Source organism: Mobula birostris, chromosome 13 (genome assembly GCF_030028105.1).
Source record: "Mobula birostris isolate sMobBir1 chromosome 13, sMobBir1.hap1, whole genome shotgun sequence".
Taxonomy (NCBI): Eukaryota; Metazoa; Chordata; class Chondrichthyes; order Myliobatiformes; family Myliobatidae; genus Mobula; species Mobula birostris.
The window spans coordinates 97,792,703-97,936,881 of record NC_092382.1 but is presented as its reverse complement, the minus strand read 5'-3'; the positions used below and the strand labels follow the sequence as shown (position 1 = coordinate 97,936,881).

The following is a 144,179-nucleotide window of genomic DNA, read 5'->3' as shown; positions in this document are numbered from 1 at the left end:
TGCTGTAAAGTCTCGGCAAATTAGCGACCCCGGTTTTGCGCACGTTTCAGTGCAATTACAGACCACGATTTGGTGTGAACTCTGTGCAACTGCTGACACCGGCTTGATGCAAATTCCTTGCCGGCTCCGGATCCCGATTTAATTTGAGGTTCACGATTGCTCAATGTAATTTCCAGTATACAAGCGTGAAGAAAAAGACCAACGACTGTTATTCCGGATCTGATGCAGCAAAAAGAAACACAGGGAGATTTAAAACTAATAATACTACTACTAATAATAATAATAACAATAATAATACACAATAAATATGAATACTCGAGATACTGCTTATATGGTTAACTCCGTAAAGTGATGAGGAGTGTTTGTCTTGGGGACAGCAGCTGTCTTTGTGTCTGGTAGTCCTGGCGTGGATGTCCTACGTAGTCTCCTCCTTGAAGGGAGCGGGACAAAGTCAACGAGCAGGATGGGAGGGAATCTTCATGACATTACCGGCCTTTTCCCGGCACTATTCTGTATGTACGTATGCATTTGATGGTGGCTAGGTGAAGTTATCGTAATGTGATCGAATTCACCCTGAAATTTGGGGAGGAGAAGCTAAAGTCAGATGGATCAGTATTACAGTGGAGTAAAGGGAATTACAAAGGCACGAGAGAGGAGTTAGTCAGAATTAATTGGAAAAGAACACTGGCAGGGATGACGGCAGAACACCAAACGCTGGAATTTCTGGAAGCAATTCGGAAGGCACAGGATATACACACACACACACACACACACATATATCTATATACATCCCAAAGAGGAAGAAGTATTCTAAAATATTCAACCGCGTCTAATGAGAAGTCAAAGCCAATGTAAAAGCCAAAGAACGGGCATATAATAGAGTAAAGATTAGAGGGAAGTTAGAGGATTGGGAATCTTGTAAAAATCACCAGAAGGCAACTAAAAATATATTAGGAAGGTAAAGATGGAATATGAAAGTAATATTAAAGAGGATACCAAAAGTTTCTACAGATAAAGCTTGAAAGAGGGGTGAACTTGGATATCGGATCCTAGAAAAGGATGCTGGAGAGGTAGCAAAGGGGGACAAGGAAATGGCGGACAAACTGAATTAGTATTTTGCTTCAGTCTTCACCGTGGAAGACGCTAGCGGTATGGTGGAAGTTCCAGGTGTCACGGGTCATGAAGTGTGTGAAGTTCCCATGACTAGAGAGAACGTTCTTGGGAAACTGGAAGGTCTGAAGGTAGATGAGTCACCTGGACCAGTTGGTGTACACCACAAAGTTCTGAAAGAGGTGGCTGAAGAGATTGCGGAGGCATTAGTGATGGTCCTTCAAGGATTATTAGATTTGGAATAGGTTCCGGAATACTGGAAGATTGAAAATGTCACTCCACCCTTCAAGAAGCGAGAGAGGCAGAAGAAAAAAAGCCCCTAGTCTAGTAAGTCTGACCTCAGTGGTTGGGAAGCAGTCGGTTATTGAGAATGAGGATACCATGGAGCAACATGTTGGCGTTCAAATCAAGAGGACTAGACCGCAAAAGCAAGGACGTAATGTTGAACTTTATGAAGCACTGGTGGGGCCTCCCTTGGCGCATTGTGAGCAGCTCTGGGCCGCTTTTCTGAGCAAGCATGCGATGAAGAGGGTTCAAAGGAGGCCGGCGAAAATCATTCCACGATTGAATGGCTTGTCACGGGAAGAACGTTGGATGGATCTGGGCCTGCATTCACCAGAAATCAGAAGAATGAGGGGTGATACAATTGAATCCTATCGAGTGGTGAAAGGCTCCCGTGATTCCCACTCTGTACCTCCTGTCAATCAGCCAATGCCCTATCCGTGTCAGTATCGCTCCTGTAATGCCATGAGCTCTTTTCATGTCTGCCACCTTGTTAAAGGCCTTCTCAAAATCCAAATACACAGCATCCACCGATTCCCTTTTGCCTATCCTGCAAGTTATTTGCTCAAAGAATTCCAACAGATTTGTCGGGCAAGATTTTCCTTTAAGGAAACCAGACTGACTTTGGCCTATCTTATCATGTGCCCCCAAGTACCCCGAAACCTCATAATTAACGATCGACACCAAACACCATCCCAACCACGGAGGTCAGGTTATCTGGCCTATCATTTCCTTTTCTTCTGCCTCCCTCCCTTCTTGAAGAGCGGAGTGACATTTACAATTTCCCTGTTCTCCAGAATCATGCCACAATCCAGTGATCCCTGAATGACCATTACTAATGCCTCCAAAATCGCTTCAGCCACCCCTTTCAGAACCGTGGGGCGTAGTCCAACTCGTCCAGCTGACTTATCTACCTTCAGACCTTTCCCAAACTTCCCCAAGCGCTTTCTCCCCGGTAAAGACAACAACAGTGATTTTTCCCCCCTGTCACTCTCGAATTTTCAGTACACTGCTGGTGCCTTCCACAGAGAAAATACTCATTGAATTCTTCCGCTACCTCATTGTCTCTCATTACTATCTCTCCAGCTTCATCTTCCAGTGGTCCGATATCCAATTGCTTCACTTTCATTCTTCACCTATCTCTTCCCGTCTCTCAGTTTTTCTCTCCTCCCCCATCTCGCCCCCTTTATCGCTCATTTTCGCTACCATTCGCCCCATCTCCCATTATTCTATCTCATTTTTGCTCCTACCTCAAATGCCTCCTTTCACTCTCCCCTTCCTCACTTTCTCGTGACATCCTCAGCCTTTGCTGCCGTCCATCTCCCCTATATTCTCAGTCTCTCCCACTTTCCCTCCTCCTACCCCCTCTGTTTTAACTCCTTGCCACTCTTAACCTCCCCGGCTGTTTCTCTGTCACTTTCTCCCTCTGCCCCTCTTCCTGCCTTCCTCGCACGCTCTCGCTCATCTCTCTTTCACTCTGTTTACGCCCCGCTCTCTTTTTCTCTGTTCTCTTTTTACTTTGTTTCTTTGTTTTAATCTTCATTTATTTGTGTGTGTGTGTCTCTCTCTCTCTCTCTCCTCCGTCTCCTGTTCCTGTCTTTCTCCTTTTCACTCTCTCGCGTGCCCCCTTCTTGCCTTTCAGTTTTACTCTCCGTCTACCCCCTCCGGCGCCCCTCCATCTCTCCTCCCCCCTCTCGCTCTCTCCCTTTCTTCTTCCCTCTGCCTCTCTTTCCAGCTCTCATCTCTCTCCCTCTGTCTTTTTTCTCTGTCTCTCGCTCACTCTCTCTCTCTCTCCTTCTCGCTCCCTCTGTCACCCCCCCCCCCCGCTTTCCCTCTCTCTTCCTTGTGCAAAGGGTCTCGTGCAGGATTCCCTGAAGGTTAACTTGCAGGTTGAGTTCGGCGATGAGAAAGGAAACTGCAACATTGGATTATTTTCGAGGGACTGGAATATATATTTAAAAAAAACACAAGGATGTAATGCTGAGACTTTCGTCACACCGTACTGGGAATATTGTCAGCAGTTTTGGGCTCCTTATCTCGGAAGGGATCCTGAGAATTATACTGGGAATGAAAGGGTTAATGCGTGAGAGCTGGGCTGGCCGACAGGGCCTTGTGGGCCGAATGGTCTGTCTTTGTTCTGTATTGTTCTTTGACTTTCTCTCGTTTCCTCTCTCGTTTTCTTTCCCACAGCCTGTATGATTCTATTTATGTTCAGTCTCTGTCCCTTTCTCAGCCGCTCCGGCTCTTGTGCCTGTCTCTCGCCATCTCTCTCCCTCCCTGCTGCACTCCCTCGCGCTCTCTCTCCTTTCGCTACATCTTATTCACCCTCTCCCCTTTTCCCGCCTGTTTCTGCACTCTCTCTCAGCTGTACCCCACGACCCCGCTTCTTGCCCCAGTCTCTCCTCTCCACGCTCTCGCAACTGTCTCTCTTTCACTTTCCCCTCTGTCCATCATCTCCCCACACTATCCCAGCAACGGCTCTCCCCTTCTCTCCGCCCCCCTCGTCTCTCTCCCCATTCCCACTACCTCAAATCCCCTTCTCTCCTCTCTGTCTCCTTCCCCCATCTCCTCTCCCGCCCTCCCCTCTCTCCCTCGATTCCCTCCTTCTCCCCCTCCCTCAGTTCTCCTCTCTATTTCTTTCTCTGTCATCTATCTCAAATTCTCTATCTCTCCTCATCTCTCTCTTTCAACGCCCCCCTCGCTGCCCCCCTGCCCCCGGCAGACAAGAGGCACCCAGGTGGGGCAGCTCGATCTGGGGCGTGTTTAAATTTAGACGCTCCAAGCGGGAGGACCTCAAAGCGACGGAACAGGTGGGGAGGAAGTGGTGACGGATGTGAGCCTACCCATATTTTCCATTGCCCTGACCTCAGCATTGTTACTGAAAATACAATCTCGCTTTTGTTCTGCCAGAACACGTGAGAGTCACAGAGTCGTCACAGAGCACGGCTGCAACACAAACAGGGCCCCTGAGCCTGTGTCGCCTCTGCCAGCCCCATCCTCGGCCTTGTCCCGTCCACCTGCCCCCGGGACAAACCCCTCCCAGCCCCTCTCAGACGCAGGACTCAACCCCCCTTTCGGCACCAGACGCATTGCCCAGGGCAACGCGGGCCGCGTCCCAGTAGTGACATGGGAGCCAATCTCCCACAGCAGAGTTTAAAGTTCAAAGGTCAAAGTAAATTTATTATCCAAGTGCATACGTGTCGCCGTGTACTACCCTGGGATTCTGTTTCTTGCGGGCATTTACTGGAGAATAAAGAAATCAAATTGAACATACAGAAACACAGACTGGCAAACGACCGGTATGCAAAATAAGGTAGAGTGGGAAATATGTACAAATACATGAATGAACGAACGAATGAGTGAATAAATAAATAAATATCTAAGCAGGTAAATACACAATAGATAGATCAATCGATCGATCAATCAATCAACCAACCAACCAATAAATAAACACAGAAAATAGATAAATAGTTAATTAATGAGTTGTAGAGTCCTTGAAAGTCAGTCCACAGGCTGTGGAATGCGTTCAGTCATAAGGCAAATGAAGTTATCCACGCTGGCTCGGGACCCAATGCATGCTGGGCAATAACCGTTCCCGAACCTACTGGTGCGGGGCCTAAGACCTCTATGCTTCCAGTCTGATAGCGGCATCGAGAGGAGAGCATGGTCTGGATGGGGTGGGGTGGGGGTCTTTGATGATGGACGCTGCTTTCTTGTGGCAGCGCTCCTCGGGGATGGGGGGCGGGAGTGGGGGGGGGGCGGTGGTTGGTGGGAGCTGCTTTGCCTGTGATGGACCGGACTGAGCCCAGTGGTTTCGGCGGACTTCCTGGCGATTGGTGCTTCCATACTTTCCACCGTGCTTCCCTAGAAGTTTGTCAGGGTCCTCGGTGACATGTTGAATTGATGCAAACTTCTAAGGAATTAGAGGCGCACACGTAAACACACAATGCAACACACACACACACACACACACACACACACACAGAGAGTGAAATAGACGCGCAGTGCACTGACACAGTCACACATATACACAAAGAAAACACATATCCATCCACAGTGAAATGCACATACCTAAGCACACTGAAAAATGTCATATATACATATCTGCAGAGGCACAGCCGCACACATTAGACACACATACACATGGCGAAATACATACAGACGTATGAACACAAAGAAATTGGCACATATGTACAGATACAGTGAAATGCGCGCACAGGCACACACACAAACAGTACAATTGACTTACGTTCAGTGAAATAGACAGATATACACAGAGTTACACAAACAGAAACAAACAGTGAAATAGACTCACATTCAGTGAAATAGACAGATACACATACAAACACAGACATAAAACAGAAACACAATGGAAATGACACAAACAATTGGGCTTTGGGGTTCCAGAGTATACAGAGTTTGCATACTCTGGAATTTAGAAGGATGAGAGGGGATCTGATTGAAACATATAAGATTATTAAGGGATTGGACACGCTAGAGGCAGGAAACATATTCCCGATGTCGGGGGAGTCCAGAACCAGAGGCCACAGTTTAAGAATAAAGGGTAGGCCATTTAGAACGGAGTTGAGGAAAAACTTTTTCACACAGAGGGTTGTGGTTCTGTGGAATGTTCTGCCTCAGAAGGCGGTGGAGGCCAATTCTCTGGATACTTTCAATAAAGAGTTAAATAGAGCTCTTAAAGATAGCAGAGTGATGGGATATGGGGAGAAGGCAGGAACTGGATACTGATTGTGGGTGATCAGCCATGATCACAGTGAATGGTGGTGCTGGCTCGAAGGGCTGAATGGCCTACTCCTGCACCTATTGTCTATTGCGTAATGGGAAAGATACACATAGCGAATTATCCAGACACAAACAGGGGCAGACACAGACACAAAACACACATCCTCACACAGACAGTCGTGCACAGGCAGCACAGACACAGAAAACAGAAAAACGCACACACGTACACTAAAATTACACAGACATAGACACACACACACACACACACACACACACACACACTAGAGTCACACAGACACACACACACATATTACAGAGAAACTTGCAAATTACTCCACTTCTGTTTTGTTTGATATATTTTTCTCTGCAGAAGTTCTCGGTTGAGACTTCTTGGGGTCTTACTCACACAGGAAAACCAGACCTACGGAGACAATGCGCGTGGGTGTTATTGCTCATTTCAACCCCTCTCGCCCACGCTTCCCGCCGCTTGTTTTCCAGATCTGAATCGAGCCCCATCTCGATTCAGCCCCTTTGCCTCAAATTTGTTTATTCAGTTTCTTTTGCTACAGTCAGAGTGCCGGAGAACAATCAAGTACAAAAGCAAGCCATTCGGCCCATCTCGACAAACTATTGAGACTGAAATCGCCGGAGATTCGCCCTTGAGTCACCAGTGACAGTAATTGAAATGAATCATTGGTTTACTAATGCGCTAAAGATGCAGTGAGAAACTTTGGTCGCCTCTACCACCCAGACAGGACTACATGCAGTCAGTGGGCAATTTATTAGGCACACCTGAGCAAGCCATTCAACCCATCTAGTCCATGGTAAACTGTCGAGCCTTAAGTGATAGAAGATTCGCCCCTGAGACACCAAAGCTAACAATTAAAATGAATAATTGATTCACCAATGTACTAAAATGCGTTGAGAATCTTTGGTCGCCTCTACTGTCCAGACAGAAGTACATTCAGTTAGTGGCCACTTTATTAGGTAAGTATGGTCGATTGTGCAAATAATCGCCGAATGTGGCAGCAAGTCAATGTATAAAAGCATGCTGACAGAGAAAGGTTGAACAAGTTGGGTCTTTATTCTTTGGAGCGTAGAAGGTTGAGGGGGGACTTGATAGAGGTGTTTAACATTATGAGGGGGATAGATAGAGTTGACGTGGATAGGCTTTTTCCATTGAGAGTGGGGGAGATTCAAACAAGAGGACATGAGTTGAGAGTTAAAGGGCAAAAGTTTAGGGGTAACACGAGGGGGAACTTCTTTACTCAGAGAGTGGTAGCTGTGTGGAACGAGCTTCCAGCAGAGTGGTTGTGGCAGGATCGATGTTGTCATTTAAAGTTAAATTGGATAGATATATGGACAGGAAAGGAATGGCGGGTTATGGGCTGAGTGCGGGTCGATGGGACTAGGATAGGGTCAGAGTTCGGCACAGACTAGAAGGGCCAAGATGGCCTGTTTCCGTGCTGTAATTGTTATATGGTTGTCTGACATGGTCAGGAGGCTCAGATGTTGCTTAGACCGAACATCAGAAGAAATGCGATCTAAGTGACTTTGACCGTGGAATGATTGTTGGTGCCAGACGGGGTGGTTTGAGTATCTCAGGGACTGCTGTCACGCACAACCGTCTCTAGAGTTTGGAAGAAGATGTGGAAGAAGATCTCTCAACGGACAACACGTCGAACCTTGAAGAGGATTTGGTTACATTTAGCAGCAGAAGACCACGAGCGTACACCCAGTGGCCACTTTATCCCCATAAGATATAGGAGCCGAGATAGGTCATTCGGTGCATGGAGTCTGCCCCGCCACCAGTCATGGGCTGATCCACGTTGTTCCACTCATACCCAGGTAGTGAAGTAAACCACTGAGTAAAATGGTTCGTAAATTTTCTGATTACACAAAGGTTGAGGGTGTTGTGGATTGTGTGGAGGTGTGACATTGATTCGATGCAAAACCGGGCTGAGAAGTGGCAGATGCAGTTCAACCCAGATAAGTGTGAGGTGGTTGATTTTGCTGGGCCAAATATGATGGCAGTATATAGCATTAATGGTAAGACTCTTGGCAGTGTGGAGGATCAGAGGGATCTTGGGGTCCGAGTCCATAGGGCACTCAAAGCTGCTGCGCAGGTTGACTCTGTGGTTCAGAAACCATATGTGCATCGGCCTTCATCAACCGTGGGATTAAACTTAGGAGCCGAGAGGTAATGTTACAGCTATATAGGACCCCGGTCTGATTCCACTTGGAGTACTGTGCTCAATTCTGGTCGCCTCACTACAGGAAGGACGTAGAAACCATAGAATGGGTGTTAACTTAGGAGCCGAGAGGTAATGTTACAGCTATATAGGACCCCGGTCTGATTCCACTTGGAGTACTGTGCTCAATTCTGGTCGCCTCACTACAGGAAGGACGTAGAAACCATAGAATGGGTGTACAGGTGTTTTGCAAGGATGTTGCCTGGATTGGTGGAGCATGCCTTATGAGAATAGGTTGAGTGAATTTGGCCTTTTCTCCTTGGAGCGGCGGATGATGAGAGGCGACCATTTAGAGGTGTACAAGATGATGAGGGGCATTGACCGTGAGGATAGTCAGAAGCTTTTTCCCCAGGGTTGAAATGGCTAACACGAGGGGGCATAGTTTTATGATGCTGGGAAGTAGGTACAGAGGAGATATCAGCGGTAAGTTTTTTTTTTACGCAGAGAGCGCTGGGTGCGTGGAATGGGCTGCCAGCGGCGGTGGGGGACACTGAAACGATAGGGTCTTTTAAGAGACTCCTGGATAGGTGCATGGAGCCTAAAAAAAATAAAGGGTTATGGGTAAGCCTAGGTAGTTCCAAGGTAGGGACATGTTCGGCACAGCTTTGTGGGCCGAAGGGCCTGTATTCCGCCGTAGGGTTTCTACTTTCTGTACTGATGTTTCCACTGCCTTCTCCGCATACCCTTTATTAGACACAGGAGGCCCTTATGTTCAGTAGATTTGCTGAGTTGTTTTTTTTTTTTCTCGCTCCCTTGTTGTCACGTGCACCAAGGCGCGATGCAAAACCTGCCTTGCCTGCCGTGCATGCAGGCCAACTCATGACATAAAGGGCAGAGCTAGTGGCAGGTAAGACCACAGCAGGACACAGGGTAAAGTCAGAATCAGACTCAGATGTATTATCCCTGACCTTGCTCGTGAAAAATCTGCCGTTTTGAGGCCGAGTACAGTGCAAGACGTTAAAAAAAAAAAACCCCGAAAATACTATAAGGTCAAAATAAATAGTCGGGCTATTTCAAATAAGATTTTCCTCAAAGTACGAGGGAAATTCCATCCCTAATGGTTTTCCCCAGCAAAAAAAAAAAAGTAGTTATGGGTCCATGGACCGTTTACAAATCTGATGGAAGAGGCAGGGCAGATTTGACGAACCTACTCAGGGACCATAGAACATAGATCACAGCGCAGTGCAGGCTCTTCGGCCCACAATTTTGTGCCGACCCATTAACCTACTCTAAGATCAATCTGGCATTTCTTTCCCAGGTAGCCCTCCAGTTTTCTATCACCCGCCTGCCTATCTCAGAGTGTCTTGCATGCCCCCTTGATACAAAAGGGTAAACGCTTCAGAAGGCACTTGCTCTGGTACACGGATGGGAACGGCTTAGAGCGACGTGGCTTCTTGCCCATCACGGACGAGCTGGGCCGAAGGGACGGCCTCCATGCTACGTAACTCAGTGATGCCTCTTCTTTCAAGGGCAGCCGAGAACTCGATTTTTCGGTCATTTTCTTAAAATAAAATTCTAAATTAGCTTTTGCTGTACAATGTTGCCACATGTTAGCCTGAATTGGTGTGGACCATAGAACAATAGACAATAGACAACAGGTTCAGGAGTAGGCCATTCAGCCCTTCGAGCCAGCACCGCCATTCACGGTGATCATGGCTGATCATCCACAATCAGTACCCCGTTCCTGCCTTCTTCCCATATCCCTTCACTCCGCTATCTTTAAGAGCTCTATCTAATTCTTTCCTGAAAGCATCCAGAGAATTGGCCTCCACCGCCTTCTGGGGCAGAGCATTCCACATATCCACCACTCTCTGGGTGAAAAAGTTTTTCCTCAACTCCGTTCTAGATTGTCTACCCCTTATGCTTAAACTATGGCCTCTGGTTCTGGACTCTCCCATCAGCGGGAACATGTTTCCTACATCACAGAACAGGGCATTTGGCCCATGATGTTGTGCCTAACTTTGAACCTATTCCAAGATTAATCTGACTCTTCCCTCCTACGCAATCCTCCATTTTCCTTGCATCCTTGCGCCTGAGAACCTCTTAAATGTCCCTAATGTATCTGCCTCTACCACCACCCTTGGCATTGTGTTCCATGCACTCATCACACTCTGCATAAAAATATTACCTCTAACATTCCCTCTATAATTTCTCCTCCAATCATCCTAAAACCATGCTGTCTGGTATTAGCATTTTCCACCCTAGGGAAAAAGCGTTGGCTGCCCACTCTATCAATCAATGCCTCTTACCATCTTGCACACCACTATCTAGTCAGCCCTCATCAAATTCAAGTTTATTTATCATTCAACCCTACATGAATGTAGCCGGGAAAACAGTCATTCCTCTGGGGCCAAGGTGCACAAAACATACACAAAACATACTCATCACACTTCACTTCAAAGAGAAAAGCCCAAACTCCCTCATCTTCCTTCAGAAAAAATAATCTAATATGCATTTCAATGCTTAACATCTTTACTATTTTAAGGGTCTTTGTGTTATTCCACTATAGTCTTTATTTTCTATGTCACAATATATCTCATTCTGAAAATTAATACATGAAATAATTCATAAACATCTTATAAAATATATTTCAATTCTTCAGTTCTTTGTTATGTTTATTTTTCTTTAAAAATCATCATATACTTTTAAAGATTTCAGCATATACATCATTCTGAAATTTATTGGATCATCTTTGGTTATTAATAAAAATAGCCATACATCAGATATCATAACTCTTAAGATTTTTATTAAGTTCGATTTTTAGTTAATCTCCGTGATGTTTTTGTCTTTTTAGTTACCCAATATACATTATCCAGAAATTTAATGCAAAAGTTTCTTCAATTCAGTTTTCTTGTCTAACTTTATCATTTCATTATGTATATGTGTGTACATATGTTTTATATATGTGTATATATATCACACTATACATTATCCTGAAATGTAATGCATAGATATAGTTCATAAAATTTATTAAATTTCTTCAATTCAATTTTCTTATGTTTGAGTCTTTATCATTTCATCATATATATATCTTTTATTTCACACTGTGCTTTATCCTGAAATTCAATGCAAAGGTATTATTAATAAGATTCATAAAATTTCTCCAATTCAATTTTCTTGTTTGCCTTTATTATTGCATTATATATGTTTTATCTCAGGCTATACTTTATCCTGAAATTTAATGCATAGATACAATTCGTAAAACTTATTAAATTTCTTAAATGCAGTTTTCTTTTGTTTGAGTCTTTATCATTTCATTATATATATGTACACATGTTTCTTTCATCTCACACTATACTTCATCTTGAAATTTAATGCATACTTATAATCCATAAAATTTATAAAACGTATTCAATTCAGTTTTCTTATGTTTGAGTCTTTATCATTTCAAAATATATAGAATTTCACAGTATATTTTATCCTGAAGTGTAATGCATAGATTTAATTCATAAGAAATTATAAGATATATATTTCAAGTTTTAATATCTTCATTATGTTTAAGGATCTTTAAAGAAATTTTTATTCCCTGTACACGTCAACTTGAAATTTAACACACAAATCAAGTTCATCGAAAGGTTATAAAATAAATATTTTTGAACTTTCAATTAACATTTTCACAAGCTGCGCTTTTTATTAATGTTAACGTGCTGCGGTAACCATCAAAATCGTTTGCAGAACAGGCTTTAAAAGTTGAAAAAACAAAACAATCGCGCACAGAGAAAGGGCGTTTAATGCAAACTTTAGCTACCGTCTTTCAAACTGTGACATTTCATTGACATCTCGTTTTGGCTTGTCGGGCAACAACAGATAACTTTTGTCTTCAAAACCGAGACAACGGGTAATGTGCAACCGCGTTCTTATTTTTGAAAGAGTCTGCTTGCTTCGTAGTAATTTAACCCAAATAAACATTTGTCGGAAGGTGTCTGAAACCTGCGTCGTTAAAAAAAAACAAAGAACAAAAGAGTTGCAATTATGGCGATCTCCCTCGGCGACCAAGGGTGGCGGCGGGGTGGGAGAGACTGTTTGAGCTACGGCTGGTGGTAGGCTGCTGGGTTAAATTTTGGGAGCTTTAGATGCGAGGGAATGCAGTACGAAGCCAATTTATGTCGCGACACGCCGTTTGCCCGGATCCTGTGCACCATATTAAAGATACTCACTGACCGGGTTTACAGATGATCTGCCGCTTATTTTAGTGAAACGCTGGCATCCTGCCCGGAAAATTGATTTTCATCTCCCTGTACTCTGCGTGTAATTTTGTCTGCAAGGCTGTAGTCCTGAGGATTGATAAGGCACTTGGGGGACTGGGGGCTGTTTTGGGTCCCTTGGATGCACCGGCATTGGAGAGGGTTCAGAGGAGGTTCACGGGGATGATCTCGGGAACGAAAAGGTTAATGTGTGAGGAGCGTTGGGTGAATCTGGGCCTGTGCTCAGTTGGAGTTTAGAAGAGTGAGGAGAATCTCTTTGAAACCCATCGAATATGGAAAAGGGTTACACAGACCGAATATAGAGAGGCTGTTTGATATAGTGGGGGAGTCCAGGACCAGAAGCCAGAGCCTCAGAATAAGGAGAACGCCAATTTAGACCAGAGGTGGAGAGGATTTTCCTTAGTCAGAGAGTGGTGAATCTGTGGAATTCATTGCCACAGTCAGCTCTGGAGGCCAAGTCCTTGGGTATATTTAAAGCAGAGTTTGATAGGCTTCAGATTATTAAGGGCATCAAGGCACAGGGGGGATGGAATTGAGAGGGATACTAAATGAGACGTGATGGAATGGCAGAACAGGCTGGCTAGGCCGAATGGACCAGTCAATGCTTTTAAACAACGTTATCAGTTTAATGGAGCATTTTGTGCAGATTAGTTATCACGGATTATCCATTTCACTATCTCGATCGCACAAATTGCTCACTTTGAACCATGGAACTATTCAACCAGTTATTCTCATTTTAATGACACTTGCACAAATTATAAATATTAAATATTTACATAGATTATTAAGTGCTGACATTAGCTGATTGTAATTAATTACTAATTAATGCAACTGATATTGTTGATGAATAAATATATACTGCAATTGAGTTTGCTGACACAAATAAGTTTACCTATTGTGGAAACTAAAATAATTACTGCAGACGGAGTTATTGACAAATATCTAATAATTGCAATTAATGTTATTGAAACCAATAAACACAAATATTTAAGCACAAGAGGTCCAGTAGATGCTGTAAATACGGAGCAGCACACATACACGCACCCAGACACAGACACACACACTCACACACAGCACACACACCAAGATACACACACTCACACACACACACAGACATACACATTCACTCTCTCTCACGCACACAAATATCTATTGCAATCAATAATATTGACACCCACCTATACTGATACAGTTCATTTTACTTAACAAATAATTATGCACATTTACTACTATTGACGTTATTGGCATAAAGAAAAAAATATTAATTTATTGAAAATATCTTTGTGTTGTAGATAAATAGCTATTGCAATTTATTTTATTATATATATATATATATACACATATATGTAAATATATATATATATAACAATTGATGATATTGACTCAAATAAATTTATCTATATAAAATATTGATGATTATTGCAATCAATATTATTGATGTCCATAAACATAAATGATTCTGTTCTATAATGGTTACTAATGGATTAAATTGAGACACAACATATTAAACTGCTTTATTTAAGGATCAAGGATCAACTTTATTCGCCACGTATTAGGAATTTCCTGCAGCGTGTCGGCACGACGTGGAACAACAGCAGCAACAACAACACTCAACAACCATACAGAGAGAATAATTATACAGAAAATAATATTCGAGCTTAGAGGGCAGGTATGGAATAAACTGTGCAAAAATATTTAAATACCAGCACGAATTGACAAATTCAAGTAGCATTGTTTAAATGTGACACACACTAAATGCCCAGCAGGTCAGGCAGCTTCTGTAGATAGAAATAAGCAGTCGACTTTCCTGGCTGAGGCCCTTCATCAGGGCTGGAAAGGAATAGGGGGAAATAAGCCAGAATAAGAAGGTTGGGGGTGGGTGGGGCGGGGTGGGTGAGGGAAGGAGTGCAAGGTGGCAAGGGATGGGTGAGTGAGATATTCTGGATTTCCACCACCTGCCGAATCTCTTGTGATTATATAAAACACGTGGTTTAATATGATATTTAATGACTAAATCGGGGGTGGGGCATCACTTTGGCGGAGAACAGAAGGGGGATGTCTGAGGTAAGAGAGAGGACAGAACTGCTGGGGGTGCTGGTAGAAGTAGACGGATTCAGAGCATTTAAGAAACCCTTAGTTGGGGACACGGATGACAGAGAGATGGAGAGCTGTGTAGGAGGGGAAAGTTGGACTGATCTCGCAGTATGGTAAAAAGGTCGGCACGTCACGGTAGGCCAAAGGGCATGCGCAGTGCAGTTCTTCTCTATGTTCTATCAATGGACAGCTATTTACTTCATGCGGTATTTACTCAGATTAGGTCGCGTGTATTACCCAGTTAGTGGAGCTGATGCGATTTCGACAACAACTACGCACCGCACTCAATCGGATTTCAAAGCGCAGCATCACTTCGTGCACACATCCAACGGTCCCAGGGGACGTATACAACCTGAAATTCTTACTCTTCGCAGACAACCCGCGAAACAGAAGGAAACCTCAAAGAATGGACGGCAGAAAAACGTTTGCACACCACCCTCCCCATCCCCCAGCTCCCATTCTGCCTCCCAAGCACAAGCAGCCCGCAAAGCATCAACAGTCCGCGCCCCCCACCCCTGCACCCCCCCCCCCAGGTGTTCCAGCAGGAAGCATCAGCGAGTATCACTTACCAAGTAAGCAATAGGAAAACCGCCAAAAGAGCGCATGCTCTGCCGTCCAACAAAGAACAACACTGCCGTCCATAACCCAATGCTTCGACATCCACATGCTCTCTCTCTCCCTCCCTCCCCCTCCACTCTCTCTCTCTCTCTCTCTCTCTCTCTCTCCCTCTCTCTCTCACACACACACACACACACACACACTAACAAGGGACACAGAGAGGTGCCACCCTTTCCACAGCGATAGGGGAGACCAACAGATTGCTGTATATTGAAGCGTCGAAACTTACTGTGAACAAGTAAAGCTAATGGCTAAACTCCCTGCCATTGTGATGTGTTGCTATTGCAAATATGACATTAGTTCAATGAAATAGGTAATATATCCGATCTAATCAGCGTAAGTACCGTGGTACTTCGATAAAACAGTGTACCATCAGACCATACGAGATTGGAGCAGAATTAGGCCATTCAAACCCCATCGCGTCTGTTTCCCCTTTCCATCATGTCTGATTTATTATACCCCTCGATCTCATTCAGATGCCCTCTCCCCGGAACCTTAAATTAATCGAGAACCTATCAAACCTGCTTTTTCAAATGAACCCAATGATTCGGCCTCCGCGACTGTCCGAGGCGATGAATTCCCCACATTCGCCAACACGCTAGCGTAAGAAATTCCTCCTCATCTGTGTGCCAAAGGGGCTTCCCTCAATTCCTCTGGTCCCAGACTTCCCCTCCACCTCCAGGAAACATCCGCTCCACGCCCCTTCTTATCTAGCCTTTTAAATATAGCAGAGGTTTCGGTGAGATCCCCTCTTATTCTTCTAGGCTCCAGCGGGCCTGGATCAACACGTTGACGTCGTGCGACGTCGACGTCGTGCGGAGGCTTGCGTACTTCGGGGACTCTACCAGGCGATGCCAACTCATGGCCCTCCATGTTTGGGACGGGCTGTGGATGAGAAGCCTGACGAAGATCGATCTAACCTCCGACCCCGAACGGACAGACTCGCGTCTGCCCCTCCCGGGCCATACCTCAACTAGAAGTATGAATACCATAAGAAGCAACCAGAAGAACTCCAGCGGGTACAGGCCCAGAGCCCGCAAACACTCCCCATAGTTTAACCTTTTCATGCTATGAAGTATGTAGAAATGCAGCCTATAGATTTATAAATACCACGGTAGAACCGTTAAAGTGAACGAGACACACTATATCATTGGTGCATTATATGTCACTTTATTCGGAGCACTCTCGTGAAACGCGATGTACCAGATGCGATCTAATTCACGAAAGCACATTATTTATGCAGATTCTTTAATGACGTATCATTCATATTATGCAAGAAAGAAACGTCACGCCTGTTGTACACATCACACCTGGATTCCCCAAACCTGTTGAAAAAAGTCTGTGAACATTCACCCTATCCCGTGCCCCTCGGGGTATTATACACCTCTGAATGGTCACCCTTACGCTCCCAGGAATAAACTCCCAGTCAGCCCAACCTCCCTCCATAAGTCAGTCCCCCGACGCCTAGCAACGTCCTCGTAATTCTCCCCCAGCACTCTTCCCGGCCGAATGGCATCTTTCCCTACAAAACGGCGACCAGAACAGCAAAACATCCTCCAAGTTCTCACGCACTCACCAAGGACTTGTACCCGATGTTGCGGCCCGGAGCTGATTTTTAGGTTCGTCGGGATTTTCTTTTTTTTGGTGGCGCGGGGGAGGGGGGGCGGATGGCGGAGAGCGGGTGACAGAGAGGGTAGCTAGGGAGTTAGGGACTCTTTTGGGCAGTACTGTATTTGTTAATGTGGACGGGGAGTGAGTTTGTAAACCTGGCGGGAGCAAAGAATGATGGGAATGGCGAGGGCGGGGAGCGCCGCGGGAGGGGTGTGACGCAGGTGGCAGCGAGCGAGTGCCAGCGGCGGTAGCGCGGGAGCAGGCACATTCAGCCCGGGCATCAGGCAAGGTCATTTGATTGCAAACAACTGGTTTATTGATCATTTAGAGAACATCTCTCCATCACTCCCACTCCCTCTCCTCACCCTTCCCTCTTTTCCCGTCTCCCCGCCCCTTCTTCCCACGCTCAGTTCACAATAGACGCTCATATCAGAATCAGGTTTATCATCACTCACATATGTCATGAAATTTGTTTATTTGTACGGCAGCAGTACACTGCGATATGCAAATTTACCACAGAAATGCGCAAATGTCTTAGGCACCCGAGCTATATATATATGCGGGTAATAGAGGTCTAGCCGGAGTCCGGTTTCGAAGGACAGCGTCATGGCCGTAGGAGACCCGCAACGGAGCTGGGATAGCCGGCTGGGTGACGGGACGGCAGACCAGTGCTTAGAAGGGCTGGTGCCCCCCCCCCACCCCGCACCGCCCGAGTCAGGAAGTTCAGTGGTCGGAGTTCCGGGTGGGCAGAACGAACGACGGTCCCATTGCCCCCCACCACCCCACCTCCCGGGTTTCTGTTGTTGGTTGTCGTTCTGTGCTGCTTTTCCGAGCATTGTTTGCCACTACTTGTCGGCGCTGGAATGCGTTCGTTGTTAACGCAAACGCCACCTTTCACTGCACGTTTCACACATGATCAATAAACTTCAACCCCAAATCACGAATCTTATCGGAGAGGGGAATTAATTAGCTGTAGCTTGAGCCTGGTGGTACATGACTTCCGGCTTTTGTATCTTCTCTCGATGGGAGAGGGTTGAAGAGTAGATACGACCTGTACAAAGAAGGGGCAGGTTGCACCCAAACCCGAGGGGGGCCAGTATCCTTCCGGGAGGGCTTGCTAGAGTTGATCGGGAGGGTTTAAAATAATTTGGCAGGGGTATGGGAACCCCTGGATCGTGCCGAGGATGAGGTAGTTGGTTTACAAACAGTGCAAGGGGAGGCTGACGGAAGGGCCAAGCTGCATCCAACAGCATGAGTTGCAATGTAAAAGGCCGGCAAAATCGAAAAGGATAGATACAGGAGTGAGAGCGTTCGACTTGAGTGCGCGCAGTATACGGAATAAAGCAGATAAACTTGGAGAATCACGGACACGAGAAAATCTGCACATGTTGGAAATCCAGAGCAACACACACACACACACACACACACACACACACACACACACACACACACACTGTTGGAGGAACTCAGCAGGCCAGACAACATCTATGGACGTTTCGAGCCGGGAACCTTAATCCAGAAAGGAAATAGTTTTCCAACGCTGACGATGGCTCTGGGCTCTGAATGTCGACTGTTGACTCTTTTCCACAGATGCTGCCTGGCCTGCTGAGTTCCTCCAGCATGTTGTGTTTGTTATCTTGTAGCACATTCGCAGATGGTCGTGTATGATGTTGTGGGCATCACTGAATCATGGCCGGAAGACGATGATAGCTGAGGCCTTAACGATCAAGGATACACATTGTATCGAAAGGACAGACAGGAAGGCAGAGAGGGTGGCGTGGCTGTGCTGGTAAAAAAATGAAATCAAACATTCGAAAGAGGTCGGAAGGTGTTGAATCGTTGTTGATAGAGCGAAGTGGGAGTTAGATACAGACCCCCAAACAGTAGTAAGGATGTGGTCTACAAATGGAAGATAGAAAGTGCATGCCGAAAAGGGAATGTTATAATAGTGATGGGGGATTTCAATAGGTAATTAGCTTAGTAAATTCAGGTTGATGCTGGATCCCGAGAGGGGGATTTTCTAGAACTTCTACGAGGTGGCATTTTAGAGCAGCTTGAGGTTGACCCCACTAGGGAATCAGCTACTCTGGATCGGGCGTTGTTCAATGAACCGGAATTGATTAAAGAGGGCGAGAGAGGAGTTGGCGAAACACTGTTTGGAAAACGACACCGGCAGGGATGACGGTACAGCAGCAATGGCTGGAATCTCTCGTGGCAATTGGGAAGGCAAGGGATTTATACATAGAAACCATAGAAAAACTACAGCACAGAAACAGGCCTTTTGGCCCTTCTTCGCTGTGCCGAACCATTTTCTGCCTAGTCCCACTGGTCTGCACACGGACCATATCCCTCCATACACCTCCCATCCATGTATCTGTCCAATTTATTCTTAAATGATAAAAAAGATCCCGCATTTACCACCTCGTCTGGCAGCTCATTCCATACTCCCACCACTCACTGTGTGAAGAAGCCCCCCCAATGTTCCCTTTAAACTTTCCCCCCCCTCACCATAAACCCATGTCCTCTGTTTTTTTTCTCCTCTTGCCTCAGTGGAAAAAGCCTGCTTGCATTCACTCTATCTATATCCATCATAATTTTATATACTTCTATCAAATCTCCCCTCATTCTTCTACGCTCCAGGAAATAAAGTCCTAGCCTATTCAATCTTTCTCTGCAACTGAGTTTCTCAAGTCCCGGCAACATCCTTGTAAACCTTCTCTGCGCTCTTTCAACCTTACTAATATCCTTCCTGTAATTTGATGACCAAAACTGAACACAATACTCCAGATTCGGCCTCACCAATGCCTTATACAACCTCATCATGACACTCCAGCTCTTATACTCAATACTTTGATTATAATTATAATTACATCCCAAAGAAATTGGAGCAACAGTCAAAGGGGAGTCGGTGACGCTCTTGGAAGCTGTTAAAAACCAACAGAAGGCAATCAAAAATTCACTAAAAAGGAAACGATGAAATCCGAAGTAAGCTAGGTAGATGATGCCAAAAAAGTTTCATCAGATAGATAAAGTGTGAAAGAGAGGCGAGAGTGGATATCAGCCCGCTGGGGAGCGACGCTGAAGAGGTAGTAATAGGAGAGAAGGAAATGGCGGATGAAATGAATAAGTATTTTGCATCAGCCTTCACTGTGGAAGATACTGGCAATATGCTGGAAGTTCGGGAATGTCGGGGGTCATGAAGGATGTAAAGATCCCATGACGAGGGAGAAGAGTTTTGGGTAACTGAAAGATCTGAAGGGTCACATGGACAAGATGGTTTACACCCAAGTATTCTGAAGGAGATAGCAGAAGAGATTCTGGATTTTTTTTCAAGAATCTGGAATGGTTCCGGCAGATTGGAAAACAACAAATGTCATCCCACTCTTCAAGAAGGGCAAGAGGGAGAAGAAAGGAAATTATAGGCCGGTACAGTGATTGGGAAAATGTTGGAGTTGGTCATTAAGGATGTGGTTTTGGGACTACCTGGAGGAACGTGATAAAGTAGGCCGCAGTAGGCATGGTTTCCTGAGGGGGAAAATCTTCTCTGACAAATCGGTTGGAATACTTTGAAGAAATAAGCAGGATAGACAAAGGAGAATCGATTGATGTTGCGTGCTTGAATTTTCAGAAGGCCTTTGACAAGGTACCACACATGAGACTGCGTAACAAGTTGAGAGCCCATGATATTACAGGAACAATACCACCATCGCTGATTGGCAGGAGGCAAAGAGTGAGAAGAAAGGGAGCTTTTTCTGGATGGCTGCCAGTAAGTAGTGGTGTTCCACAGGGATCTGTATTCGACCGATTCTTTTTACGTTATATGTCAATGACTTGGGTGACCAATGGGATGGCTTTGTTGCGGAGGGTAGGCAGATAGGTGGAGGGGCATGTAGCTTTGTGAAAGTAGAGAGGAGACAAAAGGACCTAGATTAGGACAGTGGGCAAAGAAGTGGCAGATGCATAAAATAGTGCCGGGAAGTGTAAGTCATGCACTTCAGCAGAAGAAATAAATGGGTTGATTATTTTAGAAATGGAAATAAAACTCAAAATTTTGAGGCGCGAAGAAACTTGGGTGCCCTTGTGCAGGATTCCCTAAAATTTAATTTGCAGGTTGAGTCTGTGGTGTTGAAGGCAAATTCGATGCCAGCATTAATTTCAAGGGGACTAGCATATAACGGCAAGGATGTGATGTTGAAGATTTAAAAAGCACTGGCGAGGCCTCACTTGGAACATTGTGAGCAGATTTGGTCGGCTTATCTGAGAAAGGATGTGCTGAAACTGGAGAGGTTTCAGAGGAGATTCACGAAAATGATTCCAGGATTGAATGCCTTGTCATATGAAGAGTGTTTGATGGCCCTGGGCCTGTATTCACCAGAATTCAGAAGAATGGGGGGTGACCTCACTGAAACCTATCGAAGGTTGAAACGCCTTGAATGAGTGGATGTGGAGAGGACCAGAGGATCTCAGAATAGAGAGGCGTTCTTTTAGAGCGGACATGAAGTGGAATTTCTTTCGCCAGTGGGTGGTGAATCTGTGGAATTCGTTGCCGCTGGTGGTTGTAGAAGCCAAATCGTTATCTATATTTAAAGGCAGAGGCCGATAGATTCTTGATTGGTCAGGGCATGACGGGATACGGGGAGAGGGCAGGAGACAGAGGCTGAGAGGGAAAACCGATCGGCCATGATGGAATGGCAGAGCAGACTCAATGGGTCGAATGGCTTAATTCTGCCCCTATGTCAATTGATCTTAACGCCGTATGCCGGCCACCTTACAGAGGGAACGAGAAGTGCAGACAGAGTCTATGTATGGCCTGAGATGAGTGCACAATACTGCAGTTTCTTTCTGTCTTAGCCCACCAGAGAACCATTGCGAAAACGTGGTATCAGTCGCTGGGATTGTGGCCGTTCACCATGAGAGGGCGCCAAGCAGAGGGCTGGCCGGCGGGACGTCCAGTCTGAGAAGGGACAAGAAAAGGGGAAGAGGTGGGGAGGAGGAGGTGCTGGTGGTGGTGAGGGGGGGGGGGCTGTGAGATGCAGCTGTCTCGAGGAGAGGCGAGCCTTCAGATGTGGGCGCGTGGACTGTGGCCGTGGTGTCTGTCCGCGGAGGAGGCGTCCGTCTGATGTGGCTTGTGTTAGGTCTGGCCACGAAGCCTTTGTGAAGACGGGAGGGTTGGCAGCGCATAGCAGTCAAAGGGAGGGGCCCAGAGAAAGAGAGAGAGAGAGAGAGAGAGGGGATCAGGGAGAGAAAGAGAAAGGGAGGGAGAGAGGGAGAGAGAGAGAGATGAGGGGCGAGAGAGAGGGGAGGGAGAGAGAGAGGGGGAGAGAAAGTGGGAGGGAAAGAGAGAGAGGGAGGGATAGAGGGAGAGAGAGAAAGATGAGGGGAGAGAGATAGGGGAGGTAAAGAGAGAGGAGAGAGAGGAGGGAAGACAGAGACAGAGTGAAAGAGAGGAGGCTAGAGGGAAAGAGAGTAAAAGAGGGGGCGAGAAAGAAAGTGAGACAGAGAGCGAGGGAGAGAGAGTGAGAATCGAAGGGTAGGAGTGTGTCGAGCGACCGGGAATAGGAAGAGAAAGAGGCCGAAGAAGGCGTGGAAGTGACCTCGAGCAGCTGGCAAGTGGAGTTTAGAATATAGAGCAGAGAACAGTGCGGTGCAGCCAGGCCCTTCGGCCCACGCTGTTGTGCCGACCATTCAACCCGCTCCAAGTTCAATCTAACCCCTCGCTTCATTTATCTCGCACCCATGTACCTATCGAAGTCTTTCGTAAATGTCCCTAGTATATCTGCCATCCTGGATGGGAGCTCCACGCACCAACCTCTCCCTGCATTATGAACCCACCTCAGTCATCCTCCCCACCCCTCACTCTCCTCCAAATTCTGTGCCCTTGTGCTCGGCATTCGCCGGACTGAGAAAATGCCTTTGCCTGTCCGCTCGATCCAGGCCTCTCATCATTCTGCGCCCCTCCATCGCATCGCCCCACATCTTCCTTCTCTCCAAAGCGGCAAGGCCCGAACTCTCTCATCCTATCTTCATATGACATTGCCTCCGATCCGGGGTGGTGGGGGTGGGGGTGGCGCATCCTGGTAAATCTCCTCCGCTCCGTTGCAGACGCTTCCGCACTCTTCAATGCTGAGGCGACCAGAACTGAGCGCCAAACTCCAAGTGTGGTCAAACCACCGGTGAATATAGCGCTGCGACATTACCTCGCGGCTCCCGAACTCAATACCCACAGTCGGGAAGGCCAGCTCGTAATATGCCTCGTTAAACACCCTATCAACTTGAACGGAAACTTCGAGGGATCTGTGGACCTTGACCCCAAGGTCCCGCTGTCTCTCCACACCGCTAAGAATAAAAACCCAGTGTTCTGCCTTCAAACTCGACCTTCTAAAGAGTATCACTTCACCCTTGTCCAAGTTGAACATCCATCTCCGGATTTCTCAGCGCAGCTCTGAATCCTGTCAATGTCCCCCTGGTAGCCTATGGCAATCGTCAGCACCATCCGCAACAACACCAAACCCTCCCGGCGTCTGGAAGCCAGCAAACCCACCCCGCCCTTCCACTTCCTCATCCAGGTCCTTTTGTAAGGATCACGAAGAGCCGGGTGAATCCGGGTGAACCCTGCGGCTCGTCCGCCTCCAGGCTAGAATGAGCTCCATCTGCGGCCGCCCTCTGCCTCCTCTGGGCCAGCCAACTGCATTCGGATGAGGATGAGGACGAGGCCCTGCGTTTTGGGAGGTCAGATCAGAGGTAGACGTGGTGGTGAAGAAAGCGCTCGGCACACTGGCCATCGCACTCGTTTCTTTACTCTCCATTGGACGGAAATAGGCCCAGTGTCATCGAACACTCATCATATGTTAACCCTTTCATTTCTGGGATCATTCTCCTAAACCTCCGCTGGGTGGGGCACACACTTCTTTAGTAAGGGCCCCACAACTGCACACAATGCGCCCAAGCGTGTCTGACCCACGCTTTATAAAGCCCCGGCATCATGCCCTTGCTAAAAATCCCCGGTTAGACCACGCTGAGAGTAATGTGCTCAGTTCTGGTGGCCTCGTTGTAGGATGGACAAGGAGGGTTTAAGACGACAAGACCATAAGGCGTCGGAGCAGAATTAGGCCATCCAGCCCATCGAGTCTGCTCCGTCTGTCCATCACGGCTGATCCCGGATCCCACTCAACCCCGTACACCTGCCCTCTCGCCATAACTTCTGACGCCCTGACCGATCCCGAAACGGTCAACTTTCGCTTTAAATATACCCTAGGCCTCCACCGCAGTCTGGGACACAGATTCCACAGATTCATAACTCTCTGGTGGAAAAGAAAACCCTGCAAATGTCTGCAACTAAATTAACTGCAAGGTGGTGCGTGGAGACATGCGTGTACTTTTTGATCATCAGTTGACTCGGACTGAGGACAGGAGATGGAAGGTTATGAGGCTGTCGACGTTGCACTTGGCTCACCGCGTTCCGTTTTGGCGGGCCCTGCTGCAGGACTGATGCCACTCAGCTGGACATGAGTGCAAGAGGGAGGTGGATGAGAACTCACCGAGTTCTGGAGAGGGCTCTGGCGGGTTGGGACTCGATTCCTTTTGGAGTGGGCTCTCACCCAGAGGACGGTTCGTATTTGAACCGAGCGGCCGGAAGAAGTGGTCGAGGCAGGAGCTGTGAAAAGGGGAGATGGCCCAAATGCGGGCAAATAGGGCCCAGGTCAGATGGGAATGTTGGTCATGGACAACTTTGGGGGAAGGGCCCATTCTGTACTCTATAATTCAATGACACTATGTCCAATATCTTCTACACCCCCCAAGCACAACCTTTCCAAATCCTGGGCTGTTCTACACTAATTTAGTTCCATGCCCCTCCCCATAGCCGAGTCCGTCAAATCCCGGCGTCATCTTCATCAACCTCCCTCCTCACTTTTTCGTGCTCCGTGACGTCCTCCCTACAGCGGGGCGGCCCAACTTGAACGCGCTGCTCCAAGTGTCTCGTACAACAGCAGCAGGACGTCCCAACTCCTGTGCTCGGCGCTCTGAGCCTGCCAGAGGCCGGCATGTCAATATCGGAATCAGCATCAGGTTTATTGTCACGGAAATGTGGAGTTACGGAGAACTACAACGCAGAAATAGCCCCCACCCCCACTCCCCGGCCCATCTAAGTCCGTGCCGAACCCACCGATCTGCACCCGGACAGCAGCCCCCCATTAGCCCCCCCATTCATGTTCTTATCCCAACTTCTCATCAAGGTTGAAATGGAACCCGCTCCAGCCACTCACTGACTGTCCTTTTCGCATTCTCGCCGCCTTTCGAGTGAAGATGTTTCCACTCAGCGTCCCTTCAGACATTTTACCTTTCACCCTTAACCCCATGACCTCCAGTTCGCGTCGCACCCAACGCTCAGCGGTGAAATGCGATGTTCTCGCGAGAGCAGAACGGTGCCAGGCATTTAAAAAAAATTATTGGGGGAAATTACAGCGGGGTAAAAAAAAAAGGTGCATGATGGGAATTGGGACGTGGTTCACGGGCCTTCAGAAATCCGACGCCAGAGGGGAAGGACATCTTCCTCAAAGGCTGAGTGCACGTCTGGAGGCTCCTGCACCTCCGACCGAATGGTGGCAGAGTAATGGAAAGAGGGCATCTCCCAGTTGGCGAGAGTCCTTCATGAGGATGGTCGCGGAGTACTTGCTGACGCAGGAGAAGATGGGACAAGGTCAGCGTGGTTTCCTTAAGGGGAAATCTTGCCTGCCAAAGTTGTTGGAACTCTTGGAGGAGATTACCCGAGGGAGAGATAAAGGGGATGGAGTGGATGTTGTATATTATGGACTTTAGGAAGAGGGCGTCTCCTTCAAGATGAATGCCACCTTCCAGAGGCATCCCAGTTTTCAAAGCAGGTGGAGAAGGTTTGGGGTCTTGATGGCCCCCGGCTGTGTCTACGGCCCTTTGCGACCCCTTACGATCAGGCGCAATGGCACCTCCGTCCGAAAGGGCGATGTAACCGGTCACCATTTTCCCCACTGTGCATCTGTGAAAATCTGCCGGTCCTTGGAGACGCACCAAATCTTCACAAGTTCCTAAGGCCTCCGTCGCCGCCCTGCCTAGTCACCTGCGACTTTCGGGGGAACCACGTGCCTGTACGCCGAACACCCGTTCGGTTCTACAACGCTCCCAGCCCCGGGAAGAAATGAACCCTCCGTCGGCTCCAAAAGTTCCGCACTGGCCCGAAACCGCGCATTTGGCTGAGCGGGACAGAATGCTGGGGTGGTGGTGGGGGGGGGGGGGCTGGGCGGGGGGCGAAGTCCGGCCTGGCCACTTCCTGCACCCGTCCCTGCGCGCTGGACCGACCCCAGCCTGCGGGGTTGGTTCTGGGGATCCCTCTCACCGCGCTGCAGAGCGCCGAGAGACTGCTCCACCCTGCGCATCCGAGGGATCCCCTGGAGCGTTTTAACCCTTAGAAGCCACAGGAAGTAAACCTGGAAACCACCCACATCCCTTGTGGGCACAACACGACGCTTGATGTGTTTTGACTTCTTTGCCTCTGTACTGCGAGGCTCGGGAGATCCCGGCCTCGGGGGCGGGGACCCCCGTCATTCCCACGCTCCTTCGGCCCAGCTAGTCCGTGCTTGCCAGGCTCTCCCGGTCCCCTGGGCACTCAGCCTTGAACGCACGGCTTTCCCTCGTGGGTCCGGTGACAACCCCTCCCTCCACATCATGCGCCGCCCCAGTTCCCTTGAATTCCCCCCCCCCTCTTTTCCCTGCACTCCACTCGGTCTCCGAGACCCCACCCTCCGCTGCACTCCTCCCCATTTCCGTCACGGAATCTCTCTACCCGCTTCTGTCACCCTCCCCTTCCCCTACGACCCCTCCCGTCCCCGTCACTTCCACCCTCCCCTGCATCTCTCCGTCACCCCGTGGCTCTGCTTCCCGTGAGCCCTCTCTTCCCCACAGTCCTGCTGCTGTCCGTCACCCGCTCCGCCCCACAACCCCCTCCCCATGACTCCCTCCTCTCCTCCGCGCCGCTTCCCGTCCCTGACATCCCTCTCTCTGTTTCTGTCACCGCACCTTCTGTCTCGCCTACCACCGCACCATCTCCGTCCGTGACTATCTCAAGCCCCTGCACACATCTCCATTTCCGTGACCCCTTCATGCCCATGCACCCCACACGATTTCTGTAATCCTACTGAGATCAGTAAACCTTATCCGAACGGACAATAACGCGTTCCCACTCTTTCCCCAACTCCGGGCACTGATTCTATCCACTGCACTTCCAGAGGGTTCGCCGAAGCCTGTCAAGATGGGGCAGATCCTCCTAAATGTGTCGTATTCAATGCCCTTCTCAATGAGCAACGACGTCCATCATTTTCACCCTGTTGTGGAAATGTCTACTACCACAGGGCGCTGAGGCAGAGAGGTCACTGAGGAACAGTGTGAGGGAAATGGATTAACGTCAGTGGGGATACAGTCAGTGACACAGGATGCAGGGGGAGAGGGGTCACTGAGGGACGGTGTGAGAGAGCTGGATTAACGTCAGTGGGGATACAGTCAGTGACACAGGACGTGGGGGAGAGGGGTCATTGAGGGACAGTGTGAGGGAGCTGGATTAACGTCCGTGGGGACGCAGTCAGTGACACAGGACGCTGGGGGAGAGGGGTCACTGAGGGACGGTATGAGGGAGCTGGATTAACGTCAGTGGAGATACAGTCAGTGACACAGGACGCTGGGGGAGAGGGGTCACTGAGGGACGGTGTGAGGGAGCTAGATTAACGTCAGTGGGGATACAGTCAGTGACACAGGACGTTGGGGGAGAGGGGTCACTGAGGGACGGTATGAGGGAGCTGGATTAACGTCAGTGGAGATACAGTCAGTGACACAGGACGCCGGGGGAGTGGGGTCACCGAGGGACAGTGTGGGGGAACTGGATTAACGTCAGTGGGGACACAGTCAGTGACACAGGACGCCGGGGGAGAGAGGTCGCTGAGGGACGGTGTGAGGGAGCTGGATTAACGTCAGTGGGGATACAGTCAGTGACACAGGACGCCGGGGGAGAGAGGTCGCTGAGGGACGGTGTGAGGGAGCCGGATTAACGTCAGTGGGGATACAGTCAGTGACACAGTGTAATGGGAGAGAGGTCCGCCAAGGGACAGGGCGAGTGTTCTACAGAAAATCGCAAACATCTGACCCACCCGCCTGTCTCCCCGAGGGGAAATGGAAAATAACATGTACGCATCGTTGCTACCCACATCCGTCGACTGTGATCACCGCTGGCAGAATGCAAAGTGCGCCGTCGGGGCTGCGGGAGCACAGCGCATGGGAAAGGACCGGACGGGGTTTTAGGGTGTGGAGAGCGGGGAGGGGGGTGAAACTGGCCCTGCCCAATGGGATCGGAATGAACACAGATGCTGGAGGGATACAGGAGGGTTGGGAGTGCGTTGGCTGTGGGGTTTGGGGAGTGGAAGGATATCAGAGGGGTGACTAGGCGGCGTTTTTGGGTGTTGGTGGAGACTGGTTGGACATGGAGGAGGGACGGAATCCCCGAGACGGGAAAAGGTTTAATGGAAGGAGCGGCTCATGGAGGCGCGGAGGGTACATCGGTAGGGAGGAGGTTTCAGGCACGGGAAAGGGGCCTAGGGAGCGAAGGGATGCGAAGATGGGAAGGAGTGTACGGGAGGCGTATGTGTCATGGAACCGGGAATGGGTCGTAGCGGGTGGAGGGGAAGACAAAGGTGGTTGGGTTATCACGGAAAGAGGGGGAGATCGAGATAGGTGCAGCGGAGAGAGGGATGGGATTCAAGGCAAGGAGCGGCTTATGGAGCCGTGCAGAAGGGCGCATGTAGGGACGAGGTAACAGCGACGGGACGAGGCATAGAGGAGGGAGGGGCCGCGGAGACGGAGGAAGGGTCACGGAAAAGGGGAGGAGCTGTCGCGGAGGGATGGGAACTCAAAGGAAGCTAGGTTATGGGGGGTGGGAGTGGGAGATTGAGCGTGGTGTAGAAGGGGGAGGGGTTGCAGTGGTTTGTAGGAGAGGGAGGGGCCAGGGAGATGAGCAGGGGAGGAGGAGAGGGAATGATGACAGAGGAAGGAGGCTGGGAAAGGATCATAGAGACGTGAGGGTGTGTGTGTGCATAATACGACGCGAGTCTCAGAGACAGACAGAGGATAGAGGTTACGGGAAGGACGAGTAAGTCACTGTTTAAAACACCCCTACCCGCCTTGCATGGAATATCCACTGCTTCCGTTCAGCTGCAAGTGAAAATATATTTTATTGTTGAAATACAAAAAATGTGATTCTAAAGTTACAGGTAAACATTTTGTAAAACGAAGAGGCATAAAATACTGTTCAAATCCACTGAGACATCTTCTGCATTACAGTCATCCGCTTTTTCGTTTTAGACGCCGGGGGAGAGGGGTCACTGAGGGACGGTGTGAGGGAGCTGGATTAACGTCAGTGGGGATACATTCAGTGACACAGGACGCTGGGGGAGAGAGGTCACTGAGGAACAGTGTGAGGGAGCTGGATTAACGTCAGTGGGGATACATTCAGTGACACAGGACGCTGGGGGAGAGGGATCACAGAGGGACGGTGTGGGGCAGCTGGATTAACGTCACTGGGGATACAGTCAGTAACACAGGACGCTGGGGGAGAGGGGTCACTGAGGGACGGTGTGAGGGAGCTGGATTAACGTCAGTGGGGACACAGTCAGTGACCCAGGACGCCAGGGGAGAGGGGTCACTGAGGGACGGTGTGGGGCAGCTGGATTAACGTCAGTGGGGATACAGTCAGTGACCCAGGACGCCAGGGGAGAGGGGTCACTGAGGGACGGTGTGAGGGAGCTGGATTAACGTCAGTGGGGATACATTCAGTGACACAGGACGCTGGGGGAGAGGGATCACAGAGGGACGGTGTGGGGCAGCTGGATTAACGTCAGAGGGGATACAGTCAGTAACACAGGACGCTGGGGGAGAGGGGTCACTGAGGGACGGTGTGAGGGAGCTGGATTAACGTCAGTGGGGACACAGTCAGTGACCCAGGACGCCAGGGGAGAGGGGTCACTGAGGGACGGTGTGAGGGAGCTGGATCAACGTCAGTGGGGACACAGTCGGTGACACAGGACGCTGGGCGAGAGGGGTCACTCAGGAACGGTGTGAGGGAGCTGGATTAACGTCAGGGGGGATACAGTCAGTGACACAGGACGCCGGGGGAGAGGGGTCACTGAGGGAGCGTGTGAGGGAACTGCATTAACGTCAGTGGGGATACAGTCAGTGACACGGGACGCTGGGGGAGAGGGGTCACTGAGGGACGGTGTGAGGGAGCTGGATTATCGTCAGTGGGGATACAGTCGGTGACACAGGACGCTGGGGGAGAGGGGTCACTGAGGGACGGTGTGAGGGAGCTGGATTAACGTCAGTGGGGATACAGTCAGTGACACGGGACGCTGGGCGAGAGGGGTCACTGAGGGACGCTGTGATGGAGCGGGATTAACGTCAGTGGGGACACAGTCGGTGACACAGGACGCTGGGGGAGAGGGGTCACTGAGGGACGGTGTGAGGGAGCTGGATCAAAGTCAGTGGGGATACAGTCAGTGACACGGGACGCTGGGGGAGAGGGGTCACTGAGGGACGGTGTGAGGGAGCTGGATTAACGTCAGTGGGGATACAGTCGGTGACACAGGACGCTGGGGGAGAGGGGTCACTGAGGGAGGGTGTGAGGGAGCTGGATTAACGTCAGTGGGGATACAGTCAGTGACACGGGACGCTGGGCGAGAGGGGTCACTGAGGACGCTGTGATGGAGCGGGATTAACGTCAGTGGGGACACAGTCGGTGACACAGGACGCTGGGGGAGAGGGGTCACTGAGGGACGGTGTGAGGGAGCTGGATCAACGTCAGTGGGGACACAGTCGGTGACACAGGACGCTGGGGGAGAGGGGTCACTGAGGGAAGGTGTGAGGGAGCTGGATTAACGTCAGTGGGGACACAGTCAGTGACACAGGACGCTGTGGGAGAGGGGTCACTGAGGGACGGTGTGAGGCAACCGGATTAACGTCAGTGGGGATACAGTCAGTGACACAGGACGCTGGGGGAGAGGGGTCGCTGAGGGACGGTGTGAGGGAGCTGGAATAACGTCAGTGGGGATACAGTCAGTGACACAGGACGCTGGGGGAGGGGGTCACTGAAGGACGTTGTGAGAGAGCTGGATTAAAGTCAGTGGCGATACAGTCAGTGACACAGGACGCTGGGGGAGCGGGGTCACTGAGGGACGGTGTGAGGAGCTGGATTAACGTCAGTGGGGATACAATCAGTGACACAGGGCGCCGGGGGAGGGGGTCACTGAGGGACGCTGTGAGGGAGCTGGATTAACGTCAGTGGGGACACAGTCAGTGACACAGGACGCTTGGGGAGAGGGGTCTCTGAGGGACGGTGTGAGGGAGCTGGATTAATGTCAGTGGGGAGAGAGTCGGTGACACAGGACGCTGGGGGAGAGCGTGCAATGAGGGACGGTGTGAGGGGCTGTATGAACGTCAGAGGGAATACTGTCAGTGAAACAAGACGGGTTACCGAGGGACGGTGTGAGATAACTGGATTAAACTCAGTGGAGATACATTCATTTTTTTCAGTTCCAGTATGAAGTTTTAACAGTAAGAGAATTGCATCTGTCACACACAGTTGCCGGCTGATGAAGGCAAATGATTTTTGTCAGACGGCAGTAGACACAGCCCCAGTTTCATCCTCCCCATCACTCGGGATTTGAACGAAGCTTTTTGTCACCATCATGGCGGAACTGGGTTGACCCTTTCCCGGCAGACCGAGGGATGATTTGTCTTCAACTCAGTTTGGCCGCACGATCCTGTTTGGCAGGGAGCGGTGTGGGCGTGTTCAAGGGGGTGGGGAGGGGGGGTCTCACAGCCTCTTCCCTCCCGGGGTCAGTGACGGGACTGTAGCCCGTCCTCCGGGTCTCATCTGGATTGCGCAGGCATTTCGGGGATGCGCGGGCTGTCGAAATGCCGGACCGGGCTGGGCAGGACGGGCAAGGCGGTGCGATGGAAGCTCATAGCGCGGATCAGCGCCGGGCAAGCGTTCAAACAGTGGGGATGGTTGGAGAGGGCAGAGGGGGTAACGCGGCGGATGCGGAATGCGTGGATTAACCCTGGTAAGCGCGGGGTGGTGGAGAGGGGTTCTCCCGCGGACTCGCGGCTTGGGCAGTGGGGCAATGCAGTGAATACGGATTGTGCAGACTAACTCAGGAAAAGAAGGGGGTGAGAGGGCGGCGGAGGGGGGGGGGTTGGGGTGGGCGGGGGCGGGTGGAGTGCAGGGTGAGAGTTTGTACACATGCACCCAAAGCAGCGAAGGTGTCGCTGACCGGGACACCGAGGTGTTGATGGTGGGGAGGGGAGTGGGAGGGAGGAGACGAAATGTTTGTCGAGGGGCGGTGGCGGGGCGCCAGCAGTCTTCCTCCGATCCCCTCGTGGAACTCTGGACGTTCCGGATGTCGAGGCCCCTGGCTAGGCAAGTCCGGAGGTCGAGGTCAGGAGGTTGGTGAGACTGGAGGTTGAGGCCCCGAGATCACATTCCACAGGTCGGTGAGCCCCCAACTCGAGGCCCGAAAGTCGAAGCCCCCGGACCCGGAGATCAAAGTGCGTGCTCAAAGAGTCCTGGGGTCGATATACCCAGAGGTCGGCAAAGCTCTGAGCCGTAGCTGGAGTCCGGCAAGTTCAGAGGTGGAGCCGCTGGTTCGAAATGTCAGCTGGTTACTCCGCTCAGGTTGGGCCCAAATCCACGGCGGCTCGCGGGGCGTGCATAGTTCGCCGAAGATCGGAAACCACTGGGCGGAGGTCGAAGTCCAGAAGTCGAGATCCTGTGAGTGGCATGTCCGGCGACCGGAGGGGCGAAGGTCAAATCTCTCTGGGACAGCTTGCCCGGAAGTCCTGGAGGCCCGAGGTCTGCGAGGCCGTGAGTCCGGGGACATAGACTGAAGGCTGGAGGCCGGAGGCGGCCTTGACCTCGGGCTGCAGGCCCGACTGTGTGGGTGAGATGGCGGGAGGCTGTGACAGGGGCTTGTTTCGCTGTGGGTTTCAGTCGGTGATTTTTTGCGGTCGTAGTCTCAGGAGCATTGTGGGCATGCTATGCTGGGGTAGCGGGGGTGAGGTGACACTCCCGGGCTGCCCCCGGCACAGCCTTAGGTTGTGTTGGTGCTTGAAGCAAACGAGGCGTTTCGTCCAGTTTCTTTGTTTTTCGCTGCGCACTGGAATTTGAGTCTTGATCGGAAGTCCCGGCCGCGGCCCTCTGCCGCGATCTCTGGCCTTGGGAAGGGAGGAAGGAGGGGTCAGGGTTAGAATTATGGTCTTCCACCCCCACCTCACCATCCCACTCAACCGCCGATTTCCCCCACTGCACGCCCCAGTCGCCAATGGCACGGCTCAGTCCTCGTTCCTTGGGGGCAGTGGGTTCCTGACCCAACGGGACCCCACAGACGCAAACGGGACGCAACTATGCAGCAGGAAAATTCCAGGCAGCTTCTCGAGTCGGTTGCCTGGTCGGCACAACGCTGTGGGCCGAAGGGCAATGCGCTCAGACGTACGTTCCTACGCTTCGCGGCGTAAAAACAGGCCCGCGCATTAGCAATTAACCAATTAAATGAAGCCCGTATACCTTCCGTCCCCCGCGCATCCACGCGGCTGTCTAACAGTCCCTGAAAAAAAAAAAACAGTCTCTGGCCACCATCACCCCTGGCGGCGCGTTTCATTCGCCCACCCACCCTCAGTGCGAAAACCTCGCCCGGCCCACCCTCTTTGAACTTTCCGCCTCTCACTTTAAATGCGTTATCCTCTGGCGCCAGAGGGGGCGGTAGCGAGCAATTAATACCTGTACCTCTTATAACCGTATAAACCTTAATCAGGCGCCGGCACCGCTCCAGAAGGAAACGACCAAAGTACGCCCTTTATTGCTCACAGACAGCAAGCACCCTCTCCAAAGCCCCCACACCCTTCCTGCAACGGGACGACCAGAACCGCACACGAGGCTCCAAGTGTGGCCTGACCGGCTGCAGAGTCACTTCCCGACCTTTGTACTCGCCGTCCCGACCGATGAAGGCAAGCGTGCCGTACGCCTTCCTTCGCCCCTTGTCTACCTGTGCGGAGAGTCGTGGGCGTGGACACGCCGAGATCCCTCCGTACATCAACACCGCTACAACACCTGCCATTCCATGCGCGTTCTGTTCATTTACCTTTGACCTGCCCAAGTGCAACACCTCTCACCAGGCCCGCTTGAACTCCAACGGCTATTTTTCCCGCCCGTATCTGCAACCGAGCTGTATCCCACTGTTTTCCACAGTCCACAGCACCACCAGCCTTGGTTGCGTCTATGAAAGTACTGACCCACCCGTTTACTTTATCATCCGTTTCATATATAGCTCCCACTACATCACCCCCACAGTCTGTCCCCTCCACTTTATCGCCAGTGTGGGCACCGAGGACTCCCGGGACACGGGTCGGACACGGTGTGGAGCTCCCTCTACATCACCCGCACAGTGTGTCACCCCCACTTTATCCCCAGTGTGGGCACCGAGCGCTCCCGGGACACGGGTCAGACACGGTGTGGAGCTCCCTCTACGTCACCCCCACAGTGTCCCCCCCCCCCACTTTATCCCCAGTGTGGGCACCGAACGCTCCCGGGACACGGGTCAGACACGGTGTGGAGCTCCCTCTACGTCACCCCAACAGTGTGTGCCCCCCTCCACTTTATCCCCAGTGTGGGTACCAAGCTCTCCAGGGACACGGGTCAGACACAGTGCGGAGCTCCCTCTACATCACCCCCAGAGTCTGTCCCCCCACTTTATCCCCAGTGTGGACACCGAACGCTCCCGGGACACGAGTCAGGCACGATGTGCAGCTCTCTCTACGTCACCTTAATGTGTCCCAAGCTTACTCACCGGAGAAGGATTCGGCGGGTACCTCAAGAGAAAGTATAGGCCCCAATGTCATCGTAATCACTCTCGGACGACTCCTCGAACTCCTGACTTGTCACAGGACAGGGCACAGCTGTCAACATACAAAATTGAACAGATTCTGAACGATGTGCTATGGAAGTTTCCTCATTGGTTGCATCAGGGTCTGATCAGCCAATCACGTGGCAGCAACTCAATGCATAAAAGCGCGCAGACACGGTCAAGAGGTTTAGTTGTTGTTCACACCGAGCATCAGAATGGTGAATAAATTTGATCTGAATGATTTTGACGGTGGAATAATTGTTGGTGCCAGACAGGCTGGTTTGAACATCACCGAAACTCCTGAACTCCCGAGGTTCTCACGCACAGCAGTCTCATATAACTGCATAGCTATCCATGCTGTTATGAAGGCCGCAAGGCAATGACTATTCTTCATTAGGATTTTGAAGTGATTTGGCATGTCAACAAATAAACTCAAAAACCTCTTTAGATGTACCGTGGAGAGCATTCCGAGGCTGCATCACTGTCTGGTATGGGGGGGGGGGGTGAAATCGGTGGAGGGGTTGCTGCACAGGACCGAAAGAAGCTGCAGAGGGTTGTAAATCTAGTCAGCTCCATCTTGGGCAGAAGCCTACAAAGTACCCAGGACACCTTCAGGGAGCGGTGTCTCAGAAAGGCAGCGTCCATTGTTAAGGACCTCCAGCACCCAGGGCATGCCCTGTTCTCACTGTTACCATCAGGGAGGAGGTACAGAAGCCTGAAGCCACACACTCAGCGATTCAGGTACAGCTTCTTCCCCTCTGCCATCCGATTCCTGAATAGACACTGAACCCGTGAACACTACCTCACTTTCTTAACATGTATTATTTCTTGGTTTGACTTTGCACGATTTTTAATCTATTCAATATAATATAGTAATTGATTTAATTATTTATTCATCATCATCATAATAATAATTATTATTATCATCATCAACTTATTTTTCCTCTTCTATATTACGCATTGCATTGAACTGCTGCTGCTAAGTTAACTAATTTAACGACACATGCTGCTGATAAAAAAAAACCCGATGCTGGTTCTGATTCAAGAGTTTGCAGAGAATGGTGCGAACAAAACAACAAAAATGAAACATCCGGTGAGCAGCTGCTCTGTCGCCTTTGTTAATGAGAGAAGTCGGAGGCGAGTGGCCAGACTGGCTCCAGCCGACGGGAAGGCGACCGCAACTCAATTAACCGCGCGTTACAGCAGTGCTGTGCAGAACAGCATCTCTGGCTGCACCGCACGTCGTAGCCTTGATGTGGACGGTCCACGGCAGCAGAAGCCGACGAGTCTGCAGTCAGTGGCCGCTTTTAATTCAGTATTGCGGGGGGCGGGGGGAGTACCTAATAAAACTGCCACTGAAACTAGAATGCATATTGCAATAGACAATAGGTGCAGGAGTAGGCCATTCGGCCCTTCGAGCCAGCACCGTCATTCACTGTGATCATGGCTGATCATCCACAATCAGTACCCTTCTCCTGCCTTCTCCCCATATCCCTCGACTCTGCTATCTTTAAGAGCTCTGTCTAACTCTTTCTTGAAAACATCCAGAGAATTGGACTCCTCTGCCTTCTGAGGCAGAGCATTCCACAGAACCACAACCCTCTGTGTGAAAAAGTTTTTCCTCAACTCCGTTCTAAATGGCCTACCCCTTATTCTTAAACTGTGGCCTTTGTTTCTGCCCCCCCGCCCCCGACATCGGGAACATGTCTCCTGCCTCTAGCGTGTCCAATCCCCTAATAATCTTATATGTTTCAATTAGATTCCCTCTCATCCTTCTAAATTCCAGTGTACACAAGCCCAGTCGCACCAATCTTTCAATATATGATAGTCCCGCCATCCTGGAAATTAACCTCGTGAACATACGCTGCACTCCCTCCATAGCAGGAATGTCCTTCCTCAAATTTGGAGACCAAAACCCCAGACGATACTCTTGGTAGGGTCACACCAGGGCCTTGTACAACTGCAGAATGACCTCTTTGCTCCTATACTCAATTCCCCTTGTTATGAAGGCCAATATGCCATTAGCTTTCTTCACTGCCTGTTGTACCTGTATGCAAACTTTGAGTGACTGATGATCAAGGACACCCAGATCTTGTTGTACTTCCCCTTTTCCTAACTTGACACCATTCAGATAGTAATCTGCCTTCCTGTTCTTGCCACCATAGTGGATAACCTCACATTTATCCACATTAAACTGCATCTGCCATGAATCTGCCCACTCACCCAACCTGTCCAAGTCACCCTGTATTCTTATAATATCCTCCTCACAGTTCACACTGTCACCAGCTTTGTGTCATCTGCAAATTTGCTAATGTTACTTTAATACCTTCATCTAAATGATTAATGTATATTGCAAATAGCGGCGGTCCCAGCACCGAGCCTTGCGGTACCCCACTAGTCACTGCCTGCCATTCTGAAAAGGACCCATTAAACTCTACTCTTTGCTTCCTGTCTGCTAACCAGTTTTCTATCCATGTCAGTACCCTACCCCCAATAACATGTGCTCTAATTTTGCCCCCTAACCTCCTATGTGGGACCATATCAAAGGCTTTCTGAAAGTCCAGGTACACTACATCTACTGGCTCTCCCATGTCCATTTTCATAGTTACATCCTCAAAGATTTCCAGAAGATTAGTCAAGCATGATTTCCCCTTCGTAAATCCATGCTGACTCGGACCTATCTTGCTACTGTTATCCAAATATGCCGCTATTTCATCTTTTATAATTGACTGCAGCATCTCACCCACCACAGATGTCAGACTAACTGATCTATAATGGCCTGTTTTCTAATTCCCTCCTTTCTTAAAAAGTGGGTAACATTAGTTACCCTGAAATCCGCAGGAACTGATCCTGAATCTATAGAACATTGGAAAATGATTACCAATGCGTCCACGATTTCTAAAGCCACCTCCTTAAGTACCCTGGGATGCAGACCATCAGGTCCCGGGGACTTATCAGCCTTCAGACCCAACAGCCTATCCAACACCATTTCCTGCCTAATATAAATTTCCTTCAATTCATCCATTACCCTAGGTCCTTTGGCCACTATTACATCTGGGAGATTGTTTGTGTCTTCCCTAGTGAAAACAGATCCAAAGTACGTGTTCAACTCGTCTGCCATTTCCTTGTTCCCCATAATAATTTCACCTGTTTCTGTCTTCAAGGGCCCAACTTTGGTCTTGACTGATTTTTCCCTCTTCACATACCTAAAGAAGCTTTTACTATCCTCCTTTATGTTCTTGGCTAGCTTACCTTCGTACCTCATCCTTTCCCCCCGTATTGCCTTTTTACAGACTGAAACGTGTCTGAGGAAAGCGCTATAAACACAAGATATTCTGCAGGTGCTTGAAATTCAGACTAGCCGACACAAAATGCGGAAGAAACTCAACAGTATCTACGCCCATTTGGCGCGCTCCTAAGGATTATTAAGTTTGAAACCTTTTTGGTGGGTGCTGAAATGTCTAACCATGAATGGAGATCCAGAAAACAAAAATGGCGCCGGTCTGGGATGAGGGGATGATTTTGGATTGTTGAAGGGAATCAGTCCTCAGCCGTGCGGACTGGAAATTTAGTATGAATACCAGCCTCGAGAGGAGAAAACATGAAAAAACAATACATAGAACATTGAACTTTGTAGCACAATGCAGGACTTTCGGCCCACGACGCTATGCTGTCTTTTCCCCTACTGGATCTTTTTATAAACATAGAAACACAGAAAACCTACAGCACAATACAGGCTCTTCGGCCCACAATGCTGTGCCGACCATGTCCTTAACTTTAAACTACCTAGGCTTACACATAGCCCTTTATTTTACTAAACTCCATGTACCTATCCGGGAGTCCCTTAAAAGACTCTGTCGTATCTGCCTCCTGCACCGTCGCCGGCAGCCCATTCTACGCACTCACCACTCTCTGCGGAAAAAAAAAATACCCCTGATAGCTCATCTGTGCCTACTTCCAAGCACCTTAAAACTGTGCCCTCTCGTGCTATCCATATCAGCCCTGGGAAAAAGCCTCTGACTATCCACACGATCAATGCCTCTCATCACCTCATACACCTCTATCTGGTCACCTCTCATCCTCCGTCGCTCCAAGGAGAAAAGGCCGAGTTCACTCAACCTATTCTCATAAGGCACGCTCCCCAATCCAGGCAACATCCTTGTAAATCTCCTCTGCGCCCTTTCTATGGTTTCCACCTTCCTTCCTGTAGTGAGGTGACCAGAACTGAGCACAGTACTCCAAGTGGGGTTGACCAGGATCCTATGTAGCTGCAACATTACCTCTTAGCTCCTAAACTCAATCCCACGGTTGATGAAGGCCAATGCACCGTATGCCTTCTTAACCACAGAGTCAACCTGCGCAGCAGCTTTGAGTGTCCTATGGACTCGGAGCCCAAGATCCCTCTGATCCTCCACACTGCCAAGAGTCTTACCATTAATACTACATTCTGCAATCATATTTGACCTACCAAAATGAACCACCTCACACTTATCTGGGTTGATCTGCCACTTCTCTGCCCAGTCTTGCATCCTATCAATGTTCCACTGTAACCTCTGACAGTCCTCGACACCATCCACAACACCCCCAACCTTCTGGACATCAGCAAATTTACTAACCTACTCTGTATCTCAATAAGTTTTTGAAAAAAAAAAACGAACCTACTAATTAACCGGTGGTCTTTGGACAGTGGGAGGACACCGGAGCACCCGGAGGAAACCATCGTGGCCACGGTGAGAAGGTATAACCTCCTTACAGACAGCGTTGTGCTGACCACTGCGCCTGCGTGCCGCTCCTTTCCGAATAGAAAACTAACCCTTCCCCTCTTGTTGGAGACGGTGTTCGCCTTGCACTTCAACGCACCCCCACCACCACGGTCGAATTGCCTAATACTAGAGGGCATGCATTTCAGGGCTAGAGGGGGAAAGGTCAAAGGAGAGTTAGGAGGCAAGCTTTGCAGAACAGGAGAGTGGGGAGTGCCTGGGTTGTGCTGATCTTGGCGGTGTTGGAGGAGGATCCGATAGAGGCGTTGAAGAGGCTGATAGACAGACACGTGGATGTGCAAGATGAATGTAAGGATGAGGACAGTTTGCGGGCAGAAGAGACATGTCAGATTTTGAATCATATTCGGCGAAGAATGAGCGGGTGCGCTAGGGGTCTGTCCTTACAGTGCACTGATGAACGTTTCAGCATGATCTGTTGCCGCTCCCTGGCCCAGTTGACACGTTGGGCCACGTGGCCAAGTGGTTAAGGCGTTCGTCTAGTGACCTGAAGGTCGCCAGTTCGAGCGTCAGCCCCGGCAGCGTGTTTGTGTCCTTGAACAAGGCACTTAACCACACATTGCTCTTGTGTCTGTGCGAGGAGTGGCGCAGAGTTCACAGACTTCCTTGTAAGGCTTAGCTCCCGACTATCTCCGACGCAGCCCTCTCATGGTCTGAGTCGACGTTCCCCCTCCCCCCTCTCCCCACCCCTGGCCCAGTTGACAGTGGAAGAAACAATAACGCAGCTTTTGGACGTTGTTGGTGTTGGCAACAACGCGGCGATGAGGGAGTAGGGGATGGGGAGTGGGGAAGCAAGAGGGTCAAAGGTAAATGGCTATACCGAAAGAGCTGGTCTGCGGCGGACAGTGCGAGTCAACGTTCTCGTACTCCTCGACGGGAAGGGTGCTTGTCGAACTCTGCATCGCATTCAAGGGAGCGACCGCTGCAAGGTAAATGAAGAAAGAGAAACTTATAGCCCGTGAGGGGTGACGAGGGGCGTGACGACAGCACAATCGTTGAATATGTCACCGTCAGCACACCGGAGAATGAGGAGGTAATCGATAGAACCTACGGCGACGATTGTCACCCGAGGTTGCTGGAGGCAACCAAAAGCGGGAAAGGGAATAGGCAGACATTTCGGAGTACCTCTTGTGGCCGTTCACCTCCATAATAAGTAGACCACCCGCTGGAGGAAAGGGCACGAGCTGCCGGGGAAAGTCGCTGCGACCAGATATCTGGCACCGAGTCTGCCTCTGTAGCTCAGAAGAGAAGTGGGGTGGGGGGAGGTGGGATGAAGAGGACTGCAGTAGGGGTAGGGGATTCCCTAATTCGCGGAGCAGACACGAGATTCTGTGGACGTGAAATAGACACCTAAATGGTAATTTGGCTCCAAGGTGCCAGGATCGAGGAATGTCTCGAATCTTGTCCACGGCGTCCTGAATCGGAGGGTGCACAGCCAGAGGTCGGACAAGGACGACGTAGGTCGGAAAAGGGACAAGGTGCTGAAGAGGGAATAGACGGTAGTAGTATCTGGGCTGCTGCCGGTGCCACGGGTCAGTGAGGGAAAGAACGGTATGGTTTGATAGATGAATGTGTGGCTGACGAACTGGTGCAGGGGCCAGGGCTTCAGATTGGGGGGGGGGGTCTCTTCTGGGGGACGATGCGACCTGTGCAAAATTGCAGTCAGTGGATGAGCGTAATTGCGACATGGTGTCGAAACCGAAAAGGGTGATGAATACTAGACTGAAGGTGTTATATTTGAATGCACGCTGTGTTCTGCATAAGTGCCTTGTAGCGCAGTTAGAGATTGTCAGGAATGCCGCTGTCAGCATCACAGACTCGTGGCCCGAAAGATTATTTTTCTGAGCACGCTGGATGCAAATTGAATCGAAAAGCAGGCAGGTAGGCGGGTAAGGGGTGGGGGTGACTCCCTTAGTCAGAAATGATATGAAATCCATTGGAGGGAAGTGGAATTGAATCGGAAGGTGTGGGATCATTGTGGGCAGAGTTGAGGAACAGCAGGAGTGAAAAAAAAAAGGCCCTGTTGGGAGTTTCTTCCTTAGGCTGCCGAACGGCCACCAGGATGTGGGCTACAAAGTGCAACGGAAGATAGAAAGACGCGCCATAACGGCAACGTCACGCTAGTGATGGTGGTGGTGGTGGTGGCGGGGTTTGGGGTGGGTTTAACACGCAGGTAAGATTGGGAAGGCTCGGATCGTCCTCGCACTATCCCTCAGTGACTGCACTTCCCTTCTGAAACTGAGCACTGAAAGGCTTCTGTAAGACAACTGGACCAGAGGAGAAAGGATTGGAAATAAACTCTTCGGCCTATCGGGTCTACCCTGCCATTCCATCATGGCTGAGTTAATATCCCTCTCCACCCCATTCGCCTGCTTTCTCTCCGTAACGTTTGCCACCCTTGCTAACCAAAAGCACATCAACCTCCGCTTTAATTTTACCCAATGACGGCCTCCACGGCCGCCTGTGGCAGTGCACTGCACAGATCCGTCGCCTCTAGCCAAACAATATTCCTCTTCATCTCTTTTCTAAAACGGCACCTTACTATTCTGAGGCTGTGCCCTAAACTCACTCGCAATAAGCAAATCCTGTTCGTGCCCGCTCCATCTAGGCCTTTAGAGTTCGACTGTCTTCCCTTCCTCGAACGGTTTCTTACCCAAGCGATTCGGCTCCATCTCGCCCTTCCTCGTGGCGTCCGCCGCCTCCTCCACCTCCTCCTGCTCCTCCTCCTCATCCGTATCCCGCCGCGTGTTCTCGTACCACTCGCACGACGACGTGCTGGAGGACTCCGCCGACTTCTGTCGCTCCAGCTGGCCGCGTTTCCCTACGAGACAGACGGAAGGGAGAGTTCACGTCCCTCGGCCGTCCCCGGGTCATCGGACAGTACAACAAGGGGGCTCGGAACACAGGAGAGTAAAACACAAGGACAGGCCCCGGAGCCAATTAAACGAGAACTCCAGTCGCTTCTGTCCAAGCAACGTCCATATCCCTCCACTCTCTTCCAACCTAAGAGACTCCGAGATGTAGCCGGAGTTTGCAGCCGGGCTGTCGATGTCGCACCGTGATTGCGTCACTACAGAGCCATCCGTGTCATGTTGTTTTTGAGTTTTTAATATGTTTTTTGGTTTCAAGCTCTCCGCCATCTGTACATTATTTTTTTATAATTTATGCCTTATGGGGTTGAGCGGGACCCGGGGATCAGTCACGAGGGAATGGTGGGAGTAGACTCGACTGGTTGAATGGCCTAATTTTGCCGCTGCGTCTTCTGCTGTAAAACAGCGGACCTGACACCGGCCGCCGTGGAACACCACTAGACACCGGCAGCCAACCAGAAAAGTACCCCTTTCTGCCCACTCTTCGCCGCCCGCCCGTGCTACTACCTTTACTGTACGACATCCTGCTAGCAAACGAGGCAGGCGGGGCGGGGCGGGGCGGGGGGTGGATGAGTTTCCCACAGGGGGAGCCTCAGGCCTTGAGCCTGCCCAACACATCAGAGATTGTTGTTCCCTGTGAGGCTGAGAGTTGGGGTTGTGGGGGGAGGAACTGGAGGAGGGACGAACCTAGGCCTCGTCACTGTGGAAGACACCAACAGTGTGCCGGGAATTGGAGAGAGGCAGGGGCAGAAATCAGCGACCAGAGAGGCTTGTACAGCCGTTGCACGACTTCCTAACTCCGGTACTCAACGGCCCGGCCGATGAAGGCAAGCGGGCAGTACGCCTTCTCTGCCGCCCTGCCCACTTTTGAGGTCATCTTCAGGGAGATAATGGACTTGGACCCCGAATTCCCTCCGCGCATCAGTGCTGTCCAGGGTCCGGCCCATTGATTCTGTTCCACAGAAAGATATGATGCAATCTGGCTTACGTCGGGAGCTGAGTTTTCTCGGGGCATGTTGGCCGTCCTCTGACGAGCTGCTGTGTCCCTCCGCCATCCTGCCGCGCCTGCTCGATCCCCGACCTGAGAAAGGAGCAAACTTTAGGGTCACTGTGATCTCCCCCGTCTCCTTCACCCCCTTCTTTCCCGTCTTCGCCTCCCCTTCTCTCACATACACCACTCCGCGTCTCTGTGACCACTCCCCCCACTCTTCCCTTACGTAATCCTCCTCTCACTCCGCCTCCGTGAACCCTCTCCCTTCCCGTCTCCGTCACCATCTTCCTCCCCATCTCCGTCATGCCGTCAATCACCTACACTGGTGGTCCCCAACCTCCGGGCTGCGGACCGATACCGGGCCGCGAAGCATGCAGAGGTGCAGCGGGAGCCGGAGCGCACCCAGCTAATCTTTAAGAAAAAAAGCCGAAGTAAACAAACTAGTTGATTAGGTACCGCCCAGAAGCCAGTCTTCATTGGCGGAACTGAGGTGGAGAGGGTCAATAAATTCTTCGGCGTTAAGGATTGACGTTTCTATCTCTGAAAAGATCAGAGGATCTGCCCTGGGACCAGCACGTAACTGTCATTACAAAGAAACCACGGCAGCGCCTGTACTTTATTAGAAGTTTGCGTAGATTTCAACATGTCACCTCGATACTGACAGCCTTGTCTTTTCGGCTGGCGTTTAAATTGACCAAAGAATGGAACAGCTAAAGGCTCCAGCGCCCTGGAAAGAGGAGTGAACATCACGTAGAGCAAGCGAAATCGGCAAATCGTCTCTGATCTGGGCCGACATTTACGTGCCGGGCGGCACCTCATGAATTAGCTTGTTTATTTCGGCTTTTTTCTTAAAGACGTGCTGGGTGCGCTCCGGCTATCGCTGCACCCCTGCGTGCTTCGCGGCCCGGTATCGGTCCGCAGCCCAGAGGTTGAGGAACACTGACCTACACCACTCCCTGTCTGTGACGCCCTCCCCCAGCTCGCCTACACAACTCCCTCCCCATCTCCGTCACTCTCTCCCTCTTCGTCTCCGTCAAGCCCTCAGTCAGAATCAGAATCAGGTTTATTATCACCGGCATGTCACGTGAAATTTGCTAATTTAGCAGCAACAGTTCAATACAATACATAGTATAGAAAAAAACAAATAAATGAAATAATAATAACTATAATAAATAAATCGATTACAGTATATGTATATTGAATAGATTAAAAACGTACAAAAACGGAAATACTGTTTTTTTTTAAAGTGTGGTGGTGTCCAAGGGTTTAATGCCCATTTAGAAATCAGATGGCAGAGGGGAAGAAGCTGTTCCTGAATCGCTGAGTGTGCACCTTCAGGCTTCTGTGTCTCCTACCTGATGGTAACACACACACTCCCCTCTCCCCTATTTCCTCTCCGCGTCTTTGGCACACCTCCCTCTCCTTCGCCAACTCCACCTCCATCACCCCCGTCCCTCGCCTACAGCACTCCAGTCTCTGTGACCTGCACAACACGCTGGAGGAACTCAGAAGGTCGGGCAGCATCCGTGGAAAAGATCAGAACTTTTCGTCAGGACTGTAGAGGGAAGGGGCAGAGGCCTTATAAAGAAAGTGGGGGGAGGGTGGGAAGGAGAAGGCTGGTAGGTTTCAGGTGAAAAACCAGTACTTCTAGTCTTTCTCCTTCCCATCCTCCCCCCAACTCCATTATAGGGCCTCTGCCCCTTCCCTCTACAGTCCTGACGAAGGGTTCCGGCCCGAAACGTCGACCGATCTTTTCCACGGATGCTGCCCAACCTGCTGAGTTCCTCCAGCGTGTTGTGAGTGTTGCTTCGACCCCAGCATCTGCAGAGTATTTTGTGTCTGTGACCCTCTTCCTGTCTCCACGATTCACTCCTGCCCCGTCTCCGTGATCCACGCTTCCCCCGTCTCTGACCCTCTCTGTCACTCCCTCAGTCATCTAAACACCCCCGTCTCTGCGAGTCCCCCTCTTTTATTCCCCTCCTCATCTTTCTCACCTCACCCTCCCCTACGTTCCTCCTCGTGTCCGTAGCCCCAATGCCTTCCCTGTGCAGCTCCCTGTCTCCCTCGTCCCCTCGCTCTCCTACACCACCTCCCGCCCCTATGACCCATTTCCTCCTATATATATCCTTCCCTGTCTCCGTGAGCAGCTTCTCTTCAAACTCCGCCACGCCCCGCCTCCCTCGCACTCTCCCAAACTTCCAGATCGAAAGCCGTGCCCTTCCCCTCCTTCGTCAATCTCTCCCTTACGCACCATCCCACCCCCCCCCCACCCACCGGTCCCCGTGACCATCCCCCAAACACCCCTTCATTCTCTCTGGATCCGCAGCCGTGCTCCTCTCGGGGTACAACCCAGAGCTCCACCTCTCTCTATAACCTCTTTCCACCCCTCTCTCTCTCCCTGGCGGGGAGGTCCCAGTGTTGGAAGCGCCCCTTCCCTCCGTTTGGAGTGGGCAGTGGACACCTCCCTTCGTTGGAGCAGTGAATACGGGGTTCCTCACCTTTCACCCCGAACGCGGCAGTCCGAGAAATTCCTGGCCTCGGGAAGGGTTCCCGGACAGAACCTGGTTGGGAGCGGAAAGGACAGTGAGACTTTTCCCTTAAAACCAGTCCTGTGGGGGCTCCCCTCCATCCCCTCCACCCTCCACCCTCCGCCCGCCACGGCAACGAGGCAGGGGAGGGAGAGGGAGAGGGGAGGGGGAGAAGGGGAGGGGGGTTATTAAATAGGAGGCCAGGGTGGGGTGGGTCGGGGGTTGGATACGAGGGGAGACGGGAGAGAAGGGGTAGGGCAGGAGAGCGGTAAAGAAGGGGGAAAGGGAGGGAGGAAGGATCGGGAGGGAAGGGAGGAGAGAGGCAGACGGCAGAAAGAGGAGGGCGGCAGGATAGGGGGAGAAAAGAGAGAGGGGCGGGAGGGAAAGCGGGGAGAAATATGGGGAGGAGGAGGGGGAATGAAAGACGGGGAAGAGAAGGACGGGCAGGGAGAGGAGGAGATAGTGAGAGTTAGGGAGAGACAGATGTAAGTGTCATGGGACCAATTGAGAGAAATGTCTCCCTCCCCTTCCCTTGTTTGATTCACATTTTACTCTCCCCCACCTCGATCCGCTGCGACCTCAGACAACCTCCTTCACAGCCACACACAGAGCACCTGTTTCAACGTCACCCATTCGGCACACTGCCATTCGCATCGTTATCGCAGAGAGTAGGGGGCCCAGCACAGGCCTTTGCAGCACAGACTACGGTTCACCGTCCTGCAGTCTGGTTACGACCGCTTCACTATCACCAGTGACGGGCCCAGTGACCTGTCTCTCCCTCCACACCGTGTGATCCAATCTTCCCGACCGGCCAACGGTGTGGGATAGTTCACTGGGCTCATGTGCGTTCTCTCTCTCTCTCTCTCTTCCTCTCTTTCACTGTCTCTCACCTTCTCTCGCTCTCAAGTCTTTCTCTCTGTCTCGCTTTCTTTCACTCTCTCACCTTCCCTCTCCCTCGTTGTCTCTCGCACTCTGTCTCCCTCTCACTCTTTCTGTTTTTTTAAATCTCATTCACTCTGTTTCACCCAGTCCCTCACACGCACCGTCACTCCTCCCCCCTTTTCCTGCTTCACACACTCGTCTCTTTCACTCTTTCATTCCTCTCCCCCACCCGTCTCTCACTCACTGATATTCTTCGTCTCTCTCTGTTCCTCACCTCCGTTATTACCTTTCTCTTCTCGGATTTGCTTCTTTTCCCCAAGTTCTCTCCCTTTCTACCTCTCCTTCTCTCTCTCGCTCTCTCTTTCAAACCATATTTGTCTCTCTATCTCTCCTCTCATTCTGTCTCCTTCTCTCCCTCTCCTATTTTATCCCTTCTTTCCATCTTTTTCTCCCACTTTACCTCTCTCGCTCACGTTCTCTGACTCCCCCTCTCTTCTTCTTTCTTTCCGCTCTCGACACATCTCTCTCTCACCCCTATCTGCCTCTCTCGCTGTTCCCCCAGCACTCCCTCTCCCCTCCGAGCCTTACCCTTCCTCTCTCCCCTCCCAGACGTCCCAGACTCAATCTGGTTCCCACTTCTCTTTCACTCCCCCTCACTCTTCTTCGTTCTCATGTTCGGAATAGAAAGGCCTGCTTTCGTGCTGTGTGACTCCATTTTGGATAAATTCATCGATGGTCGGGGGGGGGAGGGGTGCGGGCGGGGGACAAGAACCGGCTGTGGTTCAGGGCGACGGTGCGGATCGCTGGGACTTGGCAGAATAATAGTTTGGCACAGACTAGATGGGCCGAATGGCCCGCTGCTGTGCTGTCGTCGTCTACGGCTCTATCACTCCACTCGTCTTTGTCTCACTTGCTCCCTCCGCCCCTCCCTCGCTCCCTCCCCATCTCTGTCTCTCTTACTCTCTGCGCCCCCTCCTTTCGCTTCGCTCTCCTTGCTCGCTATTTCACTGTCATTCTGTATCTTCCTGCCCCTCCCTCTTTCTTTCTCTCCCCGTCTTCTCCCCATCTCTGTTTTTCTCACTCCCTCCTTCTGTCTCTCTCTCTCGCTATCTGTCGCCCTCTCCCCACCTCTGTCTCTCTCGCGCTTCCTGCACTTCTCCCTCACTCTACTCTCCACCCGTCTCTCTCTCTCCTCCCCTCTCGGGTCTCTCCCTGCTCCTCTCCTCTCTTTCTCGCTTCTCTTCCGCGTTCTCACTCCAGCACCCCATCCTTCAATCCTTCACCAATTCCCCCCACCCACACACACACACACAGCACCCCTTCCTTCATTCCTTCACCAATCCCCCCCCACACACACAGCACCCCTTCCTTAATTCCTTCACCAATCCCCCCCAACACACACACAGCACCCCTTCCTTGATTCCTTCACCAATCGCCCCCCCACACACACAGCACCCCTTCCTTCATTCCTTCACCAATCCCCCCCCACACACACAGTACCCCTTCCTTCATTCCTTCACCAATCCCCCCCACACACATACACACAGCACCCCTTCCTTCATTTCCTTCACCAATCCCCCCAACACACACACACACAGCACCCCTTCCTTGATTCCTTCACCAATCCCCACCCCCACAAACACACAGCACCCCTTCCTTCATTCCTTCACCAATCCCCCCCACACACACACAGTACCCCTTCCTTCATTCCTTCACCAATCCCCCCCACACACATACACACAGCACCCCTTCCTTCATTTCCTTCACCAATCCCCCCCCCACACACACAGCACCCCTTCCTTCATTCCTTCACCAATCCCCCCCACACACACAGCACCCCTTCCTTCATTCCTTCACCAATCCCCCCCCACACACACAGTACCCCTTCCTTCATTCCTTCACCAATCCCCCCCACACACATACACACAGCACCCCTTCCTTCATTTCCTTCACCAATGCCCCCCCCACACACACAGCACCCCTTCCTTCATTCCTTCACCAATCCCCCCGCACACACACACACACAGTACCCTTTCCTTCATTCCTTCACCAATCCCCCCCACACACACACACAGCACCCCTTCCTTCATTCCTTCACCAATCCCCCCCCACACACACAGCACTCCTTCCTTCATTCCTTCACCAATCCCCCCCCACACACACAGGATCCCCTCCTTCATTCCTTCACCAAACCACCCTCTCTCTCTCTCTCTCTCTCTCTCACTCACACACACACACACACACACACACAGCACCCCTTCCTTCATTCCTTCACCAATCCCCTCTCTCTCTCACACACACACACACACACAGAGCACTCCTTCCTTCACTCCTTTACCAAAACCCTCTCTCTCTCACACACACACACAGCACTCCTTCCTTCATTCCTTTACCAAACCCCTTTCCCTCTCTCTCTCTCACACACACACACACACCACCCCTTCTTTCGCCAAACACCTCTCTCTCTCTCTCTCTCTCTCTCACACACACACACACACACAGCACCCCTTCCTTCATTCCTTCACCAAACCCCTTTCTCTCTCTCTCTCTCACACACACACACAGCAGCTTTTCCTTCATTCCTTCACCAATCCCCCGCCACACACACAGTACCCCTTCCTTCATTCCTTCACCAATCGCACCCCCCTACACACACACACACAGCACCCCTTCCTGCATTCCTTCACCAATCCCCCCCCACACACACACAGCACCCCATCCTTCATTCCTTCACCAATCCTGCCCCACACACACAGCACCCCTTCCTTCATTCCTTCACCAATCCCCCCCACACACAGCACCCCTTCCTTCATTGCTTCACCAATCCCCCCCCCACATATACACACACAGCACCCCTTCCCTCATTCCTTCACCAATCCCCCCCCCACACACAGCACCCCTTCCTTCATTCCTTCACCAATCCCCCCACACACACACAGCATCCCCTCCTTCATTCCTTCACCAAACCACCCTCTCTCTCTCTCTCTCTCTCTCTCTCACTCACACACACACACACACACACACACACACAGCACCCCTTCCTTCATTCCTTCACCAATCCCCTCTCTCTCTCTCACACACACACACACACACACACAGAGCACTCCTTCCTTCATTCCTTTACCAAACCCCTCTCTCTCTCACACACACACAGCACCCCTTCCTTCATTCCTTTACCAAACCCCTTTCTCGCTCTCTCTCTCTCTCTCTCACACACACACACCACCCCTTCTTTCGCCAAACACCTCTCTCTCTCTCTCTCTCTCTCACACACACACAGCACCCCTTCCTTCATTCCTTCACCAAACCCCTTTCTCTCTCTCTCTATCTCTCTCTCACACACACACAGAGCACCTTTTCCTTCATTCCTTCACCAACCCCCCCATACACACACTCAGCACCCCTTCCTTCATTCCTTCACCAATCCCCCGCCACACACACACAGTACCCCTTCCTGCATTCCTTCACCAATCGCCCCCCCCACACACACACAGCACCCCTTCCTGCATTCTTTCACCAATCCCCCCCACACACACACAGCACCCCATCCTTCATTCCTTCACCAATCCCCATCCACACACACACACAGCACCCCTTCCTTCATTCCTTCACCAATCCCCCACCACACACACACAGCACCCTTTCCTTCATTCCTTCACCAATCCCCCCCCCACACACACAGCACCCCTTCCTTCATTCTTTCACCAATCCCCCCCACACACACACACACACAGCACCCCTTCTTTCATTCCTTCACCAATCCCCCACCACACACACACAGCACGCTTTCCTTCATTCCTTCACCAATCCCCCCCACACACACACAGTACCCCTTCCTTCATTCCTTCACCAATCCCCTCCACACAAATACACACAGCACCCCTTCCTTCATTTCCTTCACCAATCCCCCCCCCACACACACAGCACCCCTTCCTTCATTCCTTCACCAATCCCCCCCACACACACAGCACCCCTTCCTTCATTCCTTCACAAATCCCCCCCCACACACACAGTACCCCTTCCTTCATTCCTTCACCAATCCCCTCTCTCTCTCACACACACACACACAGAGCACTCCTTCCTTCATTCCTTTACCAAACCCCTCTCTCTCTCACACACACACAGCACTCCTTCCTTCATTCCTTTACCAAACCCCTTTCTCTCTCTCTCTCTCTCTCTCACACACACACCACCCCTTCTTTCGCCAAACACCTCTCTCTCTCTCTCTCTCTCACACACACACACACACACACAGCACCCCTTCCTTCATTCCTTCACCAAACCCCTTTCTCTCTCTCTCTCTCACACACACACACAGCACCTTTTCCTTCATTCCTTCACCAATCCCCCGCCACACACACACAGTACCCCTTCCTTCATTCCTTCACCAATCGCCCCCCCCTACACACACACACACAGCACCCCTTCCTGCATTCCTTCACCAATCCCCCCACACACACACACAGCACCCCATCCTTCATTCCTTCACCAATCCCCATCCACACACACACACAGCACCCCTTCCTTCATTTCTTCACCAATCCTCCCCCACACACACAGCACCCCTTCCTTCATTCCTTCACCAATCCCCCCCACACACAGCAACCCTTCCTTCAATCCTTCACCAATCCCCCTCCACACACACACAGCACCCCTTCCTTCATTCCTTCACCAATCCCCCTCCACACACACACAGCACCCCTTCCTTCATTCCTTCACCAATCCCCCCCACACACACAGTACCCCTTCCTTCATTCCTTCACCAATCCCCCCCCACACACAGCACCCCTTCCTTCATTCCTTCACCAATCCCCCCCAACACACACACACAGCACCCCTTCCTTCATTCCTTCACCAATCCCCCTCCACACACACACACACAGCACCCCTTCCTTGATTCCTTCACCAATCCCCACCCCCACAAACACACAGCAGCCCTTCCTTCATTCCTTCACCAACCACCCCCCACACACACACAGTACCCCTTCCTTCATTCCTTCACTAATCCCCCCCACACACATACACACAGCACCCCTTCCTTCATTTCCTTCACCAATCCCCCCCCCACACACACAGCATCCCTCCCTTCATTCCTTCACCAATCCCCACCCCCACAAACACACAGCACCCCTTCCTTCATTCCTTCACCAATCTCCCCCACACACACACAGCACCCCTTCCTTCATTCCTTTACCAAACCCCTTTCTCGTTCTCTCTCTCTCACACACACACACACCACCCCTTCTTTCGCCAAACACCTCTCTCTCTCTCTCTCTCACACACACACACACACAGCACCCCTTCCTTCATTCCTTCACCAAACCCCTTTCTCTCTCTCTCTCTCTCTCTCTCACACACACACAGAGCACCTTTTCCTTCATTCCTTCACCAACCCCCCCATACACACACTCAGCACCCCTTCCTTCATTCCTTCACCAATCCCCCGCCACACACACACAGTACCCCTTCCTTCATTCCTTCACCAATCGCCCCCCCACACACACACAGCACCCCTTCCTGCATTCTTTCACCAATCCCCCCCCCACACACACAGCACCCCATCCTTCATTCCTTCACCAATCCCCATCCACACACACACACAGCACCCCTTCCTTCATTCTTTCACCAATCCCCCACCACACACACACAGCACCCTTTCCTTCATTCCTTCACCAATCCCCCCCCACACACACAGCACCCCTTCCTTCATTCTTTCACCAATCCCCCACACACACACACACACACAGCACCCCTTCCTTCATTCCTTCACCAATCCCCCACCACACACACACAGCACGCTTTCCTTCATTCCTTCACCAATCCCCCCCACACACACACAGTACCACCTTCCTTCATTCCTTCACCAATCCCCCCCCACACACATACACACAGCACCCCTTCCTTCATTCCTTCACTTCAATCACCCCCCCCACACACACAGCACCCCTTCCTTCATTCCTTCACCAATCCCCCCCCACACACACAGCACCCCTTCCTTCATTCCTTCACCAATCCCCCCCCACACACACACAGTACCTCCTTCCTTCATTCCTTCACCAATCCCCCCCCACACACATACACACAGCACCCCTTCCTTGATTCCTTCACCAATCCCCACCCCCACAAACACACAGCAGCCCTTCCTTCATTCCTTCACCAACCACCCCCCACACACACACAGTACCCCTTCCTTCATTCCTTCACTAATCCCCCCCACACACACATACACACAGCACCCCTTCCTTCATTTCCTTCACCAATCCCCCCCCCACACACACAGCATCCCTCCCTTCATTCCTTCACCAATCCCCACCCCCACAAACACACAGCACCCCTTCCTTCATTCCTTCACCAATCTCCCCCCACACACACACAGCACCCCTTCCTTCATTCCTTTACCAAACCCCTTTCTCGCTCTCTCTCTCTCTCTCACACACACACACACCACCCCTTCTTTCGCCAAACCACCTCTCTCTCTCTCTCTCACACACACACACACACAGCACCCCTTCCTTCATTCCTTCACCAAACCCCTTTCTCTCTCTCTCTCTCTCTCTCTCACACACACACAGAGCACCTTTTCCTTCATTCCTTCACCAACCCCCCCCATACACACACTCAGCACCCCTTCCTTCATTCCTTCACCAATCCCCCGCCACACACACACAGTACCCCTTCCTTCATTCCTTCACCAATCGCCCCCCACCCCTTCCTGCATTCTTTCACCAATCCCCCCCCCACACACACAGCACCCCATCCTTCATTCCTTCACCAATCCCCATCCACACACACACACAGCACCCCTTCCTTCATTCTTTCACCAATCCCCCACCACACACACACAGCACCCTTTCCTTCATTCCTTCACCAATCCCCCCCCACACACACAGCACCCCTTCCTTCATTCTTTCACCAATCCCCCACACACACACACACACAGCACCCCTTCCTTCATTCCTTCACCAATCCCCCACCACACACACACAGCACGCTTTCCTTCATTCCTTCACCAATCCCCCCCACACACACACACAGTACCCCTTCCTTCATTCCTTCACCAATCCCCCCCACACACATACACACAGCACCCCTTCCTTCATTTCCTTCACCAATCCCCCCCACACACACAGCACCCCTTCCTTCATTCCTTCACCAATCCCCCCCCACACACACAGCACCCCTTCCTTCATTCCTTCACCAATCCCCCCCCCACACACACAGTACCCCTTCCTTCATTCCTTCACCAATCCCCCCCACACACATACACACAGCACCCCTTCCTTCATTTCCTTCACCAATCCCCCCCCACACACACACAGCACCCCTTCCTGCATTCCTTCACCAATCCCCCCGCACACACACACACACAGTACCCTTTCCTTCATTCCTTCACCAATCCCCCCCACACACACACAGCACCCCTTCCTTCATTCCTTCACCAATCCCCCCCCCACACACAGCACTCCTTCCTTCATTCCTTCACCAATCCCCCCCACACACACACAGCACCCCTTCCTTCATTCCTTCACCAATCCCCCCCACACACACAGCATCCCCTCCTTCATTCCTTCACCAAACCACCCTCTCTCTCTCTCTCTCTCTCACTCACACACACACACACACACACACACACAGCACCCCTTCCTTCATTCCTTCACCAATCCCCTCTCTCTCTCTCACACACACACACACACAGAGCACTCCTTCCTTCATTCCTTTACCAAACCCCTCTCTCTCTCACACACACACAGCACTCCTTCCTTCATTCCTTTACCAAACCCCTTTCTCTCTCTCTCTCTCTCACACACACACCACCCTTCTTTCGCCAAACACCTCTCTCTCTCTCTCGCTCTCACACACACACACACACACAGCAACCCCTTCCTTCATTCCTTCACCAAACCCCTTTCTCTCTCTCTCTCTCACACACACACACACAGCACCTTTTCCTTCATTCCTTCACCAATCCCCCGCCACACACACACAGTACCCCTTCCTTCATTCCTTCACCAATCGCCCCCCCTACACACACACACACAGCACCCCTTCCTGCATTCCTTCACCAATCCCCCACACACACACAGCACCCCATCCTTCATTCCTTCACCAATCCCCATCCACACACACACACAGCACCCCTTCCTTCATTTCTTCACCAATCCTCCCCCACACACACAGCACCCCTTCCTTCATTCCTTCACCAATCCCCCCCCCACACACAGCACCCCTTCCTTCATTCCTTCACCAATCCCCCACCACACACACACAGCACGCTTTCCTTCATTCCTTCACCAATCCCCCCCACACACACACAGTACCCCTTCCTTCATTCCTTCACCAATCCCCCCCACACACATACACACAGCACCCTTCCTTCATTTCCTTCACCAATCCCCCCCCACACACACAGCACCCCTTCCTTCATTCCTTCACCAATCCCCCCCACACACACAGCACCCCTTCCTTCATTCCTTCACCAATCCCCCCCCCCACACACACAGTACCCCTTCCTTCATTCCTTCACCAATCCCCCCCCACACACATACACACAGCACCCCTTCCTTCATTTCCTTCACCAATCCCCCCCCCCACACACACAGCACCCCTTCCTGCATTCCTTCACCAATCCCCCGCACACACACACACACAGTACCCTTTCCTTCATTCCTTCACCATCCCCCCCCACACACACACAGCACCCCTTCCTTCATTCCTTCACCAATCCCCCCCCCACACACAGCACTCCTTCCTTCATTCCTTCACCAATCCCCCCCACACACACACAGCACCCCTTCCTTCATTCCTTCACCAATCCCCCCCACACACACACAGCATCCCCTCCTTCATTCCTTCACCAAACCACCCTCTCTCTCTCTCTCTCTCTCACTCACACACACACACACACACACACACAGCACCCCTTCCTTCATTCCTTCACCAATCCCCTCTCTCTCTCTCACACACACACACACACAGAGCACTCCTTCCTTCATTCCTTTACCAAACCCCTCTCTCTCTCACACACACACAGCACTCCTTCCTTCATTCCTTTACCAAACCCCTTTCTCTCTCTCTCTCTCACACACACACACCACCCCTTCTTTCGCCAAACACCTCTCTCTCTCTCTCGCTCTCACACACACACACACACACAGCACCCCTTCCTTCATTCCTTCACCAAACCCCTTTCTCTCTCTCTCTCTCACACACACACACAGCACCTTTTCCTTCATTCCTTCACCAATCCCCCGCCACACACACACAGTACCCCTTCCTTCATTCCTTCACCAATCGCCCCCCCTACACACACACACACAGCACCCCTTCCTGCATTCCTTCACCAATCCCCCCACACACACACAGCACCCCATCCTTCATTCCTTCACCAATCCCCATCCACACACACACACAGCACCCCTTCCTTCATTTCTTCACCAATCCTCCCCCACACACACAGCACCCCTTCCTTCATTCCTTCACCAATCCCCCCCACACACAGCAACCCTTCCTTCAATCCTTCACCAATCCCCCTCCACACGCACACAGCACCCCTTCCTTCATTCCTTCACCAATCCCCCTCCACACACACACAGCACCCCTTCCTTCATTCCTTCACCAATCCCCCCCACACACACAGTACCCCTTCCTTCATTCCTTCACCAATCCCCCCCCACACACAGCACCCCTTCCTTCATTCCTTCACCAATCCCCCCCAACACACACACACAGCACCCCTTCCTTCATTCCTTCACCAATCCCCCTCCACACACACACACACAGCACCCCTTCCTTGATTCCTTCACCAATCCCCACCCCCACAAACACACAGCAGCCCTTCCTTCATTCCTTCACCAATCCCCCCCACACAAACACACAGCACCCCTTCCTTCATTCCTTCACCAATCTCCCCCACACACACACAGCACCCCTTCCTTCATTCCTTCACCAATCCCCCCGCACACACACACACACAGTACCCCTTCCTTCATTCCTTCACCAATCCCTCCCCACACACACAGCACTCCTTCCTTCATTCCTTCACCAATCCCCCCCCAACACACACACAGCACCCCTTCCTTCATTCCTTCACCAATCCCCCCCCACACACACAGCACTCCCCCCTTCATTCCTTCACCAATCCCCCCTCCACACACACAGCACCCCTTCCTTCATTCCTTCACCAATCCCCCCCACACACAGCACCCCTTCCTTCATTCCTTCACCAATCCCCCCACAGACACACAGCATCCCCTCCTTCATTCCTTCACCAAACCACCCTCTCTCTCTCTCTCTATCTCTCTCTCACTCACACACACACACACACACACACCGCACCCCTTCCTTCATTCCTTCACCAATCCCCTCTCTCTCTCTCACACACACACACACAGAGCACCCCTTCCTTCATTCCTTTACCAAACCCCTTTCTCTCTCTCTCTCTCTCTCTCTCTCACACACACACACCACCCCTTCTTTCGCCAAACACCTCTCTCTCTCTCTCTCTCACACACACACACACACAGCACCCCTTCCTTCATTCCTTCACCAATCCCCCCCCACACACACAGCACTCCCCCCTTCATTCCTTCACCAATCCCCCCCCCACACACAGAGCACCCCTTCCTTCATTCCTTCACCAATCCCCCCCCACACACAGCACCCCTTCCTTCATTCCTTCACCAATCCCCCCACACACACACAGCATCCCCTCCTTCATTCCTTCACCAAACCACCCTCTCTCTCTCTCTCTATTTCTCTCTCACTCACACACACACACACACACACCGCACCCCTTCCTTCATTCCTTCACCAATCCCCTCTCTCTCTCTCACACACACACACACAGAGCACCCCTTCCTTCATTCCTTTACCAAACCCCTTTCTCTCTCTCTCTCTCTCTCTCACACACACACACCACCCCTTCTTTCGCCAAACACCTCTCTCTCTCTCTCACACACACACACACACACACAGCACCCCTTCCTTCATTCCTTCACCAAACCCCTTTCTCTCTCTCTCTCTCTCTCTCTCACACACACACACACAGAGCACCTTTTCCTTCATTCCTTCACCAACCCCCCCCATACACACACTCAGCACCCCTTCCTTCATTCCTTCACCAATCCCCCGCCACACACACACAGTACCCCTTCCTTCATTCCTTCACCAATCGCCCCCCCACACACAGACAGCACCCCTTCCTGCATTCCTTCACCAATCCCCCCCACACACACACAGCACCCCATCCTTCATTCCTTCACCAATCCCCATCCACACACACACACAGCACCCCTTCCTTCATTCCTTCACCAATCCCCCACCACACACACACAGTACCCTTTCCTTCATTCCTTCACCAATCCCCCCCACACACACAGCACCCCTTCCTTCATTCCTTCACCAATCCCCTCTCTCTCTCACACACACACACACAGAGCACTCCTTCCTCCATTCCTTTACCAAACCCCTCTCTCTCTCACACACACACAGCACTCCTTCCTTCATTCCTTTACCAAACCCCTTTCTCTCTCTCTCTCTCTCTCTCACACACACACCACCCTTCTTTCGCCAAACACCTCTCTCTCTCTCTCTCTCACACACACACACACACACACACACAGCACCCCTTCCTTCATTCCTTCACCAAACCCCTTTCTCTCTCTCTCTCTCACACACACACACAGCACCTTTTCCTTCATTCCTTCACCAATCCCCCGCCACACACACACAGTACCCCTTCCTTCATTCCTTCACCAATCGCCCCCCCCTACACACACACACACAGCACCCCTTCCTGCATTCCTTCACCAATCCCCCCACACACACACACAGCACCCCATCCTTCATTCCTTCACCAATCCCCATCCACACACACACACAGCACCCCTTCCTTCATTTCTTCACCAATCCTCCCCCACACACACAGCACCCCTTCCTTCATTCCTTCACCAATCCCCCCCACACACAGCAACCCTTCCTTCAATCCTTCACCAATCCCCCTCCACACACACACAGCACCCCTTCCTTCATTCCTTCACCAATCCCCCTCCACACACACACAGCACCCCTTCCTTCATTCCTTCACCAATCCCCCCCAAACACACAGTACCCCTTCCTTCATTCCTTCACCAATCCCCCCCCACACACAGCACCCCTTCCTTCATTCCTTCACCAATCCCCCCCAACACACACACACAGCACCCCTTCCTTCATTCCTTCACCAATCCCCCTCCACACACACACACACAGCACCCCTTCCTTGATTCCTTCACCAATCCCCACCCCCACAAACACACAGCAGCCCTTCCTTCATTCCTTCACCAACCACCCCCCACACACACACAGTACCCTTCCTTCATTCCTTCACCAATCCCCCCCACACACATACACACAGCACCCCTTCCTTCATTTCCTTCACCAATCCCCCCCCCACACACACAGCATCCCTCCCTTCATTCCTTCACCAATCCCCACCCCCACAAACACACAGCACCCCTTCCTTCATTCCTTCACCAATCTCCCCCACACACACACAGCACCCCTTCCTTCATTCCTTTACCAAACCCCTTTCTCGCTCTCTCTCTCTCTCTCTCACACACACACACCACCCCTTCTTTCGCCAAACACCTCTCTCTCTCTCTCTCTCACACACACACACACACAGCACCCCTTCCTTCATTCCTTCACCAAACCCCTTTCTCTCTCTCTCTCTCTCTCTCTCACACACACACAGAGCACCTTTTCCTTCATTCCTTCACCAACCCCCCCATACACACACTCAGCACCCCTTCCTTCATTCCTTCACCAATCCCCCGCCACACACACACAGTACCCCTTCCTTCATTCCTTCACCAATCGCCCCCCCACACACACACAGCACCCCTTCCTGCATTCTTTCACCAATCCCCCCCCCCACACACACAGCACCCCATCCTTCATTCCTTCACCAATCCCCATCCACACACACACACAGCACCCCTTCCTTCATTCCTTCACCAATCCCCCACCACACACACACAGCACCCTTTCCTTCATTCCTTCACCAATCCCCCCCCACACACACAGCACCCCTTCCTTCATTCTTTCACCAATCCCCCACACACACACACACACACAGCACCCCTTCCTTCATTCCTTCACCAATCCCCCACCACACACACACAGCACGCTTTCCTTCATTCCTTCACCAATCCCCCCCACACACACACAGTACCCCTTCCTTCATTCCTTCACCAATCCCCCCACACACATACACACAGCACCCCTTCCTTCATTTCCTTCACCAATCCCCCCCACACACACAGCACCCCTTCCTTCATTCCTTCACCAATCCCCCCCACACACACAGCACCCCTTCCTTCATTCCTTCACCAATCCCCCCACACACACACAGTACCCCTTCCTTCATTCCTTCACCAATCCCCCCACACACATACACACAGCACCCCTTCCTTCATTTCCTTCACCAATCCCCCCCACACACACACAGCACCCCTTCCTGCATTCCTTCACCAATCCCCCCGCACACACACACACACAGTACCCTTTCCTTCATTCCTTCACCAATCCCCCCCACACACACACAGCACCCCTTCCTTCATTCCTTCACCAATCCCCCCCACACACACAGCACTCCTTCCTTCATTCCTTCACCAATCCCCCCCACACACACACAGCACCCCTTCCTTCATTCCTTCACCAATCCCCCCCACACACACACAGCATCCCCTCCTTCATTCCTTCACCAAACCACCCTCTCTCTCTCTCTCTCTCTCACTCACACACACACACACACACACACACAGCACCCCTTCCTTCATTCCTTCACCAATCCCCTCTCTCTCTCTCACACACACACACACACACAGAGCACTCCTTCCTTCATTCCTTTACCAAACCCCTCTCTCTCTCACACACACACAGCACTCCTTCCTTCATTCCTTTATCAAACCCCTTTCTCTCTCTCTCTCTCTCACACACACACACCACCCCTTCTTTCGCCAAACACCTCTCTCTCTCTCTCTCTCTCACACACACACACACACACAGCACCCCTTCCTTCATTCCTTCACCAAACCCCTTTCTCTCTCTCTCTCTCACACACACACACAGCTCCTTTTCCTTCATTCCTTCACCAATCCCCCGCCACACACACACAGTACCCCTTCCTTCATTCCTTCACCAATCGCCCCCCCTACACACACACACACAGCACCCCTTCCTGCATTCCTTCACCAATCCCCCCACACACACACAGCACCCCATCCTTCATTCCTTCACCAATCCCCATCCACACACACACACAGCACCCCTTCCTTCATTTCTTCACCAATCCTCCCCCACACACACAGCACCCCTTCCTTCATTCCTTCACCAATCCCCCCCACACACAGCAACCCTTCCTTCAATCCTTCACCAATCCCCCTCCACACGCACACAGCACCCCTTCCTTCATTCCTTCACCAATCCCCCTCCACACACACACAGCACCCCTTCCTTCATTCCTTCACCAATCCCCCCCACACACACAGTACCCCTTCCTTCATTCCTTCACCAATCCCCCCCCACACACAGCACCCCTTCCTTCATTCCTTCACCAATCCCCCCCAACACACACACACAGCACCCCTTCCTTCATTCCTTCACCAATCCCCCTCCACACACACACACACAGCACCCCTTCCTTGATTCCTTCACCAATCCCCACCCCCACAAACACACAGCAGCCCTTCCTTCATTCCTTCACCAATCCCCCCCACACAAACACACAGCACCCCTTCCTTCATTCCTTCACCAATCTCCCCCACACACACACAGCACCCCTTCCTTCATTCCTTCACCAATCCCCCCGCACACACACACACACAGTACCCTTTCCTTCATTCCTTCACCAATCCCCCCCCACACACACAGCACTCCTTCCTTCATTCCTTCACCAATCCCCCCCCAACACACACACAGCACCCCTTCCTTCATTCCTTCACCAATCCCCCCCCACACACACAGCACTCCCCCCTTCATTCCTTCACCAATCCCCCCCCCACACACACAGCACCCCTTCCTTCATTCCTTCACCAATCCCCCCCCACACACAGCACCCCTTCCTTCATTCCTTCACCAATCCCCCCACACACACACAGCATCCCCTCCTTCATTCCTTCACCAAACCACCCTCTCTCTCTCTCTCTATCTCTCTCTCACTCACACACACACACACACACACACCGCACCCCTTCCTTCATTCCTTCACCAATCCCCTCTCTCTCTCTCACACACACACACACAGAGCACCCCTTCCTTCATTCCTTTACCAAACCCCTTTCTCTCTCTCTCTCTCTCTCTCTCTCACACACACACACCACCCCTTCTTTCGCCAAACACCTCTCTCTCTCTCTCTCTCACACACACACACACACAGCACCCCTTCCTTCATTCCTTCACCAATCCCCCCCCACACACACAGCACTCCCCCTTCATTCCTTCACCAATCCCCCCCCCACACACAGAGCACCCCTTCCTTCATTCCTTCACCAATCCCCCCCCACACACAGCACCCCTTCCTTCATTCCTTCACCAATCCCCCCACACACACACAGCATCCCCTCCTTCATTCCTTCACCAAACCACCCTCTCTCTCTCTCTCTATCTCTCTCTCACTCACACACACACACACACACACCGCACCCCTTCCTTCATTCCTTCACCAATCCCCTCTCTCTCTCTCACACACACACACACAGAGCACCCCTTCCTTCATTCCTTTACCAAACCCCTTTCTCTCTCTCTCTCTCTCTCTCTCACACACACACACCACCCCTTCTTTCGCCAAACACCTCTCTCTCTCTCTCACACACACACACACACACACAGCACCCCTTCCTTCATTCCTTCACCAAACCCCTTTCTCTCTCTCTCTCTCTCTCTCTCACACACACACACACAGAGCACCTTTTCCTTCATTCCTTCACCAATCCCCCCCCACACACAGCAACCCTTCCTTCAATCCTTCACCAATCCCCCTCCACACGCACACAGCACCCCTTCCTTCATTCCTTCACCAATCCCCCTCCACACACACACAGCACCCCTTCCTTCATTCCTTCACCAATCCCCCCCACACACACAGTACCCCTTCCTTCATTCCTTCACCAATCCCCCCCCACACACAGCACCCCTTCCTTCATTCCTTCACCAATCCCCCCCAACACACACACACAGCACCCCTTCCTTCATTCCTTCACCAATCCCCCTCCACACACACACACACAGCACCCCTTCCTTGATTCCTTCACCAATCCCCACCCCCACAAACACACAGCAGCCCTTCCTTCATTCCTTCACCAATCCCCCCCACACAAACACACAGCACCCCTTCCTTCATTCCTTCACCAATCTCCCCCACACACACACAGCACCCCTTCCTTCATTCCTTCACCAATCCCCCCGCACACACACACACACAGTACCCTTTCCTTCATTCCTTCACCAATCCCCCCCCACACACACAGCACTCCTTCCTTCATTCCTTCACCAATCCCCCCCAACACACACACAGCACCCCTTCCTTCATTCCTTCACCAATCCCCCCCCACACACACAGCACTCCCCCCTTCATTCCTTCACCAATCCCCCCCCCACACACACAGCACCCCTTCCTTCATTCCTTCACCAATCCCCCCCCACACACAGCACCCCTTCCTTCATTCCTTCACCAATCCCCCCACACACACACAGCATCCCCTCCTTCATTCCTTCACCAAACCACCCTCTCTCTCTCTCTCTATCTCTCTCTCACTCACACACACACACACACACACACCGCACCCCTTCCTTCATTCCTTCACCAATCCCCTCTCTCTCTCTCACACACACACACACAGAGCACCCCTTCCTTCATTCCTTTACCAAACCCCTTTCTCTCTCTCTCTCTCTCTCTCTCTCACACACACACACCACCCCTTCTTTCGCCAAACACCTCTCTCTCTCTCTCTCTCACACACACACACACACAGCACCCCTTCCTTCATTCCTTCACCAATCCCCCCCCACACACACAGCACTCCCCCTTCATTCCTTCACCAATCCCCCCCCACACACAGAGCACCCCTTCCTTCATTCCTTCACCAATCCCCCCCCACACACAGCACCCCTTCCTTCATTCCTTCACCAATCCCCCCACACACACACAGCATCCCCTCCTTCATTCCTTCACCAAACCACCCTCTCTCTCTCTCTCTATCTCTCTCTCACTCACACACACACACACACACACCGCACCCCTTCCTTCATTCCTTCACCAATCCCCTCTCTCTCTCTCACACACACACACACAGAGCACCCCTTCCTTCATTCCTTTACCAAACCCCTTTCTCTCTCTCTCTCTCTCTCTCTCACACACACACACCACCCCTTCTTTCGCCAAACACCTCTCTCTCTCTCTCACACACACACACACACACACAGCACCCCTTCCTTCATTCCTTCACCAAACCCCTTTCTCTCTCTCTCTCTCTCTCTCTCACACACACACACACAGAGCACCTTTTCCTTCATTCCTTCACCAACCCCCCCCATACACACACTCAGCACCCCTTCCTTCATTCCTTCACCAATCCCCCGCCACACACACACAGTACCCCTTCCTTCATTCCTTCACCAATCGCCCCCCCACACACAGACAGCACCCCTTCCTGCATTCCTTCACCAATCCCCCCCCACACACACAGCACCCCATCCTTCATTCCTTCACCAATCCCCATCCACACACACACACAGCACCCCTTCCTTCATTCCTTCACCAATCCCCCACCACACACACACAGTACCCTTTCCTTCATTCCTTCACCAATCCCCCCCACACACACAGCACCCCTTCCTTCATTCCTTCACCAATCCCCCACCACACACACACAGCACCCTTTCCTTCATTCCTTCACCAATCCCCCCCACACACAGCACCCCTTCCTTCAATCCTTCACCAATCCCCCTCCACACACACACAGTACCCCTTCCTTCATTCCTTCACCAATCCCCTCTCTCTCTCTCACACACACACACACAGAGCACCCCTTCCTTCATTCCTTTACCAAACCCCTTTCTCTCTCTCTCTCTCTCTCTCTCACACACACACACCACCCCTTCTTTCGCCAAACACCTCTCTCTCTCTCTCACACACACACACACACACACAGCACCCCTTCCTTCATTCCTTCACCAAACCCCTTTCTCTCTCTCTCTCTCTCTCTCTCACACACACACACACAGAGCACCTTTTCCTTCATTCCTTCACCAACCCCCCCCATACACACACTCAGCACCCCTTCCTTCATTCCTTCACCAATCCCCCGCCACACACACACAGTACCCCTTCCTTCATTCCTTCACCAATCGCCCCCCCACACACAGACAGCACCCCTTCCTGCATTCCTTCACCAATCCCCCCCACACACACACAGCACCCCATCCTTCATTCCTTCACCAATCCCCATCCACACACACACACAGCACCCCTTCCTTCATTCCTTCACCAATCCCCCACCACACACACACAGTACCCTTTCCTTCATTCCTTCACCAATCCCCCCCACACACACAGCACCCCTTCCTTCATTCCTTCACCAATCCCCCACCACACACACACAGCACCCTTTCCTTCATTCCTTCACCAATCCCCCCCACACACAGCACCCCTTCCTTCAATCCTTCACCAATCCCCCTCCACACACACACAGTACCCCTTCCTTCATTCCTTCACCAATCGCCCCCCCACACACACAGCACCGCTTCCTTCTTTCCTTCACCAATCCCCTCTCTCTCTCTCTCACACACACACACACAGCACCCCTTCCTTCATTCCTTCACCAAATCTCTCTCTCTCTCTCTCACACACACACACAGCACCCCTTCCTTCATTCCTTCACCAAACCCCTCTCTTTCACGCACACACACACAGCACCCCTTCCTTCAACAAACCACTCTCTCTCTCTCTCACACACACCACACACACACACACACACACACGCGCGCACAGCACCGCTTCCTTCACCAAACCCCTCTCTCTCTCTCTCACACACACACACACAGCACCCCTTCCTTCATTCCTTCACCAATCCCCCCCCCACACACACAGCACCCCTTCCTTCAATTCCTTCACCAATCCCCATCCACACACACACACAGCACCCCTTCCTTCATTCCTTCACCAATCCCCCCCCACACACACACAGTACCCCTTCCTTCATTCCTTCACCAATCCCCCCCCACACACACACAGCACCCCACCCTTCATTCCTTCACCAATCGCCCCCCCACACACACACACAGCACCCCTTCCTTCATTCCTTCGCCAATCCCCCCCCACACACACAGCACTCCTTCCTTCAATCCTTCACCAATCCCCCCCACACACACACACACCACCCCTTCCTTCATTCCTTCACCAATCCCCCCCCACACACAGCACCCCTTCCTTCAATCCTTCACCAATCCCCCTCCACACACACACAGCACCCCTTCCTTCATTCCTTCACCAATCGCCCCCCACACACACACAGTATCCCTTCGTTCATTGTTTCAGCAATCCCCCCCCCACACACACAGCACCCCTTCCTTCATTCCTTCACCAATCCCCCCCCACACACACAGCACCCCTTCCTTCATTCCTTCACCAATCCCCCCCCCACTCACACACACCACCCCTTCCTTCATTCCTTCACCAATCCCGCCCCACACACAGCACCCCTTCCTTCAATCCTTCACCAATCCCCCTCCACACACACACAGCACCCCTTCCTTCATTCCTTCACCAATCCCCCCCCCCACACACACAGTATCCCTTCGTTCATTGCTTTACCAACCCCCTCCACACACACACAGCACCCCTTCCTTCATTCCTTCACCAATCCCCCCCACACACACACAGTACCCCTTCCTTCATTCCTTCACCAATCGCCCGCCCCACACACACAGCACCCCTTCCTTCATCCCTTCACCAATCCCCCCTCTCTCTCTCTCTCTCACACACACACACACAGCACCCCTTCCCTCATTCCTTCACAAAACCCCTTTCTCTCTCTCTCTCACACACACACGCACACACACACACACACACACACACACACACACACATACACACAGACACGCACCACCCCTTCCTTCGCCAAACCCGTCTCTCTCTTTCTCTCTCTCTCTCACACACACACACACACACACAGCACCCCTTCCTTCATTCCTTCACCAAACCTCTCTCTCTCTCAAACACACACACACACAGCACCCCTTCCTTCATTCCTTCACCAAATCCCTCTCTCTCACACACACACACAGCACCCCTTCCTTCATTCCTTCACCAAACCCCTCTCTCTCTCTCACACACACACACACAGCACCCCTTCCTTCACCAAACCCCTCTCTCTCTCACACACACAGAGCACACCTTCCTTCATTCCTTCAACAAACCCCTCTCTCTCACACACACACACACCACACACACACACACACAGCACCGCTTCCTTCACCAAACCCCTCTCTCTCTCACACACACACACACACACAGCACCCCTTCCTTCATTCCTTCACCAAACCCCTCTCTCTCTCTCTCACACACACACACACACAGCACCCCTTCCTTCTTTCCTTCACCAAACTCCGCTCTCTCTCTCTCACACACACACACAAACACACACACACAGCACCCCTTCCTTCATTCCTTCACCAAACCCCTCTCTCTCACACACACACACACACACACAGCACCCCTTCTTTCACCAAACCCCACCTCTCTCTCTCTCTCTCGCACACACACACACAGCACCCCTTCCTTCATTCCTTCACCAAATCTCTCTCTCTCTCTCTCTCTCTCTCACACACACACACACACAGCACCCCTTCCTTCATTCCTTCACCAAACCCCTCTCTTTCACGCACACACACACAGCACCCCTTCCTTCAACAAACCACTCACCCTCTCTCTCTCACACACACCACACACACACACACACAGCACCCCTTCCTTCATTCCTTCACCAATCCCCCCCCACACACACACAGTATCCCTTCGTTCATTGCTTCACCAATCCCCCCCCTACACACACACACAGTACCCCTTCCTTCATTCCTTCACCAATCGCCCGCCCCACACACACACAGCACCCCTTCCTTCATTCCTTCACCAATCCCCTCTCTCTCTCTCTCTCACACACACACACACACACACACAGCACCCCTTCCCTCAATCCTTCACCAAACCCCTTGCTCTCTCTCTCTCTCACGCAAACGCACACACACACACACACACACACACACACACACACACACACCACCCCTTCCTTCGCCAAACCCGTCTCTCTCTTTCTCTCTCTCACACACACACACAGCACCCCTTCCTTCATTCCTTCAACAAACCCCTCTCTCTCTCACACACACACACCACACACACACACACACACACACACACACACAGCACCGCTTCCTTCACCAAACCCCTCTCTCTCTCTCACACACACACACACACACAGCACCCCTTCCTTCATTCCTTCACCAAACCCCTCTCTCTCTCTCTCTCACACACACACACACACACACAGCACCCCTTCCTTCATTCCTTCACCAAACTCCGCTCTCTCTCTCTCACACACACACACAAACACACACACACAGCACCCCTTCCTTCATTCCTTCACCAAACCCCTCTCTCTCTCTCACACACACACACAGCACCCCTTCCTTCACCAAACCCCCCTCTCTCTCTCTCACACACACACACACACAGCACCCCTTCCTTCATTCCTTCACCAAACATCTCTCTCTCTCTCTCTCTCTCTCTCTCTCACACACACACACACACAGCATCCCTTCCTTCATTCCTTCACCAAATCCCTCTCTCTCTCACACACACACACACACACACACAGCACCCCTTCCTTCATTTCTTCACCAAACCCCTCTCTCTCGCTCTCTCTCTCTCACACACACACACGCAGCACCCCTTCCTTCATTCCTTCACCAAACCCCTGTCTCTCTCTCACACACACACACTAAACTCTTGGAATATCGAGCCAACCTCAGACTTCCAACCCTGGCGCAGCCGTGACGTCGTCCCCGCGACGCAGGGTCCCTCCCCACTCATCTCCCACCTCTCTCTGACACACTGCGCCAGGTTTCTGATCGCAATCGTTCGCTCTGTCCCTTGCCACAAGATGCTGTACGCCCGGCTCTTTTTTTTTAACCTCCGAGTACGGCACCCCGTAATCGGCTCTCTCCTAGTCGTCACCGACCAAGCCTTCCCAGTGCGCTGAGGACCCCCGGGAAAGGGGTTTCCTTACCCTTGAAGGTGGAGAAGTCCTTTGCCGTCCTGGGGGCCGAGTTGGCGCGCTCCTCATCGATGGAGTGCGGGTCGCGGTTGGCGGATGCGTTCGCCGGGGGTCCTGAAACATGAACTGGGGCACGCCCAAAGTTGACATAGGAAAGTTTATTTGAGGGTGTGTGGGGGAGGGTGATCCCTGCCCGCGTCTGATGCAACCCCCTGTTTGGGATACGCAGGCGCTTTCGGGAACCTCCCGCTGCACTGCAGCTCTCCGCGGGAGATACATTTCGCGGGGAGGGTGTCTCCCCAGTTCCTCTCCGTTTCAAGCTTCAGCCTCTCTCCCTTTGAGCGTCACCATAAGGCGAGACAACACCCACCTCCCCCCCAAACCCTCACCTTCTTATCCCGTCCGTCCTAACTCCAGCGAGGCTGGGGAAAGGGGAGGGCAGACTTCCTCCGGGATACCAACCACCCTGTGCCCCATGCTCCCAAGGCCAGGCGTCGTTGACTCCCACCACCCCAAACCCTTCCACGATCAGTCGGGCGTCATGGAGCGTCGTGACACTGTGCGGACGCGCCTACGTCACCTGCGACGGGATGGAGAGGACGCGCTCTTGTACGCCGTCTCCGTGGAAAAACGAGGCGCGGGGGTGCAGTGGGGACACGGGATACAGGACGCAGGCCGCAGAACATGGACCAGGGAACATATGTGCTTGGACTTAGAAGAAGCAGCATAGAACACGGAGCAAAGAGAGAAAAAGCAAACAAACTAGATCCGTCACGCAATAAGACCCAGGAGCGGAGGTTGGCCATTCGAACCAACGACGCTGCTCCGCAGCTTCCTCAACCCCATTCCCCTGCCTTCTCCCCTGAACCTTTGGTGCATTTCCTGGTCACGAATCTATCAACCTCCGCTTTAAATATAACCCCCCCCCCCCACCCCGCCAAAAAAATACCCGACCTCCACAGGCGAGCGTAACAATGAATTCCATAGATTCGCCACCCTCTTTCTGCAAAAAAAAAACATTCTACTCATGTCTGGTCGAAAGAGACGTCATTCTCTTCTGGGGCTGTGCCCTCTGGTCGGACATACCCACACAACTCTAACATAGGAGTCACCCTCTCTACATCCACTCTATCTCGACCTTTCAAGATCCGACCATTTTCAATCGGATCCCCCGCACACTCGCTCCAGTGAGTACAGTCCCAGAGCCACCCGGCTTTCCAAGCCCGTTAACCCTTTCATTCCCAGAGATATTCCCGTGAACCTCAACCCTCTCCAACGTCGGCGCATCCTTTCTCGGATGAGGAGATCCGCATTGCTCTAAATCACCCAAGTGCGGCCTGACCGATCAAAGTTCAGCACCGCATCCTTGCTTTTGCACTCCGCTCCTCTGGAAGTGAACGCTAACGCCGCGTTCGCCTTCCTCAGCACCGACTCAACCTGCAGGGGATGATCCACCAGTCGCTTTGCACGCCCGATTTCTGAACGCGCTCCCCATTCAGAATATAGTTAACGCCTCTACGAGAGTGCATGACCGCAAGCTTCTGTATTGCACCTGCCACTTCTCGGCCCTTTCTCTCCAGTAGAAATTAGAACAACGGACAAAATGCAGAGACCACAGAGCATTGAAACTAGAACCTATGGGAGGCAAGTGCAGAAACTGCTGGATTGCTAGCAGAGATATTCAAGTCATCCTTAGCGTTCAGTGAGGTGTCAGATGATTGGCGGATAGCCAGTGTTGTTCCGCTGGGTTAGGACTTTATTCCCTGGAGCGTAGAAGAATGAGGGGAGATGTGATAGAGGTATATAAAATTATGATGGGTATAGATAGAGTGAATGCAAGCAGGCTTTTTCCACTGAGGCAAGGGGAGAAAAAAAAACAGAGGACATGGGTTAAGGGTGAGGGGGGAAAAGTTTAAAGGGAAGATTAGGGGGGGCTTCTTCACACAGAGAGTTGTGGGAGTATGGAATGAGCTGCCAAACGAGGTGGTAAATGCGGGATCTTTTTTATCATGTAAAAATAAATTGGACAGATACATGGATGGGAGGTGTATGGAGGGATATGGTCCGTTTCAGGTCAGTGGGACTAGGCAGAAAATGGTTCGGCACAGCCAAGAAGGGCCAAAAGGCCTGTTTCTGTGCTGTAGTTTCTATGGTTCTATGGTTCTAAACTAGGAAATTATAGGCCGGCGAGCCTGACATTAGTAGTGAGGAGGTTATTGGAAGCCATTCTAAGGGACCGTATATATGAGTGTTCGGATAGATATGGATAATTTGCAGATGACACCAAAATGAGGGATGTTGTGGACGGCGAGAAAGGCTTGCAGCGGGATCTGGACCAGCTGGGAAATTGGCAGATGGAACTTACTGCAGGCAAGTGTGAGGCGTTGCACTTTGGTAGGACCAACCAAGGTACAAGACCATAAGACCATAAGATATAGGAGCAGAAGTAGGCCATTCGGCCCATCGAGTCTGCTCCGCCATTCAATCATAGGCCGATCCAGTTCTTCCAGTCATCCCCACTCCCCTGCCTTCGCCCCATACCCTTTGATGCCCTGGCGAGGCACTGAGGACTGCGGTAGAACAAAGGGATCTGGGAATATAGGTCCGTAATTCATGGAAAGTGGCGGCACAGGTAGATAGGGTCGTAAAGAGAGCTTTTGGCACTTTGGCCTTCATCAATCAAAGTACTGAGTACAGGAGATGGGATGTTATGTTGACTTTGTTAAGACACCAGTAAGGCATGATTTGGACTATTCTGTGCGGTTTTAATCATCTACTTACAGGAACTGTATAAATAAGGTATAAAAAAGTGCATAAAAATTTACAGGGATGTTGGAGGACCTGAGTTACAAGGAAAGACTTAATAGATTAGGACTTTATTCCTTAGAACAGTGCTGGCGCGTGGCCAAGTGGTTAAGGCGTCGGTCTAGTGACCTGAAGGACGCTGGTTCGAGCCTAGGCTGAGGCAGTGTGTTTGTGTCCTTGAGCAAGGCACTTAACCACACATTGCTCTGCGATGACACCGGTGCCAAGCTGTATGGGTCCTAATGCCCTTCCCCTGGACAACATCGGTGGCGTGGAGTGAGGAGACTTGCAGCATGGGCAGCTGCCGGTCTTCTGTACAACCTTGCCCAGGCCTGCGCCCTGGAAACCTTCCAAGGCGCAAATCCATGGTCTAACGGGATGCCTATTTCTACTTATTCCTTGGAGCGTAGAAGATTGTGAGGAGATTTGATAGCGATATATACAAATGTATGAGGGGTATAGATAGGGGAAAGGCAAGCAGGCTTTTCCCACTGAGGCTGGGTGGGGTTACAACCAGAGGTCATGGGTCAAGGGCGAAAGGTGAGAAATTTAAGGGGACCATGAGGGGAATCTTCTGCACCCCAGAGGGCGGTGAGAGCGCGGGTGGTGCATGCGAGCTCGATTTCAACGTTTAAGATCTGGACAGGTGCATGGATGGATAGTAGGGGTACGGTCCTGGTGCCAGCCGCTGGGAAAGGGGCAGTTTAAATGGTTCAGCCACCGAGAGATAGGGGCGAAGGGGCTGTTACTGTATCTACTTTTCTCTGACTCTATGAACATACAAAGAAGATCGGGCACTGGACGCACAATTCAACTATCAATTAAACGCTCAAGTAAATTCATCGCTTCTGCCTCTGCAATGCCCTTATTCAAGCAATTCGTTGCACTTCCGTCTGTTTACCTAAACTCCCCTGAAACGCTCCTGTCGTATCGGCCTCCACCGCCAACTCTGGCAGCACATTCTTTAAACTCATCCCCTCTCATTTTGATTGCATGTCCTTTGGTAATGAACATCTCCGCCCTGGGGTTAAAAAAATATGTATACCAGCTGTCTGCTCAACACCATCCGCCACTGATGTGGCGAGACGCTACGCTCCCGTTGAATAGTCATCCTTCAATTCGATGTACGCTTAAGGAGGAATGGAGAGGGGGAGAAAGAGATGGAGAGAGTGAGAGAAATAGAGTGGGAAAAGTGAGTCACAGGGGGGAAGGAGACTGGGCTGAGGAGCGGGGGGTGGGTGCGGCTGGGACAGGGTGAAGCGCAAAGCTGAGGGGTGATGCGATTTTGGAGGGAGGGTGAGGGAAGGGGAGAGAGGCGAGAGATAGGGAAGGGAGGGGGGTTGCGACGGAAGGGGAAGGGAGAGGGCGAAGAGGGTCCGAGGGAAAGGGGGAGGAAGGGTTGGAGGGAGAGGGGTTGGGTGAGAAAGAGAGAGAGCGAGAGAGAGAGAGGGTCGGAGGGTCGGAGGGAAAGATGGAGGGAGAGTGGTCGTGTGTGTGTGTGTGTGTGTGTGTGTGTGTGAGAGAGAGAGAGAGAGAGAGAGAGAGAGAGAGAGAGAGAGAGAGAGCGGGAGAGAGAGAGGGGGAGGGTCGGAGGGAAAGGTGGAGGGAGAGTGGTCGTGTGCGTGTGTGTGTTGTGTGTGTGTGTGTGTGTGTGTGTGTGTGAGAGAGAGAGAGAGAGAGAGAGAGAGAGAGAGAGAGAGAGAGAGAGAGGGGAGGGCGAAGAGGGTCCGAGAGAAACTGGAGGGAGAGTGGTTGAGTGTGTATGTGTGTGTGTGAGAGAGAGAGAGAGAGAGACAGAGAGAGAGAGAGTAATTAAAAAAAGGAGGAAAACCAGGACGGTAGGTGTAGAGATGGACAATGAATATTGTCCCGATCGCCCGGGTTAGTAAAGAACGGAGACGGGTTTATAATGGCGAAGAGAATCTCGTTGTAATGGAGATGGTGTACAAGAGTGCGGGCACCTCGGTACATCTTGAACGACTGCGGGTGAGTGGGAGTACACGCACTCGCGCGCACGCACGGACAACCCCCCCCCACACACACAGGTTCTCACACACCCGCTGACGTTCCTTTCGCTCCCTCTCTCACGCGCGCGCGCCCCAGGCACGGTGGCCCCTTCCGCGCGCTTCTCGTTGTCTGTCACCCAGGCATTTCTAACATGCACACGCCCATTCTCTCTTCTCTATCTCTCCCCCCTCTCTTTTTCTGTCCTCTTTCTCCTTCTCTGTCCCTTACTCCTCCTCTCTCTCTCTCTCTTTGTCCCTCACCCCTCCTCTCTCTCTCTCTCTCTCTCTCTCTCTCTCTCTCTCTCTCTCTGTCTCTTCTTCCTTTCTGTCTCTCACCCCTCCTCTCTCTCTCTCACGCACTCACACACGGCAGCTGGGGACTGTTCCACACAAGAGACCGATTCCGAGCGCCCCGCCGCTCTCCCTACACCCCCATTAACCCACGGCCCTGGCGGACGCCCTCAGCCTACCGTTCATGGTGGGAGGTCGGCTGTCGTGACGGGGGAGGGTGGCAGACATATCCCGGTAGTCGTTGGCGGAGACCACGGACTCTGTCCGGCTGGGCTGGGCCAACAGCATCACTGGAGGGAGAGAGAGGCTGTCAGTCGGGATACCGGTTAGTGGTAACGGCGGCGGGAGGGAGGGGGTGACGGAGACGTGGAGGGGTATAGAGCAGGGAGGGTGGGGGGTTCACAGAAACAGCGAGGGTTTAGGGTAACGGTGAACGGGAATGGTAAAAACTGATAGGGAGAAGGAGAGGCGCAGGGAAAGCGCGGGGGTGAGGGGTGTTTCGGGCGGATTGATACGCACCCCTTCTGTGCTTCACTCGGTAGTGACAGATGATGAGCAGGACGAGCTGCACGATGACGACGATCGCCAGCGCTCCGATGACGAGGAGAAGGAGAACTTCTCGTGAAGCCGGGGTCTGATTCTGATCCATTCTTTCTGCATGTATTTGTGTGGAGGGGGGGCGGTGAGGAGGGACAGAGAGCAGTAAACAATCCCTCACCCGCACGCCGACTGTTTGTGTGTCCGTCCCCTCTCCCTCTCCTTTCAACACTGTCGAGCAAGGACCCTGTCTGATGCCCTCCCCACCCGTCTAACCTCGGGCTTTGGGGCAGGAGCAAATGGTGAATCGCCGCGTCGACTCTCTGGGCAGCGATGGGGGATGGGGGGTGTAGGGTACAGGGACACCGTCCCGTTCCCCTTTACACCTCACTCTCAATGATTTGTGTTGGCGGGTGGCCCAGTGGTTAAGGCGTTCGTCTAATGATCTGAAGGTCGCCGGTTCGAGCCTCGGCTGCGGCAGCGTGTTTGTGCCCTTGAGCAAGGCACTTAACCACACATCGCTCTCGTGTCTGTGCCAGGAGTGGCGCCCCACGCACAGACTTCCAATCTGCGCCTTGTAAGGTGTGAAAATGCCCGACGCAGGCCTCTCATTGTCTGAGTCGACGTTCCCACTGCCCCCTCCCCGCCCTCCTCAATAACCCAGGGTTCTAGGGACAGGAGCTCTGCCCGATATACTCTCCGGCTGGTCACCTAGAGTGACGGTGAGCTGAAAACGCGGCTGATAACTCGTTTTTCTCTAACCCAGGTGCCCAGCAGGTAGGAACAACGGGCGACTCACGCTCTCGTGACTGGGGTGGGTGGAGAAATCTGAAACCGTGTCCGGTTCCTCCCGTGCCCCTCTCTCTACGTAACTCAAGGATACGAGGGGTGGGACCTTTATGATTATCCACCTCCCCCCCCCCCTCTCTGTTTGAGGCAGAGATCTGGTCTTAATCTCTCTCTCTCTCTCTCTCTCGTTCTCTCTCTCTCTCCCTCCCTCTCTCTCTCTTCCCCTCTTTCTCCCTCCCCTCCCTGCACCCTTGTCTCGCCTTAACCCGAGGGTCCACCGGGCAAAGATGGGGAACCGGCACTCTGGCCCTCCCCACCCTCTCCAAACAGCTGGCCAAACAGCGTACCTGTAGAGTCCGGGACAGAGGTTACATTCCAATGGGGCTTTGTTAAGTCAAGTGATCCTGAAATAAAATAAAATTAATATAGTTGTTGCATGAGAGGGGATCTTAGAGAAAACTACAGCATTTTGAAAGGGATAGATAAGAGAGAAGTAGCAAAGTTGTTTCCATTGGTAGGTGAGACTAGAACTAGGGCACATTGCCTCAAGATTCGGGGGAGAAGATTTAGGACGGAGAAAAGGAGAAATTGTTTTTCCCAGAGAGTGGTGAATCTTTGGAATTTTCTGCCCAGGGAAGCAGTTGGAGGCTTCTTCACTAAATATATTTAAGATACAGTTAGATAGATTTATACATAGTAAGGGAATTAAGGGTTATGGGGAAAAGGCAGGTAGATGGAGTTGAGTTTACGGACAGATCAGCCATGATCTTATTGAATGGTGGGGCAGGCTCGATGGGCCGGATGGCCGACTCCCGCTCCTATTTCTTATGTTCTTATGTTGTAGACATTCCGAGTGTGAGAGCGAGAGAGCGAGAAATTGAGAGAGAGAGAGAGAGAGAGAAAGAGAGAGAGACAGACAGACAGACAGACAGACAGACAGACAGACAGACAGACAGAGGGAAAGAGAGCGAGACAGACAGAGAAAGATAGACAGAGAGAGAGAGAGAGAAAGAGAGAGAGAGACAGAGAGAGATACAGAGACAGACAGACAGTGAGAGAAAGATAGACAGAGAGAGAGACAGAGACAGAGAGAGAGACAGAGAAACAGAGAGAGAAAGAAAGAGGAAAAAGGGAGAGAGAAGGAGAGGGGGAGACTGAGAGAAAGAGAGGTGGGATAGCGAAGGAGGGTGAGAGAGAGGGAGTGAGGGAAAGAAGGAGACAGAGTTTGAGCGCGTAGAGGAAGAGAAGGAGAGAGAGAGAGAGGAGCGGATGAGCGTGGAGAGGGAGAGGGGGAGAGAGAAGGGAGTAGGGAGGGAAGAAGAGGGAGAGACCAAGACAGGGAAGGAAGGAAGAAGAGGGTGTGTTAGCAGGTGAGTCTGTATCCTCTCTCCCCTGCTACCCTGTCAGCTAATCGAGTTCGGGTATTGCATTTACCTGTGCACACCACGTAGGCCTGTGCTGTGCAATTCCCGCTCGGCAGCAGCTCCAAGCAGGCGGGAAGCGAGCTGCGGTTGTAGAAGCAGCGGCTGGTCCACAGATCCGGTACAGTGGGGGCTGACCCGTTGTGCAGGGAAGAGGCGTTCCGGCAGCCCAGGTACGCGCAGATGTCCTGGGCGAGGTCCCAGTCCCAGGTGTCTGCGCACAACTCGCCCCAGATCCCGTCTTCCCGCACGCCGACATTCCCCTCGCACCGATTCGGTCCCCCGGAGAGTCTGAGAGTCCGGTGACCTGCCCGAGAGACGGGGTGTCAAGGGTCAGCAGGGCTCGAATAAGGTCGAGGAGCCAGGGAGGTGTGTCGTGGTCGTGGACACGGGGAGTGGTGAAGGGGAGGGACGAGTTTTCTGCAGCGAGATGGGTCCCATCCACACAACAGCGCAAGGGACACATTCCCTGACCAACATAAGACGCGACGTATAGCAGCACGTGACCCATCTCTATAGCAACACTCTGCCACTCCCTATAGCAACAGGGGTCCCCTCCCCGTGGCAACACCGGGCCCATGCTCAATCGCCATTTCAAAACAAGACACATGCCCAGGTCATTGCAAGACACACCCGAATAGTGACTTGGGAGCCAACTTCCAAGTAAAAGTTCAAAGTTCAAAATAAATGTATTATCTAAAGCGCATATAGCGTATGACACCACATACGGTCTTGAGATTCATTTTATTGCGGGAATTCACAGCGATTATTCTTACAGCAGCACAATTACCCTGCACTTAAGATTAAGCAAGATTCTGACAGATAACGTAATATGACCTTGATAACAAAGGATTGGTTGCGGATTTTGAAGTTGGTTAACTCTTCTTCGATCTGTGGCAGTCACTCTTTAATTCAATTTAAAATCGTACGTCGTTACTATTTGACAATGGAGAGACTGTCTAAAACGTTTCCTAATGTTGGTAGTTAGTGTGATAGATATAAAACTGAGACAGCTACATTGACACACATGTTTTGGTCGTGTTCTGTATTGAAACATTTTTGGAAATCTACTTTTTCTACAATTTCTAAAGTTTGAAAAATTAATTTACAACTAAATAAATTGACAGTTTTGTTTGGTATAATCCCTCAATATATTCATGGTATTTCTCTATCAGACCAACATGTAATTGTATTCGTTACATTATTTGCCAGAAGGGCTATTTTATTGAGATGGAAAGATGCCTCTGCTCCCACTTTGATACAATGCTTCTCTCAGGTGATGCTATGTCTTAGTTTGGAGAAAATCAGAAGTCGAACTTTTGACCCTCGATATGATTTGGAGACAAGGTGGGGTTCATTTGCCCGCTACTATCGTTTGATTTGACTTAATTAATATGGTTTCCTTCCGACTTTTGTTCAAATGAATTTGAGTTGGTGGATTGGTTTTTTTCTTTTATGGAAGCTTGTATGACGTATAGCTCCGGGGTTGTGCTCCCAATGGGTTTTTTTTCCCATTTTTTTTTTAAGTTAGTAGGGTTTCTTTTTTTTCTTTCTTTTTTTCTTTCAAAAAATATTCTTAACACAAATTATTGAGAGTGACGTGTACGGAGAATGGGACGGCATTCCTGTACCCTACAGCCCCCAACCCCCATCGCTGCCCAGTGACCCGTTGGTTCGAGAGAGTCGGCGCGGCGATTCAACATTCGCTGCTGCCCCAAAGCCCAAGGTTAGCTTTGTTAATCGGTTATTTGCTAATTTACTTCTTCATTGTACATATTGACCTGATCACATCGATGCAATTTTTTGTTGATCTTTAATAATAATTAATAAAAATGATTTTAAAAATGATAATTCACAGCGAATACAAGAAACAGTAGAGTCAATGAAAGACCGTGCACAACAGGACGAACAACCAGACAACGTGTAAAACGCAAAAAAAAAACTGCAAATAGGGAAACAAAGAAAAAATATTAATAATGATAATAATAAATATCGACAACGTGAAGAATCCTTGCAAGTGAGTCCACAGGTTGGGCAAGCAGCTCGGCGAGAGGGCAAGTGAAGTTAAGTGAAGCTTTCTCCTCTGGTTCAGGAGCCAGATGGCTGAGGGGTATTAACTGCTCCTGAACTTGGTGGTGTGAGTTCTGCGGCTCCTGTTCCTTCTCCCCGATGGCAGCAGCAAGATGAGTGCATGACCTTGCTTGTAGGGATGATGGATGCTGCTTTCCTGCGACAGCGCCCCTTGTAGGCGAGCTCGGTGGTTGGGAGGGCTTTACCCGTGATGCACTACCTTTCCGTTCAAGGGCATCGGAGTTTCCGTGCCACCGCCAAGGCCCTTTAACGGAGCCAGTCACTATACGCTCCACCATGCCAAATCTTCACAAACCTCTAAGAAAGTAAGGTTGAGGTCATGCGGGCGGTGGGGAAATTGCCCCTCTTGCGCTTCTTGATTTCGTCACTCGAGATTCAGGGTCACGCAACCCTGCCACTTTGATCTGGCTCGCGCCTTCATTAACCGAGTCCGACACTTGCTTTTATTGGATTTTCTTCCTCCTTGCACAAGTCATTGGGTTTGTGGGGAGTGGCCAGGGTTAATCTCAGCGCGCCTAGGGTTAGTGGGGGTTTGTGCCCCCTTGGACCTTAGGGTTAGAATTGAGGGCGGGGGCTGGTGGATGTACATATGGGGCTGGGAGAGATGAGGTTGTGAGGCTTGTTGGGCTGTGGCGGATTGGGTAGCGGGGCCACTTTAATCTGGCCCATGCCTTTCATTAACGTGGTCCGACACCACTTGGATCACAGCTCGAAAAAAAGCGACGTAACGGACTTTTAACATCGTAAGCCAGCGAGTGGTTTGTTATACCTCTCCGCTCGCTGTGAAACGGAAATATCTCCTTCTCCCTTATTAGGGCGAGAGAGAGCCTGTGGTATGTCGAATACCGGGTGAAACGCGAAGTCTCTGGAGTAACCGCAACTTCATGTCTTTGCTATTGCTTTGCTCACGCATCAGTGCTCGGTTGGCGGGTGCCGATGCTTTTTTGCCGGTGGGGGGTGGGGGGAGAGGGAATTGTTGCTTTCTTCCGCCTATGCGCGGGAGGGAGGGGAGCTGTGGGGAGGGGGGTGGGTGCTTTGGGGTTCTAACATTTAACTGTCGTTCATTATTTGGGGACACTCTTCCGTTTCCGTGGATGGTTGCGAAGAAGAACCATTTCAGGATGTACATGGTATACATTTCTCTGACATTAAATGTACCATTGAAACTTTTGAAACCTTAATGAGCCGGGCATGAACTGAGAGGCTTCACCAGTTATGCAGTCTGGGGTCGTTGGGTGTGTCGGGTCTTTAATCGTTAGGGTTTGGTGCCGGACTCCCGGTGAGATCCGCTGAAATGATAACACGGAAAAAATTAGAGCCGCCGCCCCTCACCACCTCTGACCCCCGATGAAGACCGGGTCCAGTTTCCACATCCTGAAGTCAGTAATCAGCCCCGTGGCCTTGCTGACGCCGACTAAGAGGCTGTTGCTCTGGCAGCCCCTCCGCCGGATCTTCAGTCTCCTTCCTTCCTGCACGCTGATTCGCCACCAGCGCTGATTCGGCCGACGTCAGCGGTGTCGTCAGCAGACTCAAACAGGGCGTCGGAGCAGCGCTTAGCCTCGCGGTGGTAAGTGTGGAGCGATTAGGGCAGGGAGTTTAGCACACAACCCTTGTGGTGCATCTGTGGAGGCGGGGGCGGTGGTTTGTGTGATTGTGGGAGGGGGTCGGGAATGTTGCCAATCTGGGGTCTGGGGTAAGGAAATCAAGGATCGAGTTGCGCAAGGAGGCAGGGAAGCCTGGGCCTTCGAGCTCATTGGCTAGTTTTGAGGGGGATGACAGTATTGAATGCCGAGCTGTAGTCAGTGCGGTGCACCCCGATGTGCAGATGTTCCAAGGGTTGAGTGAAGAGTCAACGGAACGGTGTCCACTGCTCGCCTGTTGCGTCAGTGAGCAAACTGGATCGGATCCAAGTCGCTTCTCAGACCAGGAGTTGATATGTTTCATCACCAACCTCAACAATGTGGACACATGTGTTACCGGACGATAGTCATTGGGGCGGGTTCTTCTTGGGCACCGGTATCATTAAAGCCTGCCAGAAGAAGGGAATAGAACACAGACTGCCCGACGCGTGAGGTGAACGACATCGGTGGACAACCCAGCCAGTTGATCAGCACAGGTCTTTAATACTCGTCTGGGCCGGGCACCGCGCATTGGGTTTACTCCCCTGACGGATGCTCTCACTTCGGCCTCAGAGTCTAAAGTTGCTGGGTCATCGGGGGCCGTGAGAGGTCGTGATGGTGCTTTCCACGCTTTGATGTTCAAAGCGAGCGTAAAAGGCGCCGAGCTCATCTGGGAGCAAAGTCTTTGTTGTCACGACACGAGACGCAGTCCCCATAGCAACAAGGGATTATCCCCATAGGAACACGTGTGCTCTATCCGTACAGAAACACGGGGCCACTCCTATAGCAACACAAAGCACCTCCCCAATGCAGCATGGGCCCCGTTCGAGTAATGACATGGAAACCAATCTCCATGGCAACACAAGGCCCATTATTATAGGGACCCGAGAACCAATCCCCATATCGACACCAGCTCCAATTTTCATAGTGACACGGGCCACAATCCCCTGAGCGACAGAGGCTCCGTAGCAACACGAGGCCCATCCCCATGGCGACAAAAGGCCTGTGGTGATGGAAGCTCGACCCCAGCAAGAATCCAGTGTGTAGGGTTAGCGCGACTGTCTGCTCTGGGGGACTCACCGAGCACTCAACGCCCGCGTCCTCCTTGTGCCCGCAGTCATGATCTTCCCAGCGAGGTCCGGGGCAGGCCCAGATGAAGGGTTCGTCGCCGTGACATTTCCTCTGGTCCAGGTAGATGGGTCCAGGGCCTTGGCCGAAAGCGGAGGAGGAGGGGGCCGACAGCGCCGTGCCACAGCCCAGCTGCTGGCAGACGACCGCTGCCTCGGCCAGGTCCCAGTCGTCGTCGCAGACCGTGCCCCATTGCCCCCGCCAAAGGATCTCCACTCGGCCCATGCAGCGGGAGGGCCCGCCCCGCCAGCCTCAGCCGTCGGTGCTCTGAGGTGGGTGGAGGAGACGGGGAGGGCAAGACAGGGGGGAAGCGTGATGGAGATGCGTGCGGGAGGGGGGAGAAGAGGGAGGGGAAGGGAGAGAGAGAGGTGGAAGAGGGCGGGGAGGAGGGAAGGGGCGAGAAGGGGAGGGAGGGGAAGAGAATAGGGAGGTGGAGGGGAGAGAGAGGAGGGGAAGGAGGGGGAGAGGGAGAAAGGGGAGAAGAGAGGCGGGGAGAGGAGAGAGGAGAGGAGGGGAAAGGGAAGAGGAGGAAGAAGGAGAGGAGGAGGAGATGAGAAGGAGGAAAGGAGAGAAAAAGGAGAAAGTGGGAGGTCGAGTGGGAGGAGGGAAACCAGTAGAGGAGGAAGGAGAGAGGGAAAGAGGGGAGAGAAAGGAGGTGAGAGGATAGGAGAGAGGGAGTAGAAGGAGAAAGAACGGGAGGAATGAAAGTGGATGGGGAGTAAAAGAGGAAGGAGGGAAGAGAGGAGGAGGGGGAGAGGGAGTGAAGGGCAAGGGTAAGGAAGGGAAGAGAAGAAGGGGAGGGGCGAAGCGGAAGGGAGGGGTAGACGAGGAGGGGAGGGGAGAGGGAGGAAGGAGAGGGAGGGCGGGAGGGCGGAAGGCAAGCGGCAGAGGGAACAGGGAGGAAGAGAGGACAGTGGTAGAGGAGTCGCCAGAGAGAAAGCGGTGGGGGGGGGGGCGGTGTGCATTTGGTAGCGGAGAGAGAGGGATGAGAAGGTGAGTGAGGGGGGAAGAGAAAGAGGAGTGGGGAAAGTCAGAGGGGAGGGGCGATAGGGAGAGGGAGGAGGGGAATGGTTAAGGGGAGAGAGAGAAGCGAATGGGAGTGTGCAGAGGGAGGGCGCGGTGGAGTGGAGGGGTGAGTAGTTAGCACAAAGCAGGGGAAGGAGCGAGGCGAGGAAGGAAAATGCGAAGGAGGGGAGTGGGAGAGCGGAGGGGAAAGGAGGAGTGGGGAGTGGGAGGGGAGAGACGGTGGAGCGGTGAGGGAGGCGGAAGGGCGAAGGGGAGGGAAAGGGGTAAGAGGGAAGATGGGGGAGGTGTGGCGAGAGGTGGGAGAAGGGGAGAGAGAGGTAAGAGAAAGTGTGTGGGGGGAGAGGAGGAGGAATGGGGAAAGGCAGAGGGGAGGGGCGACAGGGAGAGGGAGGAGGGGAATGGTTAAGGGGAGAGAGAGAAGCCATGGGGAGTGTGCAGAGGGAGGGCGCGGTGGGAGTGGAGGGGTGAGTAGTTAACGCGAAGCAGGAGGAAGGAGCGAGACGAGGAAGGAAAATGCGAAGGAGGTGAGTGGGAGAGGGGAGGGGGAAAGACGAGTGTGGAGAAGGAGAGGGAGACCGGGAGAAGCGGAGAGAAGGAAAGGGGGAAGAGGGAAGATGGAGGAGGAGTGTGGAGAGGTGGCAGAAGGGGAGAGAGGTAGGAAGGGAGGAGAGAGACGAAGAAAGAGATGGCAGAGGGAAGATAGGAGAGAGAAAGAGAGATAGAGGGGAGGTGGGTGGGTTAGTGGGGGAAGATAAGAGGGTACAGGAAGCGGAGAATGTGGCAGGGCGAAAAGGAGGAGGAAAAGGGGTAGAGGAGAGAGGAAAGAGGTGTGGGGATAGGGAGGAGAAGACGGGGAGAGGGATGAACGGAGGAAAGAGAGGAGAAGCAGTTGGGAGAGTGAAGAGGGGAAATGGCGAGTGAGGTGGAGCACGGGAGAAGGAGGAGGGATTGGGAGGTCGCGGGGGAGGAGGACAAGGGGTAGGACGGATAGTGGGAGAGGGAGAGAGAGAGTAGAGAGAGGATGAAAGGGAAGAAAGAGAAGGGAGTGTGAGTGAGGGGGAGGGAGAGAGAGGAGGGGAAGTGCAGAGGATGAAGAGGGAAGAGGGAGAGGGAGAAGGGTGGGGCAAAAGGGAGAGGGGAACGGAGAGGGAGGAAGGGGAGAGGAGGAGAAGGAGAGACGTCAGGAAGGAGAGGGGGAAGGTGATGAGGAGTTGAGAGGAGAGGGGGATTGCGGAGAGGGGAGTGGGTTGCCAAGGCCACAGTAACAGAGATGAACAATATTGAACCTGGCTGAAGATATGCTCTCCTCTTTTGTGTTCGCCGCCCTCCTCGCGCCCTCGCTCCCTCGCCTCCCTCGTACTCGCCACTCCTCTCCTCCTCTCCCTGACCCTCCCCAATATAATCCCCTACCTATCTTCACCCGCCACCCCTCTCCCCACACGCACTCCCTTGAAACAGATGGCCGCCCCCACGCTATCCCATACACTGTCCACTTTCCCCCTTCCTCGCCCGCTTTCCCACGTCCTCTACACCCATCCTTTCGTTTGCTCACCCTTCCTTCCCTCATTCCCTTACCATCCCCTACTCTGCTGCCCACATCGCTACCCTCCACCTTCCCACACCCTCGCCCACACCTAAGTCTACCGCTTCCCTTCCAGCGCTCCTCCTCCTCCTCCACCGCCTCCATTTCCCCTCACCTCATTCCCTCCGCTCTCCTAAACCCTAGCACCTCCCCGAACTCTTAACTCAGCCCCTCCCCTCTCCTTTCCACCCCACGCTTATCCCATCCCAACTCAACCCATCCGCTGACATCCCTCCCTTCTGCTCCACCCCGCCCCTCCTCCTCCCCCTCCCCATCCCCTCTCTTCCTCCCCGTTCCTCCTGCCCACCCGCTACCCTTCCTTCCCTCCTCCTCCCCCCCCCCCCGCTCCCTTCCTCCTCTTCCTCCTACCTGTACAGGTGAGGTGGATGGACAGGTTACGGTCACACCTGGCTTGCGCCGGCAGCAGGGTGGAGTGGCAGCTCGTCCAGCCCGTCTCCTCTCCGGTGCAGTTCAGCATTCCCACCCAGTGGGGCCCCGGGTGGGCCAAAGGCTCGGCCGCGGGTTTAGGCTCCTCTGGCTCCCCGGGCGGTGCCGGTGGGTACCCGGCCTTCCCGCAGGCCAGCTGCCGACATAGGACGTCTGCCAGCGGGGCGCCCCAGAACTCCCGGCAGAGCGGCCGCCACTGGCCGTCGTGAAGGAGCTCCACTTGGCCCGAGCACTCGCTACTCCCGTCCCGTAGGCGGACTGTAGGGGCTGGAGGACGGAGAGAGAGAGGGAGAGAGAGAGAGAGAGAGAGAGAGAGAGAGAGAGAGAGAGAGAGAGAGAGAGAGAGAGAGAGAGAGAGAGGGGGCGGGGGGAGAGCATGAGAGCATGGGGAGAGATGGTCGGACAGACAGATAGAGAGAAAGGCGAGACAGAGAAAAGTGTGGAGGGAGAGTGGAATGGAGGGAGGGAGAGGGGGAGAGGGAGAGAGAGAAAGAGGGACAGAAAGAGGAAGGGGAGGGAGAGAGATAGGAGGGAGGGAGGACACAAAGAGGAGAGAGGAGGGAGAGAGGAGAGAAGGGAGAGGGAGAGAGACACAGAAGAGAGAAAGGTGAGGGAGAGAGAGAGAGAGCGAGAGAGGAGAGAGAGATGGAGTAAAGTGGGAAGGGAGAGTGGGATGGAGGGAGAGAGAGGAGAGAGAGAGAGAGGAGAGAGAGATGGAGTAAAGTGGGAAGGGAGAGTGGGATGGAGGGAGAGAGCGGAGAGAGAGAGGGGAGAGAGAGGAGAGAGAGATGGAGTAAAGTGGGAAGGGAGAGTGGGATGGAGGGAGAGAGCGGAGAGAGAGAGGGGGAGAGAGAGAGGAGAGAGATGGAGTAAAGTGGGAAGGGAGAGTGGGATGGAGGGAGAGAGAGGAGAGAGAGAGGGGGCAGAGAGAGAGGAGAGAGAGATGGAGTAGAGTGGGAAGGGGAGTGGGATGGAGGGAGAGAGAGGAGAGAGAGATGGGGAGAGAGAGAGGAGAGAGAGATGGAGTAAAGTGGGAAGGGAGAGTGGGATGGAGGGAGATAGAGGAGAGAGAGAGAGTGTGTTAGTTTTATCGGCATTACCCTTTCCTCGCACTCGATGTCCCACGCCGATCTTCTGCCCTGAGGGTAAGAATGGAGACAGGGAAGGGTGGGAGGCGAGAAGAGACGGGCGGGGGGGGGGGTTACTTGGGAATTGTGGACGAAGAACTGACTTCCTCCAGTGTTCCCGGGGGGCAGGGGTTGGAGGGAGTATTAGGAAAGACGGCAGTGAGGTGGAAGATCCGGGGGAGAGGTGGGTGGTGGGTGCGGCTCGGGGTGGAGAGAGCGAGTGGTGTGAGATTCCATGGGGTGGGAGATGTAATGGTAGGAGGGCAAGTGTAGAGCGACCGGTGGGTGGGGTCAGAGAGACGTGTGGGTGGGGTCAGAGAGAGGTGGGTGGACAGATGTGGGAAGAGACGCGTAGGATCGGGTGAGACCGAAAGAGACGGGGTTGGCGGGTGAGGTGAGGCTGACAGAGGAAGATGAGTGGGGGGGGGGGCAAGGAAAGGCGAGTGGGTGGTGTGGAAGAGATATTTTGGGGTGAAAGATGGGTGGGGGTATGGGGCTGAATGGGTAGAGGTCGCGAGTGACGGGTGGGTGGGAAGAGGGATAGAAAGTGAGAAAGGGAGAGAGAGAGAGAGACGAGGGGTGTTGGGTGAGGCTGAGAGAGACGGGTGAGTGGGAGATGGGAAAGGCGAGGGGGTGATGGGGTGGATGAAGCAGGTTGGCGCGGTGTTTATCGGTAGGTGGATAGACAGTGTGCGAAAAGGTTGGGCGGGGAGAGAGGGAGAGAAAGAGGGGCGGATTGGGCGGGTGTTGCGAGAGTGACACGTGGTCGTGGTGGGGGGGGGGGGAGGGATTATTAACACTTACTGCACCCCTCCCGCCCCCGTCCAGCAGGTGGACTGGCACCTTTGGCGGTGGAGAGACGGACTGAACCGTTAATGGGTATCTGTGTGTTTGTGCGATCGAGGCGGGGAGCGGGGTGTGAGCGAGTGGCTGATTGTGTCACTGGATGAAGGGAGAGGGGGAGAGAGGGGAGGAGCGTGAGGGAAAGTGGGGCGAGAGAGGGAGGGACGGATGAGAGGGGTGGGAGGGGGAGGGAGACTGCTTAGTGTGTATCGGAGGGGGGAGAAGATGGCGGCGCGACGCAGCGCGCGAGGCCGTTCCGAATGAATATCGAAATGTGTAACTAGGGGTGCCGTGCACAATCCGGATTTGATGGGGACAGCCGTGAGAAGCACGGAGGAACATCTGGAGTAACTTCTGAAATGCCTGCTTCGCTGCCTCTGCTACTGGTAGAGAGGGGAAAGGGGAGTGAGAGGGGGAAGGGGTGAGAGAGAAGGAAGGAGAGGGTTTGCGTGAGTCAAAGGCTGGTAGGGGGGGAGAGAAGAAGTGTTGGCACGTGTCTGTGGTTGTGGTGGTGGGGAGGGAGGGAAGGAAGGGAGAGGAAGAAGAGACGTGGGTGAGTAAAAGGGGTGAGCGGGGAGGGTGAGGGATGGTTGTGGAATGGACAGGAACGAGGGGGAGGGAAGGAGAGAGAGGGGAGAGGGACGGACGAGAGTGAGAGAGTGAGGGCGAGCGAGGGGCAGGAAGGTTGAGGGAGGGTAGGGAGTGTGAGAGAGGGTGGAGGGAAGGGAGGGCGAGAGACGAAAGGCAGGGAGTGGGGGAGAGAGAGGGCGAGGGAGGGGCAGGAATTTGAAGGAGGGAAGGAGGGCGAGGAAGGGAACGAAAGATTGAGGGAGCAGGAGAGAGGGCAGGGCGGTTGGGGAAGGGAAAGGGAAGGTGAGGAAAGGCAAAGAAGGTAGAGGGAGTGGAAAGGGGAAGTGGGAGGATATTGGAGAGAGAGAGCGTGGGTGGGGCTAGAAGAATGGGGCAGGAGAGGGGAGTAGGACAGGGATGATTGTGGGATGCGAAGCGAATGGAGGGTGGCAGAGGAGGGGGGAAGCAGGAGGAGAACTAGTGGTCGTGGACGGGAGAGAGGCGACAGCGTGTGTCTGTGTTCCTGGAGGGAGGAGAGAGCGGGAGAGATCTGGATTTGGTGAGTGGTTGTGGGGAAGTATGGAGGGACATCAGAGTGCGATGCAACCGTGGCGGATAAGGACGCCAAAGTCAGCCGAAAAGCAAAATACAGGTGGAGGGCACGTAACCAAAGAAAAATTAGTGAGAATTTAAAAACCACCAGAAGGCAAATAAAAAGAGCCAGTAAGCTCCCAAATAATATAAACGAGCAAACCATTTTTTTCCAGAAATATAAAGAGTGAACAAGAGGTAAGAGCTGATATCGGACCGCTGGAAAATGACGCTGGAGAAATCCTGTCGTAATAAGGGATAAGGAAATTGTGGACGAATTGAATTCGTATTTTGCACCAGTCTTCACTGCGGAAGACACTAGCAGTATGTCAGAAATTAGAGAGTGTCAGGAAGCTGAAGGGAGCGTCGTTTGCCATAACGAAGGAGGAGGTGCTTTGAAAATCCCCGGAGCTGGACCAGACCCAGTGTTCTGAGAGAGATAGCTGAAGGTAACGTGGAGGGATTAGTAATCATCTTTCAAGAATCGCCAGTGTCTGGCATGGTTTCCGGAGATTATAAATGTCACTCCCCTCTTCAAGAAGGGAGGGAGGCAAGTCTGACCAGTGGTTGGAAAGATGATGGACTCCTTTATCAGCGATGGGATTTCGGGACAAAATTGAGTCTGACTTCAGATGTTGGAGTTCTTTATCAGGGATATGATTTCGGGGTACCTGGCGGCACATGATAAAAGATGGTTTCCTTCAGGGGAAATCTCGTCTGTCAGATTTCCCCGAGGAAATGACAGGCAGGATAGACAAAGGGGAGTCAGGGGATGTTGTGCACTCGGATTTTCTTATGCTCTTTAACAGGGTGCCCCCGCACATGAGGCTGCCATACAGGTTAAGAGCCCCAGGGTGCGACTGAAAAGCGGGCAGCATGGATGGAAAATTGGCTGACCGGCAGGAGGCAGAGAGTGGGAACAAAGGGGCCTTCCCTCGTTCTCTGCCGCAGGGGTTGGTGTTGGAATCGCTTCTCCTCACGTTAGACGACAAGGCAGCGTTGTGGAACCAGGGCGGTTGCAGGAGGACCTAGACAAATCAGGAGACTGGGCAGAGAACTGGCAGATGGGATACAGTGTCAGGAAGAGGAAGGGAAGGAGAGAGGGAAGTAGGAAGAGAGAGAGAGAGAGAGAGAAGTTGTTGGCTTCTCTCTGAAGGGGGAAGGGGATCGGGGGGCGCGGAGAGGGAAGAGGAAAGATAAGGGGTGGGGATTGCGTGACGGTCCCTGGAGGAGGTAATCACGCGCATTGACCCGAGCCACGGCCACAGAGGACGCAATGCACAGTCCGATCCCGCTGGGTCAGTCCAGCTCCTCCTCCCTCCTGCAGGGGCACTCGGGTCTGCGTCCACCGGGAGACGCGGGAGGGGAGGGGAGGGGGTCGGTGGGGATGTCCCGTTTCATCTTATCCGGGGACGGAATTTCTGCGCTGGGACGCACCCTTTTGCTGGCCCCACCCCGCCCACCGAGTGCTCTAAACCGCGTACTCACCGGGAGGCGTGGTGGACGGGCTCTCGGTGGTGGGAACCCCGGTTTGACCCCCTGTGTGAACAAGAGGATCGGGGTTAGGTTGGCTCGCGCGGCAGACACAGCTATCCTCTCTCGCCTCCATCATCCCTTCCCTCCCGTTCTCCGTCTCTCCCGCCCTTCCTACGCTTCTCCCCGTCTCCATCACCCCATCCCTCCCCCTACACCTGTCTCCGTCCAATGCCAGCCCCTACATACCTTCCCATCTCCATGAACCGCTCACCCCCCCCACGCTCTCTCCCATCTTTCTGACCTCCAGCCTCTCCTACACCCATCCCTCTCGTCGTCACGCACTCTTTTCCCTACGCCCTACCTCCCTCTGTCACCCCCATCCTCCCCTACGCCCCTGCTCGTTTCTTTCATCGCCTCCCTCCCCTATGCCACCCATCACCGCCTCCCTCCTCTTCGCCCCTCTTCAGATCCGTCTCCACCTCCAAATATTTGACAGCCACCCTCCCCCGCGGCTCCCGACACGACCTCCCTTCCCTACACGACTCCCTGTCTCCCGTCAGTCCGTCCCTCATCTAAGCCCATCCCTGTCTCCGTCACCCCTTCCTCCTTGCGTCCCTTCCCTTCTCTGTCACTCCGTCCCACCCTACGACTCTTCCCATCGCCGTGACACCCTCCTTTGCGTAGTTCCCCCTTCCCTGCCTCCCCTACGTCCCTCCCCGTCTGTAAATCCCTCACACTCCTGCGCTCCTCACTGTCTCCGTCGCCCCCTCCCTCCCCTACGACCCTGCCCGTCTGCCTCATCCCCTCCGCTCCCCAACGCCCTCCACCTCGCTCTATCAATCACTCTCTGACCCTCATTCTCTCCCACCCCATCTAACGCCCTCCCAGCCCCCTCCCACCACCAACTCCCTCCGTTTGAACCTGCCGCTCGTGACACGACTCCACACACGCCTCTCCCACCCACGCACCGCCCCTCCCTCCCCCACCCCATCCTCGCCTCTCACAGTGCGGAGGCAAACAGCAGCGCCCACAGCTCTAATTCTCTGCTTCAATGGGTGCAGGGGTCTTGGGGGCAGGTTGGATTCCCCCTGCAAGTCGGCTGCAAGCTGCTCAGCGTCAAGGTCAAGTCAACCGTCACGGGCACAGGCGCGCGTTCACGAGGGTGCTTTGCGCGCACTTACGCTCGGCGGCCACTGTATCAGGTACACCCGCATGTGTGCCGGTTAACGCAACTATCTGACCAGCCGATCAGGTGACAGCAGCTTAATGCGTCAAAGCATGCAGACCCGGTCGAGAGGTTCAGGAAAGAGGGCGGAAGAACTGTGATCGAAGTGACTTTGACGGTGGAATGACTGTTGATGTCAGACGGGGTGCTTTGAGCGTCTGAGATACCGCCGATCTCCTGATCTCCCTGGAGATGGCCCGGAGGTGAAAGGATAACATCGAGTGAGCGGAGGTTCGGCGTATAAAATGCCCTGCTAATGACCGAGGTCAGGGGAGAACACAGGAAACTGGAGCAGGAGTCGGCCATCCGGCCCGGCGAGCCTGCTCCGCCACTAATAAGATCATGGCTGATCTTACCATGGACTCGTCTCCACCTACCTGCCTTTTCTCTATAAACCTTAATTCCCCTATGATGCAAAAAACTATCCAACCTTGCCTTAAATATATTTACTGAGGCAGCCTCCACTGCTTCATTGGGCAGAGAATTCCACTGATTCACCACCCTCTGGGAAAGGCAGTTCCTCCTCATCTCCGTCCTAAATCTACTCCCCCGAATCTTGAGACTCTGTCCCCTAGTTCTAGTCTCACCTACTAGTGGAAACTTTCCACCCCTTTCATTCTCTTCTATGTTATCTGATAATTTTGTAAGATCTCCTCGCCTCTGAATTCCAGCGAGTACGGTCCCAGGTGACTCAATCTGTCCTCATAGTCTAACCTCCCTCATCCCTGGAATCAATCTGGTGAATCTCCTCTGCACCGACTCCAAAGTCAGTATATCCTTCCTCAATTACGGAGACCAGAACTGCACACAGTACTCCAGGTGCGGCCTCACCAGTACCCTGTACAGTTGCAGCACGACCTCCCTGCTCTTGAATTCAATCCCTCTAGCAATGAAGGCCAACTTCCCATTTGCCTTCGTCATAGCCTGCTGCACTTGCAAACCAACCTCAGGCACAAGCACTCCCAGGTCCCTCTGCACAGCAGCACGTTGGATTTTTTAAATTACCATTTAAATCTGATCTTCCATTTTTCCTTCCAAAGTGGATGACCTCGCATTTGTCAGCATTGTACTCCATCTGCCAAGCTGGTCCCAAACAGACAGGAAATGCGACAGTAATTCAGATAACCACGGTTTACAACAGCCGTGTTCAGAAGAACATGCATGAATGCACAACGGGTCGAACCTTGAAGTGGACGGGCCACGACGGCTTCCGCACCTGCGCCTAACAAAGTGGCCACCGAGTTCAGTTATTTATGCGCAAGTGGACAAACACTCAGTGGCCTCTTTATTAATCTCTACAAAAGGCAGCTGGTACTGTGAATGCTGAGAAGAAAATGAATCGCAGGGTAGTACACAGCATAGAACACAGAAAATAGAAATATACAGCACATTACAGGCCCTATGGCCCATAATGTTGTGCCGAGCATGTAACCGAATCTAGAGACTGCCTAGAATTTCCCTAGCGCACAGCCCGCTATTCTTCTAAGCTCCATGTACCTATCTACGAGTCTCTTTCAAGACCCTATTGTATCCACCTCCACCACCGTCGCCGGCAGCTCATTCCACGCACTCACCACTCTCTGTGTGAGAAACTTACCCCTGACATCTCCTCTGTACCTATTTCCAAGGACATTAAGACTATGCCCCTCATGCTAGCCATTTCAGCCCCGGGGAAAAATGCCTCTGACTATCCACACAATCAATGCTTCTCATTATCTTGTACACCTCTGTCAGGTCACCTCTCATCCTCCGTCGCTCCAAGGAGAAAAGGCCGAGTTCACTCAACCTATTCTCATAAGGCACGCTCCCCCAATCCAGGCAACATCCTTGTAAATCTCCTCTGCACTCTCTCTATAGTATGCACTTTCATCCTGTGGTAAGCATGTGTGTGTGTGTGTGTGTGTGTGTGTTGAGCCGCAATATGACTGTACAACAATATGACTTAAAATCAACTCTGGATTTCACACAAACACACACACACACACACACACACACACACACACACGTACCACCAGTTGGCCCTACAGGCGACTCCGCCTCAGCGAGGCACCGTTCACCATCAAGGATCCCACCCCCCCCGACCCTCCCCCCCACCCCCCGGGCCAAACCATCTCCTCACGGCCCCCGTCGTCAGGAGGTACAGAAGTTAGAAGTCCCACGTCACTAGCTTCAAGAACAACGACTTCCCTTCACCCTAATCACTACCTCGGTGCCTCAACACCGAGAACACTGCACCGCAGCCGACCCTCTACTGTTTTGATTGTGTTGAAAAGATGCACGAGAGAGCTGATATTTTCCTGCCAGTGCTCTGTGTCGCCTGCTCTGTGCCTGTGGCGCTGCCGCAACTTAAGTTCTTCATTGCACCTGTGCAGGCGTGAGCTTGTGCAGATGGCAGAGAGCTCGACTTCGACTTTGACGTCAATAAACAGTCAACCGTGAGATTTAAAGATTGAAGATTGTTTAATGTCATTTCCAGGCACCAGTGTAAAGGACAATGAAATAATTGTTTCTCCGGATTCCAGTACAGCGCGCGCACACACACACACACACACACACACACACACACACACAGGCACACACACACACACACACACACACACACACACACACACACAGGCACACACACACACACACACACACACGCAGACACACAGACACACACAGACACACACACACACAGACACACACACACGCCAGACACACACAGACACACACACACACACACGCACACACGCACACACACACACACCAAACGCACACAAACAAACAAAACTGACAAAGAACACAATAAAAACACAATAAATATGTGGAAGAAAATGAAATTTTGTTGTCAAGCTCGACTTGACAGTTTAAGAATAAGGGGTAGGCCATTTAGAGCGGAGTTGAGGAAAAACTTTTTCACCCAGAGAGTGGTGGATATATGGAATGCTCTGCCCCAGAGGCTATGGAGGTCAAGTCTCTGGATGCTTTCAAGAAAGAGATGGATAGAGCTCTTAAAGATAGCGGAATCAAAGGTTATGGGGATAGGGCAGGAACTGGATACTGATTGTGGATAGTGCAGGCTCGAAGGGCCGAATGGCCTACTCCTGCACCTTTTGTCAATTGTCTATTCTCTATTGACTTGCTCAGTATTGCCCAAGCTTTGGGTCACGAGGGTGCCCGCATAAGACGCGGGCTCTGTCCGTCTTGTGCGAGCCGACATTAGGTCATGCCAGTAATGAGGGGTTGCTGACCTCGGTCCGAGGACCAACGTGGCCTGCAGCCTCTCTGCCACATGCAATGACGAGGCATTGGCAAGCTTTGGAAAAACGCGCAGAATGCTGGAGAAAGTCAGCGGGGCCAAGGCAGCATCTGTGGAAAAGAGTACAGTCGACGTTCTGGGCCGAGACGTCGACTACACTCTTTTCCACGGATGCTGCCTGACCCGCACCTCGGCCCGATATGTCGACTGCTTGCTGTGTCTCACAGATGCAGCCTGGCCTGCTGAGTTCCTCCAGCCTGTGTGTGTGTGTTGCTTGGATTCCCAGCATCTGCAGATGTTCTCTCGCTCATGAACGTATTGTTCAACTTTGTCCGAGTCTGCCTGGCTCATAGGGGAAAGTGAACGTGGACCTGCAGTTCCAAATTTTGTGCATTGCGCGGGAATATTTGCAGACTTGCTGATAACTAACAAGCGCTTCTTGAAGTCAAGTATGTCCAGCTGTTGTCTGCTGCCCAAAATTTACTGTACAAATTTAAGGTGCAACCTGACATTGACGGAGTGGTGAGGCGACAGTTCCCCGTAACCACGTATTAATAGGTTAAACCTAATACCGAAGTCTGCGTCCTTATTTCTGTTTGATAACGGGGCGAATCCTCTTACAGTAACATACGGCAAGACGGTAGATCCCTTGACTTTGGCGTCAATAGTCAGACCCTGAGATATAATGATTCAGGAATCGTTTTGGGGGTCACTTCCGGTAGGCAGGTGTGAAGGAGAACGAAATAGTAGTGACTCCGGATCGAATGCAGTACAAAACACACACACACACTAGCACAAACAACAAGATAAAGAACAAAGTAAAAGCACAATAAGTATTAGAACTTAACAGAGCTCATATACGCAGATTGTATTTTCACAAAGTTACACCAGCCGCAAACGTGACTGCAAATAAGGCGAATCTGACGGGAAATGAAGTAGCGGTGATGGGGGTGTGCAGAGTGGGTGGGCTAGTTGGTGGAGGTGTCCATCAGCCTTACTGCCTAGGGAAAGTATCTGTTTTTTGAGACTGGTGGACCCGGCCTGGTTGCTACTGCGCCTTCCCGCTGATGGGAGTGGGGCAAGCGGCCCATAGGGACGGTGGATGGGACCCTGCATGATATTGCTGGTATTTAATTGAATTCATTCTTCCCTCTACTAGTGAAATGTTCCCCGTGCTACTGGCTGCAAACACAAACCCAAAGCATGATCGATCCACCCCCGTGCTTAACAGTTGGAGAGGGGCTCTTTTCATGAAATTCTACACCCTTTTTCTCTCCAAACATACCTTTGTTCATTGCGGCCAAAAATTTCTATTTTAACTTCATCAGCCACAGGACTTGCTTCCAAAATGCATCAAGCTTGTTTAGATGTTCCTTTGAACCCTTTGACTAGAACATTTTGGCCGCAATGAGCAAAGGTATGTTTCGTGAAGGAAGGGTGCAGAATTTCATGAAAAGAAACCCTCTCCAACTGTTAAGCACGGGGGGTGGATCGATCATGCTTTGGGCTTGTGTTGCAGCCAGTGGCACGGGGAACATTTACTGGTAGAGGGAAGAATGCATTCAGGCAAATACCAGTAAATTCTGGAAGCAAACATCACACCGTCTGTAAAAAGCTGAAGATGAAAAGAGGATGGCTTCTACAACAGGATAATGTATCTAAACGCACCTCAAAATCCACAATGGACTACCTCAAGAGGCGCAAGCTGAAGGTTTTGCCATGGCCCTCACAGTCCCCTGACCTAAACATCATCGAGTATCTGTGGATTAGACCTCAAAAGAGCAGTGCAATGCAAGGACGGCCCAAAAATCTCACAGAACTAGAAGCCTTTTGCAAGGAAGAATGGGTGAAAATCCCCCAAACAAGAATTGAAAAACTCTTAACTGGCTACAAAATGCGTTTACAAGCTCTGATACTTGCCAAAGGGGGTGTTACTAAGTACTGCCATGCAAGTTGACCAAACTTCTGCTTCCGGCCCTTTTCCTTTTTTGTTGTTTTGAAAAATGTAAAAGATAGAAATAAAAAAAAAGTTTTCTTGTTTAAAATATTAAAGAAATGTGTCATCCATAACTTCATGCCTTTTGGAAATCAGTTCATCTTTTACTCGCTTAGCTATTCACAGTAACAGAAATTTTGACCAGGTGTGCCCAAACCATTTGTATGCCACTGTATTAACTCTCTCTCTCTCTCTCTCTCTCTCTCTCTCTCTCTCTCTCTCTCTCTCTCTCTCTCTCTCCTCTCTCTCTCTCTCTCTCTCTCTCTCTCTCTGTCACACACAAAGAGAAATCTATATACAGGCCGCATCTGATAAATGAACGCTTTGATCTTTACACAGAAAGAAACATACTAGCAGCTCCTCTAATGTATAAGCCCCTGCTCTCTGTCTGTCTCTGTCTCTGTCTTTTTGTCTGTCTCTCTCTCTCCCTCTCTCTGTCACACACACACACACACACACACACACACACACGGAAACATAAAAATGAACGGTGTACACTGCTGTCTTCTGATAGAGGAAATGCTTTTGATCTCAAGGCAGATACAAATACGTTAACACCCGGTTTACAATATAAACCATAAACCCCTCTTTCTCTCTCTCTCTCTCTCTCTCTCTCCACACACACACACACAACACACACACACACACATACACGCACACAAATATATATATTGCCACGTCAAATATACGTAAAAGCATTTGACCACGCAGACACAAATAAATTCATTGCCCCATTTACCATATAAACCCTCGATCTTCCCCCCTCTTTCAAACCCGCACAGAAATATATATATTGACCATTTCTAATACATAAACAGTGATCACAGACACACCAACATATATTAGCAGCCCCTTCTAATATATTAACTCCCCCCTCTCTCTCTCTCTCTCTTTCTCCCACACACACAGACACACACACACACAAACACATCAATAAACGGTATAAACTGCCCACTTCTAATAGATTAACGTTTTGATTTCACACAGAAACAAATATATTAAAAGCCCCTTCTAATATATTAACCCCCTCACACACTCTCTCTTTCTCTCACACACACAGAAGCACAAACACAGCAATAAACGGTATAAACTGCCAACTTCGAATACATTAACGCTTTGATTTCACAGAAAAAAATATATATTAACGGCTCCTTCGAATACATAAACCCCGATCTCACTCTACCTCTCTCCCTCTCTGTCTTACACACACACACACACACACACACACACACACACACACACAAAATATATATACTTCCCACTTTCAATATACAACTGGTTGAGTTCACACACAAATATATTAACAGCCACCTTTACTGTATAAAGTGTCGATCTCTCCTCTCTCCTCTCTCTCTCTCACACACTCACGCACACACACACACACTACACTCACACACAGAGAAATTTATAAATAGCACACCTTCTTAATAAACGAAGAGTTGATCTCAAGCTCAGTCAAATATATTAACACTTTTTCTACTATATAAACCTCATCTCTCTCTCACACACAGGTGCACAGAAATATACTGTATAGTCTGCTCGTTCCCAATATATAAACGTTGGACCTCACTCACATACGAATATATTAAGAGCCCCCTTGACTATATAAGCCCTCGATCTCTCCTCTCTCGCTCCCCCTCTCTTTCTCCAGCTCCCTCTCTCTCCCTGTCTCCCTGTCTCCCTCTTCCTCTCTCTCTCCCTCTCTTCCCCCCTCTCTCTCCCTATCTCCCTTTATCACACACACGCCCAGCAGAAAAGAATAAACTGAGCACTTTCTAATGTATACCATTACACTTGATGTCAAACACACTCAAATATATTAACAGCCCCTTATAATATATCAGCTCTCTCTCTCACTCCTCTCTCCTTTCTCACACACAAACACAGCAATAAACGTATAAACTTCCCACATCTAATAGATTAAAACTTTGATTTCACACAGAAACAAATATATTAACAGTTCTTTCGAATATTTAAACATCGCTCTCACTCTACCTCTCCCCCTCTCACTCTTGCGCGCACACACACACACAAATATATATATAGTTCCCAATTTTCATATACAAATGTTTGTACACACACAAATATATTAACAACCACCTTTACTGTATAAAGCGTCGATCTCCCCACTCTCGTCTCTCTCATTGCACGCACACAGAGAAATTTATAAACAGCACACTTCTTAATATATGGAAACTTGATGTCAAGCACAGACATATACATTAACAGTTTTTCTACTGTACAAACCCCATCTCTCTCTCACACACAGGCGCACAGAAATATACTGTATAGACTGCTAGTTCCCAATATATAAATGTTCGACCTCACTCACATACGAATATATTAACAGCCCCCAACTATATAACCTCTCGATCTATCCTCTCTCTCTCTCGCTCTCTCACACACACACACAGACACAGAAAAAAATATAAACTGACCATTTCTAATATATATAGATACATTTGATCTCAAACACAGACAAGTGCATTAACAGTTCCTTCCAATGTATCAATTTGTCTCTCTCTCTCTCACACACACACATGCTCAGAGAAATATATAAACTGTCCAATTCTAATATATTTACCCTTGATCTCAAACACACACAAATGTATTAATAGCCCCTTATAATATATCAATCCCCCCCTCTGTCTCACACACACAGCCTCAGACACAGAAATATATAAAACTGTCCAATTCTAATATATATATACCCTTGATCTCAAATACACACAAATGTATTAACATTTCCTTCTAATGTATCAGTCCCTCTCCCTCTGTTGTCTCTCTCTCTGTCTGCCTGTTTCTCTCTCTGCCTGTCTCTGTCTCTGTTTCTCTCTCTCTCTCTCTCACACTCTCCCTCTCTGTCTGTCTGTCTCTCTCCCCCCCTCTCTGTCTCTCTCTCTCACACGCACACTCTCAGACACAGAAATATATAAACTGCCCAATTCTAATCTGTTTGCACTTGATCTCAAACACACACAAATATATCAACAGCCCCCTCTAATATATCAATCCCGCTCGCTGTCCCTCACACAGACACAGAAATAAACAATTCTGATATATTAACGCCTCATCTCAAACACAAAAGTGGATTAACATCACTCTGCTGTATAAACCGCCGCTATTATCTCTCTACCATATACACACTCGATCGCTTCCTCTCTGCCTCTGACACACACACAGAAATATATATGATGCCCTCTTCTAATATATGAACACTAGATCTCATACACACACAAATATATTACAGCCTCTGTACTATATAAACCTGGTCTCTCTCTCTCTTTCTTTCTCACACGCACACAAAGAGTAATATATACAGTGCCTATTTCGAAGATATAAACTCCTGATATCACATTCAAAATATATATTAACAGCCTCCCCTACTATATAAACCTTCGAATTCCCTCTCTGACACACAAACAGAGATAAATATATATATTTATGTATATTTATGTATATATATATATATATATATATTCCTCTCTCTCTCTCTCTCTCTCTCTCTCTCTATATATATATATATACATTTCAACCTCTCACTAACATATAAAGGCTTGACATCACACAGAAAAAGAACAGAAATATACTAACAACACAATATTATATATTTTGTTTTTGAATTATATTTTTCTAATACTGCACCCAGAAGAGTGAAGTATTACTCTTCACTCATTTTTTTTTCAAAAATTTAACGCTGCTGAATTTGGACCTATTTATTGATTCTCATAATCAATTTATAAACATTTGCGAAATGTGTTTAAACATTAATTTATAAACATTAATTAATTTTGTATAAACAGTAATATATTGACATCGAATGAATTTCTTTAAGCATTAAATTGATAGTTTTGATGAATTTGTTATATGCTAATTGCATAGAATGTTAATGTGCGTATGTCGTAATTTTTAAAAAATTGCTTTATTTTGTGTGCAAATGATTTATAAATATTTGTACCTTTGATTAATTGCAAAATTATAAATACAATAAATGTAGTTAGACAAATTTATAATATTCAATAAATTTGTATATATTAATCTATAAACATTGAATACCTCTAAATAAATAGCAATTTGTTTAAATCTGCTAAATTTGTATAAATGCTCATGTATTGTGATCGAAGACATTTGAATAAATGCTATCCCATAAATAGGCAATAGCTTACAAACACCAGCTTATAAATATTCAATAAATTCACTTATTCCTGAGGAGCAGTGCCTCAGAAAGGCAACGTCCATTATTACGGACCCTCGCCGCCCAGGACGTGCCCTCTTTTCATTGTTACTGTCGGACAGAAGCCTGAAGGCACACACTCAGCGATTCAGAAACAGTTTCTTCCCCTCCGCCATCCTGTGTCTAAATGGACATTAAACCCATGAACACTACCTCGCTAATGTTTTATTTCTGTTTCTGCATGGATTATTTAATTTAATTATTTAATATAATTACTGTAGTTCAGGTTTCTTTCCCCTTTGTTACCATTGTATTGCACTGCTGCTGCTGCAAAGTTAACAAATTTCATGACATATGCCGGTGATATTAAACGTGATTCTGACATTGATCAATTAATTTATTATTTATAGAATGGTAATTTGTAGACATCTGACAAATTTGCATAACATCTAATTTATTATCGATTGAATGCATTTAAATGAATGCTAATTTATAAGCATTTAATAAATGTATAGGTGCTAATTTATAATTTTTTTGAGTTTGACAGGGATCTATAAGCAGAAGATATTTATTTATATGTGTTCAAACACAGATATATAAACTCATAGTTATGTGCTGACAGAGAACTACAGAGTTCTGCTTTCCTGTCAACCTGCGGGTGTGTTTGTTAAAATAAAATATAAATTTAAGTTAGTATCGATTTCAATAAATCGTGTTTATGAGACTTCGGGACTGAATCCAGATTCCCTATCCTTCATCCAATAACCTTTATGTTCACACTGTTTGAACACGTGGATAGTGTGAAATGATCGTGATAGGTCGCGCGTGAATAAATCCACTTGAGCTGCAGTCTATAAATACTTGAACAGCTTTGGTGTCACCGGTGAACGCTTAAACACATCGTCTGCGTCTGGAACCCAGAGCTCCCTGGTAGAACATAATAGGGCGATATTTCAAATGTGTTTGTTCGCAGGAGACAATTGCTTTGGAGAAACCCAACCACACACACACACACACACACGCGATGGCAGATAACGAGCGCTCTGCCAGGCCACAGCGGCGCAACACAGAGTGCGATGCTGAAGAGAGATAAACGAGAAGAGCCTAGACTGCGACGAGCTCTCGCCAAATGCAGACAAAAAATAAAAACATCCCGACAACAGCCGGGCTCCTTTCTGCAAGGCATTGCTAAGATTGCAAGCCAAGGCCCGCGCAATCGCGTGAGAGAACATTAGACTAATTGATGTACTAGTACCTGAAAGGCGGGTGGGAGGTAGAACCGGGTAGAACCGTGGGGGCAGGTCTTACGGTCAACAATGCCTATAGTGACAATCCCACCTCCCTGCAGTAACCCCTCCCACCCCATTCACTTAAACGCCTCTATAGTATCTGTCTACCCCCCGCCATTAAACGCCTCAATAGTATCTGTCCCTTCCCCCACTCCCACCCCCATCCCTGGCGACGCATTCCAGCCGGCCGCGACTCCCTGTGCAAAAACAAAACGTGTCCTTTAAACTTTTCTCCCTCAAGCCTCTGCCCCCTGGTATTTAATATTTCCACCTTGAGGGAAGAAGGTACCTCTCCTATCTGTGCTTCTCTAAATTTAGCAATTTTTTGTCTGCTTCTCGGCCACTTTCAGGGATCCTAAGACCGCAGAATCCCTACCCCCCACCCCATGTCAGTCCTGTCACGAATCCCGTCAGTGGCTGTACAGAACAGTAGGGTTATGGCTCTCAGTAGAAATCTACACACGGTGGCTACCGTGCTCGGCACAGTCGTGGAACCCCGGAGTGGTCTCCTGCTGCTCCGGCCCATCCGCTTCAAGGATAGACTTGCTGTGCGTTCAGAGAAACCCTTCCGCTCGCCGCCGTTGTAAGGCCTGGTTACCTTGCCTCTTCCTGTCAGCTTCAACCTGGCCTGGCCGTCCTCCTCCGACCTTTCTCGCCAACAAGAGGTTTCCGCCCACAGAACGGCCGCTGGCTAGATTTTCTTTATTTCTCCCCCTCCTCCCCCCCCCCCCCCCGCCGTCAGAGCGAGCAAATCCCAGGCGATCAGCGGGTTTCTGAGATACTCAGACCACCCCGTCTGGCACCAGCAGTCATTCGCCGCGGTCAGAAACACTTAGATCGCATCTCCCTCCCTGTGATGGCGTTTGAACTGAACCTCCTGCCTGCGTGTTTTTACGCCTTGGGCTGCTGCCACGTGGTTGGTTGATCAGGGATTTGCACCAAAGAGCATGTGTACATTTGTACCCAATAAAGCGGCTGTCGAAAGCACACGCTTCAGTCAGATCTCACCCATAGCCTCCGGCACAACCCTGAAACCAGCATAAAAACCAGCCTCTCTCATGTGGGATAACCATTTTTCCCTCATTTACAACAAAAAAGGGGCTCGGCAGAGGATACGCACTTCTTGCGGTGGCTGGTAAAATTCTCTCCCCCACCCCCCCAACCCCCAAAACACACCGGTACCATTCGACACTGACATCGCAGGGGGCGTCACGTCAGCTATTGCTGTCTGGTTTGGGGCAGCATCCTCTCGCGGTACACGGAAACTCCAGGGGAGCGGTCAGGTTATCGAAGAAAGTACGTGCCCAGGGCAAGGAGGCGGGCAGGAAAAGTTTCGCGGGCGCCGCCTGCCCCGCGAACTTCCTGTTCCAAGTACTCCCTTCTGGAAAGCGCTATTGGGCTATCATATAACCATATAACAATTACAGCTTGGAAACAGGCCACCTCGGCCCTTCTAGTCCGTGCCGAACTCTTACTCTCACCTAGTCCCACCGACCTGCACTCAGCCCATAACCCTCCATTCCTTTCCTGTCCATATAGCTATCCAATTTAACTTTAAACGTCAACATCGAACCTGCCTCAACCACTTCTGCTGGAAGCTCGTTCCATACAGCTACCACTCTCTGAGTAAAGAAGTTCCCCCTCATGTCACCCCTAAACTTTTGCCCTTTAACTCTCAACTCATGTCCTCTTGTTTGAATCTCCCCCACTCTCAATGGAAAAAGCCTATCCACGTCAACTCTATCTATCCCCCTCATAATTTTAAATACCTCTATCAAGTCCCCCTCAACCTTCTACGCTCCAAAGAATAAAGACCCAACTTGGTCAACCTTTCTCTGTAACTTAGGTGCTGAAACCCAGGTAACATTCTAGTAAATCTCCTCTGTACTCTCTCTATTTTGTTGACATCTTTCCTGTAGTTCGGCGACCAAAACTGTACGCAATACTCCAAATTTGGCCGCACCAATGCCTTGTACAATTTCAACATTACATCGCAACTCCTATACTCAATGCTCCGATTTATAAAGGTAAGCATACCAAAAGCTTGTTTCATCACCCTACCCACATGAGATTCCACCTTCAGGTAACTATGCACCATTATTCCTAGATCCCTCTGTTCTACTGCATTCTTCCATGTCCTACCATTTACCATGTATGTCCTATTTCGATTAGTCCTACCTAAATATAGCACCTCACAGTTATCAGCATTAAACTCCATCTGCCATCTTTCAGCCCACTCTTCTAACTGGCCTAAATCTCTCTGCAAGCTTTGAAAACCTACTTCATTATCCACAACGCCACTTATCTCAGTATCATCTGCATACTTACTAATCCAATTTACCACCTCTTCATCCGGATCATTAATGCATATGACACACAACACTGGACCCAGTACAGATCGCTGAGGCACACCACTCCAATCTGACATAGCACAGAAACGTCAGGCCAGACTGTTTCAGAATCACCGGAGCCTCAGGTGATGCCTTGCAAAGATGGGAGCTGCAGGCGGGGTGTGTCTCCAGATTCGCACGGGAAATCAGCCTTCCACTACTCCCGGAGGCCTGGAGTGACGTGAACAAGAGGCGACGGCCTAGTTGGAAGGTGACGGCCCTTAGCGCGGCGCCCACTGCAGATGGTACCGGGCTGAAGTTGGCCAGGAACTGGCGGCATCACCTGGGAGCCCTGCAGACGAAGGCTGCTGAGGCGGAAACTGAGATGGGGTTTGACAGGCTGAGAGAAGTTGTCAGGGTGAACAATATTTTCAAATGATGGCGTTCACCAGCGTTCCAACCAAAAGGAATCTTAGTCAGAATCAGAATCAGGTTTAGTATCATCGGCGTATGTCGTGAGATGTGTTAACTCTGTGCAGTACAAGGTAAAATAGAGTTTTTAAAAAACTGTGAATTACAGGTAGTGTTCACGGGTTCTATGTCCATTCAGAAATCGGACGGCAGAGGGGAAGAAGCTGTTCCTGAATCGCTGAGTGTGTGCCTTCAGGCTGCTGTACCTTCTTCCCGACGGTAACAGTGAGAAGAGGGCACGTCCTGGGTGGTGGGCGTCCTCAATGTTGGACGCCGCCTCCTTGAAGATACTACGGAGCCTAGCGTCCACGGTGGAGCTGACTAGTTTTACAGCCTTCTGCAGCCTTCCAGGATCCTGTGCAGTAGACCCCCTTCCCAGCCCTACCCCCATACGAGACGGAGATACCGCCAGTCATAATGCCCTTCGCAATGTATATCTGCAGAACTGTGCGAGTGTTTTGTTGACCTACCAAATCCCCTCAAACTTGCCTTCTTTATAACTGCATCGAGATGTTGGGACCAGATAAGGTCCTCAGAGATATTCTATCTATAGGGATCCGTTAGGCTCGTGAGACCTTGGATTTGCTCCTTGGAAGGTTTCCTGGGTATGGAAGACCGTCAGTTGCCCATGCTGCAAGTCTCCCCTCTCCACGCCACCGATGTTGTCCAAGGGAAGGGCACTAGGACCCATGCAGCTTGGCACCGGTGTCGTCGCAGAGCAATGCGTGGTTAAGTGCCTTGCTCAAGGACACAACACGCTGCCTCAGCCTAGGCTCGAACCAGCGACCTTCAAATCACCGGAGGGACGCCTTAACCACTTGGCCACGCGCCAACACTCAGAGATATTAACACTTAAGAACTTGAAACTGCTCACTCTCTCCACTTCTCATCCCTGTATGAGGATTGCTTCGTCTAACCCTTTCTGAAGGCCACAATCAGCTCTGGTCTGACTGACGTTGAGCCCAAGGTTGTTGCTGCGACACCGCTCGACCAGCTGGTATATCTCGCTCTTGTACGCCCTCTGGTCACCATCTCAAATTCTGCCAACAATGGTTGCGTCATCAGCAAATTTATAGATGGTATTTGAGCTACGCCTAACCACACAGTCATGAGCGTAGAGAGATTTGAGCAGTGGGCTAAGCACACACCCCTGATGTGCACCAATGTTGACTGTCAGGGAGGTGGAGATGTTATTTCTAATCCACACAGGTTGTAGTATTCCGGTTAGGAGGTCGAGGATCCAGTAGCAGAAGGAGGTACAGAGGCCCAGGCTCCGCAGCTTTTCATCAGGGAGTCACACGACTACGCACATACAAAACAAAGTTCACAGCTTTCTGGGCTAATTGCCTCGGCTGATGCACACCCACACTCGGGCAAGAGGGGGTCTTGGAGTCTGACTGACACAAAGCATAGTTCACAGTTATCTAGGCCAAATGCGTCTGTTGGCGCCCAAGGAGCGCTCCAGATACGGGGAGTCCTGCAGCTTCACCGACACAAAGCATAGTTCACATTAAACGAGGCCAAATGCTTCTGCCGGTGCCCGCCGGCGCCCAAGGTTCGAGGAGAAGTGGAGTTTCGTCGTGCAAAGCATATTTCACAGTTAACTAGGCCAAATGCTACTGCTGGTGCCCAAGATGCGGGGATGCCCCAGAGCTCCACCGAAACAAAGCATAGGTCACAGTTATCCAGGCCAGAGCTACTCCTGCTGGCGTTCACCAGAGCTCCAGATGCAAGCAGTCCCGGAGGTTCACGAATCCAAAGCCTAGTTCATAGTTAACTAGACCAGATTCTTCTGTCGGAGCCCGCCCAGCAATCAAGATCCAGGGAGCACCGGAGTTTCCTAATACAAGGCATAGTTCCCACAGTTAGCTCGGCCAAACGTTCTGTCGGCGCCCACCAGCGCGCAAGATACAGGGGACGCTGGAGTTTTCTCATACCAAGCAGAGTTCACAGTTAACTGGGACAAATGCTTCCGTTGGCATATCTGGCGTGTCACGGGTGCTAAACCGAGGTCAGACCCGCATTTCGGACACCCGTCTTTTGCTTTCCATTAGTTCAATGTTTTTGGAGTTGCAGAAACGCACCGGCTGCCTCACTACTTTTGTTTTGCTGTCTGAATGCACCTCTCATTGATCATTGGTAGATGTGTGACATACAGTACATGTTATGTGTCGCCATGTACTGCTGCTGAAAACAAAAACTTGCACGGAATATGTTAATAACAGCAAACCTGATTCTGATCCTGGTTTTCCAGTGGCAGGTGTCACGTCACTTGAACCTGGCTATATGATAGGTCAATTGGTATGACTGGAACTTCTGTTATCTCTAGTCTGACTACGAGACAACCACGACTTCTTGTTCCTTTCTCTTTTCTTTGTTCTGTTGCCCCGCACTTTCGTGATCATTTTCCACTCTTGCAACTCACGACAGACGAGGGCCGTAAGCAACAAGCTTTATGCCTCATTCTTGATTTCCGAAGAACCTTTGCTTCGTAAAAGTGTCAGGATCGAACAACCTCCGACATTATCATCATTATCATCATCATCATCATCAACATAATTATCATCAACATGCTCGTCATCATCATCATCATCATGTGCCGTGTCGTATGTCGCGGGTGATCATGGTCTTCGATCTTTAATCATGATTGCCCTTGGCAAAAGTTTCTGCAGAAGTGGTTTGCCGTTTTCTTCTTCTGAACAGTGCCTATACAAGACGGGTGAACCCACCCCCCACTCACCACGCCCGCCTCCAACTATTATCGATACCCTTCAGAAATTGTCTGCATGGCCTCAGTGGTCGCATAACCAGGACTTGTGATCTGCACCGGCTGCTCGTACGACCGTCCACCACCTGATCCTACGGCCTCACGTGACCCTGATCGGGAGGGCGAGGCAGGTGCTACACCTTGCCCGAGGGTGACCTGCAGGCCAGCGGAGGTGGGGGGCGTCGTACACCTCCTTTGGTAGAAACGTATCTCCGCCTCGTTACCCTCCCTAATCCACCGCTCCCTGAAATTAGCCGCACAGGTCGACAGGGCGGCAAACTAGTCGAGGCACTGTGTTCAGGACTCGGGCAGTCAGGGTGGGGACGGTTTGGCCATATCTGGAGTGCTGCATCCCGTTCCGGTCGCCGCAGGCAGGATGTGGAGCCTTTGTGGAGCGGCGGAAGACGTGCGCCAGGACGCAGCCTCTGTTAGAGTGAGGTATCGCGTTACTGGGACTTGTTCATATAGACCGGCTGCTCAAACGGGCACCCAGCTCCCACGGCTGCGCGTGACCCTGATCCCAAAGCCTCCTACATCGCCCCTCCCCCACCATTTTTCTGTCATCCCTGTGCCTATCGGAGAATCCTTTCGTGCCTGCTTCCACCAGCACCCCTGGCCAGGGCGACCCCTGCCCAGCACAATCCTCGCTGATTTGACAAGACGCCGTCCACTGCGCGTTCCGTTGTACATGTGACGCGCGAAAGCTCCCATTCATAGCCGTTACCTTCATAAGGAAGCCTCGTCCAATTCAACTCAATTGAAGTTTAAATTGTCATTCAACCATAGACGAACACTCATGAAAAGAGCCAGCGTCAATGTGCTGAACAGCTCCTCATCCAATCCTCCCCCCCACAGTCCAACCACCGATGTACAGGTCCCCGCACGTACAAGTCTACACACCCACATCGAATATAAGCAAACTACCAGGGCACAGAATCGGCACGTATACAGTCCGGACCCCGCACCCCGACCCCAGCCCACTGACATCATCTGACGCCCCCTAAGCGACGCCGCGGCCTCGAGGCCCAACCCCCGCATACGCAAGCGCATATAGGCTATTAACGGCGTAGGCCCACTGAACAGGCTACGGCGCAAGCTGGTACGCAGAGTTATAAATCAGCCTTTGCAGTCAAAGTACAGCGACGCGTGGATGTTGTCCGGACCTCCCAGCCCACGGAGATCATCGCTCGAGGCACGCTGAGTTTAATTAGCAAAAGCGCAGGCGGGCAAATTAGACCACACCCCTCAGACCAATTCAAATCGTCGGTCCACCGCATTTGCGCTGCAACATCTGGGGAAAGCCCTCTTCTGACTACTACCAGCCCGAGGGGGGGGGGGGTGCAGGAGCCTGAAGCGCCCCCCCCCCACTAGACGTTTTACTGACAAGTCCTTCCCCCTCCGCCATCAGATTTCTGCATGGTCCACGGGTCCGGGAACGTAATGGGGCCACTTCTCTCTGACATCCTTTATTTTTCTGCTAACCTATTACCATTTGGACGGGGACGTAGCTGTGAATTAGCCGACGGCACCAGAACTACACCCAGGAATAGTCTCGCCCTTCCCTCCTCCGCAGCCCCCTTGCTTCTCTTTCATCAACGTGCCAACCTAATCGTCTCAGCCTCACGCCCCACCGCCCTCCCCCCCGAAACGGAGAGGTCCCATCCCGTTTCCCTGCGGTTAGCCGAGGGGCCCTGGACCCCGAGTTGGAAAGCCCTGTCCTCTGCGTACGTTTTCGTTAGAGGAAAGACGTGGCGAAACTGAAGGCAATGCCCGGAAGATTACAACGCAACACACTCACACGCAAACACACACACACACACACACACAGACACACACACACACACAAATACACACACACACACATTCACACGCACACTCACACACACACACACACACACACACACACACACACACACACACACACAGTGCTAGAGGAACTCAGCAGTTTAGTCCGCATATATTGGAGAGGTATGGGGTCGACCTTTCATTCGCCCATCAGAAATAGGAACAGAATTAGGCCATTTGGCCCATCGAGCCTGGCCTGCCATTCAATAGTGGCTGATCCATTTGTTTCCCGTCCTCAACCCCACTCCCTGGCCTTCTCCCGGTGCCTTTTGCTGCCGTTTCCGATCAAGAACCTATCAATCTCTGCCTTAAAGACACCCAAAGACCAGGCTTCCGCAGCTGCATGTGGCAACAAATTCCACAGATTCACCACCCACTGGTTAAAGAAATTTTTTCCGCGACCATAGGGCCTTTTAAGAGACTTTTGGATAGGCAAATGGAGCTCAGAAAAATAGAGGGCTATGGGTAAGTTTAGTAATTTCTAAGGTAGGGGCATGTTCGGCACAACTTTGTGGGCCGAACTGCCTGTATTGTGCTGTAAGTTTTCTGCGTTTCTATGTTTCTAACTCCGTTTTTGTGTGGGCACGTGGCCAAGTGGTTAAGGCATTGGACTAGCGACCTGAGGGTCGTGAGTTCGAGCCCAGCCAAGTCAACGTGTTGTGTCCTTGATCACACATTGCTCTGCGACGACACTAGTGCCAAGCTGTATGGGTCCTAATGCCCTTCCCTTGGAGAACATCAGTCTCGCGGAGAGGGGAGTCTTGCAGCGTGGGCAACTGCTGGTCTTCCATACAACCCTGCCCAGGCCTGCGCCCTGGAGAGTGAAGACTTTCCAGGCGCAGATCCATGGTCTCGCAAGACTAACGGATGCCTTAAAAACTCTGTTTTAAATGGACACCCCTCTATTCCGAGGCTGTGCCCTCGTGTTCCCATCTGTCCCGCACGGGAAATGTCCTTTCTACATCTACTCTGTCTAGGCCTTTCAACATTAGAAAGGTTTCAATGAGGTACCCACCCCCCCGCCCCCGCCTTTCATCCACCTAAACTCCAGCGAGTACAGACCCAGAGCCATCAAACAATCCTCGTATTCATTCCCGGAAACACCTTTGTGACCACCACCCTACCCCCGCCCCCCCCCCCCCCGCCGCCGCCATCCTGACTGAGAAGGAAGGAGAAAGAATCCGGGATAAGAGGTAAAACTGTGGTTGGGTTGGGGATGAGGGTGTTGGAAGAATTACAAGCTGACTGGTCACAGGTGAGGACAGGGAGTGAGACCGGGGCGCGGGAAGATGAAGGGAGACGCTACGGGGTTTATAAACTCACCAGGGTCGTAGGTACGGTGGACGGTCACCCTATCGCCCACATAGGGTCAGGTGTGGGTGGGGTGAGGCGGTGGTTAGGGATCTTAACCTACAGGGCACGGGTTTCAGGTGCGAAGGGGAATATTTAAAGGAGCAAGCTTTTCACCCCCTGGGTGGTCCGCATATGGAACGAGCTGCCAGAGGAGTGACTGAGGCAGGTACATTTTTGAAAGATCCTCGGGACTCGAGGGACTGAGCTATGGAGAGAGGTTAGGCAGGTTGCGACTTTATTATGGGAGCGTCGGGGTATAAGATCAGAGCGGGCCGAGAAAGGAAGATGTTTTTCCCCCAGGGTCGGAGAATCATGCACCGGAGGGCGCTGATTTCAGGTGAGTGGAGGAAGATTTAATAGGGCCGGGAGGGGGCAAAATCTTCCCCAAGAGGGTGCTCCATCTGTGGAACGAGTTTCAATTCTGGACAATGTTTCTCACCCTCTGCAAGCCGCTTTGGGTGAAACGAGAAGCGCTGACAGTCATAGACTGAGACAACGGCGCTGCTCCGAAGAGCGCTGTAACCGGTCATTCTTACTCCCGGCCATTAAGCTCTATAATGAGTCAACCTACAACCGGGGAAGTGATGGTCCCCTCCCTCCTCCTCCTGTTAGACTGTTTGAGAGAATATTTAAAAATTCTTTCTCACTTCTCTTCAATTATATTTGTATATCTGTGCACTTGCAATGCTGCTGTGAGACTGAAACTTCGTTTGGGATCAATAGGGTGAGAACTGGGAGGAGAGGGATAGAGGGGAGAAAGAAGGGGAAGAGAAGGAGAGCGGGGAGAGAGTGGAGCTAGAGGGGAGAGAAGGGGAGAGGAAAAGAGAGAGGAAGAGGGGAGAGAGAAGGGGAAGAAAAGGAGAGTGGGGAATACAGTGGGGAGGGGAGAGAAAGGGAGAGGAGAGAGGGGAGAAGCGGAGTGGGGATAGAGGATAGGGCGGAGGAGATGTAAGGGAGAGAAGTAGGGGAGAGAGGGAGTTGGGTAGTGCGAGAGAGATGGGGACAACCTCAGAGACAGCGGGAAATGCGGGAGAGAGGGGGCATGTGGAAGAATTCCGGACAGACAGAGAGGAAGATCCGGCTAAGAAGTTGCAGGTGGAATGTGGTGCAGGGAAGTGTTTCTGGTCACGCACTTTCAAAAGGGGGGATTACTTTTAAAAAGGGGGAGGAAGTCTAAAATCCGAGGTGCTTGGGGACTTGGGAGCCCTCGTGCAGGATTCCCTTAAGGTTAACTGGCAGGTCGAGTCGGCAGTAAGGAAGGCAAAGTCGGCACTCATTTCGAGAGGATTAGAATATATCAGCAAGCATGTAAAAGCACTGGTGAGGCCTCACTTTGAGCATTGTACAATTTCAGGCCCCTTCCCTAAGAAAAAATGTGCTAAATTGGAGAGGGTCCAGCGGACGTTCACGAGCATGGTTCCGGGAATGAAAGGGTACGCGCATGAGGAGATTTTGATGGCTCTACTCCTGCACTTGTTGGAGTTCAGTAGAATGAGGAGGTAGGGGGAATGTCATGGAAACAAACAGAATTTTGAAAGGCCCGGACAGAGTTGATGTGGGGAAAGAAGAAAACATGTTTCACAGAGCGGGGAAGCCTGCGCCCAAAGGGCACGGACTGGCAGATAGTTCAGCCCGGACGAGATGGGCCGAAGGGCCTGTTTCTGTGCTGTGTGGCTGTGCGACAGCCTCAGAATACGGGCGTCACCGTAAAGCAGAGGTAAGGGGTGAAAGTTCTTCAGCGGGGAGCTGGGGGGGTGGGGGGTGGTGAGCCTGTGGAACTCGTTGCGACGGGCGGCGGCGGAGGCTGTGTCATTTAAGCAGGGGTTTGATAGGGTCTTGAAAAAGTAACCGGTATCTAATGTTACGGGGAGAAGGCAGGAGGGTGAGGTTGAGACGGGGGACAATAAATCAGCCACGGTGGAACGGCTGGGTAGTTTTATCCGGCTCCTTTGTCTTGTGGTCTTTATGGAGACGGGTGGGGGGGAAGAGAAGGAGGGAGAGAATAGTGAGGGAAAGGGTTGGTTTTCGTGACGTGCCGAGAGCTGTGACCGCGCAGCAGCTCGCCGCGGTTTCTTGCGGTCACGGCCGGGGTAGATCAGTTGCCATGGCAATCCGCGATGCATCCGGATCGGGCGCTTTCTGCAGCGCACTGATAATAAAGGTCAAAGGGGACGTGCTGGAGTTCTCCAGCCCCCGGAGGAAGTGCGGTTGTGAGCGACCTGAGTCCAGCGGGGTGGGGGAGGGCTCGGGGGGTACCGACCGAAGTTCGGAAGGGAAGAGTCCCTGCCGGGCTTTCTCGGGATAGGCAAGGGGAGAGAAAAACCAGAGGCCATGGGTTGAGGGTGAAAGGGGAACAGTTTAAAAGGAACATTGGGGGGGGGGCTTCTTCACACAGAGAGTGGTGGCAGGGTGGAATGAGCTGCCAGACGAGGTGGTAAATGTGGGTTCTTTTTTAACATTTAAGAATAAATTGGACAGATACATGGATGGGAGCTGCATGGAGAGATATGGTCCGTGTGCAGGTCAGTGGGACCAGGCAGGAAATGGTTCAGCACAGCCAAGAAGGGCCAAAAGGCCTGATACTGTGCTGTGGTTTTTCTATGGTTTCTATGATAGTCGAATGGATTCAGCGTGATACAGAGACTGGACCCGCGCGTAGGCCCTCCGAATTTGCGGGGGTGGGGGGGGGGCGGGAGCCGGGGGTCGGAGACTGGAGCTGTTTACTGTGTAAAGTCACACCGCGGGAAAGCAGGCCCCTCGGCCCAACTGATCCCTGCTGACCAACATCCCCATCCGAGCGAGACTCATTTGCCCACCTTTGGTCCAAATTTCTCTGAACCGTTCCTATCCGTGTACCTGCCCAGGTGCCTTTGAGATGCAGTTACCGTCCCTGCCTCGCCAGTTCCTTTGGCAGGGTGGCCTATGTACAGACCACACATTGGATTAACCCTTACATACTGTCCGGGTCAAATTTGACCCGCTTTGCCATTTGACAGCAGTAAAAACACCCTAAATGCCATGTTTTTAGCCGAAATTTGATGACGTTTCCTAAAGTGATCCAAAATGCGCAAAAATGAAAATATTTTAAGATGTTATACTTTTGTACAGGTGCTACAAATTTTTGTACATGGAGGTACAAATTTGACCCGTATCTATTGAAATGGATTTTAGGTCTCTGAAGCATTAATTAAGGATTAATCACCCATTTATTAATGCCGGATAGGCTATTTATAAATTCTAAATAGATGCGTGGTTCAAAATTTGGTATAGACACTTGTTATGAGGGGATTCATGGGCCGGGTGAAAATTGACCCGGACCATACTGTGAAGGTATAGGATAAGAACTGTATGTAAGGGTTAATCAGTGCCCCTCAGATCCCCATTGCGTATTTTCCCTTCTCTCCTTAAACCTGTGCCCCCGGTTCTTGATTCCTCCCGACCTGGGGCGTGGGGAGGCGCGGGAAGACTGTGCTCAGTCACCCTGCCTATACGCCCCCTGCAATAAAGCCTCAACCCTCTTCAGCCTCTCCGCATAACCCAGTCCCTCGAGCCTGGTTAATCTGCCTCCCCACTCTTTCCAGCTCGGTGGCGTCTTTCCCACGGCAGGGAGACCAAAACCGAGCACGATGCCCCCACGTGAGGCCTCGACAGCGTGGGCGTGAGCGAGGCGGGTGGGGCGGCAGCTGGCATGATTAAAACTCGCGGTGTGGGAGCCCTGAGGCCGGGAACCTAGGAGAGGAGGACCGGGGGACATGCACTGTAAAACTCTCGGTGTGGGATACGGAGACCGGGAGTGCGCACAGTAAAAACTCGCAGTGTGGGGAAAGGGAGACCAGGACTGTGCGTGGTAAAACTGTCGGTGTGGGGACACGCAGACTGGGAGTGTGCACAGTAAAAACTCCCAGAGTGGCGAAAACGAGACCAGGTCTATTTGGTAAAAGTCCCGGGGTGAGGATACCGGGCAGGTTGAAACTCCCTGAGCCCTCAGTGCAGGGCGGACTGCAAGACGAAAATATCAATTCTCTCCCAACCCCGTGTAACAGCCTTCTCAGTTCACTGTCTGTCTTTAATCTCCGATGACGCATAGGTTACCAAGAGAGTGTCTGTGGGTTGCGGGGTTTCAGTGTGGTGGGGTTCAAGCTGGTCGTTTTCGGAGAGAGGTTGCCACTTTGGAGACACAGTGACATTTAAAAGTGTTTGCGAAGCCAAGTTACTAAACTTACGAGAGCGCTTGCGGATTTACAGTCGGCGAAAACAGTCTGGCTGCTCATATACTTGGGTAACACCCTTCCCGTCGCACTGAGCCCTCTGACATCTAGACCCCCCTCCCCGACTCCGTGGCCACCTTCCTCCCCTACGCCCCTCCCCGTCTCCGTCACCGCCACTCACCCCTGCACTCCTCCCCGTCTCCGTGACCACCTTCCTCCCCCTTCATCCCAACCGGTCTCCGTGACCCCCTCTTTCACACACCCCCTCCCCATCTCCGTCACCCACACTCACCCTCATCGTCTCTGTAGGCACCCCTCACCACCTCCCCCACCCCACACCCGCGCTCACTGGACCCACCAGCCATATCCATCTCCCTGACTCCCCCTGGGCCCTACTCCTCTTTGTGTCCCTGTAGCTCCGTCCAGCCCCTACATCCCGCACGCCCCTCACTCTCCCTCCATCCGCCCTCTCTCCCTCCCCATTCCGCTCTCTGCTGCCCTCTAGTCCGGAGAGCAGCCCAGTGATCCCCTTCTGCTCCCCCTCCAAACACCTCCTCCCCACGCCATTCCAGTAACGGGACGGTCAGAACTGTGCACCCGAGGCTCCAAGTGAGGCCGGGCCAGAGGTTTATAAAGCTGCTACGCGACTTCCTCGCCCTTGAAATCGGTGCCTTCACTCGGAAAGACAAGCGCGCTTTACCAGTCTGCTAGGCTGAACGCGAATTCGCAATATCTCTGACTCTTTAGAGTGTAGAACCACCCAGAACCACCCCCAACACCGTCTGAAGTCCCGGTCTCAGGCTCGGGAGGAATCTTCTCCTTCCTGTGGACGTTCAAGATCTCGATACCCCACCCCTCCTCTCCCACTGCGCCACTTCCCGCCCACTCTGGCACCGTGGCAGACTCGCTCGACCGTCCACCGCAGAAGTAGTCCCTACAGCCCACGACGCTCCTTCCGACCCTCTTCCCCAGGGGGTTTCCACCAAAGCACGGGCTCCTCGGATAATGGTCGGGGTCCGTGGCAGAAAAGCAAATGGTTGGGATCCTCCGCTCTTACCCAACCGCTCCACGTCCATTTGTCAGCCTTAGACAATAAATCATAAGACGTAGGAGATGTATTAAGGTATTCTGTCCAGGTGTGCTGCGCAGGTGGCCGAGTGGTTCAGGCGTTCGTCTCGTGATCTGAAGTTCGCCAGTTCGAGCCTCAGCTGCGGCAGCGTGTTTGTGCCCTTGAGCAAGGCACTTCATCACACATGGCTCTAGTGTCTGTGCCAGGAGTGGGGACCCACAAACAGACTTTGAAGCTGCGCCTTGTCAGGCATGAAAATGCCCGACGCAGGGCTCTCACGGTCTGAGTCGACGTTTCCTCCCCGGTCCATCGAGTTTGCCACGCCATTCCAACATGGCTGATTTACTATCCCTCTCAACCCCATTTTCCTGCCTTCTCCACCGCAACATTTGACGCCCTGACTGATCAAGAACCCATCAACCTCTGCTTTAAGTACACCCAATGACTTGGCCTTCGCGGCCCGCTATGGCGCTGACTTGCACAGATTCATTACCCTTGGTCAGACCCCTCTTGGGCTACCGTGTTCAGTTCTGGTCACATTCACTACAGGAGGGATGTGGATACTGTAGAGAGAGTGCAGAGGAGATTTACAAGGATGTTGCCTGGATTGGGGAGCATGCCTTATGAGAATAGGTTGAGTGAACTCTGCCTTTTCTCCTCGGAGCGACGGAGGATGAGAGGTGACCTGATAGAGGTGTATAAGATGGTGAGAGGCATTGGTCGTGTGGATAGTCAGAGGTTTTTTTTTTCCCAGGTTTGAAATGGCTAACACGAGTGGGCATAGTTTAAAGGTGCTTGGAAGCAGGTACAAGGGGGATGTCAGGGGTAAGTTTTTCACACAGAGAGTGGTGAATGCGTGGAATGGGCTGCCGGCAACGGTGGTAGAGTCGGATACAATGGGGTCTGTTAAGAGAATTTTAGATAGGTACATGGAGCCTAAAAAATAGAGGGCCATACGGTAGGGAAATTCTAGGCAGTTTCTAGAATAGGTCACATGGTCGGCACAACATTGTGGGCCGAAGGGCCTGTGATGTGCTGTAGATTTCTATGATCTATGTTCTACGCTCTATGGCTAAAGAAATTCTTCCTTGTCTCTCTTCTGAAGGGACATAATTCTATTCTGAGTCTGTGATCTTCGGTCATAGAACCCCCGCCCCACACACACACACACACTCCCCCGCCCACTATAGGAAGCATCCTCTCCACGTACACTTTGTCGAGGCCTTTCAGTATTCGATAGATTTCCCCTCCCACATTCTTCTCAACAAGTACAGGCCCAGAGCAGTCAAACGCTCCTCGTAGGTTTACCCTTCCACACCCGGAATCATTTTCGCGAACCCCCTCCAAAGCCATAAGACAATGACCATAACTTATAGGAGCATCATCAGGCCATTCAGCCCATCGAGTCTGTTCCGCTATTATATCATGGCCACTCAACCCCAATCCATATAACCATATATAACCATATAACAAACACAGCATGGAAATAGGCCACCTCGGCCCTAATAGTCCGTGCCGAACGCATACTCTCACCTAGTCCCACCGACCTGCACTCAGCCCATAACCCTCCATTCCTTTCCTGTCCATATATCTGTCCAATTTAACTTTAATCGACAACATCAAACCTGCCTCAACCACTTCTGCTGGGAGCTCGTTCCACACAGCTACCGCTCTCTGAGTACCCCTCATGTTACCCCTAAACTTTTGCCCTTTAACTCTCACTCATGTCCTCTTGTTTGAATCTCCCCCACTCTCAATGGAAAAAGCCTATCCACGTCAACTCTATCTATCCCCCTCATAATTTTAAATACCTCTATCAAGTCCCCCCTCAAGCTTCTACGCTCCAAAGAATAAAGACCCAACTTGTTCAACCTTTCTCTGTAAATTAGGTGATGAAACACAGGTAACATTCCAGTAAATCTTCTCTGTAATCTCTCTATTTTGTTGACATCTTTCCTATAATTCGGTGACCAGAACTGTACACAATACTCCAAATTTGGCCTCACCAATGCCTTGTACAATTTCAACATTACATCCCAACTCCTATACTCAATGCTCTGGTTTATAAAGGCCAGCAAACCAAAAGCTTTCTTCACCACCCTATCCACATGAGCTTCCACCTTCAGGGAACTAAGCACCATTATTCCTGGATCCCTCTGTTCTACTGCATTCTTTAATACCCTACCATTTACTATGTATGTCCTATTTTGATTAGTCCTAACAAAATATAGCACCTCATATTTTTCAGCATTAAACTCCATCTGCCATCTTTCAGCCCACTCTTCCAACAGGCCCAAATATCTCTGTAAGCTTTGAAAACCTAATTCATTATCCTCAACTCCACCTACCTTAGTATCATCTGCATACTTACTAATCCGCCTCCCTTCTAGCCATGTCCTTTGATACCTTGTCCGATCAGGAAAAGATCAACTTCCGCCTTAAGTATTCTGGCTTGGCCTCCATCGCACTCCATAGATTCACTACTCTCTGCCTAAAGAAAAATTCTTTCTTACCTCTGTTCTAAAGAGTGGCCCCTCAGTTTTGAGGCTGTACCCTCTCGTTCTGGATTCCCCCACCACAGGAAACGTCCGCTCCACATCCACCCTATCCAGTCTTTAGGGTGTATGGTGAGTCAGGGAGGGGTAGCACCTCTGGTGGGGGAAAATGTCGCGTCCTTTCAAAGGCAGTTAGTCCGCCTTTGGTCCCCACCTGACACTCAGCTCTCACCTGAGGCTCCCCGTAGCTGTTTGCATGCGACAGCGGCCACACCCCGAGCAATGGCTTCGACAAGCCGGCTAAACCAGGTGAGGGTAGTCGACGGGTCTCAAACCCTCGGTGAGATAGGGAGCTGTCTATCCCAGCATGTGAAGACAGACTCCGGCCGATTGAGCGGGCGAGACCAATGGAAGGTCCAACGGTCAGGAAGGCAGTCTCTGCGAGCGTCGTGGAACATGTAGAGCAGGACAAGACACAGAAAATGTCCTGGTCATCCACTGCGCCTCGTCCCATCTCCAGCCGTCTCGACTCTTGCCTCGCCACAGGATCCAGGATCCTTTTGCATCACAACCTGGTACTCCAGCTGCAGTGCTATCGACAAAAAAAAAAAAAGCCTTGCAGAGGGTGGTTAGGGGAGCAGAGAAAATTAATCGGGGTCTCCCTACCTTCTGTCTAAGACCTCTTTCAGAGTCGATGCCTCCAGAAGACATGGTACATCATTAAAGACCCCTCACACCCTCTCCATGAAATGTTTGTTCTTCTGCCATCAGGCAAACGTTACAGGAGCATCAAAACTAAAAGCACAAGGCTTCTAAACAGCTTCCTCCCACAGCCAGTCAGACTGCTAAATAGCTGCTCCACCTGACTCTGCTTTGGACACTTGTAACTTGCGCTGGACACTTACAACTTGATTTTAACTGACATGTGGCTGTTGTGTTTTACTATTTATTGTTATGTTTATTATTTAGTCTTGCGTTTGTTATGTTATGATTGCACTGCCCCTGAGAAACGCTGTCTCATTCTGCCCTGCAGAGCTGATGTACGGTTAGACTGACAATAAAGTTTTTTGAATCTTGAAACTTGAATCAGATGGGAATTGGGAAGGGAGAGTGAGGCTGACGTTGCGCAACTCTCCCTCACTTAATCCAAACAACGCGCTAGTCTCGACACCATCATCATGGTGTCGAGGTCCTCATCGACGTCGACGATGGACGAACACATCTAGTCCTTTCAACATTAGGTAAGTTTCAATGAGATACCCCAGCCCCCGCGCATTCTTCTAAATTCCCTTAAGCACAGGCCCAAAGCTGCCAAACGCTCCTCACGTGTTAACCCCCTCCCTTTCCCCGGAATCATCCTCGTGAACCTCCTCTTGACTCTATGCATTGAGAACAAAGATATGGGGCCCCAAACTGTTGACAGTACAGTCCTCTAAATAAGAGAGCACATACGTTCTTAGATGTGAAGCCCCAAACGCTTACACTGCAGGTGCTGTCCGACTAATGGCTTACAAACCCTCGCCGGGGATTCGGCTTTGCTCGCCGATTTAGCCGTCTGCCTACCTGCCCTTGAGTCGGGCCAGCAGCTGGTTTATGCTGCCTTTCCTGGTGGGACGTCTCACCCCCCACACAAACCCCTCCTCCCAAAAGAAAACGTTTCCCTTTCACTTTTGACCTTCGCTCTCCCACTATTCAAATGCCAACACCAGGGAGAAAATAATTTGTCTTGCAAATATCCTTTTAACCTTGCCCCGCAGGCCATCTTCTCAAGCCTCGGCCCTGTAGTACGTGACATCTCCACCCTGGGCAGAAAGACTCTGTGAGAAAGGTACATTCGGCGGGGGCTGGGGGGGGGGGGGCGGGGGAGGGGGCACTTTATGAGATACCTCTTGGGAGTGGCCACAACGTATGCTGGTGGTCTTCTGGTACCCAGAGCTCAAGCACTTCAAAGCCCAGAGAGTGTTCAGAGATGCTCTTTTGCACACCGCTGTTGGAACGTGTGGTTATTTGAGTTGCTGTCGCTTTCCTCTCAGCTTGAGCCGCCTGGCCGTTCTCCTCTGAGCTCTCTCATGAACAAGGCATTTTCGCCCACAGAACTGCCGCTCACTGTAGGTTTCCCTCAGCTATCTTTTGCTCACGCCGGTGTCCGCAAACCCTGCTGCGTGTGAGGCACGGAAACCACCCGCCTGGCATCCGCGGTTACTCCACGGTCAAAGTCACCTGGGTCACATTCTGGTGTTGGGCCTGAGCGACGGCCGAGCCTCTCGGCCACCGTCTGCCCGCTCCCCTCCCGCTGAGTTGCTGCCACGCGATTGGCCGAGTAGATAGCCGCACCCGATAGCGTGGCCGCTGAGCGTCGGTCCTGTGCTGGTGCGGACGGAGTGTTGGCAGATAGTGCAGAAGGGGTGTGTGTGTCGGGGGGAGGCATTCACCAGGGTCTTTCCTGGTTCGCCTCGGACAGTGGATGCAGGTAGTGTTGTCCAGCGCTTTGGGGTGGAACCTGATGGCCGAAGGTAGTGAGTTGCGAGAAACCCCCTGTGCATCACTGGTGCTCGGGGTCCTTGTCATCAACTGTCTGGAACAGTGGGGCGTATTGCTGTTATTGTATAGAAAGTTGTGCATTGGACAGAATCCACTGCTCTCCGCTGCACCTTATGTCCCTGCGCTTTCAAACTGCCAAACTGAAAACATTGCAAGCAGTTTCAACAGTCCGCCTACGCGCAACACAGAACAGAGCCAGAACGGTCTCCTTGGCCCACGTGTTTCTGCTGAACCAATCAAACAAGTCATTAAAGGCCAAACCAGATGAATCCCTTCTGCCTACACAGTCCATTTCCCACAATTCCATGCTGCAAGAAAACGTTTGTGAGCCCTTTGAAAGTGCCTGGCTTTCTGCATTAATTACTCACCGAACGTGGCCTGATCTTTCATCTAAGTCACAATAACAGACAAACACAGCCTGCCTAAACTCATTACGCACGAACAATTGTGCTTTGTCTCCCCCCACACCGACCACGCCACTTAAACAATCACAGTCCAGGTTCAAAATTTAAAAAAAGTACGTGAAACTCCGGGGGTAATGGGCCTGCTGCGTTCACCAGCAACTTTGATGTGTGTTGCTTGAATTTTTGTGCGGCAGAATTCCCGTTGTTCACGAAATTAGGTTGCTGACAGGGCCTGGTCTTCTCAGGAAAGACCCGTGCCTCCATCGAAACAACTTGCAGAGGACCTCAGAAGAAGAATTGTAGCGATGTATGGAGCTGGAAAAGGCTACAAAAGCATTTTTTAAAGACCCGAGCATTCATCGGCCCACAGTAAGAGAAATTGTCTCCGAATGGAGGATGCACAGCACGGTTGCTACTCTCCCTAGGTGTGGGCGTCCTGCAAAGATCACGCCACGATCACAGCGTGCACTGCTGAAGGAGGTGAAAGAGAACCCGAGGGTAACAGCAAAGGACCTGCAGAAACCTCCAGAACTTGCTAAAAGTCTCTGTTCCTGTGTCCACCATATGAAAAGCACCGAACAAGAATGGTGTTCATGAGAGGGACGGCGCAGAGGAAACGATTGCTCTCCGGGGGAAAAAATATTGCTGTATGTCTGAAATTGGCAAAGGACCGCCTAGATGTTCTGGAGCGCTTCTGGGACAATGTCCTGTTGACAGATGAGACGAAAGTTGAACATTTCGGTAGAAGTACACATTGCTCTGTTTGGGGGTGGGGGTGGGGGTGGGGGGAAGAGCACGGCAAACCAACGCCAAAACCTCAAAGCATGGTGGAAGGAGAGTCAGGGTTTGGGGCTGCTTTGCTGCCTCGGGGGCCTGGGCAAATTGCAACCGTTGCGGGAGCAACGCATCGAGACATTTTACAGGAGGAAATCAGGGCAGCGGTCCGTCTGCTGGAGCTGAATAGAATTCGGATGATGCAGCAAGGCAATGATCCGGAAGACAAGATTAAATCAACAACAGCACGGTTTAAGAAGAAGGAAGTTCATGTTTTGGAACGGCCAAAGCAGAGTCGAGACTGCAACTCCACTGAGCTGCTGTGGCGTGACCCGATGCAAGAAATATTGATGAACTGACGCAGTCCTTGGTGGAACTTACTGGCGCTCAAGGAGGTTCTGCGCATTATCAAATACAAGGGTTCACCTACTTCTTCCGACACTCACAACACGCTGGGGGAACTCAGCAGGTCGGGCAGCATCCGTGGAAACGATCAGTCAACGTTTCGGGCCGGAACCCTTCGTCAGGACTGTAGAGGGAAGGAGCAGATGCCCTATAAAAAAAAAAAAAAAAGTTGGGGGTGGGGTGGGGGGAGGAGAAGGCTGGTAGGTTCGAGGTAAAAAACCATCCCGTACCGCTCGGTTTTACCTCCTCCCCAAGAACTACAAGCCTGACTACGGGTCTACCGGGACAGACAGGGTTGTGAATCTTGGGGAGGAGGTAAAACCGAGCTGTACGGGGTGGTTTTTCACCTGAAACCTACCAGCCTTCTCCTTCCCACCTTCCCCCCACCTTCGACCTGCCAGGTTCCTCCAACGTGTTGTGAGTGTTGCTTTGACCCCCAGCATCTGCAAAGTATTTTGTGTTTACCTACTTCTTCCAGCTTGGACGGTGAATGATTGAACATTGTGTTCAATAAAGTCATGAGAAGTGCAATTGTTTGTGTGTTGTCAGCTTAGGCAGACTGTGACGTAGATGGAAGATTAGACCGCACTTAATGAGTAATTCATGCAGGAAACCGAGACCAGGTAACTGTAAATTGATTCCTTCTGCTTGCGCAATGTTTATATCCCTAAATTCCCTGCATATCCATGTATCTTTCTAACAGCCTCTCAAACACCCCTTCCGCGTCTGCCCCCATCGCCACCCCTGGTACCACATTCTAGGCATCCATCACTCTCTGTGTGAAAAAAAACAGTTTGACCCGCACCCAGCCCCTTTCAACTTTGCCCCCTCGCCTTAAACCACTGCCCTCTGGTATTTGAAGTTTCCGCTCTGAGGATAAAACGTGCCAGCTGCCTACTCTGTCCAATGGGGCTGCGAGGGATAACGGATCGGCCATTATCAAATGGAAGTGGGGGGGGGGGCCCGACCCGATGGGCTGAATGGCCTAATTCTGCTCCTAACGTATGGTCTACGCTTCCTATGTGATCTTCTATCCTCAGCCTCCAGCCGCTCCGGAGAGAGCAATCGAGGTATGTCCGACCTCTGCTCGCAGCTCACGCCCTCTCACCCGGGCAGCCGCCTGCTGAACCACTTCCGTACGCTCTCCACGCCCTGCCTGGAAAGGGGCGACCGGATGCGGCCCTCCCTCGTCCCGGGGTCCATCACGGATATTACGTCCTAGCTGTCTACGTGACGCACGGGCCAGGGCAGGACGGTATGGCGAGCGGGCCGTTGCCCATAGCAACAGCCTCCCGCTCTCCGCACGGCCGTTGGACCCAAAAGCAACGGCAGGGGCCGATAGAGTTTAGCAGCAGGAGATTGACAGCCAGCGTTGAATTCAGCGTGGGACAGCCTTCATAACTCCAGCCCTGGATTTTGCCTCGAGACCGTCCCCATAAGTGGGTACGGCCGCACTACGTCGGAGATTTGAGATTTGTTTTCCTTCTCCTAGGAGGGCTGCCAGCCGCGGATGAGACATCTGCCGAATTGGGGCGGGGGGTGGGGGGGTCATCAGAACCGCAGGCAAAACTCCTAATGACCAGGATACTGTCGCTTTTCTACTGCTGTTGCGTTTTCTCTGAAACATTGTCATCAGCGCCCCGAACGAGGAATGCAAGTGGGTCTTGTCTTCTTCTTCTTCTTCTTCTTCTTCTTCTTCTTCTTCTTCTTCTTCTTCTTCTTCTTCTTCTTCTTCTTCTTCTTCCTCGTCTTCTTCTTCATTATCATCTTCTTCTTCTTCTTCTTCTTCTTATTCTTATTCTTATTCTTCTTCTTCGTCTTCTTCTTATTCCTCGTCTTCTTCTTCATTATCATCTTCTTCTTCTTCTTATTCTTCTTCTTCTTCGTCTTCTTCATCTTCCTCCTCGTCTTCTTCTTCATTATCATCATCTTCTTCTTCTTCTTCTTCTTCCTCGTCTTCTTCTTCTTCTTCTTCTTCTTCTTCTTCCAGTCGTCATATCTGCACTGTGCGGCCATTTTCAGAACTGGTCACCGACTTCAGGAGGCGAGATGGTGCACGGTCTCCGATCTGTATCTGAGGTTGAGAGCATCAGGTTCCCCGGAGTGAACCTCGCCATTCCCAGCATCCTTTGCTCCGGCCTGATTGGCGAACTCGCTCTCCGCTCCACGTTGACAAATTCAGTGCTGTGCGCAGAGGCCTCGAGCACCCTGTAGGTCTGACTGAGTTCGGTACACCTCTAGAAAGTCACCTCTACGCTCCAAGGAATAAAGTCCCAACCTGCCCGATCTCTCTCCCACAACTCAGTCCTTCGAGCCCGGGCAGCTTTCTCGTGGGTCTGCCTGCTGCCCTATTTCCAGCTGGCCCGCACCTTTCTCCACAGCAGGGCGGCCGAAACGGAGCACGAGATGCTCCAAGTGCGGCCTCGCCGACGTCCTGGGCAACTGCAACCCCGTCTCCTCTGGCTTCCAGTTGCTGCAGTGTCAATGTCCCCACGTAAGAGTCGTATCACGTACGACTTCAGCCGAACTCGCTCACTCCGACCGTGACGTCGTTGTGAGCCCGTATCCCCTCCAGAACGGAGGAACTTCTCTGGCCCGAGCGTGGCGAGTCCGTGGATTTCGTTTGGCACACGCGGCCGTGGAGGCCAGGTGACTGGGAGGTTGATAGGTTCTTGACTGCGTGTGAGGTGACGGGGTGAAGGCAGGAGACTGGGGTTGAGGGAGATAATGATCGGCCATGATGAAATGGCGGGGAGGACCGGAAGGCCTAATTCTACTCCTATGCCGTGTGGTCTTATCTAGTCCTGGTCCAACCATGTAGACGTCGCGCCCAAGAAACTTCATCGGTTCTTCTACTTCCTTCAAAAGAATGCAGGATATTCTGCGGAAGATGGAAATCCAGAGCAGCACAGACAAAATGCGGGAAGAACTCAGCAGTTCAGGAAGCGTCCACTGGGAAGGAATGAAGAGTCAACTCGCCGGGCCGAGGCCTTTCATCAAGACCCTTCCTCACAATGAAGGGCCTCGGCATTTTACTCTTCTCCGTCGAAATCTGGCGTGTTTCATTTGACCCACACCAGCTTTCACCCGCGCGGCAAGACAAGCATCTAATCCGGGTGCATCACATCTTGCAACCGCAAAAGAAAAACACAGAAACAATCACAGAGAGTTGCGGAGGTCAGGGAAACCGAACGGTTCTCCATGTTTTCATTTCTCACCTCCTCGGCCTTAACCAAGGACCCCTCCCGCCCGGGACATTCTCTCCTCTTGCCTCTGCCGTCGGCAGAAGATACAAAGGCCACCGGGCTCAGGGCGGATCCTACTCGGCTGCTATAAACTGCTGAACGGCCGCCCTAGGGCGATAAGATGGGCTCTTGGCCTCGCAATCTACCCCGTCCTGGCCCTTGCGCCTTACTGCATCTGCCTGCACTGCGCTTGCCCTGTTCCTGTAATACTTTATTCTGCACTCTGCTGTTGCTTTGGCTTGCACTGCCCCGACGCACGGCGCTGACGTGTTGACGTCACTCAGACCATCGGAATCAGGTTGGATGTTACTGGCAGGTGTCGTGAAATGTGTTGCTTTGCGACAGCAGTGCATGCAACGCATAACTTTCACAACTACCGCAAATCGCAGTAAGAAATATATGTTAAAACGCAATTTAAGTAAGTAGTACGAATAAAAATTAGTGAGGAAGAATTCCACGGGCTCAATGCCCGTTCGGAAATCTGATTGCAGAGGGGACAATAATGTTCCTGTAATATTGACCTTGTACCGACACCAGGCAAAGCAAAATTTTTCCACTGTACCTCAACACACGCGTGATATTAATAAACTGGTTTTCCCAAATTTCTCTCCCCCACCCCCAAAAGAAGCCCTTTTTTGTGGGACATTTGCTGGGGATTTCCCGCAGATCTGTAAGTGAATTCTGGAGTTGTTTTTAACCTCGGCACATGACCTTTACGATGAGAGGTTGGGCAGCTTGGGACTTTGGTCCTTGGAATGGGGGTGGGTGGGAATGGGGAAGGTGTGACCTTACAGGAAAGGAAAAGGAAAGGTATGTCGCATCCGGAGTTTCTCCGGTTACCGGACGATTTTCCTCCACGCCTCTCTGACGTAGTGGGGAACCGCGTACGAGGCGAGTTACAGCGGGGGTTTGCCATTGCCTTCTGCCAGGTGAGTTTCCACAGAGATCACCAGCACGGATGGAAAGTGCGCCGGGGGGTCGGCTGGATTCGAACTCGGGACCTTCCGTCCCGAAGTCCGGCACTGATGCCACTAGGCCACCAACCACGAGGGACACAGATGGGGTGAATGCACACTGTCCTTCCCCCTCCCCACCCTATCCTAGGGTTGGAGAATGAAGGATGGGCTGAAGAGAGCACAGGAATAAGGGGAGATGGGGAGAGATTGAACAGAGGCAGCGTCGGACGGTGTACAGAAGGCATTTGGTATACCGGCCTTCATCAGACAGGGCACTGAGTACAGGGGGCGGGATTTTCCGCTGCGGCTGTACGAGACGTTGGCGAGGCCGTCGCAGGACTTCGGTGCTCGGTTTTGGTCAATCTGCCGTAGGAAAGGTACCACTGAGCTGGAAAGAGCGCAGAGAGAAATTTACGATGAGACGAGGGACTGAGGTATGGGGCGTGGGGGGGGGGGGAGGCGGAGAGAGAGAGAGATTGGGCAAGTTCTGGACTTTATTCCTTGAAGCTTAAGGTTGGCTTTGTAGGGATGTATAAAACCCCGAAGGACATAGATAGGGTGAATGAGCGCAGTCTTCTTCCCCAGGTTAGGAAAACAAGAACTGGGGGAGGGGGAGAAGTGAAGAGAATGGACGGGAAGATTTCAATAACGTGGAACATTTGCAATGCTGTTACCCGGGTTCGAGGACGGCGCTTTGGAAACGGTTGAATAGGGCAAGACTTCATTTCCCAGTGCGTAGGAGAACGAAAGGAAATTTGATGGAAGTGTAGAAAATTATGATTTCAAGCAGCCCTCCCTTTTCCCAAGACTTGGTATATCTCAAGCTCTCCCCTCCCCCACACACCCACCCACCCTCAGTCCCAGCAACGCCTTTCTACTGTTAGGACTCTACATGCCCCCGGAACAGAGAGATCTGGGAATTCAGATCCATGATTCCTTGAAAGTGACGTCACAGGTAGATGCGGGCAGCCCAGTGCATCTGTGTGATGTGGACTTCCCACTATTCAGGACATTTACAGAGACAAGGATGTAAAAAGGATCATTGGGGACCCGAGTCACCCCAACCACAAACTGTTCCGGCTGCTACCATCCGGGAAACGGTACCACAGCATAAAAGCCAGGACCAACAGGCTCCGGGACAGCTTCTTCCACCAGGCCATCAGACCGATTAACTCAATCTGACACAACTGTATTTCTATGTTATATTGACTGTCCTGTTGTACATACTATTTATTATAAATTACTATAAATTGCACATTGCGCATTTAGACGAAGACGTCACGTAAAGGTTTTTAATCCTCCTGTATATGAAGGGTGTAGCTAGTAAAGTCCATTCAATGGGGTCGCAAAGAGAGCTTTTGACACATCGACCTTCCTAAATCGCAGTAATGAGTACAGGAGTAGGGATGTTATGTCGAGGTTGTCTAAGGCGATGGCGAGGCCTATTTTTGGGGTGTGGTGCTCAGCTTCGGTCACCAACCCACGCGAAAGAGGTCAATAAAAATTCAAAGAGTGGGGAGAAAATTGACAAGGAAGTTGCCGAGACTTGAGAACCTGGGCCATATGGAAAGTTCGAACAGGTGAGAACTTTGTTCCCTGGGGCGCAGGGGAGTGAGGGGGGTGGGGGGGTGGGTGATGCGATAGAGGCGCACAACATTACGAGGGGCAGACGTAGGCAGAGTGAGAGCGAGCAGTGCGGGTGGGTGAGACTAGAACTAGAGGCCAAGAGTTAAGGCTGAAAGGTGAAACGCTTAAGGGGGTGGGGGTGTGAATCTTTTTCACAGAGGGCGGTGAGAGTCCAGAACGAGGATGTGGTGGATTTGGGTCAGATTGCAAAATTAATGAGAAGATTGAATAGGGGCACGGGCGGGAGGGGTATGGGGTGGCGGGGAGCCTATCATCCGCGTGAGGGTCGCTGGGACTAGGCAGAATAACAGATTGGCAAGGACTAGATGGGCCGAAAGGCTTTTTCTCCCCCTGTGCTTTGGGACTCCGTACGGACCACGCGCGGGGCGGTCGAAATTAACTCAGTTAGGCGTCGAACCGCCGATTTTAAACGAGGTACAAAACCACTTCACCGTCTCGGAGCGCGAAATCAAGACCCAAGAGGCAGTTGAAGGTCCTGCTCCACTTGCCTGCATCTATCATCGGAAGGTGCGGTGAGGTGGGCCGTTGGTGTCCAATCGCATCAACGAGTCCCGCCTGCCGCGCTTCCGGCACCCAGTATAGCAGCCCCGCAGGTCGCTAACCATAACCCTTATGCCTTTCAAATCTAAGGGTGGGGGGAGGGTGGAAAACGGGGGCGCCGGGAGGAAACCCTCGCGGACACAGGGAGAACGTACGAACACCTTTACGGGCAGCGGCAGGGATTGAATCCCGAGTTTACAGCTGGCGCCGCGGTAGCCTGAGGTTAACCGCGCCACCCCTAACTTTCTCTTCCCCCCCACCCAGCCTTAAATATTTGCCCTCTCCACCCCTCCCCCCGCTCCTCATCTGCCCTCCTTCAGGAACCCATTGGCGTGGATGACAACGTACAAAGCGTTGAACATAGAACCCAGAACGTAGAAAAGTACAGCACAGGCCGTTCGGCCCATAAGATTGTGCCGGACCGGTTAAAATCAGTCGTCAAATGACGAACAAATCTCCTCTACAACCCGCCTATACGACAAAATGTGCATCTCACCCTAACCATGGACTTTTTACTCTCCTCCCATCCGGTAGGCACTACAGGAGCCTCCGTTCCCTCACCAGCAGACACAGGAAGAGCTTCTTCCCTGAGGCTGTGGACCTGCTGAACCTCTCATCACAGCGCGAAGCAGTATTGCACCCGTATTTTACTGTCTCAGTACTTTTATATTTGTGTGCTGTAGCACTAACTTTTTATTCGCAGTTATTTTGTAAATAACACTGTTCTTTGCATTTCTGGTCAGATGCTAACTGCATTTCATTGGCTTTGCATCTGTACTCGGCACAGTGACAATAAAGTTGAATCTGATCTAATCTAATATCCCTCCATTCCCCACGTACCCACGAGCCTGCCCAGGACACTTTTAAATACCTCTATCACACCTGCCCTCCAGCACCAGTGCGGCCACCGATCTCTGGGTCAAAAAAAAAATATCTGGCCCCGCACATCTGCTTTCGGCTCTCCTCCTCCCCCGACCTCTCACCGCCCTCTGGTTTTAGAGATTTCTACCGTCTATCTGCTCTGTCCACGTCTCCCACCATCTTATCAACCTCGATCAGCTCCCACCCACACCCCGCACCCTGCTCAGTCTCCGCCACTCCGGAGAAATCAACTTGGGATGGTCCGACCTCTCCTTATCTCTCACCCAACACCCCCTCCCCACTCCAGGCAGCATCCCGGTGAACCCCTTTTTGCGCCCTCTCCGAAGCCCCCCCACCTCACGCCCTCTCTGTCAACGCGCACAAAATGCTGGAGACACACAGCAGGCCGGGCAGCATCTATCGGGGAAAAAGAAATTACAGTCGACGTTTTGGGCCGAGACCCTTCGGCAGGACACTCCTCTCTTTCTCCTTCTCTCTCTCCCACCCCTTCCCCTCCTCTCTCTCTCGAAGCGTCTCGACACCGAAACGTCGACTGTACCTCCCCCCACCCCACCCCGATAGATGCTGCCTGGCCCGCTGAGTTCCTCCAGCATTTTGTGTGTGTTGCTCGGATTTCCAGCATCCGCCGATTTTCTCTTGGTTTGTGACAGTCTCCCTGTAACGGGGAGACCAGAACTACACTACACACAGTGCCGCCTGGGCGGCCCGACCGTAGTTTTGTAAACTTAGAAGCATAACTTCCCAGCGCTTCAACTTAATGCCCTCCCACCAGCCCCCCCCACCGATTAGTAAGGCCATCTCCGCCGCTCCGTGAACCCCTACCGACCCCAAAATCCCCCTCTGTTAAGTGAATGCTGTTCTAAGTTCCTGCCGTTAAATGCGTTCTGTCACTTTACAGAAGCAGACGGTGAAGAAGGTTTTCAAAAGTTACCGTGGGCTCGCCGAAGCCGAAGACACAGGGGCAGAATTCGGCCAGTCGGCCCCTCTAGTCTGCTCCTCCATGTGGTCATGGCTGAATTCATTGCCCCTCTCGTCCCCAGTTACCCTGCCTTCTCCCCATAACCTTTGATGCTCCAACGAGACAAGAACTTGTGGACCGCCGCTTTAGATATACCCAATGACCGGGTCCCCGTCGCTGGCGGTCGCCACTTTTCACCCCTGCCTCCTCAGCATAAGACCATAAGACATAAGAGCAGAATTAGGCTATTCGGCCCCTCGAGGATATTCTGTCATTCCACCATGACAGATTTATTTTCTTTCTCAATCTCACTCTTCTGTCTTCACCTCCTCCCCCCCCCCACAACCCTTGACGCCCTTAGTATTCACGATCCTATCACCCTCTGCTTTAAATATCCCCCAGAGCCGTCCGCGGCAATGAATTCCACAGATTCACCACTCTCTGGCAGACGAAACCCCTCCTAACCTCTGCTCTAATGGGAGGGTCCTTGTCTCCTGAGGCTGGGCCCTCTGTTCCTAGGTGCCCCAATATCGGAGACATTCTCTCCGCATCCACTCTGTCAAGGCCAGGCGTCCCTCAGGTCATTTTTTTAAATGCTGTGAACCTATACCGTTAAACAAGGGATCCAGGCTGGTAATCCCTGACTAGGCCTTTGCTGGCTAACAATGGTAAAAGGGCCGACGAACGGCAAATGAAGTTTAATTCCGATAATTGTGAGGTGTTGCTTTTTTTCTGAGTCGACCTGAGGTAGGGTGAAGGGTGGGGTCCCCGGGGAGTGTTGCAGGACCAGAGTAAATAAGTGCCTGCTCTTCCGAACGTGAACTCACGATTCGACAGGGTCGTGGAGGGGACATTAGACACGCTAGCCTGCGTCAGCCGGGGCGTTGGGTAGAAAAGCAATTGTTAATGATTCCGCCGTCCTGCCGCCACAAGACCTCATGTTTCGTGGCATGTATCAGCGATAATGGCCCTGATTCTGATCGTGATCACGCAGGGCCTTCATCAGCCCGGCCTCTGAGCACAGGAATCGGGAGTGGCACAGGAAGCCGACGAGGCCGCGCACTTGGAGCGTCGCGCCTTCGAGCTGGGAGAGAGCGCAGAAGGATATTTGCGAGGGTGCTGCTGCCGCGCTCGAGGCGCCGGCGATGCTATGGAGAGAGGGGGCGGAGAGAGAGGGGGAGAGAAAGAGAGAGAGAGAGAGAGAGAGGGAGGGAGGGAGAGATGCTGGGCCGGTTGGAACTTTGTTCCCAGAGGCGTAGCTTGGAGTGACCTAACAGAAGGTGAATAACAGCGGGGGGTGGGGGGGGGGCAAAGATAGGACGAATGCGCAGAGTCTTCACCCCCCCCCCATCCCACCAGGGTTGGCCAATCAACCTCAATGCGCAGCGGGAAAGAGATTCAGCCGGCCCCAAGGGGCTTTAGTAGGGACCGAGGGTGGTCCGTAAATAGACAGAGCTGCCAGAGATAACACTTTGAAGCCAGTATATTAACAACGTTTAAAAGGCCACTGGAGAGGTACACGGTTTAGAGCGAGCTGGGCCCAGTGCGGACAACTGGGGCCACATCAGATGGGAGCCTTGCCCGCCACCGACCAGCCGGTCCGATGTACCCCCTTCCACGCAGTTCGACTCTGCGACTTCCAGACACTCGTCTGAAGCGTCAGAAATCCCTACCACCCACGTTCTCCTCCATCCGAAACTGGCTGCTCTGTGTTTTTCAACTGCGAATCACGCCACCGTCGCCGCACTCCCCCCCCCCCAACTTTCCCTCTACCCCAGTCCTCCGTCACGCCACAGAGCGTCTCAATTCCCCACACATTCTACCGTCCGGAATTACCCACGGCACCTTCCACCTTGCCCCCTCCCCCCGCTCCTAAAAATCCAGGCTGCTCCGAAGTTCACCCGAGAACGGCAAGGCCCAACGGTATAGACATATCTCCACCCCCCCCCCCCCCACAAGCAAATGCACAGCCCCTAAGCTCCGAGTGTTTTTACGCCCAGAGGGGAAAAAACTCGTGCTGCGTGATGTTACCTGAGAGGACTGCGGTGGTCAGCAGGGTGAGGACGAAGTCCACGAGGCGTCCGCTCAGCTGCATCGGTGGGGCGGGGGCGGAGAGAGGTGGAAGGGTGGGGGGAGAGAACAAGAGGGGAGAGAGGGTGTGTGGGGAAAGAGGGAGAGAGCAGAGGGGAATGAAGAGAGAGAGAGAGAGAGAGATAGAAGGGCGGAAGTGGTGGGGCCGGCGTTTGAGAGAGGGCTGGGAGGGGTTGGGAAGTTAGATGCGAAGTGGAGCGGAGAGAGTGGGAGGGAAAGTTGGAGAAGGGAGGGGGGAGAGAGAGCGCAAGGTGCGGGGGAGGGGTTCGAGAGGAGAAAGGGGCGAGGCAGGAGGGGTGGGGCGGGGACGTGAGAGTGAGAGGAGAGCAGTGAGGCAGAGGAAGGAGGAACAAGTGGGAGAGAGAGAGAATGGGGAGAGTGATAGTAGGGGGGAGAGAAAGAAGACGTGACGGAAAGATGGACGGTCTGAGAAGGAAAGATAGAGAGGGAAAGGGAGAGCGTGGGTGAATGAGAAGCTGACGGGAAAGGAGGTGTCACCGGCTATGGGTGGGGATCCTGGTGGTGGGAGAGGGGTGTGGGGAGAAAGAGAGAGAGAGAAAGGGGGGGGAGAGGGGTTTCCCACTGTAGTGCGCTGAGGCACGGAGACGGCTCAGTTACGGTCCTGTTTGCGTAGTTCCTGATGTCTCCGCTCGTCTGTCGTGTGTGTGCCTGTTATGTGCGTGAGGCAGCGAGTGATCGAGCGAGAGAGAGAGAGAGAGAGAAAGAGAGAGAAGACGCTGGGGGGAGTCACCCTTGTCGGCAACTTCCTCCGAGGACTGATCAGTCCTCCCAGCGAGATCCCTCCCAGGCACTGCCTCAAGGCGAGGGGTGGCAAGATTCGGGATGAGGGGGAATTGCGATCCCAGTGAGGCTGGAGTGGACGTTGGGAGAGGGGGCGCAGAGGGGGTGTGGGTGAGGACGGAGGGGGCACTGCGCTCCGTGGCGCGGTCGGATAGACGCCAGCCAGCACCCGCCACGGCGACGCACGTCAAGGGTTCGCGAACACGGGAAAGATGGCCTCTGCTGCCATCTCGTGGGTGTAGATTGCATTACAGCCCGGCCCGGAATCGGTGTCGTGCCCGGCGATGAAGCGGCTCACTAAACTCATCCCTCCTGTCTACATAACGTCGACATCCCGACGTTCCCTGCACAACTGAGTGCCCAACAGCCTCTGAATCGCCCGTGTCGCATCTTCCTTCCACTCCGCCCCTGGTGGAATATTCCCTGCACCCGTCACTCTCTGTGTGTAAATAAATCTTGCCCGGCACCTCTCTTTTGACATTTTCCCCTCTCGGTATTTTGACATTTTCCCCTCCTTTCATCAATGGTGTCACGGTAAGCCCTCTAGCAATGGACATTTCCACGCAAGGGATAAGGAATACTGGCGGTGCCTTTCATGATTTCATAACCGTGTATCTATCAGGTCTCCACTGAACCTCCAGCGCTCCAGGGGAAATGACCGAACTTCGTCCGACCTCTGGTATGGCTCGTCATGGCCGATTGCCCGGGCAGCTTCCTGGCGCGCCTCTGTTCACCCTCGCCAAAGCGCGCATCACCCTCCTGCAGCGGGGCGACCAGACCTGTGTGCAAATACTCCAGATATGGCCTAGCCAGCCGCCACATAGCTTCCCGACTCTTGAACGCGGCGCCTGGGCTAATGGCGCCTTCTTTGCTGCCCTGTGGTCCTGCATGGCAGATTTCAGGGAGCGGGTGGATTATGGAGGCTGGCGGATAGATGCAAGGCTCTCCTTCCCTCCACAAGTGGGTGACCTTTGGGCAAGGTGCGGCACAGTCCTAACCCCCGCCCCGCCTGGTCGAGGTCACGTGAAGCCGCGGGGGGGCAGGTGGTTTGAGCGGCCAGTGGCATCTCACAGGCCCTGGTTATGCGACCCCGGGCGCCAGGCCGAGGATCTCGGAAGAGTATTTTCAATGGCTGGGGTCGCCCGCCTTGCAAGGACACCGCCCGTGGCAAACCACTTCCGCAGGGGAAAAAAATTGCAAAGAACAATCGTGGTCATGAAGGTCCCCCTACAGTCCTGACGAAGGGTTCCGGCCCGAAACGTCGACCGATCTTTTCCACGGATGCTGCCCGACCTGCTGAGTTCCTCCAGCGTGTGGTGAGTGGCCATGAAGGGACCGTGATCGTCCACGTCCCACGGCATGGCGCATGATGGTGATGTCATACGGCATGGCACGCAATGGCCGAACGAACGAATGGACCTGGACACTGAGATCCTGCCATTAACTGTGACCCGTCCCTCTGCATTTGACCTCCCTTCTCATTGAACCTGCAATCCTCCTGTCGTTTGCTCCCCCGCTCCCCACCAGCGTTCTCATCCAGTGATGGAGTTGGCCGAGCTTACGGTCTTCTGCAGGCACCTGTGTCCCTGCGCACTGGAGCCTCCGGTGATGCAGCCGGTCGGAATGTTCTCCGGGGTACACCTGTAGAAACCTTCGAGAGTCTCGGGTGGCAAACCCCGAGTCAGGTAGAGTCCTGCAGCTCCCCCTTGTCCAGGGCGCCGCTGAGCTCAAGTTCGAGCTTGATTGCCATTCAACCAGGTATTCCGCTAAACGAAACAGTGTCCCTCAGGACCAAGGTGAAAAACGCAGAGCATATAGTTAGATAGATTATAAGGACACTCAGTCCTCTTTTAATGTCATTTAGAAATGCATGCATTAAAAATGATACAATGTTCCTGCAGTATGATATCACAGAAACACGAGACAGACCAAGACTAAAACTGACAAAAAACACATAATTATAACATATCGTTCCAACAGTGCAAAGCAATACCATAATTTGATAAAGAGCAGACCATGGGCACGGTAAAAATAAAAGTCTCAAAGTCCCGATATCTCCATTATCTCACGCAGACGGTAAAAGGAAGAAAAACTCTCCCTGCCATGGACCTCCAGCGCCGCAAACTTGCCGATGCAGCACCCTGGAAGCACCCGACCGCAGCCGACTTTGAGTCCGTCAGAAAACCTCGAGACTCCGATCAGCCCTCCGCCACCGAGCACCTACCACCATCTCCACCGAGCGCTTCGTCTCCGGCCCCGGCCGCCAAGCAACAGGCAAAGCCGAGGATTCGGGGCCTTCCCCTCCGGAGATTCTGGATCGCACAGTAACAGCGGCAGCGAAACAGGCATTTCAGAAGTTTCACCAGATGTTCCTCCGTACCTCTCACGTCCGTCTCCATCAAATCAGGATTGTGCACGGCATCTTACTTAACAAGTAACAGATATTCGTTCCGGAGTGGCTGCGGCGTGCTGCCATCTTCTCTTCTTTACAGATTTATACACAGCAGGCAGCACATATAGTCACGATTGCACACGCGCTGGCAAAATAATATTAGCATAAGCCCCCGACTGGCGCGGCCTGAAGGTTGACGGTGCCCTGGAGCCCACCAGAGCACCAGAGACTGACCACACCTGCCCACAAGATGGCTGAAGGACCGCCCAGGGAAGGCCAGTCAGTGACGTCACTGACAGGTAGGGAGACGGGTTCATTCGAGTTTTGATTTAATTATGTCTGAGACTGGATGTTATTAGTGTCCGCAATTACAAATCATTCGTGAAGCGGAAGAACTGCTGTCTGCTTCACGCTCCTGCTCTTCTGGATTATGAAGCGCACGACCACGAGATATTCCACGGGCTGACCGTGGAGCCGGTTGCTCAAGCAGGCAGAAGTTACCCGCAGAGCAGAACAGCGCTGATGGAACAATTGGGCAGCACCAGGTGAGCGACGGCGCAGGGCAGGGCCCGAAACGTCGACTGTCCCTCTTCCTAGAGATGCTGCCCGGCCTGCTGCGTTCACCAGCAACTTTGATGTGCGTTGCTTGAAATTCCAGCATCTGCAGATTTCCTCGGGTTTGCAGGGGAGATCGGACTGTGTTTTGTCCCGGGAAGGGGGCGTGGCTTAAGGCAGATCGGACAGCGCATGCGCAGAGGAGGTGTGCCCCCCTCCCCCCGCCTTTTCATTGACTGTCCATCGGCGCTGATGGCGACATCATTAACCGAGGCGCGGGAGGGCTGCGTTTCGCTCAAAGGCGGACTGTGGACCCTCATGGCCGGCTGAACGCCGCAGAGCAGGAGACGCCACGCTGAGCGGTCGCTGCACTTCTGGAATGGCAACGTCAAGGCAACCCCACGGAGGCAGGTGTCGCTCTGAGTGGGTGCGGCGGTGCTGGAGCGGTGGTGCCACGGACAGTGTCAAGAATACGCAACGTGGGACGCGGGAGGGGCGAGGGCGATGAGATATGATGCAGAGTAGGTCAAATATGATGGCAGAATACAGTATTAATGGTAAGATTCTTAGCAGTGTGGAGGATTAGAGGGATCTTGGGGTCCGAGTCCATAAGACACTCAAAGCTGCTGCGCGGGTTGACTCTGTGGTTAAGAAGGCATATGGTGCATCGGCCTTCATCAACCATGGGATTGAGTTTAAGAGCCGAGAGAGGTAATGTCGCAGCTATACAGGACCCTAGTCAGAGCCCACTGGGAGTACTGTGCTCAGTTCTGGTCGCCTCACTACAGGAAGGATGTGGAAACTATAGAAAGGGTGCAGAGCAGATTTACAAGGATGTTGCCTGAATTGGGAGAGCATGCCTTATGGGAATAGGTTGAGTGAACGCGGCCTTTTCTCCTTGGAGCGACGGAGGATGAGAGGTGACCTGATAGAGGCGTACAACTTCTTCCATCTCGTTTGATCTTCTTCCATCTGGCAGACTGCATAAGATTTTCTATGCCCACACTTCCAGACTGAAAAATAGCTTTTTCCCCAGAGCTATAATTGCTCTGAACCAATCGATCAAGCACCATCCATAAATATGTTACATTGCTACTTTAGTACTGGTTTTATACCTGTCATGCATCTGAGTTTCGCTTTTGTACTGCTGGACATGGCTTGTACTGGCTGGTTACTTGATTTTATTTATTGTTTTATAGCATTGAGTATGAGAGTTGCAAACTCATTTTCGCTGTATTGGTGCATGACAAATTGTACTATGCAATGACAATAAAGATATTTCATTTTCATTTCAAGATGATGAGAGGCATTGATCGTGTGGATATTCAGAGGCTTTTTCCCCAGGGCTGAAATGGCTGGCAGGAGAGGGCACAGTTTGAAGGTGCTTGGAAGTCACAGGAGATGTCAGGGGTAAATTTTTTTACGCAGAGAGTGGTGAGTGCATAGAATGGGCTGCCGGCGATGGTGGTGGAGGTGGATACAATAGGGTCTTTTAAGAGACTCCTGGATAGGTACAAGGAGGTCAGAAAAATAGAGGGCTAAGGGTAAGCTGAGAGATTTTTTAAGGTAGGGACATGTTCGGCACAGTTTCGTGGGCCGAACGGCCTGTATTGTGCTATAGGTTTTCTATTTTCCAATGTTTCCATGTTTCTAAATGCAGAACCCCGGGAGTCGCAGTTCCGAGGGAGGGTCCGCACAGTAGGAGTGTCAATTGCGATGGGGACCCGCTCTCGGCATTTCAGGACCGGCCGTTGTTGTCCGGCACGCCAAAATGCTCGGCCCAAGTATTCGGTTCGGCTTTGAAGATCCGAAATGATAGGGGGACAGGAGGGTGAGGGATGTAGTATTCACAGTCCCTCCCCCTCCTGTCTTCTCCTATCATTTTGGATCTCGCCCTCCCCCTCCCACTTTCAAATCTCTTACTAGCTCTTCCTACAGTTAGTCCTGACGAAGGGTTTCGGCCCGAAACGTCGACTATACCTCTTCCTAGAGATGCTGCCTGGCCTGAACTTGCTAGAATGTTTTTTTCGAACTAACGCAGCCTATTGTCAAAATAAGTTTACCATTAATACTTAAGACACGGGAGTATAAGAAATAAGGCGGACGATCTTGTTGCAGTATTATAGATGGTCAGGTATGATGTTGTTGCCAGCACTGAATCGTGGCTGAAGGATGGGTGGAGCTGGGAGCTGATTGTCTAAGCCTACGCGTTGTATCGGAGCGATAGGTAAGTCGGCAGAGGGGATAGCGTGGCTCTGTTGGTAAAGAATGTCATCAGATCGGTAGAAAGATGTGTAGCCCCCTGGTAAGCCTCAGGCTCGCTCGGCTCGCTTCCGTCTAGGGGGAGCAGCCTTCCGGCCCCGCCAAACTGGGTAATCAATTTTGCGTGGATGCTGTGTCATGTACCCCACCCCACCAAATAACAGACAGTGCCCCATATGTGATTAAATGATTACACTTTATAGATCTTCCTGGAACTATGTAATAGAGATACAATATAAAAGGAAAGTAAAAGGCGCCAGACTTATCAAAGTTCAACCACTTCGTGCACAACCGTTGGAGCTCAATTAGCGGGGTCTTCTTTCCACCATGCGATCTCCTCCGACCCCCTGGACCCTCCGCCTGGGACCAACCACGGTGGTCGACCAGAGCGCGTCCATCACGTCCAGTCCTCTGCAGTTCTCCTCCCGAAAAAACCCTGGGCCTCGGACTCCCGCCCGGGGTCCGTTCCGTCGCCCAGCTTACAGCATCTCGTCTCCTCTCTCTGTCCCCATCGCGCCTTCTGCCCCAGAGCCCGCGAAAACAATAGCTTACAGACACACAAGAAAGAATAGCATCTCTCCCAACTGGTTAGCAAATGAATATAATTCTCGTTATCAGTAATTATAATCTAAACGAGCTGCTAGAGAGAGAACCACTGTCTCAGCAGTTAGCAGTACAAAGAAGCCATTTTATTTTAACATAACAAAGAAGCCATTTTATTCACCTTAGCAGTAACATGAAAGAATAAAACCCCTTATAGATGTAACATAGGATCGGAAGATGTTGAATTCTTGTGAGTTGAGTTAGACAACTTCAAGGGTAAAAGGACCTTGATGGCAGTTATATACAGGCCAGCCAACAGTAGCTGAGATGTGGATCTCATATGACCACAGGAAATAGAAAAAGCATTTTAAAGGGTCAATGTTATGGGAGATTTCAATATGCAGGTCGATTGGGGAAATTGGGTTGGAAATGGATCCCAAGAGACTGAGCTTGTTGAATGTCTAGAAGTTGGCTTTTTAGAGCAGTTTGTCTTTGAGCCGACTGGAGAATCAGCTATACTGGATTGGATGCTATGTAATGAACGGCAGGTGATTTGTGAGCTGAAGGTAAAAGAACCCTCAGGAGGCAGTGACCACTCTATGATTGAGTTCTACTTGAAATTTGCTAGGGAGGAAGTAAAGTCTGACGTAGCAGCCTTTCAGTGGAGTAAAGGCAATTACGGTAGTAAGAGAGAGCAGCTGGCCAAAGTAAGTTGGAGGGAGGTGCTGACAGGAAGGACAACGGAACAGCACTGGAGTGAGCTTCTAGAAAAGATGAAGATGCAGGATATATATATTCCACAACCAAAGAAATGCTCAAATGTCAAAATAGTACAACCGTGGCCAGCAAGGGAAGCCAAGGCGAGTGTAAACGAAAACGAAAAGGCATACAGCAAAGCAAAAATTAATGGTAAGACAGAGGATTGGAATCTCTTAAAACCCTATGGAGAGCAACTAAAAGAATCATTAGAAGGGAAAAGATGACATATGAAAGCAAGGTAGCAAACAATATCAAAGTGGATAATAAAGGTTTTTCAAGTATATAAAAGTAAAAGGAATAAGAGTAGACCGCTAGTAAATGAGGACCAGAAATAATAACGGTACAAGGAGATGGAGGATGAACTCAATGAGTATTTTGCTTTAGTCTTCACTGTGGAAGACACTGGCAGTGTGCCAGATGTTGAAGGGTGTGAGGGAAGAGAAGTGAGTGCAGTTATGATCGCTGTGGGGAAGGGGGACAAAAAGCTGAAAGACTTTAGCGTGCATTAGTCTCCCACCTCAGATGAACTGCATCTCAGGGTACTGAAAGATGTAGGGGTATTGATTGTGGTGGGATCAGTAATAATGTATCAAAAATCATTGGACTCTGGCGTGGTGCCTGAGGACTGGACTATTGCCAATGTCGCCCCACTCTTTAAGAAAGGAGGAAGGTAACAGAAAGGAAGTTATAGACCAGTGGTTGGGAAGAGGTTGAGACAATTGTTAACGATGGGGTTATGGAGTACTTGGTGACATCAGGACAAGACAGCACAAAGTCGCATGGCTTCCTTTAGGTAAAATCCCGCCTGACAAACATTTTGGAATTCTTTGAGGAGATAGGATAGATAAAGGGGATGCAGTGGATATTGTATATTTGGACTTTCAGAAGGCCTTTGACAAGGTGCCACACGTGAGGCTGCTTACCAAGTTAAGAGCCCATGGTATTACGGGGAAGATGCTAATATGTTTAGACAATTGGCTGATTGGCAGGAGGCAGCGAGAGAGAATAAAAGGATCCTTTTCTGGCTGGCTGCCAGTGACTAGCCGTGTACCGCAGGGGTCGGTGTTGGGACCCGCTTCTTCTTCTGCAGCATATTAGTGATTTAGATGACGCAATAAATGGCTCTGTTACCAAGTATGCAGGTGATATGAAGCAATGACTTATTAAGGCCGATTTATACCTGTGCGTACTAGCTTGCGCCGTAGCCTACGCAAGTGGGCTACGCCGCTGTGAGCATTTATACTTGTGCGTTGGTGTGACTGCGTCGCTCTGCGATTCACCGCCAAAACGCTAGTTGGCGGTGGGGTTTCTACGAAACTCAACACGAAGAAACTCCAACTTCAAACAATGGCGACTGAAATTGAAGGAGGGTGAGTTTTCTGTGCTTGTCCGGCCACTGAGAGACACGGATGAGGAAATGCGTTTCAAATACTTTCCAATGTCGGCAGGCAGATTTGACAATTTGGTTCATCATCTCCCGCCATTTATTTCTCATCAGCGCACGCACAGTATACTCAGAGACTGGCATCACCATTCGAGTTTTAGCTTCGGGTGGAAGTCAACAGGCTGTGGCAGCTAGCTACAAACTGACGTCAAGCACGGGCTCCGCCATAATTTCGTTGGTCTGTGAAGCTTTATGGAAAGCATTGCAGCCAGAGTTCCCTCCCTGCCCTTCAGTCGCCCAACGGGAAGCTGTTGCAGCGTAGGAGGGAATGCGATGCTGCCAAGCGGACCAATCACAGTTGTTGCGGTCTGCGTCGCTGCGAAGCGCAGTTACATTTTTAGGGAGGGGCGCGGAAGGCTATGGGGTAGGGTACGGCGTAGGGTACGCGGCTACGCCGTACCTACGGCGTGGATTTGACGCACAAGTATAAATTGGCCTGGCTGCAGCTGACAGGCAATCAGGAGGGCGGTGACCGAAGAGAATCGAACAGGAAACACACGCAAAATGCCGGCAGGTGGCCTCAGACGGTCAGGCAGCATCTCTGGAAATGGATAGAGGGCCACGTTACGGGATGACACCCTTCTTGAGGGCAGACTATTATTTAAATGGGGAGAGAATTCAAAGTTCTGAGATGCAACGGGAATTGGGAGTCCTCGTACAGGATACCCTTAAGGTTAACCTCCAGGTTGAGTCGGTGGTGAAGAAAGCAAATGCAATGTTGGCATTCATTTCTAGGGGAATGGAGTATAGGAGCAGGGATGTGATGTTGAGGCTCTATAAGGCGCTGGTGAGACCTCACTTGGAGTACTGTGGGCTGTTTTGGTCTCCTTATTTAAGAAAGGATGTGTGACATTGGAGAGGGTACAGAGAAGATTCACTAGAATGATTCCGGGAATGAGAGGGTTAACATATGAGGAACGTTTGTCCGCTCTTGGACTGTATTCCTTGGAGTTTAGAAGAATGAGGGGAGACCTCATAGAAACATTTCGAATGTTGAAAGGCATGGACAGAGTGGATGTGGCAAAGTTGTTTCCCATGATGGGGGAGTCTAGTACGAGAAGGCATGGCTTAAGGATTGAAGGGCGCCCATTCAGAACAGAGATGCGAAGATTTTTTTTTAACCGGAGGGTGGTGAATCTATGGAATTTGTTGCCACGGGTGGCAGTGGAGGCCAAGTCATTGGGTGTATTTAAGGCAGAGATTGATAGGTATCTGAGTAGCCAGGGCATCAAAGGTTATGGTGAGAAGGCGGGGGAGCGGGGCCAAATGGGAGAATGGATTAGCTCATGATAAAATGGCGGAGCAGACCCGATGGGCCGAATGGCTGACCTGCCCCTTTGTCTTATGGTCTTATGGGAAGGGAAGGAGGCAAGATGCCAGAATTAAACAAAAAGTTTGGAGGGGGAGAGCGCCCCCTGATGGTGACAGGCGGAGCCGGGTGGACGGTACATGTCGAGGGATGGAGGAAGAAGGGATACGCGCAAGGCGCTGGAGAAACTCAGCAGGTCAGACGGCATCTTCGGAAAAGAATAAACACGCGAGGTTTTGGGCGGAGACCCTTCTTCGGGACTGGGAAGGAGCCGAGGAGAGGTTCCCGGTGCTGATCACAGACAGTGCTTCGCACTACCTCGCTGCGGCACCTCAAGGAACCTCGCTGGCCGAATAGCGTTTCCCCAGTCTCGCCCAAACTCCCAAGTGTGGCACAGTAAAGGGCAGGAGCACACAAACTTCACGGCCCCCCCTAAAGGTTTAAAAAGGGAGCCCTGGAGCCCTGTCCTAAATCACGCCGGCGAGCTCTGATTTGGCGCACCGTCTGGCCAACTACCCACTGGCAAGATATCAAATCGGTTGAAAGAACGTGGGGGAAATTTTTGCGGACACATTGCCGGCATTTGAGGGCATGAATTGTCTTGATCAGGTTGTAAGGACTGCGACGTTACTCGCTGGGGCGTGGGGGGAGGAGTGGAATTTAGATTGACAGATACAAAATACTCTGGGGATACGCAGGCTGAAAACAAGCCGGCTTCCCCCCCCCCCCCCCACCGAAGTCGGGTGGAAGTATACCGATCGTGGGTAGAGTGTGAAAACTTTCAGGGGGTGCGAGGGGGATTTTATCACCCCAGAGGAGCAGAGAGGGTGGGGAGCGAACTGGAAGCTTAGTGACGGATGCGGGGGTCGATTTCGGCATTTAAGAGAGTTGTGGACAGCTGCGTGTATGGGACGGGTACGGAGTTCGATGGTCCGGGCGCAGGTCACTGGGACGCGGCGGAAGAGCAGGTTGACAGGGACTAGATGGCCCGAAGGACCCGGGTCTTTGCTGCCTCCTTCTCCGACGCTACAAGCAGTCAGATTGTTAACTCGACGAGCAGTTAGTGTATTTTATCCACGAACCGTCTATAGCTGCGATATAAATCAAGATGCAATGACATACCAGCGGCCGAATTGTTCTCGCGTCAAACTCCGCACGAACCGGCTGATTTTGTTTTTAAAATATTTTCCGATTATTTCTTCCTTCCAGCTAATCAGATGCGGCATCAGTGAGCAGGTTTTAGGAGGCGCGATCTGTTGTTCTCTGTGACCCACAGCGGAACGCGCGGGTAAAATCTGCTCCAACCGGTTTGACGGCCGTGGTCACCTTCGGTTCGGGAGTAGAGTTTAGTAGATATCGTATTTAACCCCTTACTCTTCGATTAGAGGAGCAAAATTTACACCGAGATTACACCCACTAAATCAAAGACTGGAAAGGTTGCCCCTGCCGGGGGAGAGAAGCGGGGGAGGGGGGAGGGGCGTGGTGGTGCCGGGGGAGAGATGCGGAGAAGGGGTCGGGGAGGCGGAGAGAAGAAAAGAGTGCGTGGAGGGAGAGAGAGAGAGAGAGAGAGAGAGAGAGAGAGAGAGAGAGAGGAGAGAGACAGAGGGGAGACAGAGAGG

General features: G+C 51.7%; 2 protein-coding genes across 3 annotated transcripts; both read right to left on the bottom strand.

The window, feature by feature from the left end:
• Nucleotides 1–29,141: 29,141 nt before the first annotated feature.
• Nucleotides 29,142–81,469, bottom strand: LOC140208071 (uncharacterized). Its single transcript, XM_072276596.1, has 13 exons — nt 81,362–81,469; nt 80,523–80,673; nt 77,103–77,396; nt 76,016–76,072; nt 74,862–74,996; nt 74,522–74,632; nt 69,253–69,366; nt 46,019–46,081; nt 43,518–43,610; nt 42,313–42,480; nt 40,480–40,581; nt 34,825–34,933; nt 29,142–33,196 (listed from the first exon to the last, which is right to left on the bottom strand). Exons 1-12 carry the CDS (start codon nt 81,467–81,469, stop codon nt 34,848–34,850), a joined length of 1,482 nt encoding a protein of 493 aa, XP_072132697.1. The 3' UTR covers nt 29,142–33,196; nt 34,825–34,847.
• Nucleotides 81,470–81,886: 417 nt separating this feature from the next.
• LOC140207765 (CD5 antigen-like) lies at nt 81,887–133,174 on the bottom strand. 2 transcript variants are annotated; one of them, XM_072276320.1, is made up of 4 exons: nt 132,436–133,174; nt 89,602–89,652; nt 84,905–85,249; nt 81,887–82,194 (listed from the first exon to the last, which is right to left on the bottom strand). In XM_072276320.1, exons 1-4 carry the CDS (start codon nt 132,497–132,499, stop codon nt 81,917–81,919), a joined length of 738 nt encoding a protein of 245 aa, XP_072132421.1. In that variant the 5' UTR covers nt 132,500–133,174; the 3' UTR covers nt 81,887–81,916. The 2 variants fall into 2 exon arrangements, with proteins under 2 accessions (XP_072132421.1, XP_072132422.1); XM_072276321.1 differs by lacking the exon at nt 132,436–133,174 and adding an exon at nt 122,153–122,213.
• Nucleotides 133,175–144,179: the final 11,005 nt, after the last annotated feature.

Coding starts and splice junctions, on each gene's coding strand:
- LOC140207765 (XM_072276320.1), bottom strand. CDS start 132,499: ATGCAGCTGAGCGGACGCCTCGTGGACTTCGTCCTCACCCTGCTGACC. Junction 89,653..132,435: donor GACCACCGCAGTCCTCTCAG/GTAACATCACGC, acceptor TTGTTCACACAG/GGGGTCAAACCGGGGTTCCC. Junction 85,250..89,601: donor CCCGTCCACCACGCCTCCCG/GTGAGTACGCGG, acceptor TCCGTCCTCCAG/CCCCTACAGTCCGCCTACGG.
- LOC140208071 (XM_072276596.1), bottom strand. CDS start 81,469: ATGAGCTCGGCGCCTTTTACGCTCGCTTTGAACATCAAAGCGTGGAAA. Junction 43,611..46,018: donor TGCCGCGTTCGGGGTGAAAG/GTGAGGAACCCC, acceptor CTCCTTTCTCAG/GTCGGGGATCGAGCAGGCGC. Junction 34,934..40,479: donor GCCGCAGACCAGCTCTTTCG/GTATAGCCATTT, acceptor GTATGTTGACAG/CTGTGCCCTGTCCTGTGACA.